Consider the following 116557-nt stretch of genomic DNA (forward strand, 5'->3'; position numbering starts at 1 on the left):
ATTTTATTTTCAATATATTTTAACTTTTTCTTCAAACACTTGTATTTCTTTTTTTTTTCTCATCAACCAAATAAAAAAAAATCCTTTTAATTAATTTAGTTATATAAGTATAAATTATTGTTTCATAATTTAATCTTTGACTATAATATTTATTTATATTATTTATATTTTTTGATGTATTATTGTAATAAATTGTTAATATTTATAAAATTAATAATTTAAAAAATATATATTGTTTTTATTTATTCTAATTTATATTTTTAGAAATAAAAGTTATTTAAAATATTTTAGCAATTAATTTAGGTATCAGCATTTTAGTAAATAAAAGTAGGGACCCCTATGTTTTGAAAGTGATAAAGCAATGTAGGTTGGGGCAACAAACAAACCGACCTCTCTATCCTTTTCCATACTTTGTCTCCTTTTTCAATTTGTTTTTATGGCAATAAATTATAAATAAAGAGATCTCGTACGTAACTGTAGAAAGAAACATAAAGAGTCAGTCATCACAAGTTCACAACAATTATTGCTTCTAAAATTCTAATAATGGGAATGAACCTTGTCGACATAGTTTTATTTCAACACTTTTCCAGAAAATTCTTGTGCATTCAACAATATGCAATAGAATCATCTAGCTTTCAATGCAATGATATCCACATTATTACTCTCTCCAATCTTTCTATCATCAATTCTTTCATAATTATTTTTTTCTTTATACTAATTTTAGTATGAAAAAAGAAACCTTAGAGTATTTTATAACGAAGAGGAGTAAGTATTGAACACTTACTCCAACACTTACTTTAAATCTAAATCTTAATTATTGATTTTCATTAATATATCAATTTTAATTAATTATTTAATTTAATTATTTTTAGAAATATATTTTATATAAAAATTAATTAAAGTCGTTAGATCAATGATAGTCAATGATTGGGATTTGAAATAAATGTTCAACACTTACTTTTGTAGTTAATATATCCCTTATCTTTTATAATTGGTCATTTTAAACTCATGTTTTTCTCACCATAAAAATAATATTAATAATGAGAATGAAACAATTAGAAGATGTCTTATTTAAAAGTTAATTAAAATATTAAAAGAAAGTAATTATTACCATCTCACCTATAAAATAGTGGCTAAACTCACATTTTATTTTATTTTCTGTGATTTATAATCAACTCTCAAGCTAATTGGTGGCCATATATAAAGAAGAGTTTGTTCTGCTAATCTTCTTCTAAAACTGTTGTACATTCTTTCATTTTCTTTACTTTTTTTCTTAAGCAAAAGTATTTATTTATTTATTTTTCTCTTTCTCTAAAGAGAAAAAATCCAGCTGTCTCCCATTCTTAATTTATGTGAAGGGCTCCAATAGTTTAGGAGTTGAGAAAATAGCAAATAAATAAATACTACAACGCACGCAAAAACCACATTCATTAAAGAAAAAACAAAAAAATTTAAGAGAAAAGCGGTGATGCACTAACAGTGTAAAATATTTTTACACTGTCAACCAATCACCACCATGTATTCAATTAAACCACACTTTTATTTAAAAAATAATTTAATGACATGACTAATTGATAGCTTTCTATTGGATGACAGTGTAAAATTATTTTACACTGTCAGTGCACTACCTTTTAACTCAAAATTTAAAAGTAAAGCTCACAAATTTATTATTTTTATTTTTATTTTTATAAAAGAAATTACAAACTCTCTTACAATGGTAAATTTTAAAGAGAAAATTGTAAAATCTTCAAAATTGTAATTTTTGAATGAAAAAATTGTAAATTTTCTTTCAACTATATGTAAAAATTGTAAACTCTCTCTACTACAATTATTTAATGGAATAATTACAGGTTCTTCCTTCCAATTATAATTTTTGAACAGAAAAATTACAAATTCTCTATAATTTTTGGACAAAAAACATTTCAAACTCTCTCCAAACTCTCCCATGACACACAACTACCAAAACTTCATTGCACTCACAAGACTACATTTTGTTTAGGTGACAAAACTCAAACTAGCTATTTTTATTTATATTAATTCTACAATTCTTTTTTCTTCCGACTACTCAATGTGGGACTCGAATAAATATATTATTTTACCCATAACTAACAACGCTTTTGTTGAACTCGTATTTGTTCTTAGATATAGATTATGTCATCATATCTAAACAATTGTTATTAGTATGAATTTTTCCAAGTTGTAATTGCTTGAAATCTAACATATCATGTCTCTAGTGATATCTCACATCTACGTGCTTTGACCTCGATGAAAACTCAAATTCTTCCTAAAGTGAATTGTAGTATAACTTTCCTGATGTATGACATACTTATGTTGATCTTGCTCTAATTTGTGCAATAATCAATTCATTTACAACATTTATTTGTAAGCTTATGTTGTTACAATGAACTATGCATATGACGTAGACAAAATAACACATTTTTGTAGCTTCAATTGTCACGATACACTACTACAAATAACGCTTGTAACGTCGGTCGTGAATTGTTTTTAACCTCGGTTACCCAGGCGAGGTAACGAAGGGCAACATGAAAAATTAGCACTTAACACCTCGGTGTTTTAAACACCGAGGTTAAAGTGTGAAAAAGTCATGTGTTCGATCACAAAAAACTACATATTTTTATTTTCTAAATTTTGTTGCGCGCGTCATATACCTTTTGTTTTTATTTAAAATCTCAGATAATAAGTTATTCTTTTACCTCGATTTTATGTGATAACCTAGGAGTTTAATCTTATTTTTTGTTGTATTTGCACTAATTTCACTAGCGTGTATTTTTTTTGCCTGAATCATTTTCATTGCTCTGTATCATATCATTATAAATCTATTAACCCGCATGTATCATTTTTTAACAGAAACTACAAAATATGTAAATAATTGAAATATATCATATTATCTTAAATAAAATGTAAAAATTTACATGTTATCATCATCAAGACAGAATACACAGATTTGTCATTTGCATATTTGCACATCAAATTGACAATACCTCTGTTCATATACAAATTAATATTACAACAACCAAGAAAAATTATTGTTGTTGTAGAAATTCATAACAAGATAAGAATAAACTGGCCCAACGTGATCGAATGTCATCAATTTCTTCTTTCGAGTATGGTATTTGGTTGCTAAGCTCCTATAATTATAGCAAAATTTAAAGTATGATAAGGTAAAAACAACATTAACTTATAAGTATACATATGTGTGTGTATATTGGATTAACCTAATACATATTTCTTCATCCATCTATCTGTAATGCATCTGAAGATAATATGGAGCATATATCTCATAACATAGTATCCACAAAAATAGTTGTCAGGTTGTTTTCACCACTACAGATAATTTTGGTTTATTTATGTCACACTAATACACATAAATAATATAATCTCAAAAACTACAGGTAATATACTTACTGTTGATTTAACATAGCGTGGATTTTGACCAATAAGATTCTTTTTGCGCGCGTTAAATTCCTCCATCACTCTACACATGTCGGTTAAAATTTAACATAAATAATAACTATTCAATTCTAAAGTTAAATATGAGTATTGAAAATAATAACACTTACCCATTCAAAGTGTTAATCACAACTTCGGGCAGTCCATGGTGCAACGAGCATAACACAACTATAGTATTTTTCTTTGGACATATGACTAGTAGTTTCCAATGTCGCCTCCATAAAAATTCAGTTAATATGGATAAAATTGATTTATAAATGAAAACACAAATTAATATATACTTACCCGTGGTCAAACAGAGCCAAATAACAATCTTTGGTCTTCCTTTTCTTCATCAACTTGTCTTGTAAGTAATTTTTTATTTCGTGTCCTGGAGAATCACGAGTAAGAGCAATCTTCACAGCATCCAAGATACAATACTTATGTTAAAGAAAAAGAAAGTATGAATATAAATAGAAATCAACGTAAAAATTATACTTACGAGCACCACAATTGTAATACGGAATTGTCTAGCAACTCACCCCCTTCAAAAATTCATGTATAGAGAGCTTACAAAGTACAAACAACTGCTCTGGATCTTGTCTTAGGGAAATAGTCAAGATTGAATCTTCATTAATACTCGCCATCATCATCTCTAATCTCTTAAGGATATCTTTATTTGGTGGTGAGGGTTCAACACTGCCCTGGTTGGCATAAAAACTATATGTCGCGCTTGTACCACTCATAACTTTCTCAATCACATTTTCTTGAATTTTAAACTGATTTAAATTTGTGTGGATGAATATACCAAAAGAACTCAATTTTTGTATCATAAATATATTTTCTAGAATATACCCAAGAACTCCATATAAAAATGTAATTAGGAATCCATAAGTATATTTTCTAGAATCAATATCTACCTTTATATTTGCATACGTAGTCATTCAATTCAAAATTTCTAATTTCAAAACATGAAGTTATTTTGTAAGTTCCTTTGATATTCTAATGCTCTTTACTGGTTTAACTAAAATTTTGCTAACAACACCAATCACATTTGTTATATCTTCTTAAGTTCATACCATTGTATACATTAAGATTCCAACAACTGAGGCATATGACACCTTGTGAATATCTTCCTTTTCAATTTTGCATGGAGAACTTTGTTTTGACCTACAAACAAAGTGACTAGGAAGTGGAATAAAAATTGGATTTGCCTTTCTATGTGAAACAACTCAAATACATTCTCAAATATGTTTTTCTTGTGATGACTTTAAATTGTGTTCCTTCTAATCACTACATATGGACATACCGAAATATGCTTTGTTGGTTCTAAGTCTTTCATAACAAAATACTTCTTCATTTTATTCTTTAACTTAGTGATCTTAAAATTATTTTGTCCTACAATCAATATATCATCAACATACAAAAGAAGTATAATGAACTCACCATCAACAAACATCTTCATAAATACACAATATTTATAAATAATCCTTAAATATCCATGTTTAATTATGAAGTAATCAAACTTCTCGTACTATTAATGTGATGCATGTTTAAGTCCATAGAGACTTTTATTTAGACAATTTCTATATATTCTTTGCATTTGACGTTGAATCCCTTTTCTTTCTACATGTAAATTTCTTCTTCTAAAACACTATAAAGAAATGCAATCTTCGCATCTTACTACTCCACATCTAGATTCACAATTTCCGTTAAACCAAGCACCACCCGAATTGATGACATCTTTACCACGAGTGAAAAATATCTTCAAAGTCAATGTCTTTATTTTGATTGAAGTTTTTCATAACTAATCTGGACTTGTATCTAAGTTGTGAGTTATTCTCCACAATCTTGAACTTATACACCCATTTGTTTTTTAGTGCTCTTTCACCTTTCGATAAATCTACTAACTTATATGAGAGGTTCTCATGAAATAATTGCATTTATTCTAGCATGGCTTTAAACCACTCCTTTTATGGTTATCCATCACAAGTTCTTCATAAGAATCAAGTTCTTCCCCAACATTGAGTAACAAAACTTTTGTATCTAACCTTCTTAATTGTGGATCTTGTTCATCATCCTCATAGTCTTCTTCATATCACCATTATCACCACCGCTTCTATTACAATCTATTACTTTTTTTGACTGGATCATTATCAAATTCAGGTTCAGTTTTTGCATCTCCAATATATTCTATTTCATATCCCCTACTATGCTTTAGAAGAAGAATTTAATCCAAGTAGATTGGATATTCTATATAAATAAAATGATTAACTCCCATTTGAATATCTTCAAAATTATTGTCTTCAAAAAAGACAACATCTCTTCTTATATTAATCTTTTTCTTGACAGGTTCCCAAAACATGTATCTATTTTCTTCATTTCTAAATCTCAAGAAGATAATTTCTTTAGCCTGTGAGCCGAGTTTTGGTATTTCCTCCTTTAGAACATGAAAAAACGTTATACAATATAGCACCTTCAAATAGTTGCAAGATACATTTTTACTTATTCTAAACTTATTTGGAACATCATCATTCAATGGAGATGAAGGGGATAAGTTGATGAACTCAACTACAATCCCCATAGCCTAACCCCAAAAGCTATTGCATGATTTGGCATCTGATAAAATTGCTCGCACTCTCTCAAAACTAGCATGAAATTGTTTAAATACTAAAAATATTGGTCTTTTGTTTTGAAGGCATACACCCAAACCTTCTTGGAGTTGTCATCAATAAAGGTAACAAAATACCTTACATCCACCATAAGTACTAGTGGTCATTGGACCATAAACATCCGAATGCATCATATCTAAAACATTTGGTTTTCTATGAGGGGCCTCATTGCGGGATGAAACTCTATGTTACTTTCTAGCCAAGTAATGTGTACATGGTTTAACATATATCTTCAAACCTTTCTTATCCATTAAAATAATTTTTTTCTAGAATTTAAATTTTTTTCTCACTGATATGTTTGAGATTTTGATAACATAGCTCAATCAAGGCGTCTTCTCCGAAATTATTAACACATCCATTATTGACTTTGGCTTCTATTATATAATGAGTACTTTCTTTCTTGCCTATCTCTAAAGACACTAGTATAACTTTCTCTATCTAGTAGTCTTGTGGATATAATGAAACACATGTTAGGAATATGTCTCACATTTTTTCAGTGTTAAATGGAAATTAGTGTGTTCTTATTATAAAACATTTTTCCCTACAATCATGGATCTATTATCATTCATCATCCTCACATGATCAAAATCATCGCTTGTATAGGAGGAAACAAAATCTCTTTATAATGCTACATGAAATGATGCGTTCAATTCTATGACCCAACATATATCTTGTGATGTAAAATTAACATGACCATCATCACAAATGAAAAGTACCTCAATGGCTTAAAAATGGTAGCGACTATGTTACTCGCATCAACATTTTCTTGATGCTCTCTTTTGAGGTTCCTATATTCTCTCTTCGTATGACCTTTCCCGTGACAGTAATAACATTTTACGTCTTTTCTTGTCTACGACCTTCCCTTGAACTTATCTCTAGACTCATCCATTGACTTGTATCTAGTATTGTGGATGCTTATTCCATGATACTCTATGACAAGATCCTTAAACTCTAACAACATTCATTGTTCCTTAATTCGTAATTCTTTATTCAATATACTATCTTTTACAATGTGCGATGTTAGAACATCTTATGATGTTGAGTTACGCAATAAAACAACAAGTATGTCCCGATTGTTTCACAATGAACTTAGAAGTAACAATGCTTTCAATTCATCTTTAAGCACCATTTTCATATTGGTGAGTTGATTTACCGATATTTGAAACAACATTGCTATTTTGACACTGAATTTTGTTACACCATATCATACACCGTATGTCATTATAACACAAAATTCTCTTGCACAAAAATCAAGGTTGGATAAACTATTAAAAAATATATAGTTTGTAGACTTTATATATACTAATAAAGTGTAAGTGTTAGAAAAAGGTGTACAAATATTTTTTTCCCTATTTAAAAATAGCTAAGTGTTTGGAAACACTCTAGATCTATCAATACTTGAGGTTCACCAATCCTAAACTAACAAAGGTTTTATTATGGGTTATCTTTCTTTTGTACAATGTTTCAAGTTTCGTCCATAATGTGTCACAAAAGTTTCTTGCGCATCATGATGAGAGAACTTTGATCTATCAATTTTTGAATTTGTCCAAATGTTATCATGTTCTAGGCTTCTAAATGAAGTACTCCCTTCGTTCCAAAATATAAGAGAAAAAAATGTATTTTTCTAGTCCAAAATATAAGAGAAAAAAACCATCTTTCATTTCTTTTAAGATAAAATTAAATGCAAATTGCATTTAACTTACATTCTCTCTCATCATTTCCATAACCAACAACCAATTAGAATTTTTTTAAAATTTTCCAAAGTACTTTATTTCAAGAAAACCATAAGTCAAATGAGTACGTTTTTAAAAATTAAAATATATTGTGAATAATAAAAATTAAATTAAATTGTGTTTGACCCATCTATTGTGAATAATAAAAATTAAATTAAATTGTGTAATAAACCAAAACTATAGATATCACTTGTTAGAAAAAAATATCAATTAAAATATATCGAGTATAAGATCAAAAAATATTGATTGTTATGAATAAATATTGTGGATGTCCATATATATTCTTATCTTTCATCTTCATATTCCTTATTAAGTGGTATAGTAAGGTTATGATTTTTCATCTTCCTAATGTCCTATAAATAGATACCACTTTGCAATGTAAAGAGAACTACTTGAAAGATGATAATACAATATTACATTTTCTCTACTCTTTCTCTCCTTCATCTCTCCATCTCTATATTGTTTTGGTTAATTTTATAACACGTTATCAGCACGAAGCTCTACCAAACTTGGAAGAAAAAAATTTTGAAGTCCTAAGTGTTAGAGGTAATATTAGGTAATTATTTTATTATTTTTCTTTCTCATTATCCGTGTTGAATTTTGATATTATATCTTATTAGATTATCAATATTCTCTAAATGATTACAAAATAACGTGTTTGTTATATAGTTCCTGAAGAACTTAACAAATATCCATTAAAGATAGTATTAAGTTTGTTATATAGTTCTTGAAGAACATATCAAATATCCTAGAAGGATAATATTGAGTTTGATATATAATTCCTGAAGAACTACAAAATGTGATTGAGTTCATGAAGAACTATTGTGATTAAGTTCCTGAAGAACTACCCACACACAATTTTTTTTATCACTACGAAGATCAATTGTGATATATAATTCCCGAAGAGTTAAAGTTTTAAAATAAGGATTTATCACATCTTAAAATATTGTATCTATAATATTAGAAGAATTTCATCATGATATTATTGAATCCTATAAGGATTGCATCTATACTAATAACATATCCCTGAAGGATTGCTCAAAGAATAATTTTTATTGACCATTGTTTATGGAAATAGTTTGTGATGTGATATTTGTAGAACTAAAAATTATTAAACTAACTCCAAATTATTGTTCAAAGATTGAGTTTAATCGAATATTGTGTTTATCAATAATTGATGAATTCCAGAATAATTCAACGTTCAATACTTAAGATTATATATATTTTTTAGATTATTGTTTATAACAAATTATTTTTATAGTTCCTGAAGAACTTATCCATCTCTGAAGGATAGTGAATCAAATTAATTATATGACGATATAATTTTAGTGATATAATATTGTTTGATTAAATATGTTTAATTTTATAAGGGGTAACTGTTTGATAATTATATGATCATATGTTCATATGAATGTATTTGATTAAAGTGTTTAATAATGAGATACTATTATATTGATTTTGAATTATACTGGAGGTATTGAATATCCTTGTATTACACAAATGAATTTGGACATAAAATGTATAATAGAAAAGGTATCGATTTTTCTCTCGGGCTTGTACTACACTTATATTATACAATTTAAGCACATGTTATTGTAAACCAGTAGTTTACTTAAATGTGTCGTTGGTAAAACCGGTTGGTCATCTTGGATATAATATGATGCGAATAATTTGTATTGAAGAACCAGAAGTTTCTTCAATCCATTAAATTTTTTTGTGTTTCTAAAGGAAAATGAAAATTTGAGAAATTGCATTTTTATGATATGAATTGTTGCATAGACTAAAATAGCATGCATATGTCTCTACTCACAACCAAAAGTTTGTGAAATTATTTTCTCAACTAATTAGACTAAGATCTTATTTTTTAGATTTTTTTTAAAAATTTCTGTATAAGTATCACATATATTATTAAAATTGATATTAAATATCATGTAATATATGTTCATAAAAAGAAAATGGACCCGAAGATCCATTCTTTAGACGTCTAAAGTTAATTATATGGTTGATACTTATGAGATCATCAATTCTAAATTATATATTTGAAACACCCAAAGTATGATATTAAGATATTTATTCACATTAAGCCAACAGTATACTATATCTTAGTCCTCCCTAATTTATTCTTATACTTCTCATCTAAGTGAATATTTGGATGTGTTGTGTATCTTCCAATTGCTCCAATATAATACATTAAGATGAGTCACGAAAGAATATTGGAAAAATATAATTAATATGACTCTCAATTTTGAGGATATATTTTGAGAAAATAATCAAATACTTGATTGCAGCCCAGTAGGCTGATTATCACTTGATAAATTAATTTTCCCAATATTAGGGGGAGGGAATAAGCAGCTGAAATCATGAACAAGAAGTTCAAATGAACAACTAAAATCATGAACAAGAAGTTCAAATGAACAATTTAAAATAAATTGTTGTCTTGATCCTCGTACAAATCAATATGAACCAAAAGTTCAAAATATTATTCATTTGCAAAGTTTATGAAATAAATTATCAGCTGATAATACTCCACTCAAAGTTGATTCTCCTATTGGATAATATAATATTGCAAATGAGTTGTTGATGCGCCTGAAGCGTGGTATGAAAGTCGGTTCCAATGTTAAAAGTCCTCTACTAAGAAAAGAAACTAAAAATGACCCAAGTGAGGATATGAAAATGCTAAAAGCACTTTGATCTAATTTAATTTTCAGTTCCAGAAGAACAAATCAAGTACTTGAAATATGAAATAAAGAGATCTCGATAAATTATGTCATGGATGAAATGGAATGGAACCGAAATTGAGATAACTAAATAAAGTCAATATTGACAATGTCTTTGTATACAATATAGCGCTAAAAGTGATCAATGATAACGAGGATCATGAGTCAAAGTCTATTAAAGATTGTAGACTAAGTGAGAATTGGCCAAAATAAATATATTCAATTGAAGAAGAATTAAACTCACTTTACAAGTGACTCACTTTTGGACCTGTAGTCTGAACACCTCAAGGTGTGAAACTAATTGGATATAAATGAGTTTTTGTGAAAAAGAAAAATAAGAATGATATGAAGTCTGATTTATTGCTCAATGATTTTCACAAAGACCTAAGATAGATTTTGATAAAAACATATTCACCTGTAGTGGATTCAATCAATTTTTGATTAATTAGTCTTGTAACACATGAAGGACTTAATTTGAACATGATGGATGTAATGACATCTTATTTATATGGTTCACTTAATAGTGACATTTATGTGAAACTCCCTGAAGGGTTCAATATACCAGAGGCACGTAGTTGTGGATCTCGAGAAAACTACTACATAAAATTGAACAAGTCTCTCTATGGGCTGAAAGAATCTGGATGCATGTGGTATAATCGCCTCAGTGAATATTTACTAAATGACGAATATACTAATAACTCAATTTGTCCTTGTATTTTCATAAAATGGTGTCACTACAAAAAACGCGCTAGATTGGGGCGGTTATTTTGCGGCGGTTTTATAAAACCCCTTCAAATTAGAATAAAAAGGGACATTTTCGGTTCAACGGGGAAAATTTTAAACTGTTCAAGGGAGGTTTTAAACCCCCTTAATTAGATAAATTTTGGCACCCTTTTCTAATCATTGCAATGTTATTTTAATTGATTTATTAAATTTTTTTGCGCCTAATTATATCCATTTATATATGAAATTAATAATAAATAAGAATTAGAATAGTCATCAAAGGGGTTTTTATTCACGTGAAAGCTCCAAACCTATCGCTGCTTCTCAAGAGACACAACCACCACTACGATTCCAGCCCACCGCCGTTGGCTTTCCATCGTTGTTTACTGCTCACAACAGCCGTCCTCTACTCTTCGGTCGTCTTTCTCGTTAAGGTTAGCTTTTCCTTCTTTATCTCTTCTTTATTAGACATTTAGGGTTTCCCTCAACCCTAAAATTCCTTCTTCCCAAACCTTCATTCTAATTCAACCTTATCTCTCACTCATTCTAATTTCAGTGAGAAAGAGATTTGACATTTGATTTAGGATTTTAGGGTTCAATAGTTATGTGAAATTACTGTAATATTTATATTTTGTTTTGATTTCAACAGAAGAGTAATCCCTCATCTCTCTCTCTCTCTCTCTCTCTCTCTCTCTCTTCTGTGAAATTCAGGTTGTCTAAATATTTTTGTGGCATCTCATGGATTTGGAGTTATATATTTGGAAGTTTTGTGGAATCTCGTGAATTTCCATGTATTAAAGTAGCAAGTGGGAGATGCAAAAATATGGAGAATTATGAGGTGATTTACTTTTTACCCCTGTTCGGTTTGAATTCTAGCTAGTAATGGTCTTTAATCTTTGAATTGCCTCATAATTAATTGAGTCATTAATTTGGTGCATTAGAATCACTGATTAGAAGATTTGATGCAAAAGTCTACTATTCTAAGTCCTGCAATGGTTGATCCGTCCACGTGGGATCCTTGTTTTTTGTTGCAGCCTTACTGCTGCTAGCATCGCTTTGGTTCTTTAACTATAGAAGTATTGATAGAGGATTAACTACAGTGAAACTGGGGAATTTTTCAAAGTTGGAAGATGATCTGATTTTCATTATTTACCTTATCGTCAGACTTTCAAAGTCATTAAGAATGTTGTTGGCTTTAGCTACCTTCTTCTCCAGGTACTTTAAAAATAACTTGATTTATTCTTATTGTCTTTGTAATCTTGCTAAGGTTTCCCTTTTATATAGTAACTAATAGGTCTTTAGATTTTGTTTGGTTTTTGTTTTAAAAAGGTAAATAATAATGAAATGAAGATCATGTGTGGATGAGTAAATTAAGGGTGGGCGTTAACAAATACCTATTAGTTGTTTCAATAATTTTATAAGTACTATTCATGACTCGAGACTTATTTGTTTTTTATTGTGTATATCTAAACTTAAAGAGAAATGTCGCACCTATCCTGTTTTTTTATAAGTTTTGGCGAGTTTAATTTCTCAACCATCAATTCACATTTCTTTTTAACATTTCTTATACATTTGTGTCATGTGTTTATGTAGAATTGTACCATGTGGCATCGACAGAGGACGGTGAAATACATGTGATAGATGATATTGGAAGATAATTGTTGAGGATGAGAAAGAGAATAAGGGAACCAATGTTGATATTTAGTCTTAAAATGTGAAAGAGGCGTCATAAGTGGAGTTGAAGTCAGTTTTCTAATTGTGAGTTTCTGTTATTATTGTTTCCATCATGGTTTCCTAACTTTTTATTGAAGTGTTTAGCTATGTGCTCGACTTTACTTAATAGTATATATTGAAGTGTTGTGATAATTGATAAAAATCTGCATTTATAACTTTATGATGACAATTTATTGTGTGTGTAGTGAATAAAAATACTTGTGATTTCAACTGTTGCAAGTTTGTTTCTACATGTCTTCTCCTTATTTTTTAAAAGTGGGGAGTAATACTTGACTGTTAGGTGGACTAACTATAAAAGAAATATGTGCATATGGAATGTGTCAGGTATTAAATGGAAAAGTAAGTTTTTGTGCCTTGTGTCTCTTTGTAATATAATGTGTAATTTTAGGTTTGCAAGGTCCTGATGGTGTTAAGAATTTTGTCTTATTTTGTAAATTTAAGAAAAGGATGATAGCTAATATTATTACATACTATCTGATATGAATGTTTTGATGGAGAGATAAATAAATCAATAAAGTTGAATAACCCATATTAAAATGTTCATATATTAGGATATTTTCTTAGTATGAATGAATCTAAAATACTTATAAGTTTCAAATAAAGATGATGTTATTAGTACGAGTTTTCAATCAATTTTGCACTTCGTCATAACCAGTTTACATCAATGGTGGATTATATTTACAGGTTGGCTATTTTATACGGGGAGATCAAGTTCCAGTTTTCAATCAATTTTTCACTTCTTCATAATCATCTTTATGTGGGCATCAAGTTCACAAGGGAGCTATTATTAAGGCAGACTGGATCACTTAAATGTTGTTGTCACTTAAATGTTGTTGTGAGTTTGATATGTCAAAGTTTTGGTGTGTCAAAGTTATACAGTATTTTTAGTATATTTGTCTAGTTTTTATAGAGTTGTGGATTATTTGTTTAAGTAAATTTTGTGTTTTAATTTTTTACTTATTATATTATTAATATAAAAATTATCCTGACTTTTTTAAAAATTAATAAAAAAAATTTGATTCAGTTTTTTTTGCTTATCTTTAATATTTTGCGGGGGTTTAGAACCTCCGTTAAGAAACCTCCCAAGTTTATTCAACCAAGATACCAGCGGTCGCTCAAACTCCCCGCAAATAAATTGTGGGAATCCTATAAGCGGTAGTTTTCAAAACTCCCGCAAAACATCCTGCGGAGGTCAAAAACCCCCGCTAATTGGTAAAATAACCCCCGCTATCAAGGCGCATTTTTTGTAGTGTGTGGAAAAGTATTTGCAATAATAGTTGTCTATGTGGATGACATTAGTATTATTGAAACTCCTGAAGAGCTTCCAAAAGCTACAAATTGTTTAAATAAAGATTTTGAGATGAAGGACCTAGAAAAGACAAAATATGTCTAGGTTTCTAAATTGAGCATGTGGACAAAAGAATATTTGTACATCAAAAGGCTATATAGAAAAGTGTTGAAATGATTCTATATGAACAAATGTCACATGTTTCCTACTCCAATATGGTTGTTAGATCATTAGATGTGGAGAAAGATCTTTTTAGGCCTCGAGAAAAGGATAAAAATTGCTTGGTCCAGAAGTACCATATCTTAGTGCAATTGGAGTACTAATGCACCTTGATAAATATACACATCATGATATATCATTTGCGGTCAATCTATAAGTAAGATAGAATTATTCACCTATACGAAGAAATTGGAAAGCGGTCAAACATATACTTCGTTATCTTAGAGATGCAGGTTACTTGTCAGATTCTCACAATGGTAGATCAGAAAGAGGTTATTTATTTACATGTGATGGTACAACCATTTCATGGAGATCTATGAAACAAATCATGGAAACAACTTCATAAAATCCTGCATAACTATTACCACTACATGAAGTCACTTCGAAGAAGACATTTTAAGCAACGACTACAAAGAATATCGTCTCACATGTAAATGTCTGCGTGAGGGGGAGAAATACATATGTTTTGCACTCTTTTTTCCTTCACCATGGTTTTGTCCCATTGGGTTTTCCTGGTAAGGTTTTTAACGAGGCAATTCACATTCAAGGGATATTGTACTCTTTTTCCTTCACTAGAATTTTTCCCACTGGGTTTTCTCTAGTAAGGTTTTAACGAGGCATATCCTCAATGGACATCCAAGGGGGAGTGTTATGAATAAATATTGTAGATGTCCATATATATTCTTATCTTTCATCTTCATATTCCTTATTAAGTGGTATAGTAAGGTTATGATTTTTCATCTTCCTAATGTCCTATAAATAGATACCACTTTGCAATGTAAAGAGAACTACTTGAAAGATGATAATACAATATTACATTTTCTCTACTCTTTCTCTCCTTCATCTCTATATTGTTTTGGTTAATTTTATAACAATTATGCCGATATTATACTTTTTTGCGCTATAAATAAAATAATAAAAAAAATCTTATTTGTTAATTAATGAATACAAGAAAAAATAATTATTATAATCTCACCTATATAACTAGTGCTAAACTCTCTTTTAAATTTTTCTATGAAAAGATTTTTTTCTGTGAATCATGAATAAGTACATTAATACATATTGAATATTTATCATAATTTATGAGGATGGATAACCTTAAATCTGCAGCCACAAATTATATATAGCACACGCATGGATGGATTTAGCAATTCTTAGCCACTAATTGGTAAGCTTTGAGTTTGGATTTATGATGAAAAGTTTTAGAATTGACTTTACCTCTTATAAACATGATTTATAGCATTGAAATTTAAATATTTGGTTCATTTGATTTTGTCTTCAAACCTCAAAATGACAAATGACAAGGAGATCATAAATAAAATAGCTTTTTCCATTTAATTAAAAACAAATTGTCATAAAAAAAGTTTTGCTTTACATTAAATATATTTACACTAAGATCATCTCATTTCAATTTTAATAAAAAATATATTTTTCAAACTACTTTACTTTACTTCTTTGACAGTGCTTTATTTTAAGATCACGTTAACACACGCTATCAATATTTAAAATCCAGTGGAGTAGTATATTCTTTTCAGCAGGAAGAAGATCCTAGCCATGCTAATAATCACTTTCAAATTTCAATCATCCATGACGTGATCAAACTTTATGTTATTGTTTTTGGACCAAACTCAAATTTCTTTTAATTTGAGATTGCTTATTTAAGATTCATCTCTTAGTATTAATTAAGCAACGTGACATAGACAACCTTCACTACAATATAAAAATTAAAAAAATAAATTTAAAAATAATGAACATCAAAATATGACCAGGGTTGATCTTGAGTAAGGGCGATACAACTAGGGTTGACAAAATGTATATCCGGCCCGTTGAACATGCCCGTTTTTCCTGCACCTGTTAATGTGACCATCCCGCTCCGTCTTATTTTTTATGCGGGCTTTTGCGGACATGGAAATTAACATAAATTTTTATATTTTTACGCTTAAATTTTTTTCCAGGACAAATCAAAGTTTTAGGTCCGCACCCTTAACTATGTCAGTCCCACCCTATTTTTTTCAGACTTTTACGAGACGAATCTAAACGGGACGGACATGTCCGTTTGCCACCTTTAGAGTCAGCCCTTAATATAAGGTCTCCAAGTTAAAGAACTTCCTTTTGTTTTAAAAAAATTAAAATATATAGTTAATACTGTATTAAATTAATTATAATATAAAGAATAAACACGAATTTGTCCATAACCGAGTGAAGTAGGGCAAATGTGAAACAATTTTTACATTAAAAAAAAAAATCATATATTTAATAATATTTAATTTTGAACAATTTTCAATTGTTTTGATTGGTTTGAGATTTTAATTTGAATCAGAATAGACTTGAACACCTTAGCTACTATCCATATTCCACATGATAATGTTTCAACTTTGACTTTATGGGCATGTTTGTTTTAATTTGAATTTATTTTTATTTTTAAAAAATATTTTTTTTAATTTTTTTTTAAATTAAAAGATTAATTTTCATATTTTATAACATAAATATATATTATATATTATTGAAGATTAAAAATAATCGTCGAAATATATCTAGATTGGTTGTAATGAGGTGAAAAAAAAAAGTCGTGTGGCCTGGGATACCGTTTGTAGACCGAAATGCCATGAAGATTGGATATTATAAATTTGACAGTCTGAAATCAGGTAACCATGATGAAATGTTTGTGGAATTTGAGCAGAAAATTGGATAATCTTTGGGTTAAGTGGATATATATGTATTACTTAAAAAAAAAAAAAAAAGAGTATTATGCAGGTTGAAAGTCGAAGTCACTGTTCTTGGATGTTCAACAATGTTTTGGCTCAAAGAGAGAAAGTTAGCCTGAACCAGAAATGGAAGCAAGAATGGAGTAATCAGCTGCAAAAGGAAAATTTTCCGATGAAAATTATATATAATTTACTAATGGAGAAAATTGATCGGGTTCCGTGGAGATTTCTGTTGAACCATAACACCGCAAGGCCCCGCGCTGTTGTGAATTTATGGTTGATGTGTCACGGTAGAATAGCCACAAAAGATAGGCTGAAAAGATTTGGAATAATCAACGATAGTCATTATAGTTTATATAACGAAATTGAGGAATCTATTACCCATCTGTTTTTTGAATGCAAAATTACAAAATCCAATTGGGATCAGGTTCTTAAATGGATAGAAGTTACACATGAGCCTAAAGCTTGGGATGAAGAACTCAATTGGACTATCCAAGAAACTGAAAAGAAGGGGTGGAAAGCTAGTCTCCTTAAACTAGCCTTCACTGAAACTCTATATGAGGTGTGGATTATAGAAATGATGAAGTTTTCAAGAACAATGTGAATAGAAACATAGTTGAGCATATCATAGATAATATTGCATACAAGTGCTGGTATACTAATAGGCTTAGAAAGAATACAGTAACTTTGATGCTATAGGCATGTTTTTTTTGTTTGTCGTTCTTGCTGGCTGGATCCTAAGAGATCGTCATGTACTTATTTGTATTTTGAATTAATATATTCCTCCTTTTGATTCAAACAAATTATATAGCCGAAATTACATTGTTTTTCAAAAAGATGTATTTCAAAAATAATTTTTTTGAAAAACTATTTAAAATAGTTTCAAATTTAAATCATTTTTAAAAATTTTAATTTTTCAAAAAAAATTATAGTAAAACAATCCGAAAATTATAGTGAATGTTGAAATTTTTCTAAAAGAATATTTTATTAATAATTATTTAAACAAAATTCTTATTTAAAAAATCAAATAATAGTTTGTATTATAAAAATTATTTTTATAAAACTAAAACAATCCGACCATATATATATATATATATATATATATATATATATATATATATATATATATATATATATATATATATATATATATATATATATATATATATATATATATATATATATATATATATATATTTTTACACTGTCAATCAATCACAACCATGCATATATATATATATATATATATATATATATATATATATATATATATTTACACTGTCAATCAATCACAACCATGCATCTAATTAAAACTCAATTTTAATTTAAAAAAATTAATATGACATGGCAAGTGTAAGGATTTTGATTGGATGTATTTGTAAAGTTTGTTTACATTGTCAGTGCACTACCTTTAAACTATATATATATATATATATATATATATATATATATATATATATATATATATATATATATATATATATATATATATATATATATATATATATATATATATATATATATATATATATATATATATATATATATAAAAGGTTTTGTTAAATTGAAGAATGCGAACGTGAATGTTATTTACAAATTGCAATAAAAAATTATGATTTAAAAGTTTAGTTTTTAAAATTAAACAAAGACCGAAGAAAAACAGAGTTTGTGGGCAAACGTCATTAAAAATACAAAAAACAAAGTACTCTTTTAGGGAACCAATATAATTACTTCAAATTTTAGGTCAAAGGAACAATTCATGACCTAACTAGGTGACTATTATTACCCGTATAAAGCTCACTATGTCACAAACTAATTTGAATTTTGAATAATTAATTTAGGGCTTTCTTCATCTGTAGGTATATAATAATGTAAAGTCAATCTTAAATGATCGCTCAATACATTAGGCATGCATAAGAAAAGACAAAAGTGATATGAGAGTAGTCTTCTTCAATGTAACTTTTTTCTTGGAAAAAAAAAACGAAATTGCATTCAGTGGCTGAGTCAGACAAAGTAATGTAAGATAATAAATAAAATATTTAAATTAGAATAAATATAAAGTTAATTACTAAAAAATTAAATTATATGATTTAAAAGTATCTTATAACAATGGTCATCATGTTTACTAAAAGAAATAGCCGAACAATTATATCTAGTCAAAATACATTAATACTGGTGGGGGCATATGCCTTCACACTTGCATGAGTAGCTTCATCCCTGACACGGAGAAAATATTTTTTTTGTGTGCTAGATTGTCAAACTCCTACACCATCATACAATCTAAATCTTGATTTGCAACAAAAAAAAAAATCATAAACAACAGCAAAGAATGAACCTCCTATGCAATGATTTCACGTTTCTTAAGAATTGAAAACCAACTTATGTTAATTTTGCTTGAGGTTGAAGATGAATTTAGATGCAAAAGTATTCTTTAAAAGTGGAATTCTATATTTTTAGCAAGACTTTCAACGTTATGATTATCATCACAATAATTACTAAATCTTAACGGCGAGGGAGTGAGGAAAATAATTTATATAGGTGCTTGAGATTATGCGTAAAAATGGGTAAAAATGATCTTTGATTCAGGTCATAAGCACATGTATGATTTGAGCCAAGTGAAAAAGTAATTCGGAATAAGATCTACACTTATTAGAAAATCATTTTAGTCATGATTCGAGTCATGTATAGTGTGATTAGAATCTAGACAGAATTATGATTTGAGTCATGAAACTTTGAGTCAAATCAAACAAGACAGAAGGCAAACATGGAAGTGCATTACTTCATGATTCGAGTCAAGAAATCTGTGATTCGAAACATAGATTTCTGTGAGTCGATTCAAGTGTAAACTGTGAGTCAAATCATGTCAGCTTCACAAACTTTCTGAAATCCTATGTTTCATTTGATTCGAGTCATAGGATGTGTGATTTGAATCACACACCTAAAACTCAATTTTCTGCAATCTTAAAGATGTTTTGAGATCCTACTAATGTCATGACTTGAATCAATCTCAAATATGATTCTTTATTCAAAAGCTCGACTAATTTACTTAAAACATATTGCTTACACTAAAAAAATAAATCTTTTTATTTATACATGCAAAACATCGATTCAATGCAAAACACTATTTAAAAAGCATTACGCTCAATTCTAAGATATTTATAAAGATCTAACTTAAATGAGACTCAATTACGAAAGTGATAAATGATAAACGATAATAAACAAGACAAGCAACAAAACCAAATCTTTAGAGGGCAGAGCAACTTCAAGGTCGAAAAAAGCAAGGAAAATCCCTTGGATTAGGTGGTCATATGTTGCACATCAATGGAGCGTGATGATCTTAGAGTGAAGGATTATAGGGCATTTAATCTTGCTTTGTTATTGAAATAGATATAGAAGATTATCTCAAGGGACAACAAGCTTTCGAAGGATATTTTGTCAACAAGATATGGCAACCTTACTTTGATCTCCCTTTGGGGTTTTCATTCTTGGTCCATAGATGAATATTATGTATGGTGGAAAGGCATCTCTCAATTGGATGCCAAGATCCATTCTATTTTAGATTGGTTCTTTAAAATTATAAATGCGAAGATAATGAATGGGAACCTTACATCCTTCTAGTAAGAAATATATGGATTATGGGAGATGCTCTAGCATCTTTACTTTCCTCGTTTACTTTTGTCTATGACTAAAAAATTGTGTAGTGGGGAATGTAGCCATTTGAGTATGTGAGAGGTATAGCCTTGGAATTTTATCAAGAGGTGTATTTATTTTGTTTGGGAAAAATATTTTGTATCCAACCTTCAAATTATTTTACATTGGGTATCTCTTTCTTTAGTCGCAAACACTTGGTCTTGGGTTCACGACTCCATCGACCATTACTTTGCTTGCTCGACCTATTTGGCACTCTTAGTTATGTTATTTAATGTGGTTTGGCTTGCTAGTAAATATCTTAAAATTCTTGGTTAGGTCTATAAGCATTTTGCAACTATTAATGTTTTGTTCTTTTCTTGACTTTTCCTCTTGGATAAGATTTTGACTCGTCATAATCTTTTGCCCTACAAGACCACCTTTGTGTAACTGTTAGTGGCTTTTGTAGACTTTATACATCTAGTCGGGAGTCAATGTGTCATCTTTATATTGTTTGTGACCTCTCTTTATAAATTTGGTACATTGTGTTCAAACTACTAGGGTTCAAGTTGGTTATAATGTAAGATTTACTTACATTATTTATTGTAGTTTGCTCCATTGGTCATGAGAATCGAGTCCATCAAAGGTTGACCAATAGTGATATTTGATGGTGCAACTGATTTAGATGCCACATAATGATGTTGTATTATTAGAAAATGTTATATGTGTTGACATTTTGGTGGATTGGACTAAATTCTCTTCTTTGATACCTTTGATATCTAGAGTCGTCTCAAATTTTGGAAGGACATGTATAGATTAATCGTAGTTTAACCATGACACAAAAATTAGAGACTCTATTTACAAACATTTTACAAGGTTCTATTTAACTACAATTTAGTTGTAATAAATTTTGAATTATTTGTTGTAGTCTGCCTTGCACATCCTCAAAAACGATTATGTTAATATCTTTTAACTACTTTTCATGTGAACGATGAAACTCTTACCTTGCTTGAACATATTGGTTTTGGATTTTTTTTGTTGACTTTGAGTGACTCTTCATGTGTGATGCTTTCATTGTTTATTTATTTTTTAAATTTTTTGCTTGTAACTTCATGTTAGTTTTATTTTTTTAAATTGCTCCCACTACAACACGCTGGGGCTTTAAAAGCGCTTTTTATGGGCTTTAAAAGCGCTGTGAAAGCCAGCGCTGACGTAGGTAACAAAAGCGCTTCAGAAAGCGCTCTGGTAGGCCTCCTCTATAAGAGCGCTTTTCTGGAAAAAGCGCTCTGGTAGGCCCCTCTATAAGAGCGCTTTCCTGGAAAAAGCGCTCTGGTAGCCCCCCCTATAAGAGCGCTTTTCCAAAAGCGCTTTCGTATGTTGCGTTTTTTTTTTTTTTTATGCTTTTTTATTAATCTTTGGCAGCGCTTTTACTTAGAAGCGCTTTTGTAAGTGGACCTTTAAGAGCGCTTTTTAAAAGCGCTGTCGTTGCTAAATGAGGTATTTTAATGTGCAGCCTGTAATTTAATCCTCCCAGTCGACCTGTAATATTTTTGACCTGTAATATGTTTTTAACCTGTAATATTTTCGACCTGTAATATATTTTCGACGATATCATTTCAGCCATCAGTAAGACAATATATATACTAATATAATACCATTATAATATCCAAAATTATATATATACATCATTACAACATCAATAATATTATAGTTGAAATCGACACAAATCCTACATGAAAAATTGCTTAATATAAAAGTGACACAAATCCTCTTTGATTTCTTCCAACTTAAGTCTCGGGTACCCAGCAGCACGGAATTCGTCAAGGTACTACAAAATAAAAACATAATATGAATGATATATTTAGTTAAATGTAATAAATTATATGAAATTATCTTAAGTTATAAATTCATACCGTGAGCGGAATCTCTAATTGATTCGCCTGAAGGATTTCTTTCATAAACCTCAAAACAAAGTATCCGCAATCTGAACTGTTTCGCTGTAGCGGACACTACATAGAAAAACAAATAAGATTTTATAGTTGTCTTGTTTTATCAAGTAGCATAAATATTATAAGCAAAATTGTGAAAAATAATGTACCTGCACTTTGATCCAAGTAATGTTGTTTGATTTAGTCCGGGATACCTGTGCGTCCCGTTGACTTCGGAACACTTGTATTGATCTAATTAACAAATATATAAAAGCATATGTTTAGATCAATCCCACAAATAAGTTAATATATAAATATACACGAATATTTAGAACGATCCCACTTACAAATCAACGATTCTAGATACATAGTACCACAAGGTAAATTCAGAAACTTCTGGAACCACACACCGTAAGCTAATCTGATGTCTCTAGTGATATTCTTTTAAAAAATCTTTAATATCCCCTGAAAAATAATCATAACCCAGATGTTATAGCAATTCTAGATACATAGTACCGCAAGGTAAATCAAAGTTTAACAACTACTTAGAAACCGGGGCAGCAACTACGCATGTCAAAACAACGTCGTGAAAACGACCACAAATCATAGTTGAGTCATACAAATGGAGAAATCAAGGTGGAGCAATTATATCTCATGAGAAAACAACAATTTAGCATGTATTTTCATAACGGGGCAGCATTGGTGTCTAACAAAATAAAGAGGAAAATACACTCAACTCCCTTTAGATTTAGCTAAATAACACAAACATCTTCTTTAACTTTCAAAATACAATAACCGTCCTCTATCGTGATATCGTGTTATTTAGAGAAATCGGAAGAATTAACTTATGTGAGTGACGGAGAGTTGAGCCTGTATCCAGAAGAAGAAGTAAGCAATAGAAGCATAGTGAAGGAACTGACTCACAATCAAAGGAGAGTGGGATTTGATTTGGATATAATGGCAAAGATATATCAAGCTATGATTATTTGTTGATAAGATATATTAGACTTGTCAAACATTGTACATGGTAAACTATACCATTATGATGAATCATAAGCCAAAGATACATAGAAAAAACTATTTGCTTGCTATCATACTTTTAGAGTAAACTATACCATTATCACTTCAGGATCAAATAAGATAGCAACACAAAAACAAATTTCTACATTACAGAAATTATGAACAGAAGCAGAACCAGAAACTATTTGCTTGATATCATACTTTTAGAGTAAACTATACCATTATCTCTCATAAATGTTTCAAAGTATTCTCACAATTTGCTCTTAAAATAGTGGGAAGACTTTACCTGAACAGAAGCAGAACTAGACTTTGATTTTGACCAAGAAAAACCCTAAAATCCCACAAGACTTTGATTCTGAGAGAAGCAGCAAGAAGACGACGACGGCTAGTTGAGACGACGACGGAGGGACGGAGGAGGGGCTGAGACCACGGCGGAGGGAGTGAGAGCGAGGAAGCAGAGAGTACGTGAGCGAGGAAGAAGAAGAAGATGTACGGAGGAGTTTTGGGTTTCTGAATAAAATAGCGTGTTTGAGTTTTATGAAAATTTTAAAAAGGGCTACCAGAGCGCTTTTCAGAAGCGCTTTCATATGCCCCTTTATACCAGCGCTTTATTACTAAAAGCGCTTTCGTACCCACCCCCTATAAGAGCGCTTTCAAAAGCGCTTTCATACCCACCCCCTATAAGAGCGCTTTTAGAAAGCGCTTTCATACCCACCCCCTATAAGAGCGCTTTTAGAAAGCGCTTTCATACCCACCCCCTATAAGAGCGCTTTTAGAAAGCGCTTTCATTACCCCCCCTATAAGAGCGCTTTTCTAGCGTGATTTTTAATTTTGTTTTTAGCCAAACCTACCAGAGCGCTTTTGGGCAAAAGCGCTTTCGTAGGTGTGCTGTTAAAAGCCAAATTTGGCGTAGTGTCCTAATCGATTTGCTTGTAACTTCTTATATATTTTTTATTGAATTAGAGTACTCTTCCTACTTTTTCTTTTATATATTTAAATTATGATAATTTTGTCACAAAAATATCTGTACAACAATAATATATACTATATGCTTTCATAGTTAAAAATTAGCATGCATGTCAAGAGAATTATCTATGTTTTTCAAGTTCTACAAAATTAAAGATTAGTACCATATCAACTCTAATTATATATTTAAGTAATAAACAATAAAAAAAAGGTTCATTAAAAATTGTGTTTAATGAGGATATACCAACAATATTAAATAGTTTTACACTATTATCTAATAAAAACTCTTCATATTATCATATCAACTTATATTATAATCATTCTTTTTTTTAAAACTATAAAAAAAAAAAAATCAATTTTTATTGAATATCAGTGTAACACTCACAAGCAATGCATGTTCTAATATTTTCTCAAAAAAAAAAAGTTTATGGATAGAAAAAATAGTAAATAGACTTAATTTTCTTTTGGGTACATGTGATTTGATGCTATTTCTGATTCCACCAGCTTTTGATCAATTACTTACAAATGGCACTAACCTTTGAGGATACTAAAATCTTTCCCTCCTTATGTGAGGTTACTATCAATAAAGGGACCACTTAGATCTCTCTCAAAAAATAAAATATCACCAACACTAACTCAACTACTTTACACTCTATCAATAATTATTGAGGTAAACTTTCATGTGCATGTCAATGACTTTTTCGTGTTATTTTTGTGTTTTGATTTTCCCATCACTTCAAATATATACATATATAGTTATTTAGTTATTTTTCTTAAAATTAAACTAATCAAACATAAAAATGATTAGTAGTAACAACAGAATTCAAATTTGAAATTTAAATATGAAACAATGTAAATTTATTTTAAAAAAATATTTGCTGTGTTTATCGTAGTACTTCTCAGTTTAAAGAATCAGTCTCTGCAATTACACGCAGATGATATTTAATTACTACCGAAATTCTACTCTTATTTTACTTAACTATTTTTATTTTAAATAGTAAATTCAATTGGGATGAAATTGGATGGTTGTGAAAGTTGTTTGTTCTCCACCCCACATTCCATATCACACCTCCCTCTCTATCTGTCCCACCAACACCAAACCCTATACCATTCTTCATTTCTCTCCTTCCACATTTTTTTATTTTTTTATTTTTTTCATACATTAAAATAATATTTTTCTTTCTTTTCCACTCCCCCCTCCCACCTTTTATGCTCTATAAATTAACTCTTCTACCCCCTCTATTACTTCCTCTTCTCCTCTTTCCCTCTCCCACCCTTTACTTTACTAATCACACCCCTATCTCTCTCTTCCTCCTCCTCAAATCTTTGTAGTTTTGTTTCTTTTTCCTTAAAAACATTCATTGACTTTGTGTTTTTTTTTTCATTCACCATAAGAAAATCTCTCAATAATTAATTTACTTGAACATTATTGATGTTCAACATCTTCATATTGTTCATGCTTCACATTCATGTCTCCAGTTCTTAGTGAAATCCTTCTTTCTGGATTTATCATAGATTCATCCTTAAAACGTAGGACACACTTAGTTCAATCTTTCTCTGTTGTCTTTCTCTATTGGTTCTATGTTTTTTCATAAATCTCCTAACACCATTCCAAAACTACACTATATTTTATAATTATATAATAGTCATAATAATTATTTATCTATATTAATTAAGATAAGATTTTCAACTTTTATTTTTATCTTTGCTTTGGAAATTAAAAAAAAAAAAAAAACTAGTTTATTATTTCTTTATTGTGAATATTATTATTCTATGGCCACTTCTAGTGGAAACTCTAGTGTGTCCACAAAATCTCAAAGCTATGGCTCTGAGGAAGATTTGGAAAATTTGAAGCTTTTGATGGATCAAAGAAAGAGGAAGAGAAAACAATCGAACCGCGAATCGGCGAGAAGATCGAGAATGAGGAAGCAGAAGCATATGGATGATTTAGTTGTTGAAGTTGAAAGACTAAGAAATGAAAACAATGAAATGGTGACAAGGATGAACATGTCAACACAACATTATTTGAAAATTGAGGCTGAGAATTGTGTTCTAAGAGCTCAAATGTGTGAACTTAATCAAAGGCTACAATCATTGAATGATATCATCAACATGATGAACACAACAACAACAACAATTTCTGAAGTTAATTATCCAAACAATGATTGTTTTTTAACAATTGCTGATAATTGCTTCATGAATCAAATCAACAACATGTCATATCTTAACCAATTGCCAATTATGGCATCTGCAGATATGTTTATGTGGTGAATTGTTGGACCTCAAAAAAAGGAAAATTAAGATAATATTAGAAGAACTTAATTGGAAAAAAAAAATGATTAATAGGTTGCTTTAGTAGTACTCAACATTGTCCAATATTTTGAGGAAAGAAAAAAAAAGATGTTGTGGAAGTGCTTTTTCTGCTTTTCTATATTAGCTTGTGTGTTGTGAGTTTGCTTTTTCTTGATGTTAAAATAGTATTGGTTCTTTTTCATACCAATGAAATAAGTGCTTGATTCTCCTATGAATAAAAGGTGTTTGTCTCTATCAATTTTTTTTTTTATAAAAGTATTATCAATTATAAACTTTATTTGATGGCAACATGAAATATATATGCTCACACCTGTCATCTTTTGGACTAGCTTGAGGACTCATTTTTGAATTACTGGGATAGCCATACGTCCGCGTACTAGTGTATTACGTGCATTTATTTTTAAAATATAAAATGAAAAGAAAGAAAAACAAAATTGCTTAACTAAAAGTTTTTATTATTTTTCCGTATATACAAATTTGAATCTACAATTTTGCATGAGATTGATCAAAACAAAACCTTGAGCATTTTACTCACGAGTTCAACAATTTTGCCATCATCTATTTCACATTCATATGAAACTGTATTTTAAATAAGTAAAAAAAAAAAAAAAACTGCTTATGGTAAGATTTAAGAGACTTTTGAACAAAGTCTCTAGTTTGGATTTTCATAAAGAATGTTTTGCAGCAATGAAAATTGGGTGAACGTTGTAAAAAGGTTATAGGCCCAAAACGGAAATTATGCAGAACCTGCAAACCCATGTAATTTTAATTATAACTGAAACAGCGTAGCTATGAAAAATTTAAAATGTTACCTTAGATGGATAATAAAAGTCACTGGTATCGAATTCCTATAAACATTTGAAAGTCCTCATAATTTCATTTTGATATTTGCATGGTATGAATTGCTACAAATCAAATTGTTTAGTAGTTTACACTAGATCGTTGGGTTTTTAAGTTACTAGGCTCTAATGGCCAAGTAGGCTGAGGCCAAACATCAGGCTGAAAAAGAATTTACAGCTAAATGTTAAGAGATATTCGCAACTGCATGCAGATTTTAGGTGCTAGCGCCAATTTATTTGGTTGTTATGCATAATTGATTTTTTGTTATAATAAAAACAAATAAATTAAATTGAAGACCTAAATAATAAATATTAATATTTAATGTAAATTACTTTTATAGACAAAAACAAAATAATACTAACGAGGACGACCATGCTGGTCATACCAGCCACCGGTTCCACACCCCTTAGTTACTCTAATTTGTTGTACTCGTTGATTCATCCTAGGTGTTTGAGGATTTGAGGCCCCGTGAACATCACCATCACCAGATTTTTTAAGAAGTTCTTGCATTCCTATGAAGTCTTGTGTATGCATAGACGTGTTGCCGTAACTGAGTTCGTGACCCATGCCAGAGTAGTTGGATTGTGTTGATAGGGTTATTAGTGTGCGGCCTGGACGATCGAAAGGCGACATTGGTGTGAATGATTCGTTTGAGAAAGGAAGAAAAGGTTGTTGTGTTGTTTGAAAACCCAATGGTGTTTGCATGTCTTGGTGATGTGACGTTTGGGTGTATTGACTATGGTAGGAGGAAGCGCTGGTGTTATATGTTGCTTGCGTGTTTTGGTTATGGTATGATGATGTGTTGGGGAAAAATGACTGTTGGGTGTTTTTGATAATAAGTATCTTATTGGTGGTGGTATGGGGTATGCTCTTGGTTTTGTGGTTGGGTTCTGACATATATTGGTTGTGGGTTTGAGTGTTTGTGGGTCGGTAATTTTGTGGGGTAGGGGTTATTAGTAAGTGGTATGGTAATTTTGTGCAAGGTTAGACGTTGAAGATTCTTGTCTGTATGTGGTTTGGTGTGGATCATATAAATACCTATCTTCAGACACAAACCCAATTGCAACTGATTTGTACCAAGCCATAAAATTTCTAATTGGTTTAGTTTCAATTGGCATCACAGCGTCACGTAAGAGTTGTTCATTATGGTGCTTCCATTTATGACATTCAGATTCGGCGAAGTCTCTCCAATTGTCATAGCCCCATCAATATTAATTTTGAGTTGATGCCATCGACCAAGACTTGTCGGGGGATCTGGGATTTGATGATGCATGTCAAACTACAGTTTTACGCGGTAACTATGATGCATCTCCATAATGGTGAACCTAATAATTGATGTGCTTGCAGTTTAAACGATTGCATCTTCTTCTCTAATAACATGATGATGTTCCATGAGATATGGGTGTCAAATGAACTATAGAGGAAAAATAAATAAGATTATTTAATGGGTAATATTAAAAATAAATTATTATTATTATTATTAATTAATTAATTAGTTTAGTGGCAATACATTTTCTAGGGTAAGGTGATCCAAGAGATGTGATACTGCGTAATGTAGTGTCTAGAACAATTGTTGTAAGTTATATCACAATCTAAATAAAAAAAGTTAAGATAAGTTATTTAAAAACAAAAATGAGAAAGCAAGTAAATGAAAATAACTTTATTAACTTACTTTATGAGCCAATGATCATGTGTGTCACAACGTTTTTTTCACACATCTAATAGAAATCAAATCTATAACCATTCGACTTTTTAATTGAGCCTTTATTTGTACCTTTTTTTGATGGTATGTTTTTTAACATTGACTTTCACTTTCGTGATGTTATTTTCATTCCTGAATTTTATACCAACTTAATTTCCATTCTTAAACGTATTGCCGTATGTAATCGTCCGATCCGTTAGCAAATGTGAGAAACGGGTCGGTTTTGTTCGGACCGTGGGTTGGTTCAGAATACAACATAAGGTTGTCATGGCTTTTTCCAGACGGGTTCAGACAATGATTTGAGGCCCGTCGGAAAACGAACCGAACTGGTCTAACAATACATTTTATTTTGGAAAAAAAGGATATACACTGACAGTGTAAAATAGTTTTACACTGTCAGCCAATGACGATCATGAATTAGGACAAGTCAGACTGAAAATTTAAAAAAACTTGTATGACATGACAGAACGTTATTTTCTAATTGGATGACAGTGTAAGTGCATAAATATTAAACTCTTATTTTTTTATAATTATATTACTAGATTGACTATATTGATTAGGGTTTGAGTCATGACTCATGAGCCAGGAGTATATATTGTTACCTTCTTTCCACTCTCAGTCTCTCTTCTCTTTTTCATCATACAGTTTCATCTTCTTCATTTCTTCGCTCTCCACTCTCCACTCTCCACTCTCTCTCACATACTCTACATATAAATTTAAATCTGTATCACTCAGTGTAATAATCATCCACCAAACTCAAACCCTATCTCCAAATCACAAAAAGGCGATACACCTCAATTTTGCCATTTGCAGTTAGTTTCTCTCTCCACCATTTTCGTCACTCTTTCACAATCTTTTACAGTCTCACACTTACTTACCATTTTAATTTGAAATCCAAACCCGAACTCTAAATTTTTGTAAAAGTTCATTTAAAGGAAATATTTTTAAAATCAAAAACCTTCGTTTCTCTTTGATTATGGTTTTTTGGCCATTACTATTATAGGATTCTTTATTCATGATTTATTTGATTTTTTTGTAGTAGCTAATATAATGATTTATTCATGATTTGTTTGATTTTTTTGTAGTAGCTAATATAATGAATCTCACATGACATTGTATGCTTATCACTTGAATACTCAAAAAGGTTAGTACCTTATGTATTTATTCAACATATAGAGTTTTTGTTTGAATACTTAGTTTGCGATTACTATTTGTATCTTCTGATTTTCTTTTTATTTTTTATTTTATTGTCTCTTGTTTTTCAGGTGTTAATATAATTTGGTGGAAAAGTTGTGTAAGTTTATTTTCTTTTAAATTTTGTGAAAGTTTTATTCTTTTCTCACATAGAACCAGTGGGTTTGTTGTTTTGTGGTAGTTTTATTTAATCATCTCTTTATGTTATCTCTTGTGTTTCTTTAAATTTGTGTTTTGAATATTATTTTTTGATATTATATTGATTCTCTTTGTTAGAATCTCTGGAATAATGTTGGATTTTGAAATGATTCAAAGGTTGGAGAAATTTCTGGGTTTTGACATTGGAGTAATTGTTATTATTTTTAGTATAATTTTAATTAATGTTTTGCTAATGTGTTAATTTTAATTTCTGTCTTTTAGTAATATAGTTTTGATGTTAGTGTTCAACTTATAACCTCTAATTACTCCCTTGATGTTACAGGATTTGAAGTGATTCAAATACTGAAGAAATGGTTGGATTTTGATATTGGAGAAATTTATTATTTGTATTTGTTGTGGTATTGTAATCTTGTATTATATTTTGTTAAATTTGTGATTTATGGATTTATTTAATTTTAAATGTTATTTAATTTTGTATTTGATTAGTTTAGTATCCAAAAATTGATAGATCGATTTTGAAGGATTAAATTGATCTAAATAACTTATTTTTTAAATAAAATTTTTAAAATTAAAAAACCAAAACTGATTGTGTTGGGCATGAAATATTTATGGCCCAATAACAAAAAAAGTGTTTTGGGCTTTAATGGACAGACCAATAAATAAAAAATCTGACTAAATTTTTAAGAAAATTTCTTTAGCCACCTCCCTATGGGGGTCACCCCCAGCGAAAATCCCAAAATACCCCTACTTCGGAAATGAACTTCCGAAGCGCTTTTTTTCTTAAAAAAATTTCCATAATTCGGAAGTGCATCTCCGAAAACACCTCATGGGGGGTGTCTTCGGAGATGAACTTCCGAAAAGCATATTCAAACAGAAAAACCAGTAAGCAGCGGCAATAAAGTTAGCCAGAAGAGAAGGCAGAGTTAAGGAACATCTCATCTTCATGCTCAATATGTAGATTCTTGGATTCCATTAGAAAATCAATTTCTTCGCTTTTAAATTTCAGAAAGAAACCGAATGTGATTAGTTCAGCGAGTGCAGGAACATGATCATGATTCTCGCGTAAAACGCCTTCAGATATTGCTTCAGAGAAATTTGAAGCATGTTTCATTTCATCGCCGCGAACACTATCCATCTTCTGGATTATAAACATAGAACTTTGACTTTCCCAGCGCACCCTTTTGTTTGATTTTTTTGTAATGACGTCCCCTGATGATAATGATAAACTATAGCTTACATTGATTGGCTCCTTTGTCTCGCGTAAACTCAAGTTGATAAGACTTTGAACAGCTTCATGTCTCTTACTTTATTCCATTTTCAGGCTACAACATGCAAGAAAACCAAGAATAAGCTTAACCAACCCCCTTAAGTTGAGAATATTATTTGGATCAACATGCTCGAGTTCAACATCATCATTCACAACAGATGATTCTTCTTTGGATAGTGACTCAGAGATATTTCTAGCACCAACTTTTCTGTAAATATCAGATAGTGTACTCTTGAACAATGGTGTCATGTTATGCTTAGGATACCATACAAAAACTTTCTCGCTCTCAAAAAGCTTCTTCATATGAAGGTTATCTGGAATAAAAACATCTTCCTTATCGGCCAGAAGTATATCATTATTTCTTGATGTCGTAGGTAGTTTCTTCAAACTGTCAGCTCGAGTACCGCTCGCCATCGCTTAACGACGAGGGAGGGTTGATGATCACACCTTTTGAGATCAAGAACGACGAAGATTTAGCGGTTATGTGGACAACGTTCGACCGATTTTCTTCGAAAGGCCCGATCGAGTTGGACGCCAAACTTCAAAGATCGGCGGACGACGTTATCAAAATGTTGACTCATCCCCACCTACCCGTGTTCAACAATATGTAACTTTAATTTCCAGTAATATTATCGTTGTAATCTTCACCCGATTAAATAAAGCGAATCGTTGTTGTTTTTCATTTTTCTTCTGTCCAGACATAAATTCGGAGGTTCATTTCCGAATTCCATCATGGGGGGTGAGTTCGGAGATGAACTTCCGAAACACCACATTTTCTGAAAATGTAACTTTATTTCGGAGATGCATCTCCGAAATCAATATTTTATATTAAAAAAAACATGTTTTCGGAAGTTCATTTCCGAAAACACCTTTTTTTCAAAAAAAAATAGCGTTTCGGAAATGAACTTCCGAAACAAGGGGTAATGTTGTAAATTCACCAGGGGTGGACAAGAAGGTTAGGAGGTGGGTGAAGAAATTCTCATTTTTAATTGGTTCAACTATTCAAAAAAACCGAGTTTGTTAACCGAACCCAATTTAGACCGAATCCGAAAAAACCAAAAACAAATCGGTCGGAATTTGGGCCTGTGTTTGTCACCTGAGATTAAGAACGGTTTGTGATTTTGGGCCCGAACCGACCCGAATCGATGTCCAACCCTAGTTTTTATATCCTCATTTTGGAAAAATATTTGTCTTCATATGCCAAGTAAGAACCAGATGGATGTGAAAGTGCGTGTGAAAGTACTTGGAATGACATGATGTCTCCTAATATATGAGGCAACAAATGTAGAGATTATCATTTAAACAATTACAAAGTAAGAATTTAATTGAAAAAGTATAACATTGACATTACAAAAGACAAGTTTAATGATGGAGTTATATACTTTGTTTTGAATTCAGCATCCTGAGGATTGTCCAAATTGATATGTAGCTTTGAAACATTCCAAACATCAGAGAGATTAAGCTTTCCGATTTCTGGAAGACAATTATTAGAAATTTCATAATCACTAAAGAATGATTAAGCATGAATGTATTATGTTATTCACAAATCCATAATTGTACTTTGTAGTACCAAACATGAGTTAGAATGACAGTATTGGGTCCTAGTGATTTCTTCTCATCATTGTAAGACATAAACTTAGTTGCGTATGATTCCCACAGTGTAACAACAAATTTATTGCCACTAAAATTAAAAATGACATTAATAGTATAGTGAAGGATAATATTGGTCTATCATGGTAAACTTCAAAAATCACCTTTGATTTAACAGTATAAAATGAATGGCTAAAATTTACTATGGGTGACCTATTATTCAAATAATATGTACAAAAACAAATATTTGAATTCATACTCTAATATATATTTTTAGCTAGACCCTAATATTTATCACAAATTATAAATTATATCTAATATTTATCATAAATTACAATTACAACTTTATAAATTAAAAAGTTATATATATATATATATATATATATATATATATATATATATATATATATATATATATATATATATATATATATATATATATATATATATATATGGTCTATCATGGTAAACTTCAAAAATCACCTTTGATTTAACAGTATAAAATGAATGGCTAAAATTTACTATGGGTGACCTATTATTCAAATAATATGTACAAAAACAAATATTTGAATTCATACTCTAATATATATTTTTAGCTAGACTCTAATATTTATCACAAATTATAAATCATATCTAATATTTATCATAAATTACAATTACAATTTTATAAATTAAAAAGTTATATATATATATATATATATATATATATATATATATATATATATATATATATATATATATATATATATATATATATATATATATATATATATATATATATAGCGAGAATGAGTAATTTATATGAGAATGTGAGAATAAATTTGAATTATTAAATTTTAAAATAAATGATGGAGATTAAGTGTGGATTTTTTTTCTTATTAAAATAAATATTGAGGAAAGAGAAAAAAAATATTGACACTTAATATCCACCATTTATTTTAAAATCTAATGTTTCAGATTCATTCTCATATAAAAAAAACATTCTCATATGATACGTCATATATATATATATATATATATATATATATATATATATATATATATATATATATATATATATATATATATATATATATATATATATATATATGAGAAGTGCTAATAACACTCTCTTTTCAACACTCTCTCTAACACTCACTTTCTTATTGGTTGAATAATGTGTGGGTCCCTCACTTTGGAAATGGATCCCAATGGTAGGACCCACACATGTTTTAACCAATAAGAAAGCGAGTATTGGAGAGAGTGTTGAAAAGAGAGTGTTGCTAGCATTTTCTCATATATATATATATATATATATATATATATATATATATATATATATATATATATATATATATATATATATATATATATATATATATATATATATATATATATATATATATATGACGTATCATATGAGAATGTGAGAATGAATCTGAATCATTAGATTTTAAAATAAATAGTGAAGATTCACACATAATCTCCACTATTATTTTAAAATCTAATGTTTCAGATTCATTCTCATATAAAAAAAAACATTATCATATGATATGCCATATATATATATATATATATATATATATATATATATATATATATATCGGAATAAATAAAAAATTTACTAATTCTCATATGACACATATTTATTAATTTATATTTTGCAATAAATAAAAAAATTTAATTAATTTTTTGAATTTTGAAGTTTTTGGTAAAAAGGGGAGAATAATTACAAATTAGAAAACGAATAAAAAGATAAGACTTTTTAAAGACAAAATGCAGTAATCTTTCTTCTTGTAACATAGATAAAGTTGATGACTTTGTTTTGGCCTCACCAAAACTAAAAGAAAAAGTGTCTGTACTAAATTACTAAACAATAATTACCACTAACATTATTATTAAGCAAAAGAACTTATTAGCTTTTACATTGATTATCCCTAATTACATGTGCGGAGTTTTTCACTTTCATTCCTGAGGCTTAAGGGAAACTTTGGATGATTGATAAGTGGAGATTAGGACTGGGCATCGGTTCAGGCTAGTTCAGCTTCGGGCCCAAACTCCCAAATCAAGCTACCCATCGGATGAACGTAGTTCCAATTCCCGATCGATTCCAACTTCGGTTAACTCGTGTTCGGTTTGAAACAAATCGGTTAACAATATCGAATTTTTTCGGTTATGGAAAATCCTTATGTTCCAATACTCCTTATAACCATCAGCACTGATTCTTCTTCACTTTTCACTCTTCCATTGAACCACGGATCTTTCACACAGTTTTGTCTGCAAAATTAAAACAAGTGCCATACAATATTTGATTTCAAACTTATTTCACCAAGTCATTTGATTTCATAAATAAACGTCAAAAACTTAAACAACAGAAATTATAAGTAGAAAAATATAGTAGCATATTAAAAACAATGATATATAAAAACATAGCTTTTCTTTCTGTCACTCTTCATTCTATGCCCTAGAGAAGAAAGAAAAGAAGTATAGATGGAAAGAGACACTCTTATAAGGAACAAGAAGATGCAGTTAAGAAGCTAGAGGAAGAAGAACACGGCGGCAGGTTTTAGGGTTTCTGCTATAACATTCAATTGAGATGGATTGGGTAGGGAAAATGATATGGACCTGTTGTTGGGATTAAGAAAACCCATAATAAATATTGATGATTCGGTCGGTTTCGGATACCGACGGACCCAAATATTTAAATCGAACCGAACTGGATGAAACCTCCCAGACCGCTTTTTACAACCTGTCCACTTGTCAAATCGAACCGATTCAAACCATTACCTTCAAATATCACCGGGTCTGGTCGGTATCGGTTGGATGACCCTTTCTTGTCCAGCCCTAGTGGAGATCATATAATATAGTGTCTTAGTTATTTCTCAAGTTTGATGTATATTTGTTAAAGCTATTGGGCCCTATTGTTATCCAATTGGGTTGGCCCATAATCTGTTTTTCCTTTTACTGTCATCTTTTCCTTTTTTGCTTGCTGAGAAGGTCCCTTATATATAAGGTGACATCTGCATTGTAATAGTTAAGTTGAAAAACAATATTCAGAAATGAAAATATCTTGCACGCTATGCTCTCTTTCCACTTAGTTAACATGGTATAGCATTGTTCTTTCCCCCTCCCTCGCAATCCACAATGTTCTATACATCTCTAGCTTCACTGTTAATTTAGTTTCTGTAGCCAAATTAATCACCGACCTTGATCGTCACCTATTGTTTCACTCTAATACATGTCACATTGTGCAGAATCCTTCCAGGAAAATGATTGGTATAGCTAATCTCCAAAGAGGCTTGTACATACTTACCTCCTATACTTCACCAGCCCTTATCCTTGTTTCCCCTCTTCTTGATTCCAAGAACTACTATAATACGGTGAACTGACTTTATTATTTTCGCAAGCAAAATGTTGCGGTGAGCAAGAGTCGCCACCGAATTTTATTTTATCCAATTAGGAAAGGTATAAAAGAACAAGAAAGACCTTCTTTGAAAAGAGATTGAGTTCAGGGGGTAGGTTATGAAAAGGGAAGGTGTTAGGATCCTTTTCATCCGTAGTTATCTACGGGCTCTTAATTGCTTAGCTCACTTTGTTTGTTTGAAATGTTTGAAAAAGGTGTCGTGTGTGTTTAGAAAAACGGTTTGATTTTGAGAATGTCTAAAAAGACAATGTTAGAAAACATGGTGTGAAAAGCATTTGATTTGGATTGATTGTGAGCAAGCACTTAAAAGTTCCTACCCTAAGTTCGTAAGGTCTTTCCCATACTTTAAAGTTTTCCTTGGGCGATAGTACTATCCATACCATTTGAGGGTAGGTAGTCCTATACATTGGATGTGCGGGTCATCGAAGGGTCATCGAATCGTCATTGGGGCTATCCATACCATAAAGAGGGTAGGAAGTCCTATGAGATGTGAATAGTCATAAAGGCAACCAGTAGAGATACCTTAGCAATCCAAAGGGACTATCATCATTTATCGAAGGCAACTCGAGGGACGAGATCATTTCATCGTAGGCAACTCGAAGGGACTATGATCTTTATTCCGAAGGGGCTATGGTGGTTTTGAATCGTAGGTAGCATATGCTAAGGTATCTCTACGCTCGAGGGACTTGACTATTATTTTCCGAAAGGCAACCAAGAGGGGAAACCCTAAAGGTGAGTGTGTGAACAGTAAAATGAGTGTGTTAGATTCAGATATTTGATCTTTGAAATTAGTGAGCTAACGGTTCAATTAAATTATCTTGCCATGCAATCCTATTAGCATACATTTAAACAGTTTAATATAGGTGCAGAAAGTAAAAGCAGAAAAGTAAATCTACGCTATTACAAAAAATACCCTTGCGCCATATACATCGATTTCTAATATTTAAATAACAGGAAATTAAATAAATAATCAATCACGCGACATTCAAGGGAGTTTGGAGATGAGAAGAGAATTATCGGAGAATCGAATATTTAGTAAAAAATTAGGGTTAAAAGGTAGAAACCTAACTAATTTAATTAATCAAAACTTAAAAGTCTAAATTATATTTAATTAATTAAACCCTAATTCTAAACTAATTATTAAATTGTTGGTTAAAACACCTAATTAATCTAACTAATTAAATTGGCTAAAAAACCTAATTAAATTAATTGTTTTAGCTAAAAGACCTAATTAATCTAATTAACTAACTTAGCTAAAAAACTATTTAATCTAATTAATTAAACTAATTATTTTAACAAAAACAAAAAAATTGATTGACTTATAAACTTAAACCTAAGTTAAATGGCCTAAAAACTAGATTAATGGCTAATTAAAAGGGGTTAGTGAAAAGAAACAAAAAAGAAATTGAAGTAATAATATAAAGAAAGAAACATGGCCGCTGGGATTTGGTGTGGTAGTCCTCTGAGGGTGCCCCATGGAGTGTCTTTTGAGGCCTTCAGATCTTGATCGCTGGAGATCCGATGGTAGAAATCGGATGGTGTATCGTACACGTGCAGCGCCTGAATATATAGGATCTGTGAATAAGAAATTGCAAGAAAAATAAATGTGAAGGCCTGGGTTCGAACCCAGGTCCTGAAACTCAATTCTCGCGTCTCTCAACCAACTGGGCTGCTTTTACTTCGCTGATGATAATCCAAACGAAAAACAAAAAAATATTAAAATTAATGTCAATTGGAAAAGTCAAAGGAAACTGAATTTGGGGCCCACTACGTTTACGCGTGACCAATGAGAAGCGGGTAACGTGGCTGAGACCTTTGACCCACCAATTGCGAGCGTCCACCAGTGCCACGAGGGAGGTCAAAACGTCACCAAGCCAAGGGCCACCGGAACGATGCATTTTCGGCCTTCTTCTCCGGCTATCCACGAGAACGACACCTGCAAAAACAAAAGGAAAAACGAAACGTCCAGACCCCCTTAAAATCAACTCCCGATCGCGAATATGCCCTTTGTTTGGCCTGAAAATGATCATAGCTATGGTTCCGAATCGACTCGACCTTGAAGCCCTAATCATAGCAGATCACCATTATTGCATCTAAACTTCAAAGCAACAGTACTAAACAAATTCAAACATGATTATTAACACATAGGTACCTATAAAACTTCTTTAAACTGCATGAATTACGAGTCTTGAAATTAAAAACGTGTACCAATCGGTGAAGATGAATGAGGTCTACCTGGAATGCTTGGCCCTTCAAGGATGATATGAATGGACTCCTGGGAACCTCCCGAGGATGAATGAACGTTTTGGATTGATCAAAGCCTGTTGAAAAGAATTTTAGATCGTGCCCTATTCTTGAGATTTTTTGGAAGGTTTGTTCACGTGATGAAGGCTAGGGTTTTTTCTTCTGTTTGGCATCTGCAAGTGTAATACTTATAGAGAGCAAGAGATTGGATCAAGAATTATGGGAGAATATATTGCTTTGAATGCAAAAATATTTCTTTGTAAAATTTTATCAAATCTTTCCAAAAGTGATATTTTCTTGTCCTTGAAGCATGCACACGAATTTGGCATGTATTATGGGTTATCTTGGACCTCAAGACAAGTGAAAACAAAGCCAATATGCATTTGTAACTTACTTTTGCATTTTATTTAATTTAAATTGAATTTAAATGGAAATAATTCCAAAATAAATTAAATAAATGGAAAGGAGGCGTGATCTTGGACTTGGAGATCAGGGATGAGCTTAGGAATAAGTTTGGATCAAAAGAACTTAGACCCATTTGGGAGAAAATCAAATTTGACAAGTATTTTTCTTCATGCACCTCTTCAAAAAGGCTCAACTTATGCAATTTGTATCTTGCTCCATTTTAAACATTTTTAGGTGTTTTTGGAATTTTTAGAAAGCTCAAAGAGTCCTCTAAACAATCCTTTTGGTTTCATCTTCATTGAAGTTTCCATGTTCATGTACACTTCTTTGCAAAAAGATGACTTTTTATTGACTTTTTAGAAGGACCTATAATGTTTTGGCTTATATCTCTCAAATGGTGCATTTCTTGACTTTGGACGCAACATCAAATTTGTAGAAAATTGAATTTCCTTAAGAATGAGCTTTGGTTGGGGAATTTCTAAGAAAGTATGAGAGAGATATGGCTGGTCAAAGTTGGGTTGACTTTCTCCTTAAAAACCCTAATTTATAAACTTAGGGTTTTAATAATTTTTGAGCTTTTCTTGATGAATCATGATCAAACCTTGATCAAATGATGAATTTAACATTAAAATGTTGATGTTGACCAAAAATCAGGAATTTTGACTGTACTTTGACCATAGTTGACTTTTGATCTTGCATGGGCGACTGTTGACTTTCTGAGCAATTGATTGAGCAATCTCGTGAATCGAGGCCTGAAACTTAGTATGAGTATGGCTTAAATCATATAAGATGCTATGAAGTCCATTTGAAGTCTCAGAAATCCCACTTCCCTTGATTAAATCCAAACCCTAATTTGGCCTTTATTGCTTAGGAGGAGAGTGAACATGCTTGCAATTGGATATCATGTGAGCCTGAAGATACTGCTTGAGCCAAGCTATATTAAAATATAGTGGGCAAATTTTGGGGTATGACAACTACCATACATGGTCTCCTTCTATGGAAATCACACTCATCTCTAAGAACAAGCAACAAATGGTTCTTGCTTGGTTTTTTCGTTCAATCAACGAATCCATCGCAAAATCTGTCCACCTTGAGGGGGTGTTAAAGCTATTGGGCCCTGTTGTTATCCAATTGGGTTGGCCTATAATCTGTTTTTCCTTTTACTGTCATCTTTTCCTTTTTTGCTTGATGATAAGGTCCCTTATATATAAGGTGACATCTGCATTGTAATAGTTAAGTTGAAAACAATATTCAGAAATGAAAATATCTTGCACGCTATGCTGTCTTTCCATTTAGTTAACATACAATATTCGAAAGCAAAATCAACTTCTCTTTTAAGTAGCGTTTGACCCAAAAAAATTAGGTTATTGTTTTTTCTCTGAGAGAACAATTATTAAATTTAGGTTATTGTTTTGACCCTGCACTCACTTTGCCCCTGTTTTAACCTATTAAATTTATTTTATTATATCTTTATTTTTAATAATTTTTTTAATTTAAATATAGTAAATTTATTATAATTATCATTCTTTTTTTTTTTTTGAAAATATAGATTAAATAAAAAATAATCAAGTGTTATCATCATTATTAAAATGATCAAATATTTACTTTAATTATTAATTTTTGTTGCTATAGAAAAATTTCTTTAATTGTTGAATAACAACTTGCCTTTGCTGCAAAGAAACGTCGAGTGAGACTGGGTGGATCACGACCATAGAGAGCCTTGGATAGCTGAGTGAAAGGAGGTATTGTACCAGAGTTCTGCTAGATGTAAAAATTTGAACCACTGACGAGGTTGGTCGTTGGCTAAATAACTAAGGTATGTTTCAACCAATCTATTTATTACTTATGTTTGTCCGTCGGTCTTTGGGTGGTAATTTATGTTGTATTTCAGGGTAGTTCATTGAGCTTTGAAGAACTCTTTCCACAAGGTGCTGAGGAATAAGGGGTCACGGACAACATATTTCTCCAGCTCTGTTGTTGCTTCAAAGGTTTCTATAATGACCTCATAATTCGATTATTGAGGATTCAAGTAGACATAGGGTTTATTTTTTGCTCTGGAACCGAAGTGTCTTTGTCATACCTCTCTCTCATTCGAGGACGACAGACCTTTAGGGTAGTATGGCTATTGTTTCCCCCTTCAAGATCGGGGGGGGGGGGGGGGAGTTATGTATTTTTGGTGACAACGGTGACTCAGTGATCTTAGGATTTCTCCTTGTGTCGTTGTTGCCTTGATGGAGGCCAACTCAAGAAAGACAAATTGATTTCTTTAGGATGTCTCCTCCTGCAAAATACTCTTATTTGGATTGATGTGATGACATATCTCTTCAATATTAAACAACCTTTATGCCAGGAATTGTGGATTCTGTTGTTGCCTTAGATTGTAAACATTGTTCGGTAGATTAATAGCTCCTTGCACCCCGAGGTTATCTTGTAATAGCTAAAAGCCAGGTAATGGCGGAGGTCGATCCAAAGGTTGGCCTTAATGAAACTGTTGTGTGGATTCGAAGAACAAAAGAGTTTAGAACACTCCCTAACCGAATCTCGATGGATAGGGAAATGACCTACAACGTTAGCATTGAATGCCCAAGTCAGAGGGAGAATGGAAAAAGATGTGAGAGTGAGAATGTATTTGAATACCTGAAAATGTCGCGTTTTTCCTCTTAAATATTGAGAACAGTTCAAAACAAAAAGCGTAGGATGAGACGTGGAACATGGTCAACCGTCTAATTAATCTAGATGGATGTCACTGCTCCTGAAGACCTAATCACATGCTTCAAGAAGAATAGAAGATTACTTATTTTCAAGCTCGCTACCTTGGTCTCTCCATTAAACTTTTCATCTTAGATTTTATGAGCGAACAGTTTGCAAACTATCTTAAAATATTTGTTGTTTGAAATGATATTTTTTAATATATAAGTACTAATGATATCATAAAATCATAAAATAATTAATGATTTTAGTGATTAAATTTGTTGTACCGTTTAAATTTATATCATTAGTAAAAATCAAAATATTTGTTTAAAGTCTTAAATTATTTGAAAATTTCTTTGGCCACCTCCCTATGGGGTCACCCCCAGCGAAAATTCCAAAATACCCCTGCTTCGGAAGTTCATTTCCGAAAGCCTCTTTTTTTTGAAAAAATTGACTTATTTCGGAAGTTCATTTCCGAAATACTGCGATTTCTGCAGATTTATCAAAACACTCCCCCTCCCCCAATCATTTACCCTAAATCAAAACAAAAAGTGGCAAAGGCGAAAATTTGTGCAAACAGAATTCCAAAGCTGCATCAAGGCTCCAATCACACTGCTAAACAACATTCAAAAGCCCTCAATCCTCAATCCTAACACTTTGTAAGTTTTGAAATTGCATAAACGATATATGGTTAGGTTGTTAGTAGTATTTAGGTTGTTTAGAAGCATTTTGATTTGGTTTGAAGTTTGGTTTAGGGGTCTGTCATGGAAGTTGCAGAAAACTCCATCGCAGGGGTGTTTCGGAAGTTCATTTCCGAAAATACCTCCATCCTAGTTTTCGGAAATGAACTTCCGAAATGTATCAGAAGTTCAAATTTTTTTTGTTTTTTATTTTGTCTATGCATATTAATCGTTTTCAATTGTTTACAGGAACATGTCAGGCAACCAACCAGCACGCAGGACTGCGTCTTCTAAAGAGGGCGCTAAGGGAAGAAAGGGTTCTTCAAAGAAGGAGGTGAAAGAGGTGAAAGAGGTGAAGGAGGTGAAGGAGGTGAAGGAGAAGAAAAAGCTTTTGACTGGTTCTGCTTCTCGTCCCCTAGGGGTCCATGGCTCGGACGTGCAGGCTCAGCCTTCAGGCGTGATCAACGCTGATGGTTCTGATACTGAGTGGGATGAGGATTGGTATAATTATCTTCATTCGGAGGAGTTCGCTCGTCGGGAAGAATAACGTGTTTTTATTTTGTTTGATGTGTATTTTGTAACGCTCGTCGGGCAGAATAACATGTTTTTGTTTTGTTTGACGTGTTTTGTTTTGTTTTGTTCTGATTTCGGATTGTATCGCACAGTGTTTTTGTATTGGATTTATCATGTTAGTTTTTGGAAGTGGTAACCGGGGTCGGAACATATGACGGAGGAGGTGGATGTTCGGAGGAAGAAGAACCGGAGGTACGTCCACTGCGAGACAAAGGAGCCAATCAATGTAAGCTATAGTTTATCATTATCATCTGGGGACGTCATTTCTAAAAAATCAAGATTAAAAATAATAAGATTTTTTCCCAATTTTTTGTAATGACGTCCCCTGATGATAATGATAAACTATAGCTTACATTGATTGGCTCATTTGTCTCGCGGTGGACGTACCTCCGGTTCTTCTTCCTCCGGACATCCACCTCCTCCGTCATATGTTCCGGCCCCGGTTACACCTCCTCCGTTATTTGTTACTTACAGTAGTACGTATTTTTATTAAAAGAATAAAAAAACCTTTTGAAATTTGGAAGCCTTTTTTTCTCCCCACCACTCTCTCATCCCCACCTACCCGTGTTCAACAATATGTAACTTTAATTTTATGTAATATTATCGTTGTAATCTTCACCCGATTAAATAAAGCGAATTGTTGTTGTTTTTCATTTTATTCTGTCCAGACATATTTTCGGAGGTTCATTTCCGAATTCTCCAAGGGGGGTGCGTTCGGAGATGAACTTCCGAAACACCACATTTTCTGAAAAGTAACTTTATTTCGGAGATGCATCTCCGAAGTCAATATTTTATATTAAAAAAAACACGTTTTCGGAGATACATTTCCGAAAACACCTTTTTTAAGAAAAAAAGTACAGTTTCAGAAATGAACTTCCGAAACAAGGGGTATTGTGGTAAATTCACCAGGGGTGGGCAAGAAGGTTAGGAGATGGGTGAAGAAATTTTGAATTTTTTTCAGATAAAATTTTACTGCATATTATAATCATTCTCGAGTTAAAAAAAAAACATTTTCGCATGTGGAAAATTGCAATTGGGGTTGCCAAAGTCGACAACCTTCATGGTTTATTTTTGACCTTTAAAATAGAAAAGGTTGACTAATCAAAGTTGAGTTGGTAAATTTTAATGTAAGGTCACTTTCATAATTTTATTTGTGAGCGTGGTCCATAAATTTGTACGCAAAACAGTAAATGACGATGTAAGTAAGATTCTAGGTCAATAGTCGTAGTATGACTACATTAGAAAGTGACAATGAATCTAAGCATAGCCATAGACAGTCAATGGTTTTCCCATGGTCAAAGTTTCTAAATGAATGTCATCCTTCCAATTATTATTTCCGGAGTACATTCATTAGTATAATAAAAAATCAACTTAACTAAAATTTTAATACTAAATCACATAAACATTTGTGGTCTCAATTTTAGTTTTTATAGACTTAATTTACTATCAAGAACTTACACAATTTTTTTAAAAAATCAAAATTTATGCATATTTACACTAATTTAAAAAAATTATAGTATGTTTTTTACGCACAATTGCAATAACTGTTATGGGTTTACGGTGCAGTTTGAATGTAAAATATCTTATTAATTTAAGAGATTATTTATCATCGCATATAAATATTTTAGAGTGTATTCAAGAGCAAAGTCGGTCAATCCATTTGAAGGAACTCAATTAAACCTCCTAAATTTTTAAATATACACTTTAATATACTAAAATATATGTATAAATAGCACTTTAAACTCACAACAAATTTTTATTTGTATTTATTTAATTTTAAAATTATTACTTTTATATCTTTCATATCGAAATTCTGATTCCGTCATGAATGTACTTACAATATCAAATCACTAATATAAAAAAAATTATTTTTTAAATTTAATAAATAATTAATGTAATCAATTTATATACAAATTATATATATGTCAATTATTTTATAAATTTATAAAATAAATTTTTATTTATAAAATATTTTATTTTTGAAAAACACTCTAGTAAATAAAATAATAATAAAAAATAAGATAAAGACAAAGAGGTAGGAAGAAAAGTTATAGGTGAAAGTGAATGAAATAGAAATGGATGAAAGCTGGAAAAACAAAATCACGGTTAGATCATAGAAGGGCACCACCGTTATATACATTCCGTTATAACGCTTTCTCCTTCTCCTTCTTCTTCAGTTTCCACTTTCCACGCCGTTATATCACTTTCTTCTCTTCCCTTCCAACAACGCCATCATGAACGCTCCCAAATCCCTTTCTCTCAATTTCTAGTTTTCAAGTAAGATTCGCATCTTCTTCTTCAATCTTTCGTTTAATCAATCTATCGTATGCATCAACTATACTTCTCTTCACAATGTTTCTAAACCCTAAAAATTATTGATTTTTTTAAGTAGTTATTATTGATTTTTCGATTGGGATTGGAACTTAATTAGCAATTCTTAGTGTTGTTGTTGATTTATGCTTTCAATTTTTTTAGCTGTTTATGGTAATTATTATTATTATGTAGTTGCTTCTTATTACTTCATCGCGTATTTGGAAATTGTATACTTAACAAAATTGGAAGATGCTTGAATGTTTTCAGATTTTGCATATGTGTGTTCACAGTGTTGAATCGCGGTAGAAGCTTTTTAGAGGTTCTTAGTATTTAATTATGTTTCTTGTATGCAATTAATAGAAATGTTTGTTGAATGTAATGATGGCGTCGTGCTGATTTGAACTAGATTTGTAAGGGAATCGGAGATCAGAGGATTATAGTGTGATTTATTTAGGGCTTTGGAATCTGAATGTTTTTTAATGCTTCTTTGTTGCTTTGAAATCTCGGTTTAATCTTATTTTTCGTCTGGTTTGTTCTTCAGGAGGAAGTTTGATTGGATTACAGTTTTCTGTTGTTGGAAATTAAGGTTGGCTTTTGAGTTTTTTTATTGCAATTTTCCTGGAAATTTATTGGGTTTTTTGTTTTTGTTTTATTTATATTGATCGTTTTGTATGTCGGCAGTTAATATGGGTTCAGCTTGTTGTGTTGCTGCAAAGGATCGTAGTGATAGTACTAATAGAATTGAAAGAGAAAGTTTGCATAGAGATGTCGCATGTTCACCGTCATGGAGCTTTAGATGGGATAGTCGAGGGCGTGTTGCTGGTGAAGTTCAGAATCCTTCCTATCACTCATCTCATGCAGTTAGTAGAAATATCAGCATGGAGTTTAAAGGCTCGTTAAGTTCTTACAGAAGTAATTTATCTGATGGGGGAAGCGTCTTGGACAATTCTGCAACTCCTGTTTCTCTGAAGTCACCTGTCAATGAGGCATTGGCTGGAAACATAATGACACCATCTTCTGGTAAGTGCTAAACTCTAAACTACTATTCTGTTGCTCTTCACCGCAAGGATAATGATAGGAACAATTTGTATCCAGTAGAGGGAGATCATATTACTAGATGAACTTATTTGTGATCACCAAAGAATATCATAGCCAAGGCTCCCACCTTTGGAGAAAACTAGTAGCCCAAGACACATGCTCAAAAACAGAAAGATAAAATGATCCTTATGTTATCCGGGTTGGTTGGACCCCGTATGCAACCATTCTCTCTTCATAGCTAACTCTTCTATCCGAACAAATTCTTTCTCCTTAACTGCATATCCCTGTATTATCTGCTTTAGGCTTAAGGGAATATATTGTAGGATCATGTGCTTATGTTTGTATCTCGCTAACCTATCATGTAATGTTTGATGGGTCTTAGTTGGAGGTTAGAGACTTACTCTTGGTCATACAGAGGGGATATATGACAATTAAAACAGTTTGAATTCAATCTCCCATCTGTGATAACCTTTTGTGAACAGCAACTATCTCATGAGAAATACCCCCTCAGTTACCATTGACCAACCTTGTCATTTAAGTCATCAAAGCTCTGTAAAGTCAATCAATATTTATACTAAGGCTACAAAAATGAATAAAAAACACTAAGTAAATAACAAAACTGTATGTTTCTATCATAATCGGTTAGGTTTATAGATATCTTACTAAAAATGAAAAACTTTGCTGTTCCAGACTTATGTGCATGAGATCTCGATCTTACATGTCTTCTTAATATCATGTGTTCCTTTGTTTTTGTCCTTTTCTTTTGATATTTCCCATCCAGTATAATGTTTTTGAACTTGGTTCTTTTTGTTTAATGATCCTAGCTGTTGCTTATTGACATTCTGATGCTGTCTTTTATGTACCTTTGTCCTTGATTGTTATTTCCATGTTTGGCATTGATTTTTCTTTTTTTTCTTCCCCTGTGTGCTTGTTGCAGATCTCTCCATGTCAAGCAATTTTTCTACAGTGGTTAGTTTTGATCAACAGATTTGGGACCGTAACTTTATGGTGCATAGTGTTAATTTTAGGCTTTGACTATAGCACTAGGCTCACTCTTAATTGTTGTTTCTGTTTAGGTGAAGAATCCAGGAGAATCTTCAATACCGAATCATTCCTTTTCAATACCTTCAGTTTTATCAACACCTATATCAGGTCCGTTATATAATCATGATCATCATCATCCCAACTCTACCCCAACAAGATGGGCACATCGATCTCTAAGAAACCCACTGTTGAGGCAGATTTCTGATAATCAGATCATGGGTCTAAAATCACCAGACAGCTCAATTTTTGAAGGGAGGGTATCATTTGTACTCTCCGCTTGCAGCAATGAAATTGAAGCTATATCCCAATGTGGATCTTCTGATGGCTGGTCAATGCACACCTTTTCTGAGCTGGTGGCCTCGCAAAGAGGAAGGTGGTCTTTTGACAGTGAATGTTTAGGCTCGGGTCGTCGAAAGATTAGTGGATCAAGTAGCAGGTTGTCATATTCACCATCCATGGATCTACAATCTTGTGGAGCTTGCACAAGGCTTTTGTCTGACAAATCAGCATGGAGCAACCAGAAGTTCGTTGCCAACAGTGATCTCTCCGTTGTAGCTGTACTAATATGCGGTCACACATTTCATGCAGAATGTTTAGAGACTATGACTGCAGAGGCAGATAAGTATGATCCATCGTGTCCAATTTGTATGGTTGGTGATAAGCACTTTTCAAAGTTGTCCAGAAAATGTTTACGGGCTGAAGCAGAGATGAAGGCCAAGAACCACAAGATATCCAGAAATCGTGTAGTTGATAGCTACCTTGATGGTGGTTTTGATGTATTTGATGGCCAAAAAGATATCGAACTGGGAGGAAAAGTTTCAAAGATGGAGGCTAGCTCCAGTACGAGGAGCTCAATTGGAAAGCCTTTTTTGAGGAGGCATTTTTCAAATGGGTCAAAGTGTAGCCGGTCTCTGTCTGAGAATGATTCTCCGAGGAAGAAAAGCTTTTGGGCAAGATATAGAAAAGATTGAGTTCCATTTGCTGTAAGAAGCAGCCCCTTTCTAATTAGAGAAGTAATATAGCACACTTTCTATGTAGTCTAACGTCACTTACAATTTTAGATGAATTAATTTTGACCAGAAAGTCCAGTCAAGGTGATACGGTTCATATGAATATGATTTGTATGAATATGGCTTCCCTTGGCAAGTGTTGAGCCACAACACTGGCAGCACAGGAAGGCAGAGGAATGTGTTAATTATATTTTCAGAAATGACACCAAGAGTAAAGTGAATCTGAAGATTGTCATTTGTCACAGTAACTGTGAATGGTTGTAATTGATAAATATCGGCCACAAGGTGGTGTAATTTTTTATTGCCAAGTAAGCAGTATTGAATGCTTGTGACTAAACTAGTAATGTAGTAGGTTTTTTATTAAATAAGCAATTGCAATACACCTACTAATCCCCTCTTTTATTAGTTAAAGTTTATGCTGTTAAATTTTTGCAAAGCTTATATGAGATAATGAGATTCTTTTGGTTTTCAACATTAAGAGCATATGTTAAAAGTATGTAACAGAATGTATTGATAATATTCTCTCAACTTAAATGACATTTTTGACTTTAAACTGGGATTTAATTTTAATGTTGTTGTGGTTCTTGTTTAAATCGATGTCTGTGAAGAAAAAAATTCTAAAACAAGGGCGTGTAAAAGTAGATAGAGAAGTAATAAATAGTAGAACAATTCATGATTCAGTTCTTTTTGAACTCCATGTTCAACATTTCAATTTATTACAATTGCATTTACTCAATTTGACTCAAACATGATGAGATATGAATTATGATAATACATGGAAATGAATTATGTCAGATCAAAATATGATCAATCACAATGACAAGGGCTCTGAATCTGGTCAATTATACTTTGCAAACCAGATCTGTAATCAGGGTAAAGAAGTTGCACTCCAAGTTCCTTCTTCATCAAGGCATTAGACACTCGCTTCTCACCCCTTTCATTTCTTGATTTTACAATTGACCACTCTTTCTGTTCTAGAGGTTGTAAGTTCATGCCTGGCCACTTTTTCTCCACCAATTTTCTTGCATATTCAAATACTTCTTCCCTTGGAGCTGGATCATCATCAACAATATTGTAAATTACCCTGAAAATCACATGTCCAAGACTGCAATCAACAACCAAAGTCATTTCTCTATTTTATGTTTTCGGTTCTTTCTCACTATGTTATCTATTTTCAAATATTTGTCCCAAACATCCGTACACAAAAATGTTGGTTTCAATATTTGTTGTGCAAATCATTGAAAACATATAAAACATCAAAATGAATTTGTAACTAAATTTTAAACATGATTTGTTAAAATAAACAGACCTTAATTAGCACAAACCAGACATTAGTATCAATATAAATTCGCGAACAGCAATGACAGCTGTTATTATAGTTTGTGCATTCATGATAAAGGAATTCTAATAAACCTACAATTTAATATCTGCATTTGTTGATGGCAGAGTCAGTTCAGTCTCATGTGTAGCCAGCCACAATTGTTGTTGCTATAATTGGCAAAATATTCTATATGTTGCAAACCCTTCATCTGTTTGCTTCAGTACAGTTTTTAATTCTATAATAATATAATGGCAAGAAGAATTGCCAATACACATAATGAAGGCATTGAAACAATATTTGAAATAAAAGATCCAGGTTTCTTCAGTCATGCTGACAGTTCATTGTAACAGTCATAAACCTTCCAATTACGTCAGAGTTCAGACTAACCTACCTTTTTGCTTTTACTGTTGGAGTGCATGTTTGGTATCACTTTGGATTTGTCAGAATAACATTGAGCCACTGTAATTTTGTAAAATCATGGTAAATCGCTGTGATTTTGACAAATCTACCATGATAACAAACATGCACGGAAACTTTTTCCTAGTTAGTTAAGAAAAAACCGTGACATGACCAACCACCAATAAATCCAAAAAAGGAAGGTTTATGACAGAAAAGGGAAGGTAGACCCAAGGGTGGTAAGCGGGCCAAGCCAATTATTTTGGTATTAGTTGAGAGCGGGACGTGTGATAAACTGTTTTCGATTTGTTAGTTAGTTAGGTTGCTATAAATAGAGGTGAAAGGAGGTTGAGAAGGGGGCAGTTGGTTGGTTGGTTATTTATTGTGGGAGAAGCATGTACATGCATCAATAAAACTCTTATTATAATGGAAACTCACCTGGGGGAAGAAGGTGCATCAATAGTAGCCATAAGTGCCTGACAGATATCATCAACATGAACTCTCGATGTATATTTTCGGTGTTTTCTTCTCTTCTGACCTTCTGACAAGGGCTTTTGCTTAATTAATGTATCGACGGCACTGAAACAAAATAACTGTTATGCCAAATGAATATAAATTATAAATACTAAGCGTATGTTTGGATATGCGGCGGAAAAGTGCCAGACGCACGTTCGGCCCAGAAGCCACACTTTGTAGCTTCTCATTTCCAAGGTGAAAGTGCATTGGGACGTGGTTTTATTTATGCAAACGCCAATCCAAACATACCATAATACTGATATACATGTAAGTGATAGAGAGACATGCCATTTAAACATGAAACCCTACTATTAGTATGTCTCATATCATGTCATCTATTAGCATGACATATCCTTGGAATAACAGGCTTGAATTGATTGTTATGTTATCTAACTTGAGCAAAAAATGTAAAGGATTTTATAGACCCCACAAAGAAATTGATAATAAAAAGAAACATTACTTGAAAGGAAGTAGGGATGGGAATAGGTCAGATCGTCCGATAGAGGCCCATGACCTAGCCTATGCAAAGTCTCACTGGCCAATTTAGATCAGACTTGGACTGAACAGTTTCAAAGTGAACTTGAAAAGCCTAGTCTAGTCTATTCCCACCTGTGATAGGAAGATAAATTACAACAAAAAAAGTGTGTACCTTCTACCAGGGCCATAGATACCTCCCAGTCGAAATAGTAGTGGTGAGATCCCGAGATGGTGAGCCAAACTTGACCAGCCTTGTTCAGAAGTTAACCTTAATTTAGCCAACTCATTTTCTGGATTTGTAGGATAACTGCGACATTACGACGTACACATTAAGAGCCAACTAACATAGAAGTTTCAGAAATTGTGGAAGACAAAAGTGTTTTATTTCGTTACACTATCTTACTCCTCATCTACCAATTCACCATCACAATCTCCATAGACACCTGCAAGCGAGACACAAAATGTGTTTGTTAATTTGAGAGCATTTTTCCATGTCTAAAGAAGCAGCTGCAGAAGTACTTGACTTGTATCAACTAAAACAGCAATTAAGGGTCTGGCAATGAATCCTATCTTGGTATCATAATGCATATGCAAAATCAAGCCTTTTTTTAAAATCATTACAACATATCTTATCATTTTTATTACTAAGATAAAATCTTTCTTGCTTGCTGTAAAAGTAATCTAATAAACAGTGACACTAATTTCTTGTATGATAGGATGGCGGGTCAAACCAAGGTTTCCGGCCTGCCCGCCTATATTTTGCCCATTTCGGTCTTGCCCTGACTTTTGGCGGGCGCGGGCCTAAACGGGATGGACATGGCTTTTTGCCGCATATATTAGGAGTAAAAGGGTCTGCTGGCCCCGCTACGTTTTTTGATGGGCCGAGCCAAGGTTTCCAGCCAGTCCCTTCTACTTTGCCTGCTCTGCCTTACGCCGTATTTTGGTGGGCCCGCGCATGTCCGTTTACCACCCCTACTTTAAAAGATAAAAATGTACATAATAATAACCCGTGGCTCCTTATCAGTTTATCATAAAACATATTTTCTAAGTAGCTATTTTTTATTGAAAGGATGTAACTCTGCAAATTAATGGCAGCAACAAGAATCGTTGTATGAACAAAAACAAGAAAAAATGTCTTCCAACTATCAAAGTTAACTCGCTTTGACTGCCAAAGTATTGTATGAAAATTTATGGAATAATTTTCTTTTTTGGAATCAGAAGGAAATGAACAAGGCAAAAGAGCAAAACTTTTTGTTTACATTTATGTCTATGAAGAAACGGCGACATTAAACTCATTACTAATTTCACTAAAGACTTACTTGTTGAAGACAAGTAACAGAGCCACTGAAGACCCCCATTAACTAAAGAGCTTTTAATAAGTTCTTCGTGCTGAAGCATCTACAAAATCGTTCAAAATATAAGTAAAAAGGAGAAACTGAAAGAGATTATCCAAGAATACAAAATTGATTCAGTATGGTAAAACATGACAATTGTTATACTAAGATCATACCGGGTCACCAATGCCGACAACAGGGGGGACAGAAACAAGAAAGTGAGTGTAATTTCTCAGTAGTTGTAGGATACTCATACTGCAAAAATAATTATCCGTTTCAGGCACGATTGCATCCCTTTGAATATCATAAAATTAAGAAACCATGTTTTATTATCTAATAAGTATTTTCATAGCATGTATAACAAAACCTAACATTGTCATTTCAAATTGAAGCATTTTTGTCAGTCATAGGTTCTACAAAACGGCATTTTGTTCAAATTTTCTATGCAGCAATGCTATAGCGCAACAACAGCCGCAGTATAACAACATTTTACACTAATAATAACCGATTGCAAACAATACCAATTTGTTTAAATTCACTTACGCGTTGCCCACTATTTAACAACATGCGATTAAAGACATATCTGGTGTCTAACACGTGTGACAGACACATGTAGCTACACTTACTCATTTAAAATTTTCAAGTATAACTCAACAACATGATGCATTCTTTATAAAAACAAATAGTGATAAATTACCAATAGACTCACTCAGGGTGGTTTGCATCAAAAAGGTGAACATGAAACCCCATATCCTCAAGCTTCTTCTTCTTTACATGAGTTGTGCAAGTACCAGACACAACCCTACACCAACAATCATAAACCCAATAAGAAAAATATAAACTTTGAAGAATGATGAAACAGAGAAAGGTAATTAGTAGAATGATGTTATCTAACCATCCTTGATTTTGGAGTTTGCGTGCAAGGGTTTGACCAACGAATCCCATTCCTAGAATAAACATTCGGTTCTCAGATTTTGTTGATAAAGTCGGTGTTGCTGATAGTGATATACCGGAATTTCTCCGAACATTTCCATGGCGGAACCAAATCGGTGAAGCTCGTATTTGACCAATTTCCATGTCTTACACTGTTACGAAACAGCAAAAAAAACCAAACAGGTCCTTAAGAATGTTTAACTTTATTTTAGTTTTAAAATTACTTGTTATGATTGATTAATATTTACATGAAATATATAAAAAATAATTATGCAATAGTTTGATGTACAGTACTTATGGTTTTGAACTTTTGAATTTTGATTGAATGTCCCACATAATTTTACATTGAATATGAGTAAGTTTAAAGTGAAGGATCTTGTACCTAATTTAATAGACTACTTAACATTTGAAAAATAGTTAGAATGGAGACTTTATTTGTCGAAATATTAGGTGTCCAATTAATACAAGATTTGAGTAGTAAATACACAACTTCCTCTAATAGGATTACAGTGCAAGACAAAATCTTGACACCTCTGAAAAAGACTTGAAACAATGTGACATAGAACATCGTAAGTAGGAGTAGAATTATGATGAGTCAAACTATAAGAAACTTAGTGTTCTTGAAGCCACTGTTATTCCAAATTCAAGATCAAGAAACATTATAATTTTGGTGGCATTTTGTATCGGGTGATACAATATTCACTATGCATCATTGGACTATGCATAATTGGGAAGAAAACTAGTATTTAAAGAGTTGCATTGTATGCATGAGGTCATATCAAGTTATGTCATGCACTGAATATATATTATTATACCATGCATAATTTAGCTACTCTTCATGCTTTCACCAACAATATTACTGCTTCTTCTAATACCCTTGCACAAGGAGGGAAGAAGATGACGACTTTGAGCTTGGTTGTAAGATCCTCGAATGCAGATGTTCCAAGAGGCATTGTGAAAGTATCTATAAGTTGTAGCGAGTTTGGAAGATGTTGGATTTTTATTTTCTTAAATGACATGTTTCCGAACAAAGTGAATATTAAGTTCAATATGCTTAGTGGACGCATGAAGAATTTGATTATGAGATAACATGACCGCACTAAGAGGTTATTTCTCATATAACACTGTGAGTTCCTTGAGTAACGACTCCAACCATAGAAGTTCAGGCGTAGCATGGGAAAGCACCCGATCTCATCTTCAGTGTTGGAGTGTGCTACAAGAGGTTATTTCTTAGAGCTCTGTGATACAAGATTTAGAGAAAAAAATACAAAAACCAGACGTGGAACAACCGTCATTTAGATCACTGGCCTAGTCTGAACCGCTATATGCCAGCGATGAGAAAGTAAGAGGCAATGAGTGGTAGTTCCACCGAGATACCACAAGATTCTTTTCACAGTTGCCCAATGAGAATCTAAAGGAGATGTCATGAATTTGCAGACTTTGTTCATTCTTAATTGTGTAAAGGATCTAATAGAGTAGAGGTGTCATGCTTATTAAGTTTGTTGCTTGTGAGCATAGGAGTGGTAACACCATTTCCATTCTACATTTTTCTCTAGAGAGTAGATTACGAATGTACTTGGTTTGAGTAAGGAGAAGACCACTTATGGAAACTCGTTTGATTTTTATGCGAAGAAAATTTCCAAGAGCTCTCAATTTCTTAAGTGCAAATGTGGCATGAAGAAAGTTGATAAGTTTATGATTAGTGTGGAGGATGATCCGGTGATGAGAATATCATCAACATAAACTAGAGCATACAATGTGACTCCTTGATGAGAATAATAAAGAGGGAATGATCAGATTTTCTATGAACAAATCCAAAGTGAACAAGAGCCTGAGTGAGCTTCACATACCATACCTTAGGCGCATGTTTTAAGCCATATAGTGATTTGTGCAACTTGCAAACAAGAGCATATTCTTGTTGTTCAAAACCATGAGGTTGAATCATGTAGAATTCCTTTTGTATATAACCATTAAGAAACACATTATTGATCCCAATTTTTTGAAGTTCCCAGTTATTAATCAAGGTCAAAGTAAGCACAATTCCCAGTTATTAACCCTTTGCAACAAGTCAAGATTTATATTTATTAATAGAGCTATCATGGTTTTCTTTTACATTAAATATCCCCAGACAACCAACTGGTTATCTATAAGGGGGCAGAGGTATTAATGTCCAAGTTTGATTAGCCAAACGAGCATCATACTCAAGTTGCATAGCTTTATACCAATCAGGATGATCTAGAGCTTGCTTCAGAAAAGTAGGTTCCACATGTGAGAGATACACTTTAGGTTTGGAATGACCTGTCTTAGCTCTTGTCAACATAGAATAAGCGTTGAGTTTAACAAAGGCCATGGTGAAATAACTTTTAGTAAACACCAAAAACAAAAAGATCCAAAAACATGTTTCCACCACGATAAACAAAATTCATCTTACTCTCACCATTCTCTTCTTGAGCATTCATGTCAAATCCTCAGAGATTTTTTGACCATGTTAATTTCCAATGGCTCAACATAGCGAGTTTCCTGAATTTAAAGTGGATCAACGTCAATCTTCATAGGGGCCATATTCTTTTTATCAAATTTCAACATACCATATTTTAAAGCATTATGCACAAGATCCCTGAAAATGAAACAATTAGAAGTTTTATGCCCCAAAAAATTATGATATTTACGAAAAACCTAAGTTCTTTCTTTGCTCTAATGGTGGCACCATTGCACCATGTGGTACTAAGATTTTACCATATGCAACCGATAGATCAAAAATCTCGTCATACTTGGTTACATCGAAAGTATAGATTTTCTTGGGAAATTTATCATGTTTGTCGGGTTCTACAGGGTTTTCCCCATTTGCTGGCGTAAGAACCTTACACACATAAGGGAGCCATGGTTTTAATTAAGCTACATTGACCTCACCTTCCTCGACATAACTATACTCTACTTCTTACATGGTCATTATCGTCTATGTCGACGTAGGCCACTCTTTTTTAATTTTTCTTGCTTACCCTGGTCTTCTCATCCTTAAGGCGCTCGACCTGTCGAAATCTGTCTGCTAGTTGGGCCATATTCTTAAGATATTGGATATCTAATTTCTTTCTAAAAGAATAATCTAGGACTCCATATGCCATATCGACCAGCTCATGTTCATACACTTGGGTAAAACATCTCGCTTTTAGAAGTCATAACCTATTTAGATAATCATCGATATATTCCGTGAATTTTCATTTTACGCTAGCCCATTATTTTAGGCTAATATTGGATTGCCCCGTGTAAAATTGCTCATGGAACAGTATCTCTAAGCAAGTCCAATCACTAATACAATATGCATGGAGTATGGTGAACCATGTAAAAGCATTTTTGTGAGAGAACTGGGAAAATATCTCAACCTCGGGTTCTCATTATTGGTAATATCTCCCACCTCAATCAAATATCAAGCGATATGTACGACTGTGGACTCACTAGTATCACCAGCAAACTTGGTGAATTTAGGGACTTTCCAACCCATTGGGAGTTGTGTTTGTAACACGTATTCTGTCAGTGGGGATACATAGCTCGGCCTCTATAGGCCAACATTTACACCATTTCGTGTCATTATCCTTTCGCGATGGCTGTGAGGTTCTTCTCTCCCACTAAATCATCTTGTCGTGTCTGATGGATCACTTGGTCGACATCTTGGTTTCAATTAACTAGGACAATTGGTGGTCGTTCGACTTCCTTAGGCCTTGGTGCTTTGACGATATGAGGTACAAATTGTTGGCCCTGATTTACCGTGTTTTCTTCAAGGATTATTCTCTCATTTTGAGTCGCCCTAACCACTGGGATTTGCAAGGTTAATCGAATTTGCACCTAAGGGGCACAAAAAAAAATCAACAATTCGTGTAATTTGTGTTGCTAACTGTTGATAACTTTGAGTCATACTTTGAATCAAAGGGTTAATTATGATACCCATATGTCGGGTGATTAAATTAACCATATCATGGTTACTCTCATCCATTTGTTGCCTCAACGCCATAACAAAATTTGTGATGAACATTGGCATTGCTTGGGAAGAGAATCTCATGCCTAGGGGGTTGGGTGTTTCAACTAAAATTGTTTACGGCTGATCCCGAACCTTGTAATGGCAAAGGGATAGTCATTGCATTGTCAGCAAATGTCGACGTGTTCGTATGCAAACCTGTCATAAACGACGTTGACATATTGTAAGGTTGTTCGTGACCATTCAAGGGCATCGTGAAACTAGGCATATAAGGCCTAAAATTACTAGCCATTGTTGGTGTGGGAGTCAAAGGATGACTCTATGTTGTTGCCGGGGATAATATTTCCACACTTTACACCATCGACGGTATGTCTATCGTACTGACTGTGGAGGTGAATACTTCAATCGAACTCACAGCGACGGTGTCTTTCCCTGTAGTACTAGTTTGTTGTTCTCCATTGTTATTATTTCTTAGATTCGTTATTCTAGTGTATTTTCTTTTTTGCTCTATTAGAATAATCTTTAGAAATCCTTCCACTCCTTAATTTCATGCACACTAAAACTCAGAAGTTTCACAAACAGAGAACTTTATATGCAAATTTTGTAAAGAAACTTAAAATTTAAACTTTAATATATTTTTCACGTCTTCAATCTAGACAATATATTTATAAAATTTGTTTGTAAAATTGATGCAAAACAAAGAATATGTCTAATTGCCTCGATAATCCCCATGTCTTTTGTTGTTGAGATTCCCTTATTTGATTATATTTTGGTTAATTTAAAATTAAAAGCAAATAATAATAACAACAAAATGTGAGATAGGTGTGAACTTCCAACACATTCTAAATTGTTAGAATTAAATATTTGACTCATGGAAAGCCTAAGGGAGAATAGTTCCATGAAAATACACGTAAATTAATATTCTTAGATATTGTTTTAAAAACCGTTGATCCAGTACCTTTACCAGCTTGATAACGATCCGATTTTTAAAATATTGTTATTAGAAATATTAATAAAAATAAAAAAATTTAAATTTGATTGGAATCATGTGATTATGAAGAAGAGAAAAAGAATTATATTTCTTTTTTAATTAATAAAAAGTTTATAATTTGTTGTTTGTAAAACCTTATGTTATATTTGTGTCTACATAAGTATTTTTCAAATTAACAAAGTTAAATTACACTCAATTCTCCACATCTAATAAAATAATACCGACATTTTTTAAAATTTTAAAATATTGAACATTAATCTTTATAGATTTATTAAAATGATATTGAACATCTCTCTTTAATTATCAGTGACAACAAAAAAATTATATGTATATATTACATTTATCGACAGTTTAGTTTTTTGTGTCACTAAATTTATTTTATGATATATATATATATAAGTTAAAGAAAGATTAGTGCGTGTTTTTAAATTAGATTGGATGTCGGTATCATATTTTAATATGAAGATAAGTGTAATCCCTTAGAAGAATGAAATAAATAATGTCAAGATGTTGAAAATACGAAAGTTGTTAAGTTGAAAATTATCCAAGAAAATAAGAAATAGGGGTTTTCAAAATCCAACCACCTATTAGAAAACTGCAAAATCGAATCGAACCAAATTGAAATTGCAAAAATTGCATTTAATTCAGATGTCTTTGGGTTATTTTTTAACAAAACCGCGCGATTCAGTTTGATTTGCGATTTATATTTTATAAACCGAACCAAACCACATTATGTTACAAAATCTTATAAATTTATATATATATATATATATATATATATATATATATATATATATATATATATATATATATATATATAAAATTTTTTTAGAAAAATCAACTAGTATTAGTATTATGTGTATATTTTATCATATTTTCTGTATAATATTTATTTTAATTTATATATCATAAAAAAATATTATTCATTTATAAATACTATTTAGACAAAATATATTTGATCGTATTCTTTGTATAATACTTATTTACTGATGTAATTTCATGTATATCATTATTTAAACTTAAGATAAAATTGTACAACACATTTTTATGTATCAAATCATAAACTTATTTTGACATTATAAATTTTTTTACGGTAATGTTTAAACGATTAAACACAAAATTATATTTTTCTCTATATGTATTTGTATGACTCAATATTTTTTTTTGTTGTAAAAAATTGAATCAATCGAATCAACTCAAACCGCATTAGTTTGGTTTGATTTAGTTTAGTTTTAATTTTGAAAACCAACCGAAGCAAACCAAACCGCATTTTTTTTCCGGTTCGGTTGATTTTTAGCATCAAAATCGTCTAAACCGCACCGTAAACAGAAGCCACATTTCATCTCCTACAAGTAGAAGTTAATTTTGAATCATTCCATCCAAGAGCCATTATAAACGTGCATATTTTTTTGAACCTAAATAAGTGTCTAATCATTTATCCACTCAAATTAATGTGTTCCCTTGTTATTTTATTTGGTGAAGTGTGTGGGGATTATTTTCCAACACAATCTCACCAAAATTGAAGGCTACACGTAAAAACTGTTAAACATACATAATGGCAAGTCCTCATATGTTTAAAACTTGTAGGACCATCTTCCTTACAACCTTCATGGTAGGTCTAAAATAAATCTCAATGTATAAAAACTTAGTTATATTTCATTTTCTAACTCATACCTACCCTTCATATCCTTCTCATTGACTTCCCTCCTTAATATGTACTAGCATTGTCACAATATTGATCGGTCCTTGTCATTAATAATTAAAAAAATAAAATAATTCAATTACAATTACATTTGTTGACACAACATGGTATTTATATTAGACAATGATATTCATAATTGTCTTAAGTTTTCTAAAATTTTGTATGTATTAGTCACAATTTAGCGATAAAAAATAAATATAACATGGTTTAAGCTTGACTTTGTTTTTATAAGAATATATTTAGTATTTAGGCACAGTTTAACTATATTAAAGTTTGGACTCTTTCTAGTAATTTGGATTACTCTAGCTCTGTTGCAGGACCGGCCCAACCCGTTTAGAGGCTTAAAGCAAAATTTAAAGTGAGACCTTTAAAATGTATTTTAAAATATACCCGTTTAGAAGCTTAAAGCAAATTTTAAAGTGAGACCTTTCAAATGTATTTTAAAATATAAATTTGGAGGTTGCTAAGAGTTGAACCCAAAACATAAAGGAAAAGAAGCCTATATTTTAGCAACTAAGCTACAATAATATATGTAACTCAAACGTCATTATATATTTTTATAACTAAATGAAAAAATTTGAGATTTTTTTTAGGCCTAAATTTTTTAGGCCTAAAGCCCTAGCTTAAGTAGCTTGGCCCTTGGGCCGGCCCTGCTCTATTGATATTGATTGTCCAGATATCGATATGTTTTGCATAAGAATAGTCGTGTTTTAAAGATAAGTCTATATAGTATCAATTTTTGAATAATTTTTCTATCTAGAATATAAGAAAGTTAACTGCTCTGGAAAATACCGATTTGCCCTCCTGCTTCCATGTTGTTCCACGTGGACAACTTATTTGCAAAGCTTCCTAATCTACCTCATGGAATCACGTTTCTCTCTCACTTTTTCTCTTTCACGTTTCTCTTTCTGTCTCACTTTTCTCTTTCACGTTTTTCTCTCTCTCACTTTTTCTCTTTTTCTCCCTTTTTCTCTTTATCTCTACCGAAGGTGGGTTGTTCTTCCTCTTCCTCAATCTTCTCCATCTCCCTCTTCCTCAATCTTCTCCATAAACCTTATTCCTCTTTCTATCTCCCCTCTATTTGTTATTCTCTTTCTCTATCGTTGAGATGAAACTCCAATTTCTGATTATGTAACGATGCACGAAATTAGGGTTTCAAAAATATTATTTAGCCTAAAAGAAGAAACACGAAATCAGGACTTTGGAGAAAGCACCGAAATCGCTTTTTGTATTCTACCATGGTGAGTTTCGATTTCGATTCTGTAACTTATGTGAAAGAACAATCAGTGCATTCATCGAAACAACAGGCTATGGTGATACTGAATACTGAAAAATTGTTTATTTGTGATTCATTTTTATAAAAACGGAATGTTTGTTTATTTGCTGTTATTGTTGTTGTTTTTGTCATTTTAAGAAGATTGAATATGATATGAAGTTTTTAATTTTTTATTTTTTTCTCTGCAGATGTGAGAGTGATGGAGTTTGCATATGGTGAACAATGTCCGTTTTTTTTAGAACTGTGTCTTGAATGCTTATATATGCAGAAAAATTAGGGTTTGATATTTGTTAACAGGCCTTTCTACAACCGTCCTCTCTCTCTCTCTCTCTCTCTCTCTCTATTCTTGAAACACGTTCTCATTTTATGTTGTTTTCTCGAGTATTTTTTTACTCATTTCAGTTTTTCGAACTGATACAAATTCAATTTTTTTACTGGTGCAGGTCCGATTTGAATGTGTATTCAAACTCATAAGCTCGGTTTGGACTATTTACGTTTTTTCGGTGTAGCTTCATACTTATTCTGTTTTATTGAAAAACCGTTTATCATCTAGAAATTGGAGGAAGTATTTAGAGGTAATTTCTATCTCACCCTCTCTTTCTGTCTCATTTGTGTGCACTTAATTAAGATTTAATATAATAATGATACATGCTGAATTTAACGTAGAGTGCTTCAAAGGATAGTGCAGGCATAAAGTTTTTAGGGAGTGGAGTTTGAGAGAGATATCTGTGGAGTGACAGAGGATTGAGGTTCGAGAGAAATCAGGGATTGAAGGTGGACTCAGAAGTTGAGGGAATCGTGGGACTGAGGTGGCTCAAATTCGCTATTTTCCAGGCTTTTCAAATGTGAATCATGGGGTTGTGATTCAAATCTTACTGATGTACATTTTTTTGTTTTCAATTGGTTCTCGATGTCAACACAAAAGATTGATCTCAATTGAATTTTTTTGACTTGCAGGATAACATATTGTGTAAAAAATGAGGAAGATGATGATGAAATAGGGTTTCATGAATGTTAGTGTTGTATCAGATTTGCTCAGTTGCTATGATGCTAAGAGTAAATTTGAGGAAAGAGAGGAGATAGGGCAGCGTCGAAGGTAATCGTTTCCCCTTCTATCAATCTAAATGATCGTCGATTAGTTGTATAACTTAATCCGTATTTTCAGGGCAAAATATGCTGAATGGAAGGAAGAATGTCACCAATTATTTCCGCTCGTGGGAAGTGGTAGATTTATCACACCACCTGTAGTTACTGACGGTGGTCAACCGATTCAAGATCCAATTGTTCTGTTAGAAAATAATCCAGAAAATGGAGTAATTATATGGTTTAGTTTATGCCTTTTGATATTTAGGGTTTAGTTTATTCTTTTTAATTCTATAGGTTTGGATGAAGAATAGTTGAAGGTGTTAAGTTTCCATAGGATGGGTGTGCGTATCAACCGATGGTTTGGTGATATTTACTGGTAAGAGCATTTTATGGAATTTTAATTGGTCTATCTATTGGTTGAAACTGACAGTGATAATGTTGTCAGTTTTGTTTGTGTGATTCACTATTAAGGAAAAGGTTTTGATTATTCCAATTGTTCTAGGCATGATAGTTCTCATTGTATCACTATCTCATGGTGCATTGTTTAACTATGTTATAGGGGATTGTGGCAGCAGGTCTTACGCAATACAGAGCTTACTCCGCCGATGAAGTAATATCCCAAATCATCCTCATGACTCTACAATCAAGATGTGGGACTTTAGATATGGTAATTTATTGTTGAATTTTCATATCTTATTGTTTTTCTCTGCTTGTATTGTGATTATATGCACTTGAATATTTATGTACGTGTTTTGTACTTAATCTTACACAAAATTTGTTCATGCAGGTAAAATGATGTTAACACTTACAAACCATAAAAGTCTGTTCGAGCTATGGCTCCACATCCAAAAGAGTATGTTTTCTATATCAATTGGCTGTTATGTGTAGAATGATTAAGTGTTTAACTATGGTTGATTTTTTTAAAATATTTAATTTATTTTATTTTATGTTGTCTTATAAGTCTGACCCCTTCTTTTTTGGCTGCAGGCAAGCTTTTGCATCTGCATCGGCTAATAATATTAAAAATTTCACCTTTCCAAAAGAAGAATTATGTCACAATATTCTGTGAGTTCATTAACTTATTCTTATCAAACCTGTGTGATTAGGGGGATCGTTAGCTATTAGATTTATCGTTTATGGTAGAGGAGCGAAAAATGAAGGTTGATTGTAACTGTATGGGGGTCATTGATGATTGAATCAAGCTTGTGATACCATTGGGTTTATGGTATAATAGAGAAAATGATAGTGAACTGGAATAGTTAACTATTATTAAAATGAATCTGAAGAAAAAGATTACAATACAGTCTTGGGTGTACATAGAAGACTGGAGACAGTGCAACTGATTTAATTACTAATGTAACATACTGAACTCTAAGCTTCTACCATATGTGACTATGTATTGTTGTTATTTATTTCATTTGACATATTCAATGTTGTATTTTTGTAGGGTTTTCTATGTTGCTGTGATTTTTGTTGTACGGTCACTGCGACGACATATCCATCTTAAAGTTTTGGTTTTTCAGGATGTTTGTATCTCACCGGGTTTGTGGGAAGGTCGATAAAACAATCCAAATCTCAAGGAAATAAAATTCAAAGAACAGGTGAACAAGAGATATCGAGGATACTAGGGAACTTGGCTTGGATTTATTTGCAAAAAGGCGACTAAAAAATAGCGGACGAACATTATAGGTAAGCATTTTGTTAGATGGAATCATAATGCATTTTCTGATTTTTTTTCCTTTATCGGCGACTAAATATTAGTCATACTATCATTGCTTTTTCAAAACAAATTATAATTGAAATTGTTGAACTAATTGTTTCCTTAATCTTTTGCTATTCACAGCTCTTAGGAGTATTAAGGATGCATTCAATCCTGATCATCATCGTGAAGGTAGCGTGTATGTTTTTTTAATTTTCCGCTACTAATGGATGAAATTGTATGTGAACTTTCGTGTTTCAGTTTACCGATTTAAGGCATGTCTGAGTTTTCCCTCCATGTGTTTGATGAAAAGCAAGAATGACGCGGTGCTTTTCGTTGCTGCGTTTCATGGTCCGAGGATTGAAAGGCCCGGTCAGGATCTCTAAAATTTATGTGAAGCCTGAGAGAAGCAAAGCACAGGCTGATCCCGGTATTCAAATTGTGAGAATTTGGGAAATAGATGAAAATTAGAGGTTGAATTAAAATTAGATTCCAAACATTTAAAGAATGTGACACGTCAGTTGAATTAAAAAATGCTGCAGAGAGAGAAGGATCATTCAAACTGGAAGAAGACATGAGTCACAATACCATCGGCGACAAGGAAAGCTAAGAAATTTTCTACTGGCTTTTTAAAGGTGAATAATATGCAACGAGTCTTTCTCTAAGCATTTTAGGTATATTTGTACTTAGTGAAAAATACCCATCTTTATGTTTATATGTAATGCTTCGATTTAGTTATATCATTGTTGATTTTCTTTCTCTAGGCCGACGGTTCTTCTATTTTTTGAACATATATTTCCCTGTTACAGTTATATATTTCCATTGATTGGTAGAGAGATTTTTGACTTGAATTCTCCAGTTTTCTGTTTGATGTTTGTTTATGTTTATGCATAATTGTTTGCAAGACCATCATATAACACAATTAATCTACCTTGCTGTTTTGTCTACATTCATAGGTTCTGTTCAAGATGCAACAAAAGCCTTATTAACATATATTGATGGTTGAAGTTTGTTATTTTGTGTTATCACTGCCACTATCAGGAACAGACTATAGATTTTTCCTCACAAGCTTTAAAGTCAAAGGAGTTGCTCTGAATTTGATTGCATCATCTCAATGCAAGTTATTTAAATTCTCTTCTTTTACTTATGATATTGTGTTCTATTGATTCTGATTTTGCATCTCCTTTGTCATGTTGAGGTTTCACAAAACTGGGTTGATGGGTTGAGGACAACAACCTTGCCCACATTCGGTCTGTTATGACAACTCTCTTATGTCCCTCATTTGTAAGATGCACATACAAAATAACATTTTCACTTATACAATGGCTCCTATTCAAAGTAAAAACAAACTATAGTGCATAAAAAAGGTTTCAAATATGTCGTCACTCGATCTAAATCGAAATGAAGAGAGAATATGAGATACCAATTGAATTTTTCTTCTATACTGTCCATATTTAGATTGATGGCGAGTATTTTCTATTTCTAAGTGAATGAAGGTGGAGATAATTGTAGAACATCCATATTTGTAGTTTGAGGTGTTTCACTATTTTTATTTCTTTCTTTAATATTTGAAACAGGGAAACTAAAGAGATTTAGAAGAAGAGAAAATATGAGAAAATGATTCCTGGAGTGTTTGTTGGTGGTTCAATGTTATCTCTTGCAAGTGTTGTGTTTGGAATTATCTATTCGAGACCCCGTATTCGTCCACGAAGACACGTACATCAGGCGATAGTTCACATGATTGACGAACAAGTCAAGTGTCTGCCATTAAAAGCTCGGGGCTATGTTAATTGGTTTTTGAAGCTTGAATTTGGTACTGAAAGTTGTGCCAGGTTTCCCAAAAAGATGTTATAAGGTTATGTTGCATGAAATGTGGAAATAGATGTTATAAGGGGAAGAAGTGCACTTGATTAACAAGTTAGCATATAATAGGTTAGCATTGTTTCATATGCAAGTTTTAAACTAATTGTCCTACCTTACCATTCAATATTAAGAGATTTTAACAATGTTTTTTCAACAGCCTACTACTTACTGTTTTTTAAAGCTGAAAAATGGAATAGAATCCACCATATCTTTACACGATGATGATGATGATGGAGTTGTAACTTGCAAAATGAAGGGAAAAGGATCACTGTTGCGCTGAATTTGCAGTGTAAAGAATTATTACAAAGGGGAAAGAATGGTGTATGGTCGTGTACATGAGAGTGAGTACAATGATCATACATGAGAGTGCGTCTATAACACAGGTATATATTGTGTACACATCTCTTTCAATAACATCTTATTGGAGTTCTTGAGTCCTGAAATAAGTTGGACATCATTGGTACAGGAAATATGGGCATACTTACTTCTACATGAATACTCTTGCTACAAATATAATATGAAAATAATGCTTATTTTATGGATTTTTTTAACTGCCAGTGAGGTTTTTAACTATGTTACATTCATTTTTAACCATGTATATGGTATTCTGTCATTGAGATTTTTAACTATGTATAAGATATCCTGTCATTGAAATTAAATAAGAGTGAAGTTCATATAAGCTCTGCATAAGCTGTTTTTGGAAGCAATTATGGGGGCTTAGGGTCATATTGCCGCAGGTTTGAAAGTTTGCTCACATGTGAATCTTTTTATGCAGATGTACATGCTGGAAATCTGTGGCTTCTACGTAATGGCCGTATTGAATTTCTTGACTCAGGTATGCTTTTTCTCTGAGAACCAATGAAATTAGAAATATCTAAATATGTCTTAAGGGATAATTGTTCATGACATACATAACATTTTGATGAATTGATATTTATAGGATTAACTGTTAGCCTATAAGTTGTATAATAGTATTTTACTACGATATTCTTACTGATCCTAGGCGTTATATTTTAATTGTTCATTAATAGTTTGTTTTCTAATTAGCATTTTAATGGTCCTACTGTAACCATTATATAATGATATGATTCATTTCATTCTTTAATTTTGTTTTTTTATTTATATTTTTACTACAATTTTGTTTTCTTAACTTATATATTTATTTTAACTACTTTTCATATTTTTCATTTTTTACAATTTAATTTAAATATTAAGTGTCTCAATACGAGAAAATATATACATCTCTTATAAATTAATTCAGGTGGACAATTATTTTCAGACAAAGGGAATATAATATTAATGGAAAGAGTTATTTTAAAATTAATAAATAAATTTTAATATATTTTTTAATAATTGGGAACAATTTTTTTAATCCAAATATAAATTAGAATATGTTTTTTAATAAACTCATTCGGTTAAATAATTTAGTTTTTCATTTTTACATTCTTATTATATTGATTGATTATTAACAGGACATGAAGTTATTGATCAAAATATTGATTATTAACGGGACATAAAGTTACTGATCAAAATATTTTTTATTAATTATATCTTGAATTATTAATTTATCACGGGTAACCAAACATTTTTTATTAAAAAATATATATCTAAAACAAATGCGCGCCACGTACCAGAACCCGTGCGTTCGCACGGGTTTGTTACTAGTTTTAGCATAAATTAATTACTTAAAAAGGTTGTTAATAATACAATTAGTCTTGCAGTCTTTTCACAACAGGACACCTATCATTAACGTGGTAGATATGTCATTATTGAATGAAAAGTACATTTCTCTGCCCTTGTCTACAACACCATTGGTTGCAACCTTTTTATGGTACCTATTTTTCCATCCATGCATTACTATATTACTTTGTTATTATTACCTTTTAAGACCCTCTTTTGTCATAATAATAACACATACTTTATATCTAGATAGAAACCTATTAGAATTTAGAAACTTTCTCTCTTCTATATATGTTACTAACTTATTCTAAACTTGGAAATAGTACATTCATCATAATTGTAAATACAATAGTACTCTCTCTCTCTCATTCAAATTTCTTTAAGTTATATCAATTCCTTGAAACTTAATTGCTTATTTTTTCAGTTCATAGTTTGGAGAAATGGAAGAGTACATTAAAAAGTTAATTGTTGTTGGAGTTTTTTCATGGGCCGCAACTTTTCTTGTAGTCAGAAAAATCTTTCCAAAACGTTCATTTGATTTCTGCAACAGAATTGTTTCTACAATTCATGCAATCTTAGCAGTAACATTGGCTACTTTATCGGTCGAAGATTGGAAATGTCCACTTTGTCCTATGGCAGCAACTTCTTCCCACAAACAGGTATTCAATTTTTATTCTGTTATTTTTATTGTGAAGGTTATATTCGTGATTAATGAAATTAAATTTTAGATTTGAATTTTGTTTTTTCAGATGCAAGTTCTTGCGGTGAGCCTTTCGTACCTGATTTACGATCTAGTTTGTTGTTTATTCGACGAAAAAACCAATATGGATAATACTGTCCATCATTTGGTAAGCATTGTTGGACTCTTAGCAGGTCTTTGCTATCAGAAGGTAATTAAATTAATTTTTAGTGTTAATTAATGGAGATTATTTAATAAAGTTGTGGTAACGTTTTGCTATATATGTTACTGAAAACAGTGTGGCTCAGAGATGGTAGGGGCAGTTTGGGTAACAGAAATGTCAAGCCCATTTTTGCATTTGAGAGAACTTCTAAAGGAACTTGGTTACAAGGACACTGCCCTTAATTTGACTGCTGATGTAAGTAAAATAGTCTCCGAAACGTGATTTATTGAATAACTGATGTATCTGATCTATATATGTTTGATTCATCAGTCCTATATATGAATGAATTTTTCGAACTAATATTTATGAAAATTGTGCAGATTCTATTTGCTTCAATATTTACATTTGCTAGGATGATGATTGGACCATGTATCACTTACATAACAGTAACTTCCAATAATCCATTACTCATAAAGGTATAATAATAGTAGTAATAATAAAAAAAAATTCTACTTTTTTAATTTATATTTTGAATGTGAAAATATATTAATGGAAAATTGATTGTTATGCAGGCAATGGGATTGGGTTTGCTGCTTGTGAGTACATTCTGGTTCTTGAAAATTGTAAGAATGATGAAATACAAATTGAGCAAAAAATCATCAACATCCAAAAATGGTATCAAGAAAAGCAACAGCATCAGAAACAAGACAGCTAGCTAGGAGATGGGATGAATTAATGTTTGAGGTTTTATGATTCTTTTAATGGATAGACACAAAGAAAGAGATACTTTAGGTTCAAAGTGGCCCCTCAGTCATTACTTCAATTTGCTGAATTCAAGACACATAAATTTTGTACAAACTGTTCTCAGTGTACAAAATGGTTTATGAGGAGATTGGATAGATCTTGTTCTAATATTGTTAAATCTTGTTTTTTTAATTTATATTTTACTCAGAATTTATAATAGTACTTTATTATTTTACAATATTATGTAAGTTCATCATTGCTTAATTTATAGCCAACATGGAAGAGAGAAAAATGTTGCATCTTCCTCACACCATTGACTAAATTTATAGAAAAATTTAATCATCAATTTCAGACTCGGAGTCACCTTGTTCGAGTTTGCGAATCTAAGAAAAAATCGAGGAATTGCACTCACTCATTTTTGCTTTTATCCTATACACAAAGTAGAAGACATTAAATTGAAAGTAGTACAAATAATATAAAATTGAAATTTTCTTTTGATTGAATTGAAGATTTTTTTAGACCTCCAATAATGTCATATTCCATCACATATACTAATTTGAACTGAAAAATATCAAGTACACTAAACTCAATAATAATACACCAAAATTTCTTGCATCACAAAACTAGCAGTTGATTTTCACCAATGCTGCTGCTGCATATTCATCTGCCTAACAAATCAGTATACAAACTCTTGCCATTTCATAAATATGTATCGCATTTTTCAGCATGCATCGTCTCAGAAAAATCTCACTCAACTTCTTTGACAATTCTTTTAACGCGTAACGGCTTTGTTGTAACACTCCCTGGAGCACTGTGAGCTTTCCTCCTGTCTTCCTTTCTTTTCTTAGCAGTCGCCATAGCACGCATCAATGCAGAAGCTTTGTATACTGGTCTTGGTAAGTGTCTATGCCTTGAGATACGTTTAACTTCAGGAAGGTGTCCGTAGCGTTTCTTTATCGCCTCGTGATATTCATGCTTCTTCTTTTCTCTTGGGAGAATCTGCCATCATATCATAAACAAGTGATTTTCAGCGAAAGAAGGGAATATATATATGTGTGGGTGCACGCGCGCGCGCGAGTCAACGACAAAATCAACTTACTACTCCAAGTTGTTCTGATGCTTTGGCCTTCCAAAGCCTGAGGTTAGTATCGTCACTTCCCGAAATCACGTAACTTCCATCACCGCTGAACTTGACACAGAATACTCTTTGCATTCTTTTAGTATGATAAATCTCTCGGCTGTGACCGGCAGTATTAGGGAAGATTCTCACCTACAAATGAGAAACCGTTAATAGATACGACCCTAATTCACCAAGAACAAATGACAGGATTATAATGAAGTCTAAGATGACTAACTGTTCTATCGTAAGATCCGGTAACAAACTCCCGACCAGTTGGTGAGTAGTCAATATCCATCCTGTAGAACGAATGATAAAAATGTTAGTACGGCGATTTGCAGAAGTACAAAATACAGTAAATGTTGAAAGAAAATCCATTATTACACGGCAGAAACGTGATCTTTATGAACATATTTGGCTATATCCAAATTCCTGAGATCATAACTGTAGCAGCAACCATCTTCATTTGCCTGCATATGCCAATGAAATATGTCCATAAGAATTGAAATATCACTAAAAATTTGATTTTGAAATATGACTACAAAAACCGTAAATCAAATCAATCAGATAAACTTACAACTGTAAAATTAAGGGGTTCCATCGGGTTCCAAGCTATAGAATTGGTTTTGGTCTGTCACGTTGGATATAAATTAGTATAGTCATGAATATATTTGCAATAAAGATCAAAAGATATGGAGAAAATACTAACACGGTATGAATTAATCAATTGGGAAAACATAAATCAGTGATGAAATTAAACTAATGATAATTGATAAGAGATCATTACCATCATTATCAATTTCCTCAATGGGGTGGCCTTACGCAAATCATACAGATTTATGCTTCTGTCACTGAAAAAACAAAACAAAAAATTGATAATAATGAGATCAGAAAAATTCAAACGTGCAACGAAGAAAAAGATCGAAAAACAAGTTTAAAGGGGGGTGTCAGTGGCTTTTTTATCTTTGACATCAGTATCACATGATGTACCTAGCTGAGCTTGCTAATAGATTTGGTTCTGCCGGACTAAAGCGGACAGAAAGCACTGTATCGGATCCCCATACAAAACTGTTTACTGGTTGAGACCTACAGAAAAGAAGTAACACCAAATAAAAAATAAGAGCCTACAAAAGCAGTCTGTGATGATAAATATGAAAAGTATTCAGAAACAGATATCAAAACCTGTTGTGGTTCCATATATCTACTTGAGCGCCACCTGTGGCAAAATGCTCACCGTCCCACTGGTGATCAACAGCGCTAAAAAATAAAGAAAACCAAATTCGGCAAGCGTAAAAATACAAGAAATTTCAATATCTTCCTGGAATAAATAAGCATCCTGTAACTTACCAAAATGCATTCTTCCAAACATGAACACTTGCCGGCTAGAAGGAAAAAATTCACAAAATTGCGAGTTAATATATCCAAAAGATAATTTTACAAAAAAAATCCTCCAGCACAAAATTCTACCTCAACGGTTTTAATTGCAGCATTTGACTCCACAAAAGAAGCAACGGGAATTTTCCAAAGTCTGACACTGAACACGCAAAATCCCAGTTCACATTAGAAGAGTTACACTGGTGGATAAGCATGTCAGTTTAGTATTATAGTAAAAAATACGGAATGGTTGATACTTACGTGGAATCAGTTCCACATGAAACAAGAATGCGTCCATCTGTAGATGCTGTCAGGCCTCGCACAGCACCTTGGTGACCAGGGAACCGACAAACAGTATGCCTTTATTTTCAAACAAAACAACATTAGATACATCATAATATGGTCTCACAATCAGTAATCATGAAAATCCTCCCTCCCATCATTGCCTAAAGTCAAACTAAAAAAGTTGATGCGAAGGGCATTCGCCAATATCTTTCTTCTCAATATATGCAAGTTTGATGTATTATTAAATAATTTAATCATCATATAAGAACTAAGAACTTTTTATGATCATCCTTCAGAAAGCGAATATATCCTAAATCCATGAACTAATTAGAAAGTCTCAAGGCATATTTGATACAGCAAACTAAGGTTTGTTTGTATCTAGAAGAGGAACTTTCAACTTCTTTTAGCTTTGCACGCTATCCGTGATTGTCCATGAATGCTAAAAAAGAAAGGGCAGAAAAAAGAAGCAGCTCCAACAACAGCCCAATTATTAAACGATACAAACACATGCTTGTATATAATTCATACAAATGTTGTTCGATGCACAGATCATACCATACATCATATAATTGATATTAAATTCCTGATAGAAACAGAAACATTTAAAATTGAAATTAAAAGATAAAACATATTTTACCTAGCAGCTATATCCCAGAGACGAATATCTGCAAACACAATAAACACAACAAGGGAAAATGTTAAAGGCTTTCATCTCATATGGAGTAGTGTGAATATAATGGTTTAAAATGGATTGAGAAATAAGTAAGGAAAAGATGTATTCATTAGTATAGAGGAGGGAAAAGTGAAGAAAAAAACATGAAGGACCAAAATGAGCAGCCAGATAGATGGCCAGGGTTTAAAAGAGGAGTAATGCCGTAAGATACAGAACTTTCGTGATTTTAACCTCTAAACATTTTATGGTTGGTTTGATTATTATGTATGATGAATTATGCAAAGAAACCATTCTAGTTTTAATAACTGTGCATTTTCAAAATAACAAAGGTTACAGTCAAATAAGCATGATGAAAACATAATCTTCATTCTTGCCCGCTAATAAGGAGGTTTGGAAATATTGAGTCAGTTCAATGAGTAATACACAACCAAAACATATTGGCTAAAGATTAAAGGTTGGTTGTTAGATAAGTCGCAGTAGTGACAACCCATCGCCTTTTCTCTAAAGAATCCCGGTCCACCTGAATCTAATTATCTCCTGAACTTAAAATCCATAATCCAACTCACTCATGCTTTGAAAATTGTTAAACTAATACACTTTTCCAGGGAAAAAAAGTATAATTGTAGACGACGTATCGTCTCTAGAAAAGTATTGTTCGTGACCAAAGGGTAGCTACAAATAGCTAGAAGAGTCCTAGTAGATCTGCTGAAAAACCATCAATAAAACATGGGTCGGGTCCGATATTGGTATGGTATCAGACCAAGCTTTCTACTGTATCAACCCATCCCTCTTCCAAACATTCTCAATTCATCATTACCATTACCATAATTCATGACCATTCTAATTCACTTCAAATATTCTTTTAAACCAATCCAAAAGAATAAACATTCATCACATGGCAAAACAATTTACTCCCTATCCTCTACCAAACTTTTCCATTCTAAAATCAAAAGTACAACAATAGAATCAAGCCATTAAACAAAACAACATAATCATGGACCCGTTTGGATTAACTTATGTGAGCTCATCTACTGATATTAGCACTAGTAAAATTGGATTGGAGAGCTTAGATAAACAACTTATTAACAACATTCATAAGCTATTTTCAGCTTATTTCCATAAACTCTCCAGAATAGCTTATGAGAACAACTTATGCTTACATGAAAACATAATTAAGCTATATATCCAAAAAGAGAAGACTGAAGTACCTCCATCCATAGAACCAGAGAAAATCTCTTTCAACTGACTAGGGTTCTTAGCCATACACGAAACAGCATCAACATGTCCCTCCATTGCTCCAATAAAAGGTCTTGCAAAAATCTAAATTCACCAAAAAAAATAAAAAATCAGTAACAAACCAACAAACATATCACAAATCCAATAAAAACACCAAAGGGGGAAAATTTCTAACCTTGTCCAACTTGACTGCATTAAGAGCACGTTGATATTCAAGTGCTTTCTCTTGAGGACGAAGAATGGGGTCGTAATTACGGAACACACGCTTTATAAAACAAAAGGGTAACGTTAGAATACGAAAAAGATGATAAATTTGATTGAGTTAAGAAGAATGAAGAAGTTGAATTACCTGAAGGTCTTGGCTTCTTTCTCTGGTGAACTCGTCTGTAGAACGTGAGATAACTTTGACCTTCATGGTTTTAGACTTTGTTGGCCGGAAACTATGTTTAGCGGCGGCGTTCGCCGATTGTGTTTTCCGGCGAGGTTGAGCTCAGTGCGCAGACAGAATTGCTTTCAAGGGCAAAGGGAGAGCGGCTGAATTGTGTTGAGGTGCAAGATGATGGGCCTAATTCAAAAGAAGTGGATTGGGCCTATTAGAATCATATTTCTGCTCCGAGGCTGTTCTCCCATACACTTGAGGATATGGATATGTCAAAAATGTCCTCGGTTTTTAGAAATATACCGTTTTTCCACAAAATAAGTGTAAAATGGATGACCGAATATTTTATGGGATATACTCGAAGATGTATCTCGGAAAATACTCCATAACAATGACATGTGTGGTTTACATTTACACATATTTGTGAAAAAACGGAATTCGTCAAATGTGTGAACACTCAAATTACATGTATGGGATATATTCCGAAAACATACATTTTGAAAATTTTGATGAAAAATACAAGAGTTTAATGCAATTTCATATAACATATATTTTGGCAAACAATAAATGGAAGTTTGATGCAATTTGTGGTTTATCATAACAATGTTATTTAAGAATGTTAGCAACCAATTTATAAATTTAAATTTAATGCAATTTGTGGTTTACATAACAATGACTTGTGTGACAAGTTAGTCGGTCATTCAGTTGTATGTCGCCTTATGTCTGAATAGAATAAAATTGTTTCAAACATGACATCCAATACGGTACAACTCAAAAACATACTTGCAACTTTGAAGCGTAAAAGACCCAAATATCTCAAATATCAAGTAAGTATATAATATTTGTGTCCTTAACAACAAGGCATTAAGAGGGGGATAAAACTTAAATGCAAAAATTGTTGAAACTTCTAAATGATAACAATTATATATCTAGGTACCAAACATGCGAAGATGGAATAATTGTTCAAGATATATTTTGGACTCATCTTAATTCCATAAAGTTGTTCAACATGTATCCCATTGTAAAAATATTAGGAAATTTCAAATTTTCCGATAAAAATCATAATTTTTATGAGTTTATACCAGAAATTTCAAAATTTATGGTAAAAACTCATGAAATTTTTTAGTAGCAATTTCGAATTGTGTGCATTCTTACCAGAAATTTCTTATAAAAACTATTGTATTTTTCATCAAAATTTTCAAAATGTATGTTTTCGAAAACTCTGAATGAATTGCTAAAAATTTCGTTCAAATTTTTAACTTAAATTTGTCCATAGACAGTTTGGAAATTATCAAAATATTGGGGGTGTCATATTCAACTTGGAGGTGGCAAGTTAAATACTCCAACTTTACCTATGGGATGTTAGAAATGACATTGTCCTTGAGTAACCCAACTTCAACTTCAAGAAGCAAAAAAACCATTTAAAAACACATATTTTTTTTACCATCATCCACAATTCAAAATAAATTTGCATTAATATGATATCTGTTGTGAAATCGATGCCAACAATAAAGTATAATAGGTTTATTTTTTGGCAAGAAACCCACAAGGGTAGGAAAGATGGAAGCAATAAAAACACAATGATATTGGTTATAAACTGCTATTCTTTACTTTCTCTTTTGAAATAAGATTACAAGTGTTACAGAATAACAAATAATCTCTCTCACCCTAATTAGAATTTGTAGTGTGCAATAATGAGAGACTAGTATGCTATTTATAAGAAAACTAACATACTAAACTAATGAACTTTTACACATAGACCCATTACATAAGCTAACTTAAGAAACAAGCTAACTTAAATAATTGGGCTTAAAAAATTGGCCCGATTCGACATGCTAACAATCCTAGCATTTTAACTACTGCATACTTGAGATACTTCAACTACAGCATTGCAAGTCTTCAACTACAACATATGAACAAACTTCAACGACATGCTAAGATCATGACGTTTCCGCTCTTTAGCAACATATCACATTTAACAATGATCGCTCGAGCTTGAAGTTTTCGCTCTTTAGCAAAACCTTCAAGCCACAATGCTTCTTTCACAGCTTCAGTGAGGGTAATATATTTTGCTTCAGTGGTTGATAAGGAAACAACCTTACGAAGTGTTGTTTTCCAATTGATTGTTGTGCCAAATATAGTGAACAAATATCCAAAACCAGATTTCCTATAATCCATACAACCTACATAATCAGAGTCGACACACCATTTGATTACTGCTTTACTATATTTACCACAAGCTCCACCATAAATTAGGACTCTGTTCAGAAACCCATTTATATATCTTAGAATCCACTTCAATGTTTGCTAATAAGCCTTTCCAGGATTCGCCATGTACCTGTTTACAAGACTTACTGCATATGTTATGTCAGGTCTAGTACATACCATAACATACATCAAAGAACCTACTGTGTTAGCATATGGGATGATATTCATATAAGACCTTTTGACCTCAGTATTGGGACACTGATTTATACTTAGCTTGAACTGAAGATTTGTTTATATCACGATATGATATGAATTCGACATACAAAATTTGTCGTGAATCTTTTTGAGGTATGTCTCTTGAGGTAAGCATAATCTCGACTGCTTTTTATCTCTTCGAATGTCAAAAAAGAAGTCTTCACATCCATCTGTGCAAGTTCTAGGTCGAACTTCACATCCATAGCTAACAATATTTTGATGGATCTATGCTTTACAACAGGTGAGAATACATCATTGAAGTCAACACCTTCTTTATGAGTGAACCCCCTTGCGACCAATCTTGCCTTGTATCTTTTCGGCATCACTCATTCGATTCCTTCCTTAACCTTGAAAATCCACTTACAACTGACTAACATGGACCCTTTAGGTTTCTCGATCAGCTCCCAAGTGTTATTATTATGAAGAGATTTCATCTCATCATCCATGGCCATCATCTATTCAATCTTATTTTGACTCCTCATAACTTCCTTATAGTCTCTAGGTTCTTCGTTTAGAACCTCATTTGCAGATATTAAGGCATAAGTTATAAGATTTGCATACTCAAGTCTCTGAGGTGGCTTGATGACTCTTCTCGGCCTATCTATTTCAAATGGATAGTGTTGAAGCAGTAAAGCGGCAAGCAACAAAAGATTCGAAAATATTTATCCGGGAATTTATCGTCTCCACAGGGATCAGTTCGAGGGAAAGAACGCCATTCAAAAGTTAATGCGGTTATAAGCTTGGGTTTAAATGTTTGAAACATAAAAACGGAAAAGTAAATATCAACACAAAAAGAATACATTCTTCAAATAGAAGAAACTATCAAGTATTGCATATAATTTACTCTTCACAAACTTAAACTTATCGACCAGTTGCGCTCAGTCTACTATACTCCTCAAACCATTCACGTGTTGCCCGCTGTCGGCATTTGTATCCAAACACCTCCACGAGTTCTATCGTATGCTTAGTTGACGATTTCTCCACCAATCAAACATACGGTAGCTTACCGTGTTAAATTAAAAAATGCTCGATCGACGATCTCTCCACCAATCAAACAACCTGGTAGCATTACGAACCAACACAAAGTGAACATTAACTCTTCATCTATCTCTAGAATCAAGAAGTTAATGATTATCTCTCCTAATCAAGATTTGTGAGGTCTATCTCTACAACAACACAAACCCCTAACATCAAGATGCAAAACAACCCACCAAACATAACCCAAACATCAAGATGTAAAAAATCAGGAAAAACAACAAGTTTATATTGTAAAGCAAACTTTATACAACGCCATGGGTGGCAAATATACATGAGATCAAAGTATATATATACAAAACCCACAAATGAAACCACAAAGAGAAGAAAAGAAGAAAAACCCAAAAATCTCACAGTTTTTCGGCTCCGATTGATGAAGGATTTAACCCAGATCATCCATTTGATAGCTCCAATGTGTTTTCTAGCATCATTCCACTCAAAAAATGTTATTGGATGAAATTGGAACTCTAAAACTCCAACCATCCCTCCAAAAATGTGATTTTTCTACCTTAAAACACGTTTCTGCCGACACTACTTCGCCCGGCGACTAAAATGGTTCGCCCGGCGACTCCAGACAGCAAGTTGGCACATTTTTGGGTCGGTTGGGCTCGCCCGACGAGCCCTTTTTTCGCCCGGCGAGACACACCAGTACAGCAAAAAGTTCTGCACTGTTTCGCCAATAACTCGAGAACCGTAACTCCGATTTGCGCCCGGTTCGAAGCGTTGGAAAGCTTATTCCATGCTCTATCCAATAATGAATGAATATCAACTAAATTGATGATTTATTTTTATTTGATTTTGAGATTTATTCGACGATTCGTTGGTTCCGTCGCTCAAAATTGCACGTTTTGAAGCCGTGTCTTTGGCACTTTATTGCTCGTGCTCCAAAAGCGACTCGATATCTACAAAATGAATAGAAAACTATCAAATGGTATATAAATGAATAAAAACTCAATTAAATCCTATTTATACATATTTATACAAAAAGCGGGGAATTATTTAGAGAATATAATACAAAAGAATCGACAAGTGCCACAAAACAATAGTAAAAATAACGAATTTCTGGCACTCAACAGATAGTCATCGATTGTTTCCTTAAATTCCCAAATATCTTTAGCATCTTGTGCTTCTTCTTTGACTTCATCTGGGATACACAATTCAACATCGACATGTTCCACCTCAACAGGAATATCTCCCTGTTCCAGCTCTTGAGATATTTCTGTGCTTCAACCAACCTTATCAGTTTTCTTGAAATCCATTTCAGCTTCGTTAAAAACTACACCTCGATTGGTGATAGATCTCATGTGACTTGGCTCTAGGCACCATAGCCTATAAGCTTTGACTCCTTCAGGGTATCCTATGAACATGCATCTTAGAGCTCTAGGTTCGACCTTGTATTGCCTAATTTGAGTATAGGCTACGCAGCCAAATACTCTAAGATTATTGAGAATCAGTGGATGTCCCGACCAAACTTTTTCAGGTGTCTTTATATCTAACGCAATCGAATGACATCTGTTTATCAGATATTTTGCTATCGAAACAGCCTCTGCCCAAAAAAACTTTTTTAAACTAGCACAAGTTAACATGCATCTAACTCCTTCCAAAATAGTTCGATTAAACCTTTCAACCAAACCATTTATTTAGGGAGTACATGCAGTAATTTTCTGCCTTGCAATACTATAGGATGCACAAAAATTGTCGAACGCCTCATTTCAAAATTCAAGGCCATTATTGGTTCTCAACCTCTTTATCTTTCTACCAGTTTGATTTTCGACTAGGGACTTCTAACTTTTGAAATCCTTAAAAGTTTCATCCTTAGCCTTCTGGATGAATATCCATAACTTTATGGAATAATCATCAACTATGGATAGAAAATACCTTGTTCTTCAATGTGATAAAACACTAGGAATGACAACGGGTTGGTCGGGTGCGGATTTCACACTACTCAAACCCGCACCTGAAGTCAACACCCGAACCCAAACCCAAATGTTGTTCGGGTGGCAAAATAACGCCCACGCCCACACTTGTTGGGTTCGGGTTTTTTCACCCGAACCCGCAGCAAAATACATAAAATACATTTTTCCTAAAATTTTCCTACAACTTTTCATAATATTATATATATATATAAGCGGGTGTGATTTTGAGTTTCAGGTGTGAGTTTCACGCTATCCAAACCCGCACCCGAAATATCAGGTGGCATCCGAAATATCAGGTGGCACCCGAACTTGAACCCAAACCCAATCAACTCAGGTTTTCAGCCGTTGACTGGGGTTCGGGTGCGGGTGGGCCCCACGGATGTGGGTCTGCTTGCCATTTCTTATCGACACCTTGCAGGACCCCACAGACCAGCATGGATGTAATCAATAGATCCATGTGTTCTTTGTTGGCCTTTATTGAACTTCACTCTGCAAGATTTTTCTAGTACATAGGGTTCACAAAACTTCAGCTTTTCGACTATGTCTCCACCGAGCAGATTTTGTTTTCCCTCTCCGACCAAACCCCTTTCACTAACATGGCCCAATCTCATGTGCCAAATTTTTATCTTTGACAAAGGTTCCGTGGATGCAATATCTAGAGAACCACTTACAAGTTCAGTCTCAAGAGTATACAAGTCTTGTTTCTTCACGCCTCTCAAGACTTCTTTCGGCCCCTTCATGACTCTTAGGATACTTTTCTCTCCTTGAAACATATCCTTTCTTGTCGAATTCACCCAGAGAAATCAAATTTCTCTTCAAATCAGGTACATAGTTGACTACAATCAACATCCTTATTTTCTCACCATGGAGCTTGAATATCACATTTCCAACACATACAATCTTACAAGCTTTATTGTTTTCTAGCAATACAGATCCACCATCTTGATCAAATAGTTTCTAGAACAAGTCTTTGTTTCGGGTCATGAGTCAAGTGCAACCTAAATCCATAATCCACTATTTACTTGAGTCATTGCTTAAAAACACGAGAACATCAAATGTATCAAAATCATCTTGAACAATGACAGCGTTGCCATTATCCTCACCTTCATGATTTTTCAGGCGTTCAAGGCACACATTTCTTGTATGACCCTCCTTCTTACAGTGATAACATCGAATACCAATTGCATCACCACTATAAAACTTTTGTTGACTTTTACCCTTCTTCTTGTCGAACTTGCCATCTCTCTTTGTGAATTTCGCCTTAACTGGCAGATCTTCACCAATCTAAGATGGCTTATACTTCTTTCGTTCGTTCAAGTCCTTAGAATATAAGGCTGATTGAACTTCTTCAAAGGTCAGGGACTCTCTTCCATTCAGAGAGTTTCTTTGAAGTGAGCATGTGACGTGGGCAAAGCACACAACAACAATAGAGCTTGATCTTCATCATCGATATTGACATTGATATTTTCAAGATCAAGAATCAGCTTGTTAAACATATCCACTACTCAGCCAATACTTTGTCTTCACTCATCTTGAATTAATATAAAGCTTGCTCCAGGTAGAGTCGATTTACCAATGATTTGGTCATGTACAAACTTTTGAGTTTTATCCATAAACTTGTCGTCGTCGTCTCCTTCGAGACCTGTCGAAGAACCTTATCACCAAGGCTCAATAAGATGGAGATATAGGCTTTCTCTACCATTGTTGTTTTCTCCTTCTTCGTTAACGCAACATTCATGGTTGTGAGTCCCTTCAACGCTTCTAAACAACCCTGCTGAACTAGTAAGGCTTTCATCTTCAAGCACCATAGATCAAAATCGTTCACTTCGGTGAACTCTCCAATCTCATACTTTGATGACAATATCTTCTCCATGCTCATCGCACCAATTTTTTGTGAAATCGATGCCAAGAACAAAGCAAATAGATTTCTTTTCTTGACAAGAAACTCACATGGGTAGAAAAGAGGGAAGCAAGAATAACACAATGAAATTGGTTATAAACTGATATTCTTTACATTCTCTTTGAAACAAGATTACAAGTGTTACAAAATAGCAAATAACCTTTCTCACCCTAGTTAAAATTTGCAGTGTGCAATGATATGAGAGACTAGTATGTTATTTACAATAAAACTAACACATTTAACTAATAAGTTTTTACACACAAACCCATTACACAAGTTAACTTGGGAACAAGCTAACTTAAACAATTAGGCTTAACAAACATGTCTAATTCGACATGCTAACAATTCTAGCATTTCGACTACTGATACTTGAGCATACTTCGACTACAATATTGCAGGCCTTCGACTACAGCATGTAAATAGATTTTGACAGTATATTAAGATCCTGTCGACTTGTCGAACCAAAAAACTATCTTTTAATGATACTAAAATTTGATCAAATATCTGACAATATCAATCTTTAAGAATGCATCTATCCAAATAGGAGTTACAAAGTTGACGTGTAAATAGATACATGGAGATCCAACTTTAATTGTCCCATATTTTGAATGGCATGTCACGGTGATGTACAAATCATTCTAATGGATTAATTATTTATATTTCATTAATTAAATTAAAAATGAAAAAAAATTAAAATCAGAACTAAATTTTTTAAAAGATTTGCTTGCAATTTCATTGAAGCCATCATATTACTTGTGACGGTATTTAAGTTAATAATTTTAGTCCAAAAATATAAAAAAGATATCAAAACTTAAAGAGAATGGAGATCAAAATTTATGAACGGATGAAATTAAGGGGATAAAAACTATATTTAAACCAAAATAGTTTTAATATAATAGTTTTAAAAATATTTATCATTAGTTTGCCACCTAAGCCCATGCGTTGTGTCCACTTAAGCATTTCCTCACCATCACTTAAAATTAGTTTTAATTTAATTTATCATCCTAGTAGTAGAGTAGTTTTTCATGATCAATACACAATCTCAAATTACACATGCATGGAAAATTTCAAGTTTAAACAACAACATAAGCTTATGGAAGAGACGCATTTCCATTCAAAGAAAATATAGGTAGAAACAACACAAACACTCACTTTCAACACCAAGCTTATCTAAGTTATGCAACACAATTCAAACTCTCATAACTACCATAGGTTTAGTACTTCTAAATTCTCACTCTCCTTCTACATTTAAAAAATGCATAACATATAGTTGTGCTTCTTACTTAAATATATAGTAACATTGTTAATTATAAGAAGAAAAAAACACAACATAACACTCAATGACTCTTAATTATAATAACATATAATTATGCTTCTTAATCTTAATTAACTCGACGACAATTCTTGCGAACTTCACCATTAAATCCAGTAAGAGGACGAAGATTTCCCAACTTGATCATCGACAATGCAAATTGCTCAAAGAAGAGACTCTCATCTTGTGCATATTTCTTCACCAGTTCATGAGTTTCTCTAACATTTCCAGTGACAAGCACTTCATCTGAATTAAGTAATCCTTTTCCTCTAAGTAAGAGTTTGAAATATGTGTTATCAAACATTCTTGGAGAACCAAAGTCCAATGGAGAAATGTTGTTGTCACCACCTGATTTTGGACACATTGTTTTCAAACCAAAGTAAAATGTTTTTTCCAGATTTTCATCAGGTTGGTTGTTTCCATTTTGGTTGTATAGTCTTTGCTTGAATGTTGCACATTTTGCTACACCAATTGTATGTGCACCTACATTAAGAAAAAATGTTAAAAAGGTAACACTAATAGAAAATGTCATTAAAACTCTTCGTTACATACTACAAAAAAATAATTTCGATATTCAATAATTTAGAGATTATATAAGTTCAACCTGAGAGGGCGACAAGGTCTACTTCATCAAGGCCTTGACGCTTGAAAAATGTTAAGAGTCCTTCAATCGTGGCATTTGGCGGAGGAATGTTTTTGTTTGAACCTCTTAGGCTCGCTGTTTTTGAGTCTCTCCTTCCTAATGGTAGCTCCCAATTAGGTCCTCCACTCTGTTTCAAAATAATATGAAGTTTAAATTAAGCAAGGTTGTTAAAATCGAGTTTTAACTTGTTAAATCGTCTTATTTTCCGTTTTTAGGTATATATTTTGAGTCAAACCGCTTGTAAATTTGAGTTATCATCTTAGATTATCAACTTATTTAAGCATGTACTATGTAACATGCAGAAAAAAAAATGTAAAAGGTGTTCATTTCAATTTGAATCATGTGTGTTTTTTTCTTACAAGGACAGTGGATCCTCTGGCAGCAAGTGCAACAATGTCTGCACAAGAGACTGTATGAGGACATGTTTGCTCCAATTTAGATTTGATCTCATCAATCACTTGAAAACCTCGGAGGGAATTTTTATTAGGCCCGCCATTTTTTTCACTAGCAATCGTCGCACTATCATCCAACAAAACCGACGCGTCACAACCCTGTCATCAAAGAGAAAATTTTAGATACAAAAGTTTATTTCATTTGTTATGATTGTACGGTTTTGAGGTCGCAAATTTTTATATTGTATAAAAAAAAACTTTTATGTTGCGATTCAGATTGCGGTCAAAGACCTAATTTTAAAACATATATTGGTATTGTGTTTCTAATTAGTTTACTTGGACGAAGCAATCGTGGAAGTGAAGTCGGAGAAGAGAAGCGGCGATTCTGATATCCTTAGCAATGGCCTTCTCGAGGACTGACATGACAATGTCATTAGCTTGAGGACATGAAAACTGATAGAATTGAGGAGAAAGACCAAAGGACATTCCACCATGATGATGCTGACCACCCCAGCCAAAGTTGAAGCCTGGAGGATGAGCATGAGAGAATGTAACAGAGAGGAAAAATGTTAGAAAAAGAATGAGTTTGATGAAAGACATGATTACTATTATTCTGTGTCCCTATTGGATTAGATTGTTTCATATCTATATATAGTGAGTGTGCTATAGAAAAGGATCAAACCACTCATACTAGTATCTTCAACAAATCACCTAATGTTGTGTTTTTGGCCCACATGTGATGCAATGTGTTTTAGTTTTGATAGTGGTTTTGGTTTACCTGCTCCATGACTCGATCAAACATAGTGCAGAATTGATTTGCAATGTTGAGAAACCGCGTTGGATAGTTGTGTTTGAAGATTAACATTTTGTTGTTTTTGTGTGTTTGCTTTTTGAGATATAAGAAAGGAAGATGATGTTAGATAGAGGTGTGATAATCCTGGATATCTTCAAGAATCGTGTTCGTTCACTTTCCGAACAAAGTATTTCGACCCTATATTTGTCTGGGTTCACGAAATCTTTGCGGGGATAATTCTTGAAGAATCAATCTGTTTCTGACAATGGAGAACAGATCAGAATGTAGAGGAAGTATATGATTTCGTGTTTCAAATCGAGACCAAAAGACTCCTTATATAGGAGACCAATGATAGAAACGAACAGACACACCTGTTCGGTAAAACAGTTATGTTGGTTGGAAACGAAGCACTTGTTCGGTAAAACGGTTATGCCCGTTGGGAAAGGGTGCAACTATTCAAACGAAAATTTTACAGCCAGGGGCGCTGCCCCTTGGACCCCGGCAGGGCGCTGCCCCGCACCCCGCCAGAGGCTCCGCCCCTTGGAACCCCGTTTCTATTATTCGTATTCAATTGTACGTTTGGCTCCACGAGCATGCACTCCGCACTATCCTAACTCGTTTCAAGCTTAACGCATAATTGCATCGGCCTTCAGTAAATCACATTACTACCAAAATTACATTGATGATACTAAAATCACCAACAGATGAGTAGCATTCCACATGCAGGTTTTGGGACTTGGTCGTAGAACCAACCAATCTTTGTGGGGTTCAATTCAATCAATGGTTCTATCAAAAAATTCATATACGAATAAACTTAATACTCAACAAGTATATGATATAATAATTAATCATATATGTGGATATATTAAATTTACGAAAAGTTTGTTCTAGGAGCAAAATTCTTAATGGTCAAATAAGCAACCATATGTCACTCAATACAAGACTCTTATCATATCTCATGTAAAACTCTGAATAATCAAACTTGCATATAATCCAAACTTATATATTTCATCTCATGTGAAACTCTTAATAATCAAACATGCAAATAATCCGGTAATACAATAGGTATTTCCAAGGGAAGTAGGTGGTCTTTGCTTAGATAGACCTAGAAACATAAAGATATTTAGAAGAATAATAAAAAATATGACAATTTGTTGTTTACTTGAAATTGTTTGATATCTCTTATTTCAAACACATTTGTTCGCAATTTTTATCAAAGAGATGCAATTCTTACTGATTAATTGGGTCTCATCTCAAGTATTAGGTAACATTAATCTTATTTAAGTTATGATATCACGTTTTTTGTATGTTCCCATGTTACAAAATCTTAATTCCCGTGGATTTGACTGTGTTGTGTTGCCTTTAGTCATATTCATAAACAATGTGCTGTGTTGTCTTTAGTCATATTCATAAACAATATTGCAACAAGTTAGATGTACCTTTTGAATTATGCACCTAACATAAGAAAGTACAATGTTATCATACTCGAAGTCGGAATTTTTTGACTTTAAAGATGTCACATTTCATGAAACGTGTCATTTTCCACTTGTCTTCAATTTCAGGTAGATAACATAAATGACCTAGAATATGAGTCTGAATTTCTCACCCATGATTTTAGCCCTTCTATAACACATATCATCAAGATTTCACTATTAGCTCATCCATCATTTATAATCACACATCAAACCCAATAATGTTAGACATGGAGGATTGTGTTAAGAGTCGCACAAACCGATTTTGTGGAAATGCGTTAGGCTTAATCCATATTCTAAAATAGGACAAGAGTTTATTCAAAATTTGCTGGTCATTTGCTATCATATTTTCGCTATCAGGTCACTCACCATTTATATCCACATATCAAATTCAATAGTGTTGGATGTGAAATATTGTATCAGTATGCCAACTCGCAAGTTGACTCATAGGATCAGACAATCTTGCAATTCAAACCCAACCTTCCGTGCTACGTGCTAGTGAATCGAACTAAAAAAACTTAATAGAATCATTGGACTGCATCAGTAAAATCGTTGGAGTGAATCTAGGTCAAGTTATTATTATATTACATATGGCTAGAATCAAATTTTGCATTGGTGAGTTGTCACATAATCAGCACAGTCACCGATCTGTCGCTTTTAAAGGGGTGACGGGAACAAATGCAACCGCTCAATTCTATGGACTTTACATAAGTAAAAGAACTATAACAAAGAGGCACAAACACGATAGAAATAAAAGAAGATGAGTTTAGAGTGCTGAAATAATTCATGCTGCAGCCATGGGCTTTGTGGAGGTTTTTTTTTCTAGCTATTATGTTGTTTAGGGTGCTTCCTAGTCTTGGAATGCTGTTCATGACAGACATTATTGGCTAGTGAGAAGTGAGATTCTATATGTATTAGAGTTGGAGTATTCTGAGTTTAGAACTAGTGTCTGTCTATAGCAGGTTCTATCCTGTACTGTTACTCTTGAATTACTAGCATGTCTTGTGCTAGATTTTTAATATATTATTATATTTGCCTCTTAAAGAAAACAAAGAAGATAACATGAAGTCTGGAAGCAGAGAAATGTTTAATCAATAAATAAATAAATGAGTGAAGAAGATTGAAAAATCAAACAATTTGGAAAATATAAAATCCAAAAAAAGGCTCTTTGCTTTTATGCCACATACATCATAGGTTATTAAGAATATAATAATTTGATTTTTGTGGGGGAAAAAACAAATGAGAAATAAATAAATAAATAATAATAATAATAATAATAATAATAATAATAATAATAATTAATCCTCTTCAAAAATAATACATTGCACAATGGTTAAGCAGCTATTTAATATTATAATTTAATTTTTTTATCTATGATAATTTTTATGTATATGTATATTAATTTTTTATATAAATAAGATATTTTGATCCTTGTTACGATCCTCAAGTTACCATTTTTTAAATCTCTCTCAAGTGTAAACTCATTTTTTAAAACATTGGTGTGAAGGGGTGTGTTTAAGTCTCACAAATTAGATTTGTAAGAATGAGTTAGCCTCAATCCACATTTTAAGATGATATCAGAGTCTATCCAAAATCTATTGGACAACATGCTATCAGGATGTTTCCACAATCATGTCATCCATCATTTATATTCACGCAAATCCAATAATATTGGGCATGAAGGTGTGTGTATTTAGGTATTTAGAGTCTCAATTGACATTCAAAAATGGCATGAAAGCATCTTACTATTGTGATTGAGTCTAACAAAACTGACTTGTAAGACTTGTAAACATGAAATCATATAGCTATCATACCCCTACTCTTATTTTGGTCACCAAATAGGTCCTAAATTTCCTATTTGAATGCAAAAATCTAATAATATCTCAGGAATTTTAAGGAACATGTTATGTTAGTAATTAAATGTTGTTTAAAACAAAACATTGAGCTGAATATGTATGATAAGTTGTGGTTGCAAAGTGCAAACACACTTTGCATTGCCATCCTTCAAGGTGTCAACATTTTCAAGGGCTTTCTAATCTGATTATGACTTCAATAATTACTTACATATGTACAGCTTTACATGAGACCTGTCATGCTGCAAGCCAAGTGTTTCTCACCCATGGCCTCAAACATAACTGATGCTAAACTGCATTAATCATTTTCTACACCAACCAAATGACTGATATAATAAAAGCTGATGTTAAATAAAATTATATACACATGTAAGAAAGTCAAGGTCGTGATACACACAGTTGCCTCATAGGTGTAAGCAATCTTGCAAAACGTAGGGGCACATGAGCCTTGATATATGTCCCTTGCTCTGTATATTCCTATATACAAATTAGATAAAATGTCAGGAAATCCAACAATAACAAGAAAACCATGGTATGCTAAACCGTAGAATCTGCAAGCTATGATCAATGGGTAGCAATTGATTAATGGACAAAGGTATTTACTTACAGTTTTCTCAACCATTCCAACTTGGTGTATGGTGCTGAGAAGGTCCCCATTTTCAAATGGTAACAAAGCTTCCACCCATACCATTGAGTCCTATTGAAGAATAACATGATTTTGACAGGTAAATGTAAATCGTTCTGCCAAATAGAACACATGATATGGAAAGACAAAAAGTACATTTAAACATATTAAGACGGGCTTCAACTTTGTACCTTTAGTTTTTCTTGAACTGCATTACAGAATTCTTGTAACCCATCGCCACTTAAAGCAGATATGCATACAACATCATCTCTTTTTTCAGCTTCTAGTCTGATTTTCTGGGGATCACTAGCCTTATCAATCTGACATAAGAAAGAGACATGCCAGAATGTTCAGGCTGGAGTTCATGTTGTAACAGTTTAACATCAAGTGCGCAGTAAAACTTGTCAATTAAGGGAAAAACAGATCTCGGTCCTCCTAAAGAACTAACAGAGCGACTACACCAAAATTAAGAGAAGAACACATCATATAGTCTAATTTTAAGAGAAGAATTTCACTGCTGTGAAAAACTGAAACAAAATTAAAATGACAGACAATTTTGAACCAAAAGCAGTCCATAATCCAGGAATTGATTTTAAAGCATTATGGTTACAACCCAGTATAAAATAATGGTCTTATACGATATGATATTATAAAAAGAAACAATGCATAAAAATCCCAGACTGGCAAACATTTTGAGATATTCACTCGTATTACCCTCATGAACCAACTACCCTAGAAGCTATAGGCACGTGAGTGGTTTATTGTTAAAACATATCCTCTCACACAATCTCTTCTGATTTGAAACAAGGACAATTACATGGATCCATCTATCTTTAGCTGATTTGCTTTTACAGTTTAGAATGAGGGGTGACAGTGATCAAACTCCTTATCATACTTAAGCTATTGGTTTATAGAACATGAATATACTTTTGGCTAGAATAATCTAAATAAATTATTTGGCAACTCTGCTTTTCATTGTTGAAGTCCTTCACATAAGTGGGCTCAACTTCATCCCACATTATGATGTTATTGAGGTTCTGATAATCTTAAGAATACAAATAAATTGGAGTTGACAAGGATATCATTATATTTTTCATGGAATACATCAATAAAGAAATTCAAAATTGAATTCATTACAAAACTTGAAAGACAAACTGCAACAGTTATCTGACCAAAATAATCATTCTCCAAATACCTTGTTCCAAACCATCAATCTTGGTATTGATGATACATCTAGTTCTGATAGAACTTTGTCCACAGCATTTATCTGTTGCTCAACCAGGGGGTGACTGCAATTCAAAAAAAATAATTGATGACAGATGAGATATGTTGTAAGTCAACAAGCAGTTGTCTATTTCTTCTAAATTTCATTCTCTACCAATAAACTGACTCCCAGAACTTTTACTGATATATAACCTGATATCAACAACATGCACCAGAAGTGATGACTCTGATATTTCCTCGAGTGTGGCTCTGAAGGCAGCAACCTACAGAGAGCAGAAAAAATGACAATTTTGCGGAATTACTTCATAATTTGGGTCAAGTTCTAATGGAAACATGTTAATTTGATTTGATTGTAAATCATGTCAGAAAAATAAAATGAGATATCAATTGTATAACACCCAAAGCAAAATAAATTGTAAGAGGTATCTTTCTTACTAGTGTAGTAGGTAACTTCTGAATAAAACCAACAGTGTCTGTTAGGAGAAACTCCTTTCCATTCTTCATCTGGACGAAAGCAAATAAACAAAGCACAAAATGTAAAATTACCTATAATTCAACCCGCACAAGACTGAATTTATTGCATGATAACTTTAAAAAAAATCATTAACAACGAATTTTAGACATCCTACAGCCAAGGGACATTCTAAACATAGGAAATGACCCGCTGTAAGCTAAATGCGGGTATAAGTTTTTGGACTGGTTCTTTATTAAGAAAAGAATAGAAGTTGGTATTAGAGTTTCATTACAAATTAGAAGCACATTTGCAATATTTGAAAGCATTCAACAATGAACATAATGTATAGGTTGCGAGTAAAAATATGAAATTATCCAGGTAAAATTTTGACTGACCTGTACCCTCCTTGTAGTTGGATCTAAAGTTGCAAATAATTTATCCTCGGCAAGAACATCTGCTCCAGTTAATTGATTTAAAAGCGTACTCTTACCAGCATTCGTATAACCGACCTAAAATGATATGGCAAATAAACATATATTATCATCTTACATGGAATACATTACAATAATGCATATGCAATATCTGTCCCAAAAAATGGCCTCAATATAAATGTTAGAAAACTAACCAAAGATATCACTGGCACAGGTACTGAGACACGCCTACTACGATACTGCTTTCGGTGTTTCCTAACAGATTCTAGCTCTTTTTTAAGGACACCAATCTGTCAAAGCCCGTGCATAATGTATGAAACTGGTAAGTTACTAGCACAATATTGCACTAGCATACATCATACTAAACCAATCAAATGAAGCTGATTTTTGTAGCCATACAGATAACTTTGACAATAATCAGATACTACTGTATGCTTACTTGGTTACGCAAAATACGCTTGTCCACTTCTATTTGTTTTTCACCCATTCCCTTCACCTGTCCTCCTGATTGACGCTCAAGATGAGTCCACATTTTTGTTAGACGAGGTAGTTGGTATTCCATTTGTGCTAATGAAACCTAGAAATAAAAAATAGAATTATCAGAATAGGGGTCTAAATTTCTCCTATTTGCCACAGTTATGGTTCTGGTAATAACATGAAATATGTATATGTGTGTGTGATTTGGAGATTTTCATCAATACCTTTTGCTTTTTTAAGGGTATAAGTACCTCTGGCAAAAATAGTGGCTAATATTTAGCAACATGCCCCATTAAATTGAAATATAAATACAAAACATCATTTTTTCCATACTCGACTTTTAAATTTTATTATTTTACTCAATCCAAATTTAAAATATCTTACATTTCAAAACAAAATAAAAATTGTAATGAATTTTTTGCAGAAAATGATCAATTAATTCTGTTTAAAATAAATATTGAAATAAGTGAAGCAATAAAACCCCATAGAGAAGTCATCTTTTGAATTTATATATCAATGAAATGGATTACATTACCAAATATTGATCAATAGTTATTTGAGATACTGATTAGTGATAACCTATTAAAAACAAAAGATACTAGATTTTAAATTAAAAACAAAAGATACTAGATTTTAAATTTTAATTGCCTGTAAAGATGCTTCATGTGTTGCTGCTCGCTGATTAAATATATCAAGGATGAGAGCAGTTCGATCGCAAACTCTCACATCACCACCAAAAACCTTTTCCAGGTTGCGCAGTTGCCTATAATTAGCAGGGACCAGTAATTTTATATGAGATTCAGTATGGCATTCCTTACACAACAATGCGACTATAACAAAGTATTCATTTTTGGTGAAGTGGACCACCAATATAATGCAATGTAGAACAACCTAGAACTATAAAAGAATAAAGGAAAATAATCACAAATATACTTCATAGTCTAAGCTATACCTCACAACAATATTCCTGAAAATCATAAGTTTCCAAATCATCACACTCAATTATCTGGAAACCAAATTTTCAAACTGAACCTCTTTAGAAACCTGGTTCTTATGGTTTCAATTATCTCAAATCAAAGCTAGCAAAAAATCAATATGCTATTTTTTTTTGAAAATTTTAGGGTCCGTTCCAAATACAAACTACTTTCAGCAAATGAAATAGTCAAATGTTAACAACAAAATAGTAGTGTGGAAAAAAATAGTCTTAACAGGAAGTAAGCAGTTGGATAGCTCAGCATAAATGTGAGACACAGAAAAAAGGTCACTTACCCAGCTGATAGTTCATCATCAAATATCACAGTTTCAACATCCAATGCATTAATTGCACTCTTAATTTCAGAAACTTTGCCAGATCCAATGTAAGTCCTAGGGTTTGGAGAAGCAAGCCTGTACCATTTAGATTAACTTGAAACTAAGTCAAATGAAAAAATGATGTCCCAAATCTCAACAAAAGAAGGAAAAAAGGGAACTGGGACATATGTATCCAGCAATGCAAATGTCTCAAAGAGAAAAAAGATATGATTCCTAGTTATGGCCTATGAACAATATTGTGTAATGCAAAGCAACGGCAGCTTTAATGAAAACTTCAATTTGTTATCATCACCAGCATGTCCGAGGAAAAATGTGACATATTAACTGGCAACTATGGTCCATCATTAGGACACAGTTAGATTCTCAGATTCTTCCAAACTCACAAAAATAAAATAAAAATATAGTGGAAAAGAAGGCAAATTACATACAATTACAAAGCAATGTATGCAAACCAGATAGCCTAAAAGAAAGTTGAATCCAATTGCAAGACAATAAACAACACTAGAAGAGTCTATAACTATACACCAACAATACAAGCTATCAGTACAACTAATTTTTTGCATGTATAATATCCAATCATATTTCAGTTGATAAGCATTCAAATATAGAAATGAAGGATAAGAGAGAATATAAAAAAACGGTATACTTCTGATATGTAGAGTCAACAACCAACAATCCAGCAGTATCAGCTAACTGTTTCAATTCACTCAAAGAATCTTGTATACCAAAAGAATCACTCACATCACCTTTTCGCTCAACACCAACCAGATAAGCTTTCTCTTCAAAAACCTAAAAAAAAAAGCAAACAATAAGAATCAAATTGAATAGTATGAAATTGAAATTGAAATTGAAAAGTATGAACCTCTTTTCCGTTACGGAGCTTGAAACGGTCATCGAAGTTGGTACTGTTATCGTCGTTTTGATTTTTCTTCTTTTTAAGCTTATTATTAGTGGTTTTGTTATCTTCGCCGGAGAGAACGAGTGGAGTTGGAGGAGGTGATTCTTCTAATTGCGGCGGTGTAGGGTTTTGTGATAAAACGGTGTCGTTGGAGGAAGAGAGATGAAGTTCGATTTCGCGCGGTGTAGCGTGAAGAGAGAGAGTGGATGAGGATAGAGAGCGAAAAGGAAAATTAAGAAAATGATGAAAACGATGTTGTTGAAGTTGAATTGTTGATGGTGGTAATGGTAGTGAAGAAGAATAGTAAGAGGAAGTGTGAAGGCATGCGCAGATTTTCATCATCTTTGTTTAGCGCTACTGGTTCGTTTTTGCCATTGCTGTGTATGTAGCGTTGGTTCTTTAAACGGATATTATTTTGCGTATGTTTAATTAAACGTAGTAGTTGTTTGTAGAAGTAACTAACTTGTGGCTGCCGATGATAGGTGTATGATGCCGTTAATTCTCCATTTTATAGTTATTTCACCCTTATTAATGTCTGCTTCTAATATAAGGGTGGGTTCTCTAATGTTTTTTTTTTTTTTTTTGATAAGCAATATATATTAATAATAATAAGAGTACAAGGGGTACTCAACCCGGATACAGAAATACCCTCTACTAAGGTTAAACAACTTCGATCTAAAATAAAGGAGCTTGATACCAATAATAAAACGGCGAAATCTTTTCCCCTGACGAACCTATCGCTTGCCAAATCCACGATAACACTTTGATGTTTGTAATAACATCATCTAAAGCAAGGACACCCTCGTTGAATATGATTTTGTTTCTCGTATTCCAAATAGTCCAAACAGTTGCCAACCATATATTGCACAATTTCTTCTTTTTGACCCTCCCTTTTAGAACTTGGCAGAATTGTTCTAAGTGAAATACTCCTTCCAGTAACAACAAATTTTGTAAACCCAGCCAAGAGAATATGCCACTCCATACCTTTAAAGAAACTCCACATTTGAAAAGCAAGTGGTTGAGGTCTTCTGTTTCTTCCATGCATAACACGCACCATTTGTCTTGCGTATAGTTAATAATTCCCCTCTTGACTAATTGATCTTTGGATGGTAATCTATTGTGCAGCACCCGCCAACCGAACATTTTGATTTTCGAGGGCACATGAGATTTCCAGAACTTGTTCAAAAAAGCTACTACCTTGTTATCGTCCACCACCTCCAAATCGCGATCTCGAATGACCGAATAGGCACTCTTTACTGAAAAGTTTCCATCACCGTTGCGCCACCAACAGGCTGCATCATCGTTGGCTGGAATAGGGTGGATGGAAACCAGCAACTCCGTTAATTCGAAGGCTTCGGTGATCGCAATAGGACTGTCCAGCAGCACATCGCTGTCCACGAAAAAATCCCACCTCCAGACACCCTCCTGCCAGTATCCCATTTTGCTCACTTTTCCTACTGGCCTCTGCGATAAACCAAACAGAACAGGAAACAATACTTTCAAAGGATCCCCCCCAAGCCACCTGCTATACCAGAACAGAAATAACTTTCCACATCCTAATTTGAAACTTATGTTACCTGCAAAGCAATCAAAAGCGTTAGTTTTGGTTATGCTAACCGTTAACATATCCTTCCACCAAGCCGAATCTTTCCTTCTCAGTTTAACTTCCGAACCCAACAGAACAGCCTGGATTAAGTTACCGTATCTAGCTTCTAGAATATTACTCCATAACGAGCCACTCTCCTTCAAAATCCTCCATTTCCACTTGCAAAGTAAAGCTTTGTTGAAGTAACCGATGTGTTTGACCCCCAAACCACCCTCCTCTTTGGGTTTGCAAATATTATACCAACTCACCCAAGCTATGCTTTTTTTCTCAATGTTGCCTCCCCAAAGGAACCTACTTTGAATAGAGATTATATCCTTGATGATTTTGACAGGAGCTTTGAAGAACGACATAGTATATATAGGGACGCTCGATAGGACCGAATTAAGAAGGATTACTCTTCCGCCAATTGAAAGAAGCCGCGCCTTCCAAACAGAAAGCTTCTTCTTGAGACTGTTCACCACACCACTCCAGGAAGCACATCTTCTTGGGTTTGAACCAACCATGATGCCAAGGAACTTGAAAGGTAACTCGTCTCTACAGCATGTTAGGAATTGAGATGCACTTTCCATAAAACTATCCTGAAGATTCATTCCATATATCTTGCTTTTGCTAAAATTCACCTTCAGCCCCGAAATCATTTCGAAACCTCTGAAAATTGTCTTCACAGTCCATAGGTTTTGCCAGCAGCCACTTCCCACGATTACCGTGTCGTCGGCAAATTGTAACATCCTGACACTAAGATCATTGTTAACTCTATATCCTTCAAACTTCCCTATCTCAGCCGCCTTTTTGAACATTACTGCAAGACCTTCCGCCACAAGAGTGAAAAGAAACGGCGATAACGGATCGCCTTGTCTTAGCCCCTTCTCCACCCAAAAATCTTTAGTTGGACAACCATTGACGAGGATTGAAAAAGAGCTGTTAAAAATGCACGCCTCCATCCATTTGCACCAATTATAACCGAAACCGAATTTCACAAACAAACTTCTCAAGAAATTCCAATTGACGCAGTCGTAAGCTTGTTGAAAATCCGCCTTGAATATAAAACATTCCTTCTTCTCCTTATGAGCTTGATCTATAATTTCATTCAGTGATAAAACTCCATCGAGGATCTGCCTCCCCGGTACAAACGCGGATTGAGAAGAGGAAATTATACTACCAAGAACCTGTTTCAGTCTGTTGGCTAGCAGTTTGGATATTATTTTGTAAAGGCAACTCACCAAGCAGATTGGGCGGTATTCATTTAGACCTTGGGGATTGGCAGTTTTCGGGACAAGCGCAATGAAAGATGCCGTAATGGCTTTAGATAAAATAGCTGACTTATGAAATTCCTTCACAAATTTCAGAATATCTTCCTGTAACAAATACCAAAATTCCTGAATGAATTTGAAATTAAAACCGTCCGGCCCCGGGCTTTTCTCACCGTCTGAGTCCCAAACAGCTTTACGGATCTCCTCATCAGAAAAATCTGAGTCCAAGAACACTCTATCCGCTTCTGATAAAGTGTTGAATGTCAAACCGTTCCATGAAGGTCTTGCCCCATTACCCTCCTTGAATCTTCCAGCAAAAGTTTTCAGAATTTCGCTTCTTATGCTCTCAACATCTTCAGCTACCGCACCATCATCCGTTGTAATAGCAACTATTTTGTTTCTTCTCCTCCTCTCTTTAATCGCATGGTGGAAGAATCTCGTGTTTTGATCCCCTTCCTTGAGCCATCTTTGCCTCGATTTTTGTCGAAGCATATTTTCCTTTAAGCTCAAATGTTTCCATAAGTCATCCTTCGCTTTCTTTGTCTCAATCTCCAATATTCCACTTGTGTTATTACCTGATCCATCAAGAACTGGATCCCTCTTGTTGATCTTTGTCGTAGCCTCTTCGATTTTAAGATCAATCCACCCAAAATTCTCCTTGTTCCAGACTCTTAAGATATTCTTGAGCAATTTGAATTTCTCCTTCAGGACATAATCTTGTCTCCCTACAACATCCAGTGCGAACCACGATTCTTCCACAAAATTTTTGAAGTCTTTATTCTCAAACCAGCAGTTGTTAACCCTAAAGGGTTTAGGGCCCCAATTCTTGTCATTTACAATCAACCAGATTGGAGAATGATCAGAGATGTCCATGTCACCCACCTTCTGACCCACAATTTTCCATTCATCAATTAAACCTTCTGAAAGAAGGAATCTGTCCAGTCTGCTTTTTGCATTCCCCTCCTTGTTAGACCAAGTATATCTACCCCCACCAAAGGAACATCTACCAGGCCCAACAAATCTATAAAATCGTTGAATTCGTTCATCTCAGAAATTCTGCTGTTCAAATTTCTACCTAATCTTTCACCTCTGCATCTGATGGAATTGAAATCCCCACCCACGCACCACCAGCCATGATCTAAATTGTTTTTTAGCGCAACCAAATCTGCCCAAAGCTTTCTCTTGCCAACTATGGAACAAGCTGAATAGACACTAGCGAAATAAAACAACTGACCTTTATGTTCAGCGCAAATTCCCAGCACACCCTCAACTCTAAAGCTGAATAAGGGAATAAGACACCCTTTCTTCCACATTATAATGATTCCACCTGAAGCCCCGATAGCATCTTTTGCCGACCACTCAACATCTTCATTGCCCCAAAGGCTACCTGCAAACTTTTCTGACATGTTATGGATTTTAGATTCCTGAAGGAAGATCACATCTGGCTGGCCCTTAGCAATGATACTTCTGAGTTTCCTTCTCTTTAAAGCACTGCCGCACCCTCTGATATTGAAAGATAGTATATTCATTTAACCGTTGTTGATTTCTCCTTCCTTGCCTTCATCCTTTCTGCATCTCTCACTTCAAATCCTCTAATAGCTTCAACATATATTTCATCGCGTTCCTCCCCAGAAATTCCCAATTGAGTAAGCTCATGCCACACCTTATCTGCCACCTCGTCCACCTTCCCTTTCTTTGAGCCGCCACTACCAACCTGCGTGTTACTGCAAATTGTTGTTCCTTCTGAAGATTGTGAAGCATTTGCCACCCCTGAAGAACCCCCAGATTTTGGGCGAAGGAGAATGGAGTAGAATGATTTAGAGATTTCAAAATCGTTGGCGTTAGATACTTCCGGACGATGATTACCCCATCTGTATTTGTGTTTTTGTTGATGGATTTTGTCCTTCCTGAGGTCACCGTCAAAGCTACAGGACTGTATGTGTTTCAATGTTTGGGTCGATGGTTTAGTAGATTTTTTTTTTGGCCCAAAAAGCCGTATTGTCTTCAGAGGAGGCCTTTTCTCCACTTGGGCCCGCATGAATTCTATGGCCCACATCCCACTCACTAAGTTGTACTTGCCTACTACAATTTGAATTTGTCTTGTTTGTAAGATCTTCACTGATTTTGTCAGCTTTCCACTTTTCCCTTTCCAATGCCTTTTGAAACATCTTTTCCTCCACCTGCTGAGCCGTCACCACATCATTACCATCATTTAATGTTTTCTCTAACCCTTTACGTCTCTCCTTCTCCAGTACAACGGATTCTAACACTGACTCTTGGACAAAAGATCTCAAGGACTCCATCTCCGCCGATTGATTTTCCCAGCCACTCCCAACCTCGTCAGAACTTTCATCGGAACCATCACTGGGTACGTGGATAGTATTGTTATGATTCAAAGCTACACGCATTGGCCCATGACTATCTTCAACCACCTTGATCGAGAAAACATTGTCGTTGATTGCAATGTTGTAGGTTTCATTCAATACCAGACAGTATTTAGTCCTGATTAGAATTCTTGCAACATCCAAGTTCTTGTGCTTAGTTGTGTCTTCATCAGCACATATGTAAACCCCAACTGGTTTTGACATGAACTCAAAAACTTTTGGGTGTCAGGCATGACAAGGGAGACCAAACACTCTAAGCCAGGTGAGCCTTTCATTGTCGACATCCTCAGGGCGCCAAGGTCTGATTTCCAAAAACCATTGCTTAATCCAGTCTGAAGCCTCTTCTATCAAAGCACTCAGTTCACCTTCCTCGCTTTCTTCAAGTAAGCACAAGTTTGCCCCCATTGGTGTTACCTTCACTCCAAAATAACCTTCCATATTGAAATACTCTTGTATGTTGTATGTTGCACCTGGATTCTCCACCACCCCAACAAAAGCTTTTTGAAACTGGTTCATGTCAGCTTCCTCCATATTATACTCCATATGAACAAAAGGGATTTTCCTAGCTTGCAGCTGCCCATCCACATATTTCCCCTCCACCATTTGAGCGTAAGATTTCCTGTTGGTATCCCTAATACTCCATCGCGCCTTATGCTCAAGTTTTCCTCCCCTGGTGTTTGTATTGTGTCTAACATCTTCATCACTCCGCCCCTGATTATTCCGATGATGCATCACATCATGCTCCCTTGACCCTCTTATCTCTCTATCGAATCTCGGAAGATTTGCATGAATTTTCCTTGATCCGATGAAGATGTTATCTAACTTTATTGCCATCAATCTCGCTTCCTCCATATTAAAGAATCTCACGAAACCGTACCATTTACCGCGTTTATCCTTTCTCATCGGAATAAAAACTTCATCAATGTCGCCAAAGTCCTTGAAGATGGTATACATCTCTCTAGCATCACACCCATCTGGGAATTCCGTGAAGAAAAACGTTGTTAACTGCTTTCTGTTCTTCTCTAACTTCCTCCCCCCATTGCTAGTGTCCCATTGATGCCTCCCACCGCCTGACTGTCGCTTCCTCCGCTTGACTTCTGTCCACGAATTATCTCCGTGTCTGGTTTGTTGATGATACATGGTGAGGTTCAGTACCAGTGCTGTTACCGGGTTCAGAAAGTTAAACTGATCTTGGGACTAGAATAAAAGTTGACTTGGTTTTAGGTTAGAGAGAGAAAGAAAATACGGCGAAAAGAAGGAAATATTTACAAGATTGTACTCGTTTAGGATTTGCGACCTGATGCATACGAATTTTTTTTTTTAGGAATCAGAGCGTCGTAGTTCGGTTCAATATTTTTAGTTTGTTTGTGTTTTTGAGTGGACGAAGTTACATTCGCATTGTAGCGTTAGGATGACTGCTCGCTGGGTGGAGTCTTATGTGTTACCTGTTTGCGATCGAAAAGAAATAACATGTCATTTTAAAGGAAAGAAAGCCTAGAAGGTGAGAGAGAAGAGAAATTAATCCGTTGAGTGTTTTTTATGGTGAAAGCACATCAGATGGTCCGTCATAGGGTGTGGGTATCTGAATTCTTTATTTGAAGAAAGTATGTCAAATGCTTTATTCGAATGCCTGCTTAGCTTGTTAGCCTATATAAAAGTCTATTTGTTTTAGACATTTGTATATAAGCAATTAAAATAATGTTTAAATAGACTAACTAATTAAAAGATCAAGAGACTAAAAATTTATTGCATCAACTTATTTTAACTTACCTCTTAGCATAAGTTCTAGGAGACTATTTGTTTAAGAGAACTTATAAAAACAATGTTCATTAGATGTTTTCATCTGATTTTCACAAGTACTTAAAGATAACCAAATTTTATTTATATATTTTAATTCAAAGTATAAAACATAACATAATGATAATAAAAAAAAAATTCATATTTATTTAAATAGGTTGGCCTGATAGGCTTAAAAGACTTCTTTTAGGGCCTGAGACCTAGCATTTTTAATTAAATAGGCTTATAAAAAGCCTAGGCCTTTTCTATTTAAAAATAACGTGTGGTCTGGTCTGAGCCTATATAGTCTAGTCTGTAGGTCCATGTTATCGGTCTGGCCTATTTTCACCCCTACTCATAGGGTGGGGTTATCTGAATACTTTCTTTGAATATGATTAGAGTGTTTTGAAAGGTTGAAAAAGAAAAGAAAGAATGAAAATGAAATGCTTATTTCACCAACTTTTCACTAAACATATAACCTTTCAATCTAATTTAGAAATTAATAATTTGACAAATAAAAGTTATTACTTCAGTTGATTATATGGTCGAGATAATAAGATGTTACAACATGCATATTTTGTAGTAGTGTATACATGAATTACATATGAAATATGGGATTCAATCAGGTAGAAACATACAAAAGTGTCCTCTTTAACCTTGCATCCGCCTTTAGAACCATAAAATTCACAACCCTTTCTCATAACTGACTTTTTCCTTTATAATAGGTTGAAAACACGCCAAATTGTGCCAGGGTACCTTCCTATCACAATGCGATCGCTTCATTAATCAACATAACAACACTTTATTGAACACCAAATTGCGTCACGATTCCTTCTAATCGTGCCATGAATTGAGCAAAACCAATTATCTTTTATTTGCTTCAAAAATATTCTTTTATTGTCTCCATTGTCAACTTTCTACAATGTCTCAAATATTGTTAAAATCATCTTTCAATAATCAAATTGCATATCAAATACTACTACAAGAATTCTAAAAAAATGTTATAAAACTATAATATGACAAAATATCATCAAACCACCAAGAACTAAATGTCTACCATCATCTTATATCTTCCTTATCCAAGAGTGAACATCAACTCTATGCTCCCCTAAGGGTGTGTTACAGAGTCATTGAAGGCAGGAAGATTTATGTTTACCTAAGGCGATAATATCCACATTTCCAACCCTGACACTTTGACAAAATCGGCGTACATGATGTCATATTAGCTTTCCGTGTCGAACAAGATCCTCAACACTTTGTGATTGGCTATTTTGGCCATTACTTTTGTAGTAATTGGATCAAACTTTAGTCTCGATAATGGATGGTTCGACAAAAGTCAAAATTTTGCATGTTATAGTCAAAGTTCGTTCAAGCATGCAGTTGTCGAAATATGCTAAGTTGTAAGCATGTCAAGTTGGTCCAGCCTAACCCAATTGCTTAAGTTAACTTAGTAGTGCATAGATAGATTGTTTCTCATAGATTGTTAAGAGAGCACTGGTTGTTGTTATTCAACTGTAATTTTTTTACTCTAATTGAGAAAGTGAATGTAAAATAGTTATAACCAATCCTGATTTTCTTCTTCTTCTTCTTTCATCTTCTCTGTCTTTCATAAAATTGAAGGGTTTTCTTATGTTTGCAGTTGTCGAAATATGCTAAGTTATAAGCATGTCAAGTTGGTCCAGTCTAACCCAATTGCTTAAGTTAACTTAGTAGTGTATAAATAGACTGTTTCTCATAGATTGTTAAGAGAGCACTGGTTGTTGTTATTCAGTTGTAATTTTTTTACTCTAATTGAGAAAGTGAATGTAAAATAGTTATAACCAATCCTGATTTTCTTCTTCTTCTTTCATCTTCTCTCTCTTTCATAAAGTTGAAGGGTTTTCTTATGTTTGTTCAAGAAACTGAATCTTTCTCATAGTTTTAATTTGTTCTTGATGCCGCTCATTACAAATATTATCAATAGAAACAAGTCTTTGGGGATACCACACACCTTTTCTATATTTATGAACCCCAAAATGGATCTCTCGTCCTTTGAATTCACTTATTTGAATTTAGTTTTCGATATTGCGTCATGTCTCTTTGTGGCTTTCCTGAGTGGTTATTTTAGGCGGGAAACCCCTCTATAATCGAGGAGATGAGGAGGAATTGGGAGTGCTTCTCGTTGATGATGGAGAGAGAGCGAATGTATTACATGGTATTTTTTTTTGAAAAGGTTGGAATGATAGGAAAATTTGGAAAGTTCCCTGACTGGCCTACAAAGAGATGAGAAGAGACAGTTTGGGAGGTCACTAGAATCATCCGCCTATCCCAATGGGGGGTTTTATTCATGAGTGGAGAGGAGATCTGGTGTAGTGGCGTCGGTTGCAGGAAGGACGTTGCAATGAACGACTAACCGAGTTGCTTCATGCATATAAGCAACATAAAAATTCAAAGTGATTGAATCAGTTAACATAAATGGTTGTAGAGGCGCATTAGAGAAAACCAAAGGGATCCAACATGGAATTTGGTGATAATCAAGAAAGAAATACCACACACAACGCCACTATTCTAATGTGGAATGTGAGATTGATGATGTACTTATGTAGGCTATCGTGGAAACTCTCCAACACGACGGTGAACGTCTCTGGTAAATGAAGAAATGGTGTATCTGCAAGGATATAATCCAAGTCAGTGAGGTCAGAGAGATGAAACTTGTAAGAATAGAATGAATCATACTTTGGTGTGATGCAAAATAACACTAATATATAGGCGACAATTAGAACTTCTCTCGGGGAGTGCGACGTGGAACACAAACGACCATTGGATCGACTCCAACAAGTGACGTGAGCTTGGAATGTGGCTCTTGTGTGTGACACCTTAACAAGGGTCTACTTGTTCGCCAACTTCGAACAAGTGAATATTTATATTAGACCTTCGGATTTAGTCGTTCTTATTAGGCCGTATAGTCGATCTAGCACATTAAATACGAAGTTTGTTTTATAAGAGAATAATGTTAGAAACCATTTTTCCAATATTCAAGAGGTGAAACTTATGATCATGAAGATTGATTCACTTGGTAAGTATTTCTCATTTTTTTAAAAATTTTGTTGATTCAATTTTTATTGTCTATGTAAGGACTTGTTTTACATGTAATCTCTAAGTATCTATTTGACGAGTAGTGATATGTGAACCTCTTTATGAGATTTTACATATATATATATATATATATATATATATATATATATATATATATATATATATAGAGAGAGAGAGAGAGAGAGAGAGAGAGAGAGAGAGAGAGAGAGAGATAGAGAGAGAGAAAGAGAGAGTGTGTGTTATATATAACATTCTATGAATCTCGAAAGATTATGTGCTTTAGATAATATATGTATATGTTTTGAGATTTGAGTCTGAGACACAACTAAGCTAAATTTATTTTTGAATAAAAAATGTAAAAAAAAATGTTATAACATTCTTTTTATATAATGTTTCATTTTTAAAAATCATTTATTATATATAGAAAATACATATAATTCAAAATGATCTAAATAATATTTTTATCAATATTATAATCAAATATTTTATTTTAAATTTATTGAATAATTGATGTATTTGGTCTATAATATAGACCAAATACATATATTATTTAATAAACATAAAAAAATATTTTATGATAATAATTCAATAAAATAGTAATTAGATTTAAAGATACATATAGAAAAATTTAATAATAGATTAAAATAAACAAACTATATTAATATTTTTTTAATTATTTATTTCTAAAACGAAAGAAATATTGTATAAAGTATAAACGATTGTTAGTCTCTGGAAAAGAAATGAAATGTTTCACATTATTAAGATAATATTTTTCGTATATGCTAATTATTAATGTATTTTTAATTTTTTAATATTCTGAAATATTAAAGTGAATTAAAAATATATAACTAAATATTTCAAAATTCTTTTCAACATAATTTTTTAATGAGAAAATGGGTCATGCACTAACAGTGTAAAATATTTTTACACTGTCAACCAATCACCACCATGCATCTAATTAAAATATTCTTTTATTTAAAAAATATTTTAATGACATGGCACATTCATAACTCCCTATTGAATGACAGTGTAAAACCATTTTACACCGTCAGTGCACACCTTTTAACTCTTTTTTAATTCTACTTATTTGATTAGATTTTAGAGAACTCATAAATTATATTTTATGAATTTTTTAAAAGTATTTTAAGAAAGTTGATAAATTATTCAAATTAAATATTAAAATATTCTTAAAATAAAAATTATTTATTATTTATTATTCTTAAAATACAATATCTAAAAATATGAAATATTTGAAGAATTGGTAAATTGGTTTGTTTGTTATCAATCACAGGTAATCATATTTATAATACCAGTACATCTAATATCATATCTTTAGAGATCTGAAAATTAGGAAACAACTAAACAAATATGTAAAAATACATCGTAACAATTATTTTTCTAAAATATCTTTTACTAAATATATCTCAATAATATTTATGTTAGTCTCATCTATTTGATAGTATTGATAGAATGTGTATACATAAATTTCATAATTGTTAGTAAAGAAATGATATTAACATTCCTTTCTTAAGATTTTTCCATTAACATTGGCTTGATGTATCTTATTATAATTTTGAACTAAATACATGAACTTTTCATCTAACTTGCTTATATTTTTCTATCCTCACTTCCAAAAATTCCATAACTTTCTTCTCCAATGGATCACAATTTCTTAACCTTTCTCTTCCTCTTCTTCTTTCTCTCCTTTCTTCACCATCCAGTTTCTGCATCAAATTTATACAAAATCAAACAACTAAATTCAGACTTTCTTTCACAATCCACAATCTCACAAGATTCTCATACGCCACAACCAACAACCAAATACTTTGAGGTAGCAAAACCTATTGAACTCCCAAAAACAAAACCTTGTTCATACCATATTCTTCATCACGATTTTGCTCACACATATGGAAAACCCCCAGTTTTTGCTAATTACACCCCTCCTTCTCATTGTTCATCCAAAAACGTTTCCAAAATTGTTCTTGAATGGAAAGCAACATGTGAAGGAAGACAATTTGATCGCATTTTCGGTGTTTGGCTTGGTGGTGTTGAGTTACTCAGAAGCTGTACTGCTGAACCAAGAGCCACTGGAATTGTATGGACAGTTGAAAAAGACATCACAAGGTATCATTCTTTGTTATTCAATCATCAACATCATCAACAGAATCAAACCCTAGCTGTTTTTTTAAGAAACGTTGTTGACCAAATTTACACCGGTGTTTATCATGTTGATATCACTATTCACTTTTACCCTTTTCATGTCAACACTCATGATGAGAAAAAAAAGTTGAATCCTTTAGCATTTAGAAGTAATTCTCATGCTGATTTGATCTTACCCATTTCAAAAACTCTCCAACTCAATGATGGGTTGTGGTTCAATATTCAAAACTCAACTGATACTAGTTTGAAGGAATTCAGTGTTCCACAAAATGCATATAGGGCTGTGTTAGAGGTTTACGTTTCATTTCATGAGAAAGATGAGTTTTGGTATAGTAATCCACCAAATGAATATCTTTCTGCAAATAACATAACTAATTCACCCGGAAATGGACCCTTTAGAGAGGTTTTAGTTACTCTTGATGGTAAAGTTGTGGGTTCAGTTTGGCCTTTTACTGTAATCTACACTGGAGGGGTTAATCCTCTCTTATGGAGACCAATTACTGCCATTGGTTCATTTGATCTTCCGTCATATGATATCGAAATTACGCCTTTTTTGGGCGAAATACTAGATGGAAAGAATCATTTGATTGGATTCAAGGTGACTAATGCATTGAATGTTTGGTATATTGATGCAAATTTACATCTTTGGTTGGACGCGAATAGCGTTAGAACGGAAGGAGAACTGGCGAATTACATTCACAAACCTTTGGTTGAATCTATAGTATCTGATTTTAATGGTTTAAACGGAACGTTCTTGACTAGTGCAAAGAAATCCATTTTGTCTAGTGGATGGATTAGATCGTCTTATGGTAATATCACAACTAGTGTTGTTCAAGATTTTACTTACTATAGTTCAATGGTATTTAGCAAGAATGGTGCCAAACAAGCAGTGAATCAAACTATATTGTTCAACGATGCTGTTCGTGTTAAACTTCCATCGTCGCGTCTAGATTTAGTCGATGACAGTAGCAGAAAATTTTCGCTTTACTTGGATTCTGATCAACTAGGCCAAGATAATGACAATTTTGTGGCTGTTTCAAATGTTACATTAGGATTTGATGTGAATAAGGCTAAGAGGGAGGATTCTGGATTTTCAAAGAGCTTTCTGAAAAATGTGTTGAATGGCAAGGGTAAAATGGTGGTTGAAAACAATTTGGTTGTTGGTGGAGTGGGAGAAACACAGCAAGATTATAGATATGAAAGCAATGAAGGTTGCTACTTTAGAAACGTTGGAAGCTCAAATTACACAATTTTATATGATAATGTAAAAAATTCATGCAACAAAAGGAGTCACTCTCCTTTCTAGTTCTAGTCATGGATTTTGTTTGTGTCAAATAAAATTATTTTCAGATCGCTTTGCGAATTCGGGACTGATATGATACTCTTCATATATATAGTACATAAATCATAAATATTAAATGACATTAATATACAAATATTCTAATATATATTCAACAACTAATATAAATTGTAGTATGGACAAAATTACAACAATAAATATTCCTTATTATTGACATCCCATCAAATTGATGAGGCTAGTTAAGAAGTATCAATTTCCGGATGAGAAATTGATATTGAGGATGAGGTACAACTTTAGTAAAAATATCTGCAAGTTGAAGTTATGACGTGACATGAGGAAGAGATATAATATGATTGTTTAATGCTTCTCGAATTAAATGACAATCCACCTCAATATACTTTGCGTGTTTATGAAAAACTGGATTAATAGCAATTTGAATATCACTAGTATTGTTAACAAAGAGTGGCGTGGATGTATGTTGAGGAAAATCGAGCTCGACCAAAAGTCCACAAAGTCATGTAATTTCAAAACAATCCGTAGACATAGTTCGATACTCGGATTTTGTTGAAGACTAAGATACATGGGACTGCTTTATACTTTTCCAAGAAATCATTGGACCAAGAAACATGCACCAACTGATAAGAGATCTTCGTGTGTCGGGACAACCAGCCCAATCTACATCACAGTAACCAATCAAAGTAAGAGGCTATCGAGTAGGAAAATATAGGCCACGTGTAGATGTGCCTTTCAAGTAGCAAATGATGTGGCGTAACACAACTAGGTGAAGATAGCGGGGAGTGAGCATATATTGACTCACCTGCTGGACTGCAAAGGAAATGTCAGGGTGAGTAATTGTCAAATAATTAAGTCTACATACCAGTTTCCAGTATAATCAATGATGAGACAATTGACCACCTTCATGACAATGATATTTAACATTAACTTGAATAGGAGTATCCATTGTTAGACCCACCAAAGAAATCAAACCTTCAGTATATTTATGTTGATAGAAAAAATTTCCCTTGGAATTAGAACAAACCTCAAGCCCTAAAATTAATGCAAATTCCCTATATCTTTCATATGAAAAGAATCTTGGAGTTGTTGTTTAATGTTTTGGAACGAGCATCATCAAAATCGATAATAATCATATCAACATAGATAAGTAGAAGAAAAATAGCAGTCGATGTGCGATGAATGACATGGATGAGTCAAATTTACTCAGAGTAAAAGAAAACAGTTGGGAAATTAACAATGTTCAATTCCATCAATAATTTATTATGTGAGGCAAAGAATAGTAGCAACCAAAATAAATGGCCTTCAGCAATAATAACCAATAAGCAGAAATTATAACATAATAAGGCGAGAAAACACGAAAGGTTTGTTTATCCAGTTCGATCAAATGATCTACTCTGAGGGAGATAGCAACTCTCTAATTCACTATAATTAGAAAAGCTGTAAGAGGCTACTGATAAGTTACAAGAAAATATCTTTCGCCTTCAGAGTTTCCAAGAACAAACCTTATTTTTTACCCAAGTGTTTCTCAACCTCTACAACTCTCAATATAAGAATCACTCAATCACAAGGTATCAAGAAGTATTGTCTAACCCTTTTACCTTAAACCTTCCTTTCTCCCTTTTGCTGTAAAGTTCTAAAGTTATCACACTGTAGAACACTGAAGAGACAACATTTAAAATAGCTAAAATCTAACATACAAAGCCCAAAACACAACTCATTCATTATAAGAATAAAATATTATAAATATATTATAATATACTATATATTAATTTAGACTATTTCTAAATTAATATATATTCAATATTCTAATACTAAATAAATGAATCTACAAATTAAACTGGTCAAACCAGAAACTAGCGGACCGTCCAAACCATATATTCTTGCTGCTTTTTGACTTCCTGAATTTTGGCAATCTCCACCTTGACTTTAAACCGTGTTGATGTCAATTTAACCATCAACCCCCTTGTTGCTCTCTACCATATTGAAACTCTTAATCAATAACCTTGATCAAATTCAAGACACCATTGAATCTTGATCTCGCCACTTGCATCCACTTGTTTTCAATTACCTTTTTCTTCCTAGGTAATCTAACAAGCCCACAAACATGATTATTCAACCATCGTCGACTCTACATGCCTTCAAATGCATCCCTGAAGGTCCCTGTTTTTGTATTTTGCAACCCTTCAACCACATCCAAAGCATAACTCCCAAGGCTAGCGTAATCGTCCCTTTGAGATGCTACAATCCCCTCCTTACCTTATCATGAGTCAAATGATAATCAGAGTTCTCTCCAACTGTTCCCTTACTACTACTACTACTACTAGTATCAATAGTAGGAAACTCCATCTCAAACTGAGTTTTCCGTATTATAGTTTCTAATAGGTTCATCCATTGGTTTTTACAATTCTTACTCTGAATAAATTCTCTACCAACCAAGTAAGATGCTTTGATATCAGTTGTTCCCCAAAAACTCAATAACAACCCAGCAGTCACATGCATTTTTATCCCTTGTTTTCTGCAAAATTTATTATACACTTCTGAAACAACCTCAATGCATTCATAATGCCATGACCTCAAATCACATAGCTTTTTCTTATCATGAAATCCTCCACAAGTTAATGATGAATGAATAACAACATGCAAAAATGTCAACACTCCACGTTCAACTCTAGAGCAATAGTCTAAATCATCAAACATGCTTATAGATAACAAATTTCGCTTGATTTCTGGAACATACCTCACGTTGTGAATAAGAATATCACAATCATCAAACAATTTAAGTCTGACCGTACAAATACCATAAATCTTGAGAGCCTTATTATCACCAAGGCGAACTACTCCACCTTGCACCAACTTCAAAGTCTCAAAGTATTATATTCTTGGACACATGTGATAAGAGAAACTTGAGTCAATAACCTAATTGTCTTTAATTTCCAAACTCCATACCACTAGGGCACCAGAATTCTCATAACCATCCTTATCCAAGGCAACTGCAACATGAACATAATCATCATTGACCTTTCTCTTAGGACAATCCTTTTTAAAGTGATCGGTTTTTTGACAATTAAAACATTTTACCTTTGATTTGACAAACCTCTTTGATTTGGACATCCCTTTACGCGCACCTCCTCCTCTTAACGCACTTAAGCCTTCACAACTATCTTCAATCTTCAAATTTTTCGCCTCTAAAAGTTCTTTGGATTTTACCATTGTCTGAACTTCATCCAAAGTAATAGTATCTTCCTTACCATAAAAAGGGCATCCTTAGAGTGATCAAAGGATTTAGATAATGAACTTAACAAGAGTAAGGCCTTATCCTCATTAAGAATCTTCACTTCATTATTCTCAAGATCATCAATAATCTTTTGAAATTCTATAAGCTGCTCCATCATGGATTTTTTTCTCTTCCATTTGGAATGAATAGAGTTGATGTTTTAGACACAACCTGTGAGCCAAAGACGTGGTCATATGCAATGATTCAAGTTTTACCCATATAGCAACCACAATTTTCTCCCTGGTAACTTCTCTTAGAACTTTATCCTCGAGGCACAAGATAATGGCACTCTTGGTGTTATCCACCATCTTGGTCTTCTGTGTTTGTATAAGCGCTGCAGGCATCAATGCTTCTCCCTTTAAAGCATCAATACACTTCTCTTGAATTAAAATTGCTTGCATCTTTATTTGTCACAACCCAAAGTTGTTGTTTCCAGACAATTTATCGATTTGTCATCTACCCATGGTGCTCCCTTGTTAACAATACCCCTTTTCCCCACAGTGGGAGCCACTTGTTGTAAAATTAACAAGGCTCAATTTAATAAATAATTTATTATGTAAGGCAAATAACATTAGCAACCAAAATATATGGCCTTCAGCAATAATAACCAATAAGCATAAAATTTAACATTATAAGGCGAGAAAACATGAAAGCTTTGATTACCCAGTTAGATCAATTGATCTACTTTTCTCACGCAAAAGGCGGAGAGAAGACATTTTGGGGATTTAAAAGATGACTAATTGTCAACACAATGGTTGGGCAACAAATTGTATAATGTCAATACGGTGATTGGGGTCAACAATTATCAACATGGTGATTGGGATAACAACTAATCATCATCAACTCGGTGGTTGGAGACAAAAATATGATCAACATTAGTACGATGACTTGACAACAACTAATCATCTTCAAATTAGTGGTTGGAAACAAAAATATAATGAACATCAGTACGACGACTGGGATATTAACTAATCATCTTTAAATCAGTGGTTGGAGACAAAAATATGATCAACATCAGTACGGTGACTAGGGTAACAACAGATTATCTTCAACTCGGTGGCTAGAAAACAAAATATGATCAACATAAGTACGGCGACTGGTAGGAATGTAAATGGATATCCATGGGGACGGATAGTATGATATTTGTGTCTGCCCCGTTGGATAAATATGATGTCCATATCCGCCCCATATTCATCAGATATTCGCTAAACGGATAATTACAGATATCCATGGATAATACTATTTTTCTAAAATTATGTTTTGAAAAAATATTTAACTTGTTTTTAAGACACGAGACGTTATTATCACATAACATTCATACAAACCTCTCTTATTTTAACAACAAAATTCCATCACATTAATTTCCTTCATTTTCACCAAAGCATAATATTCATACATTTTATTTTTAACAAAAAAACAATGATATTGTGATTGTGAGTTATGGTAGAAGAGCGGACGACAGAGAAGTAGAAAGGATGACACTGGTTGGACGGGAAAAAAGCGGTACTGATTGGTTGGACAGTGGAATTGTTGAAGTGAGGTATGGAGTATAGAAGAAGCTTAAATATGAAATGACTAATAAAATTTGTATAGAATATAAAGGAGACTAGTTTTCTAGTTTTTTAGAAGATGAAAAGATAGAGTATAATAAACTAATAATATTTAAATAATTTTTATAATTTATTAATGGATACAGATATCTGCGGGTATGGATAACATTAAACCTGTATCCATATCCATTAATAAACAGATATTAAAATATCCATTTATTTTATCCGCGGATATATTTTAAACTATCCATCCCGAATCCGTTACAGATTTTATCCGTGGATATCTGCGGGTATGGATATTTTTGCCATCCCTAGTGACTGGGGGGGTAACAACTGATCATCTTCAACTCGGTGGCAGGAAATAAAATATGATGAACATCAGTACGGTGATTAGGATAATAACTGATCATCTTCAACTTGGTGGCTGGAAATGAAAAAAATATGATCAACATCAGTACGGTAACTGGTATAACAACCAATCATTATCAACTAAGTGGTTGAAGACGAAATATGATCAACGTCAGTACGATGACTGGGATAACAACTATTGGAACAAAATTTGTTCATACTCCTTGGATTTTGATGATGACAAAGTACTTACAGAATAATTGGGTATACTAACATTTGTTTAAGTGTGAATGATCATTAAGCTCTTAACAAACTTGGCTCTAACCCAGTTGAACAGGTTATGAAAAGAAGGAGATATGACTGAGACTTTGATGGATCAGGATCGGGTCAAGGTCAACACTTGGAACCTCAATGTTTGCTGACTCATCTTCTGATGACCTGGACACATAGTACTACGTCTATGATCCGTACTACGCGTTAAAGCAACTCCTTCTTATCAACTGTCAGATTATGGAGAAAGTTAACTAGGGGTTCTAGCATAAGGCTCAAGGTTGTTTGACACGACTTCTTCAGTCTACTTCATCATCCCCATGATCGCCTTACTTGATAAAGACACAATGGACAAAGAGTTTATTCAGAAGTTGAAGATCCTAACTGTACCAACTCCTAACGGCTCTCTCTTGGAAACTGCTTCTTCAGCAAAGACACTTGTGCAAGTTAACTTTCAACGCCTCTTTAGTTACCTATATATAAGGAGCTGAAGATTCAAAGGAAGATACACCAATAGACAACACGATATTACAGCAAAGAACTAGAACTAATTTGATCACCAAGCTTTTGTACATAGTTGTTGTATTGCACATAGACTTGAGGTTTCTTACACTTATATATCTTAGAAATCTCAAGCAACAAGGTTTTTGTGTTTGTTGTGTTCTTTGTGCCTCTGATTGTATATCAAGTACATATTGTTGTAAATCCTAAACATTTTGTTTAGAATTTGTAAAATCTCATATAGAGTGTTTGAGCAAGGAAGTCTCGAGCTAGGTTTCTTGGGCAAGGAAGTCCTCAACTAATGTGTTTAGGAAAGGAAGTCTCAAGCTAGGTTGTTTGAGGAAGGAAGTCCTGAACTAGGTGTTTAGGCAAGGGAGTCTCATTCACGTTTGATTGAGCAAGGAAGTATTGGACTGGTGTGTCTAAGCAGGTTGTAATCATGTTCTGATTATAGTGAAAATCTTTTGTGGGACAAGGGGACTGGATTACTCTCGTTATAGAAGAGCCAGGATAATTTATGTGTGCTTTTACTTATTGCTTTTGTGCTTTAAATTTTTCTGCTGCTGTTTACTCTTACTTAGAATCTGAACTTGGTCAGATTCAGAAGTTATTGTTCTAAGAAGCAAAAGTGTACCAGATACACAATTCAACCCCCTTCTTGTACACTTATCTCACCTTCAACAACTGTCATCAACTCGGTGGTTGGAAATGAAAATGACATCAGCACGGTGGTTGGACAACAAGAAATGAATATCACCATCATTGTGGCCAGATATAAAAAACTAACATCAACACGGTGGCTGGACTATGAATTGTAATGACATCAGCGCGGTGGCTGGAAAAAGAATGACATTTTCTCGTACAAAAGGTACTGAGAAACTTCTCTTGTAAAAGGCCGAGAAGATTTGCGAAAGGAAAGCAGAAAGAAGATGATACTTGCAAAAGGAAAGAGAACAACATGATATCTCTTAGGCACAAGGCAGAGATGTAGTTTCCGAAGTGTGGCAATTAATCGAACTTCCAAGCATACATCTGGTGTTCAAATAATATGGAAAGGAGAAAGACATACGTCAGATTCCTTCTTCTCCATTCAAGGTGCAAAGAGCAAATACAAATAATTTTGCTCGTGCAAAAGACAGAGAGAGCTTGTATAATGCAAGTGAGGAGACATAATTTTCTCGTGCAAAAGGCAGAGAAAACATACAAAAGGTAAATGGAAACAACACAATTCTTCCCGTGAAAAAGACAGTGGAGACTTGCAAAAGGCAAAGGGGATTTATATAAGATTCCTCGTGCAAAAGACCGAAGGAACTTACAAAAGGTAAGTGCAAAGGGGAGATGATTCTATCGTGTAAAAGGTAGCGAGAACTTGCGAAATGCAAGATGGTTGGTATAAAAAATCTCTTATGCAAAAGGCATAGAAAACTGGCAAAAGGCCAATAACACTTGTAAAAGGCAAGTAGGAAGGAATGCTTTGAGTGAACTATACCACTAATAAAAAGGAGTTATTTGGTTTTCACATTTGATAAATTCAGATCTTATTTGATAAGCCCCAAAGTGGTGTTAAATACTCATCACTCTCTAATGAATTACTTAATAGCTAAAAAGGATGTCAAGGCTTGATTGATAAGACATGTTCTTGTTGTAAGAGTTTGATTTAGAAGTCTAAGAAGTGTTGAAAATGATGTGGCAGCTCATCTGTCACGATAGATTAGACATCAAAAAATGAACTTCCTGATAAACAATTGCTAGTGCTATCATGTCATATCCATGTGAAAATAAAAGGAATGGGACAATTCATTTAGATGTGCGATGGTAATAGATCACAAAGAAACAAAACACTATCAATGGTTACTTGTATTCTTGTGGTTTGTAAGTAAGTTAAGAATCAATGGTCCTGAAAGAAAATGAGATCCTGAGCTAAACTACTTCCGAGAGTACCGAATCCAACAGGGAGAATATAGTTCCATCGTACTGAGATTTTCGGCTTAAACTCCTAACCTTAGGGTTAGGGGCCTTGGTCTTGGTGTGGTGTTACTGGATTTTCTTTTACTGTGTGATTCATAGAGATTTATCAGTTAATATGGAGGCAGGAAGAGGAGATCAATGGAATCGAGTGTTTAGAAGAAGGCGGCATGCTAGAGCACAATGGGAAAGTAAGGATAGCAACAGGAATGAAAACTTTCTGGAGAATAGAAGATTATCTTCTTTCTTTTTCTCATCCTTTGCAGATAACCTAAGTGCAAAAAACATGTATGAGACGTTTCGGCCCTTTGGTGATATAAATGAGGTGTTTATTCCGGCAAAGCGAGATGCAATGGGAGGTCGTTACGGTTTTGTTCGTTTCTTTGACGTGGAAGATGAACGAAACCTTGCCATGAAGTTGGATAATATCTTTATAGGAGCTAGGAAACTCCATGTTAACTTGCCAAGGTATCAGAGGAGACATAATGTGCAGGTAGAAGGAGCTCATAGGAGAGGATATGGTAAGGAGCAGGTACCCTTGAAGACAGGAAAACTGGATTCAGTTTTTAAACCTGGTTGTTCTTATGTGGATGCGTTAAATAATACAAACAATACTCACACAAAAGAGAAAGCCATGAAAAAAGTTTTGTGCACTGTGTAGCAACCTGCCTAAAAATTTAGCTTTAGAGAGTCGCCACCTATTCTGAAGGGCGAATAGGAAACCCTACGCAGTTTAGAGATC

At 33.1% G+C, this 116557-nt stretch overlaps 10 protein-coding genes and 1 long non-coding RNA gene across 16 annotated transcripts; 6 read left to right on the top strand and 5 right to left on the bottom strand.

The window, feature by feature from the left end:
* The first annotated feature begins 11318 nt into the window (after positions 1 to 11318).
* On the top strand, positions 11319 to 14040 carry LOC131594199 (uncharacterized). Of its 3 annotated transcripts, XR_009281309.1 has the most exons (6): positions 11319 to 11729; positions 12007 to 12133; positions 12330 to 12510; positions 12889 to 13053; positions 13215 to 13368; positions 13714 to 14040. It is a non-coding gene; the product is annotated as an uncharacterized LOC131594199 (long non-coding RNA). The 3 variants fall into 3 exon arrangements; XR_009281308.1 differs by lacking the exon at positions 13215 to 13368 and having other exon boundaries at positions 11322 to 11729; positions 12237 to 12510; XR_009281307.1 differs by lacking the exon at positions 13215 to 13368 and having other exon boundaries at positions 11332 to 11729.
* Positions 14041 to 17437: 3397 nt separating this feature from the next.
* On the top strand, positions 17438 to 17845 carry LOC131598632 (uncharacterized). The gene has a single exon (XM_058871214.1). The coding sequence runs from the start codon at positions 17438 to 17440 to the stop codon at positions 17843 to 17845; it is 408 nt and encodes a 135-aa protein (XP_058727197.1).
* Positions 17846 to 26052: 8207 nt separating this feature from the next.
* LOC131594200 (bZIP transcription factor 11-like) lies at positions 26053 to 27448 on the top strand. Its single transcript, XM_058866286.1, has one exon. It carries the CDS (start codon positions 26556 to 26558, stop codon positions 27051 to 27053), a length of 498 nt encoding a protein of 165 aa, XP_058722269.1. The 5' UTR covers positions 26053 to 26555; the 3' UTR covers positions 27054 to 27448.
* An 18451-nt stretch (positions 27449 to 45899) lies between these two features.
* On the top strand, positions 45900 to 49496 carry LOC131596625 (uncharacterized). Its single transcript, XM_058869343.1, has 5 exons — positions 45900 to 46120; positions 46698 to 46742; positions 46838 to 47176; positions 48132 to 48163; positions 48271 to 49496. Exons 3-5 carry the CDS (start codon positions 46843 to 46845, stop codon positions 49207 to 49209), a joined length of 1305 nt encoding a protein of 434 aa, XP_058725326.1. The 5' UTR covers positions 45900 to 46120; positions 46698 to 46742; positions 46838 to 46842; the 3' UTR covers positions 49210 to 49496.
* Positions 49497 to 49601: 105 nt separating this feature from the next.
* On the bottom strand, positions 49602 to 54451 carry LOC131596626 (uncharacterized). Of its 4 annotated transcripts, none has more exons than XM_058869346.1 (8): positions 54188 to 54446; positions 54002 to 54094; positions 53469 to 53547; positions 53278 to 53356; positions 52362 to 52401; positions 52131 to 52265; positions 51404 to 51544; positions 49610 to 50353 (listed from the first exon to the last, which is right to left on the bottom strand). In XM_058869346.1, exons 1-8 carry the CDS (start codon positions 54367 to 54369, stop codon positions 50056 to 50058), a joined length of 1047 nt encoding a protein of 348 aa, XP_058725329.1. In that variant the 5' UTR covers positions 54370 to 54446; the 3' UTR covers positions 49610 to 50055. The 4 variants fall into 4 exon arrangements, with proteins under 4 accessions (XP_058725327.1, XP_058725329.1, XP_058725328.1 ...); XM_058869349.1 differs by having other exon boundaries at positions 49625 to 50332; positions 54188 to 54441; XM_058869344.1 differs by having other exon boundaries at positions 49602 to 50353; positions 54002 to 54451.
* Positions 54452 to 68784: 14333 nt separating this feature from the next.
* LOC131596628 (uncharacterized) lies at positions 68785 to 70334 on the top strand. Its single transcript, XM_058869351.1, has 5 exons — positions 68785 to 69151; positions 69242 to 69382; positions 69470 to 69589; positions 69715 to 69810; positions 69907 to 70334. Exons 1-5 carry the CDS (start codon positions 68933 to 68935, stop codon positions 70051 to 70053), a joined length of 723 nt encoding a protein of 240 aa, XP_058725334.1. The 5' UTR covers positions 68785 to 68932; the 3' UTR covers positions 70054 to 70334.
* Positions 70335 to 70554: 220 nt separating this feature from the next.
* Positions 70555 to 75330, bottom strand: LOC131596627 (uncharacterized). Its single transcript, XM_058869350.1, has 15 exons — positions 75113 to 75330; positions 74939 to 75028; positions 74736 to 74847; positions 73492 to 73519; positions 72831 to 72929; positions 72663 to 72729; positions 72543 to 72577; positions 72378 to 72452; positions 72186 to 72281; positions 71983 to 72046; positions 71773 to 71826; positions 71580 to 71665; positions 71434 to 71494; positions 71178 to 71348; positions 70555 to 71077 (listed from the first exon to the last, which is right to left on the bottom strand). The coding sequence occupies exons 1-15, from the start codon at positions 75176 to 75178 to the stop codon at positions 70826 to 70828; spliced, it is 1356 nt and encodes a 451-aa protein (XP_058725333.1). The 5' UTR covers positions 75179 to 75330; the 3' UTR covers positions 70555 to 70825.
* An 8240-nt stretch (positions 75331 to 83570) lies between these two features.
* LOC131594201 (peroxidase 9) lies at positions 83571 to 85413 on the bottom strand. The gene is made up of 4 exons (XM_058866287.1): positions 85140 to 85413; positions 84771 to 84962; positions 84373 to 84538; positions 83571 to 84251 (listed from the first exon to the last, which is right to left on the bottom strand). The coding sequence occupies exons 1-4, from the start codon at positions 85401 to 85403 to the stop codon at positions 83839 to 83841; spliced, it is 1035 nt and encodes a 344-aa protein (XP_058722270.1). The 5' UTR covers positions 85404 to 85413; the 3' UTR covers positions 83571 to 83838.
* A 3595-nt stretch (positions 85414 to 89008) lies between these two features.
* Positions 89009 to 94828, bottom strand: LOC131596629 (uncharacterized). The gene is made up of 13 exons (XM_058869352.1): positions 94306 to 94828; positions 94090 to 94232; positions 93402 to 93518; positions 92781 to 92895; positions 92095 to 92232; positions 91850 to 91945; positions 91620 to 91733; positions 91206 to 91274; positions 90963 to 91033; positions 90742 to 90835; positions 89738 to 89866; positions 89529 to 89618; positions 89009 to 89398 (listed from the first exon to the last, which is right to left on the bottom strand). Exons 1-13 carry the CDS (start codon positions 94681 to 94683, stop codon positions 89300 to 89302), a joined length of 1653 nt encoding a protein of 550 aa, XP_058725335.1. The 5' UTR covers positions 94684 to 94828; the 3' UTR covers positions 89009 to 89299.
* Positions 94829 to 99806: 4978 nt separating this feature from the next.
* LOC131598634 (uncharacterized) lies at positions 99807 to 100721 on the bottom strand. Its single transcript, XM_058871215.1, has one exon. It carries the CDS (start codon positions 100719 to 100721, stop codon positions 99807 to 99809), a length of 915 nt encoding a protein of 304 aa, XP_058727198.1.
* A 5281-nt stretch (positions 100722 to 106002) lies between these two features.
* On the top strand, positions 106003 to 107954 carry LOC131594202 (peptide-N4-(N-acetyl-beta-glucosaminyl)asparagine amidase A-like). Its single transcript, XM_058866288.1, has one exon. It carries the CDS (start codon positions 106090 to 106092, stop codon positions 107896 to 107898), a length of 1809 nt encoding a protein of 602 aa, XP_058722271.1. The 5' UTR covers positions 106003 to 106089; the 3' UTR covers positions 107899 to 107954.
* Positions 107955 to 116557: the final 8603 nt, after the last annotated feature.

Source organism: Vicia villosa, linkage group LG4, assembly GCF_029867415.1.
Source record: "Vicia villosa cultivar HV-30 ecotype Madison, WI linkage group LG4, Vvil1.0, whole genome shotgun sequence".
In the NCBI taxonomy this organism is placed as follows: domain Eukaryota; kingdom Viridiplantae; phylum Streptophyta; class Magnoliopsida; order Fabales; family Fabaceae; genus Vicia; species Vicia villosa.

Bases quoted from the DNA above. Each gene is read 5' to 3' on its own strand.
- LOC131596627 (XM_058869350.1), bottom strand. From the start codon at position 75,178: ATGAAGGTCAAAGTTATCTCACGTTCTACAGACGAGTTCACCAGAGAA. The intron at 72,730-72,830 runs GTAAGTATCAAC...TTGCGTGTTCAG, and splicing joins TCATGTGGAACTGATTCCAC to TGTCAGACTTTGGAAAATTC. The intron at 71,495-71,579 runs GTAATAATGGAT...TTCGTTCTACAG, and splicing joins AAAGATCACGTTTCTGCCGT to GATGGATATTGACTACTCAC.
- LOC131598634 (XM_058871215.1), bottom strand. From the start codon at position 100,721: ATGTATCATCAACAAACCAGACACGGAGATAATTCGTGGACAGAAGTC.
- LOC131596625 (XM_058869343.1), top strand. From the start codon at position 46,843: ATGGGTTCAGCTTGTTGTGTTGCTGCAAAGGATCGTAGTGATAGTACT. The intron at 47,177-48,131 runs GTAAGTGCTAAA...TGCTTGTTGCAG, and splicing joins CATAATGACACCATCTTCTG to ATCTCTCCATGTCAAGCAAT. The intron at 48,164-48,270 runs GTTAGTTTTGAT...GTTTCTGTTTAG, and splicing joins CAAGCAATTTTTCTACAGTG to GTGAAGAATCCAGGAGAATC.
- LOC131594202 (XM_058866288.1), top strand. From the start codon at position 106,090: ATGGATCACAATTTCTTAACCTTTCTCTTCCTCTTCTTCTTTCTCTCC.
- LOC131596629 (XM_058869352.1), bottom strand. From the start codon at position 94,683: ATGATGAAAATCTGCGCATGCCTTCACACTTCCTCTTACTATTCTTCT. The intron at 89,619-89,737 runs GTACAAAGTTGA...ATTCTTCAATAG, and splicing joins CAGTTCAAGAAAAACTAAAG to GACTCAATGGTATGGGTGGA. The intron at 89,399-89,528 runs GTAAGTAAATAC...ATTTGTATATAG, and splicing joins TTGGAATGGTTGAGAAAACT to GAATATACAGAGCAAGGGAC.
- LOC131594200 (XM_058866286.1), top strand. From the start codon at position 26,556: ATGGCCACTTCTAGTGGAAACTCTAGTGTGTCCACAAAATCTCAAAGC.
- LOC131594201 (XM_058866287.1), bottom strand. From the start codon at position 85,403: ATGTCTTTCATCAAACTCATTCTTTTTCTAACATTTTTCCTCTCTGTT. The intron at 84,539-84,770 runs GTAAGAAAAAAA...ATTTTGAAACAG, and splicing joins CCAGAGGATCCACTGTCCTT to AGTGGAGGACCTAATTGGGA. The intron at 84,252-84,372 runs GTTGAACTTATA...TTCTTAATGTAG, and splicing joins AGACCTTGTCGCCCTCTCAG to GTGCACATACAATTGGTGTA.
- LOC131596628 (XM_058869351.1), top strand. From the start codon at position 68,933: ATGGAAGAGTACATTAAAAAGTTAATTGTTGTTGGAGTTTTTTCATGG. The intron at 69,383-69,469 runs GTAATTAAATTA...TACTGAAAACAG, and splicing joins CAGGTCTTTGCTATCAGAAG to TGTGGCTCAGAGATGGTAGG. The intron at 69,590-69,714 runs GTAAGTAAAATA...AAAATTGTGCAG, and splicing joins CCCTTAATTTGACTGCTGAT to ATTCTATTTGCTTCAATATT.
- LOC131596626 (XM_058869344.1), bottom strand. From the start codon at position 54,369: ATGGAAATTGGTCAAATACGAGCTTCACCGATTTGGTTCCGCCATGGA. The intron at 53,548-54,001 runs GTGAGTCTATTG...TTATTTTTGCAG, and splicing joins TTTGATGCAAACCACCCTGA to TATGAGTATCCTACAACTAC. The intron at 52,266-52,361 runs GTAAGATAGTGT...GTAATGTCGCAG, and splicing joins GGTGAATTGGTAGATGAGGA to TTATCCTACAAATCCAGAAA.
- LOC131598632 (XM_058871214.1), top strand. From the start codon at position 17,438: ATGGAGAAAATTGATCGGGTTCCGTGGAGATTTCTGTTGAACCATAAC.